The sequence below is a fragment of the Triturus cristatus genome, chromosome 11, assembly GCF_964204655.1.
Source record: "Triturus cristatus chromosome 11, aTriCri1.1, whole genome shotgun sequence".
Taxonomy (NCBI): domain Eukaryota; kingdom Metazoa; phylum Chordata; class Amphibia; order Caudata; family Salamandridae; genus Triturus; species Triturus cristatus.
Genome location: NC_140594.1, coordinates 1115667138 through 1115789033, shown reverse-complemented (window position 1 = coordinate 1115789033; position 121896 = coordinate 1115667138). Strand labels below are relative to the sequence as shown.

General features: G+C 43.7%; 1 protein-coding gene across 1 annotated transcript; it reads left to right on the top strand.

The window, feature by feature from the left end:
* Positions 1-280: 280 nt before the first annotated feature.
* Positions 281-111054, top strand: LOC146786131 (cytochrome P450 2J2-like). Its single transcript, XM_085635635.1, has 9 exons — positions 281-949; positions 44807-44969; positions 47049-47198; positions 61883-62043; positions 64905-65081; positions 66792-66933; positions 73337-73524; positions 77901-78042; positions 110244-111054. Exons 1-9 carry the CDS (start codon positions 779-781, stop codon positions 110420-110422), a joined length of 1473 nt encoding a protein of 490 aa, XP_085491761.1. The 5' UTR covers positions 281-778; the 3' UTR covers positions 110423-111054.
* Positions 111055-121896: the final 10842 nt, after the last annotated feature.

The window sequence follows — 121896 nt, the reverse complement described above, 5'->3', positions numbered from 1 at the left end:
GACCCACAATGAACATGCTTTGTGTCTGAGGAGCACATGTATGTGTAAGTGATCCCTACCAACTGAAATGGACACCCTTGTGCTGTCGGGTTTTGTGGTACAGCCAGCAATCACTGGATACGGGCCCAGAAATGATGGTGTGTTTATTGCTCGCAAAGGTGCACGCCCTTAGTAGGGGTCAAAGGAAGGTAGGGTAGGCATGAAACAGCAGTTTTCCTTGTAGCAGTGATAAGCCTGAGTGGTGATAAAAAACAAAAACAAAAAACCGAACTAGATCAAAGGTCATCAGCTAGAAAATGTCAAACATACAGAACGCGCTGTTGCACAGTATGAAAGTGAGAACGGTGGCTCAGGAGAGGAGGGAAGCTGCTGTTGACTGTGAGAGCGGGAGAGAGCTGCACAGGATAAGCAAACAAACTGGAGATGACAGACATTGAGGCTGGACAGAAAGGAAAACAGGCGGCATAGAACTACGGCATTGAAGGAAGCCAAAGCAGGAAAAAACAGAAGAAAGAAGGTGGAACTGGGGAAGAGATGCGTTAACAAAAGGAAAGGAGAATGAGAATGTTCAGGACAGACAGAGAAAGACTTACAATAGAGTAGAGTAAAACAAAAAGAAAAAGCGAGAGAGAGTGAAATTCCCCAGGATATAAATACAGGATTAGTGAACAAGAAATAAAGGACACTCGGCTAGAGAGAAGGGGAGTGTGTGCTTTAAACATAGAAGTAAAGGTCCATTCTGCAGAAGAACATCTAGGAACGGAGACAGGCGTCCACCATGCTGCTGCTCACTCAGCTGTTAATTGGTCTGTTCTTTACTCTCTTCATTGCACATTACCTCAAGCTTCAGTGGTTGAGGAGAAGATACCCTCCTGGACCGACTCCGCTGCCCTTCATCGGCAACCTGTGGACCCTGAACTTTGTGCTTCACTACGATACCCTCATGCAGGTACCACAGAAATGGTTGCAATTTTTTCGTTGCTTCTGTTGAGTGTTTAAAAACTTCCCAGCTCACTGGGTTGTGTTTCAGTCCTACTTGATAAAAGATAAAAGCAGTCATTGCACAGACACACACACACACACACACACACACGCACCTAAACTCATACTTTGCTCCAAGAGATATTGAAGTCATGTCACTGGTCACAGAATCTTTGTTTCCCTGTCTATCACAGTGCCAGACACTTGAGTTTTTTCTATGACCATGCAGCCCCCAGACACGGTAGGATTTTACCACCACTTGAATCTTCTCTTTACTTCCTCACTTATCATTCCCAAGATGGGTCACTCACCTTTTCTTAAATCTGTCATTCACTGTGGATAGCAACAAAATACATGCACACACATACAGAAACAAATATTCCCAGTTTTACTAGGTTTGGTAAATCTGGAAGCGTGGAAAAAACCATGGAACTTGCGTAAGAACACCCACGCCACACCTCCCTTGCACAGAGTAATGAAACACAGCATTTTGCACTGCCTTGCATTACTACAGATTCATGAAGCCATTCAAAGCCACACAAAGTGCTTCATAAATCTGACTTAGAGGTTTCCATCACGCATGTACAATGTAGAATGGTGCAAGCATGAAACAAACATCTCATTAATATGCTTCTTAGCTTGTGTAGGAAAGTGCCTCTTTTGGACATGGTTAGTCCCCACGTTTTGCCTGGAAAATGATGTCATTTCGACTGGAAGAGCCCAAGGTCCCTGCCAACGAGGTCCCCTGTGCCAGAAGCCCTTTCCCTAAACTGTACCTTTTGTTTTCCAATTGGCGCAACTTCAGGACCCCTTGTAAGGCCCTAGAAAATGGTACTCGTGGTACAGAGGGCATTGGCACTGAAGAGGACCTCCCAGGGTATCAGCACTAAGTGTGCCGCTCAAGGGTCCCCTCACCAAGGCCATGCACACTGCCAATGCAGACTGCATGCCTTGGTGCAGATTTGATTTTATGATTTGATTTTATGATTTTATATAGCGCTGAATCACCCCAAGGGGTATCTCTGCGCTTGCAACAGAAGACTATCTTGACACTAAAAAAGATGTGTTTTCATAAGTTTTCTGAACTGGAGTAGGGGCATTTCCGTACGAAGATATTGGGGAAGACTGTTCCAAAACATAGGAGCCAGATACGAAAAGGCCCTGCCACGGGTGCGGGCTTTGTTTTTCTAGGAACAGAAAGGAGTTTTTTAGATCCTGATCTAAGTGAGCATATAGGAATATATGTTTTCAATATCCTAGTAAGATATAGAGGGCTACGCTCATTTAGAGCCTTAAAAATCATGCAGCCTGTTTTAAATTGCATTCTTTTTTTTGATTGGCAACCAATGTAGTTCATGCAACAAAGGCAATGAGGGAGTCCTCGCAGGTGAATCAGTTGCCAAACGGGCAGCCGTATTTTGGATAACCTGCAATTTATCCAATGAAGCTACATGAGCAGAAAGAAGAAGAGCATTACAATAATCAATCTTGCTCATGAGCAATGCCTGAATTAAAGTCTTCCTGGTGGAAAGAGGGAGCAACGGAAAAACCCGTCTAAGTAAACTTAAAATATGGTAGCTGGAACCAACAATTGTGTTAACATGTGTCTGAAAGCTAAGTTTCTTATCGAGCTTAATGCCCAGATTTTTAACTACCTCTTTGGGAGTGGGAGCTTTACCCAGCTCCTCAGGCCACCAACTGGGTGACCAACAGATGTCAGCACCCCCAAACAACAAAATCTCAGATTTCTCAGAGTTTAACTGGAGATAGTTAGATTTCATCCAGGAGGCAATTGCCATCATACCCTGAGAAAAAATGGTTTGTATGTCTGATCTAGTTTTGTCGAAGGTGAGGAGGAGTTGGGTGTCGTCTGCGTAAGAGATAGGATTAAACCCCAAATCCCTCATCAGTTTAGCCAGGGGTGTCACATAGATGTTAAACAAAGTAGGGCTCAAACATGAGCCCAGAGGGACACCCCTGGTGACCTGTGAGGGAGCAGAAGAAAAGGAACCCAATGACACTGCCTGAGTACGGTTGGACAAAAAATCTAATAGCCAGCTCAATGCAGATCCGTTAATACCAAGCTCTTGTAATCTATGCAAGAGAACTTGGTGAGAGATGGTATCGAATGCTGCTGAAAGGTCAAGCAGCACCAAAAGTGCCGCTTGACCTTGATCCAGAGCCATTCTAATATTGTCCGTTACCTCCACTAAGGCAGTCTCAGTGCTATGTTTAGCACGAAAGCCTGACTGAGAAACATCAAGAGCACTAGAGGACTCAAGAAAAGCCGATAAGTGCTTATTGATATGTTTCTCAGTGATCTTACTCTGTAGTGGGAGCAGAGAAATCGGGCGATAATTAGACAGTTCCTCAGGGGAGATGTTTAAGTTTTTACGAGTGGGAATAATTTGGGCATGTTTCCACCTTTGCGGAAGACTAGCAGATTTCAAAGAGTTATTAATGATGGAGCAGAGTGGAGACGCCAACTGAGCCACAAATCTAGAAGAGATTTTAGCTGGAATAATATCCAGGGGGGATCCAGATCTGGAGCATTCCAGAAGTGTTTGTACTTCAGTGATGGTGATATTAGGAAATGAGGACAAATGAGGGCTTACACTAATGGGATGGAATGTAGTCACAGCAGGGACAGGGACTATAATATTGGAAAGGGTGATATTTTGATAAATCTTTTCAATTTTTTGTACAAAAAAGGAGGAGATATTATCGCATAGTGTCTGAGAAGAAATATCCCTGGTTTGGCAAGATTTGGGATTTGTGAAATCACGCACAATTTGAAAGAGCCTTCTAGAGTTGTTACCTGCATGCTCCAAAGTCTCTGCAATGTGCGTTTTGCGGGCCCGTTTGACATTATTATGATAAATTATCATAGCTGCTTTATATTTAGTTTTGGCTAGCTCATTGTGCGAGCATCGCCAAACACGCTCTAGTTTTTTACAAGCACTTTTCTCCTCTCGCAAGGCAGGCGTATACCAGTCAGTGGCGGAACTTTTGGGTGAATGCCTAAGAGGTTTGAGAGGAACTACTTTATCGAGTAGATTACTAACCCTCAAATCAAAAGAATCAAGTTGCTGATTTACATCCCCTTGCATACTATCCCAGTCCCACCCGGCAAAAAGCAGGGAGAGATGATTAGATGTTAGTTTGTGCCAGGGTCTAAAGTGTCGGGTAGCAGGATTATTATTTACCGCAGGTACATGGTCAATGGGGCCCAACAGTTTTAACTCTTAAATTTTGATTTCTTGGTCTTTCATTACAAGTAGCATTTGCTGTAAACTTTTTAAAGCTTGCACTACAATTTAATTGTATTGTATTCACTTGTTTTCCCACCTATCTCTCTCTGAGCCATCCCGTTCCACCACAGCTTGTGCAGTTTGAGCAGAGGGACTTGCTCAGTAGGATCCATTCATTGGGCACCAGAAGTGAGTGTCCGGCCGAACGGCAAGTTAGTGCCCTAGATGCTGTTTCCTTCTTTCCCTCTCCTGCCCTGCCTTCTTAAGGCAGGAAAGGGTGCAGACATGCAGCGGATGCACGCAGCGGCTCACCAGGGCCGAAGGCTCGCCAAAGGCAAGCCCGTCCGCACCTGACCGCCGTCAGCCACCAGGATCCCTGCTCGTTTCTCTCCCTTCCCCTCATTTCAGCTTTTACTAGTGACCTGTCCACCCCCATTTAATAGCAGTCCAATGCTACTCTGCTGAAGAGCTTAAAGCTTTAAATATACAGCACTCAGCCAATCCATTAGAAAGTCTTGTAGCAACCTTCTTATTACCATCTCCTTCTAAAGCTGTCATGGAAAACACTCAACCCAAACATACCCCTCACTCCACACCCTGGCCTACGAACATAGTAGATGGAAACATGGCTGAGCAATCTAAACAATTAACAGGACTCTATTTTAACGCATGTTCTATCTTAAAATATTCTCTTGAGATATGGAGTTTGCTGGACTCAGAGAAGACAGACATGTTCTATTACTGAAACCTGGCTTCATGAGTCAGCCCTTCCTGATGTGGCAACTGATTTCCCTGCTGAATGCCATCTGAGCAGTCTTGACAGAAATATTAAAAAAGAATCAATCAGGGGAATTGTAAGCACGCTACTCACTTGTGAGGGTCTCAAGGCGCTTGGGGGGGGGGGGGGTAAGAAGCTCCGTTCAGTTGAAGAGCCAGGTCTTGAGAGACTTCCTGAAGATCTTCAGGATGGGGCACATCTGATGTTGAGTGGGAGCTCATTCCAGGTCTTGGCTGCGATGTAGAAGAAGGTTCTTCCACCTGTTCTGGCTCTGCGGATGCGTGGGATTTTGGCTAGATCGGCGGATCAGAGGTTTCTCTTGGGTACGTGGAGCGAGATGCTCTCATTGAGGTATTGTGGTCCGGTGTTGTGGATGCATTTGTAGGCATGGGTGAGTATGTTGAAAGTGACTCTCTTCTCAATGGGGATCCAGTGGAGGTTCTGTAGGTGTTGGGTGGTTGGTCGTTTCGTGGAATTTGTAGGGCAAGTCTGGCTGCAGTGTTCTGTATGGTCTGGAGCTTGCAGATCAGAGACTTGTTGGCCCCGATGTAGAGGGCGGCTTAGCAATAGCCTTCAGGGCTGGTTTGAAGATTAGCATCCTGGAAACATTTTCCTCAGAGTTGGTCAAACTCTGCATGTTTAGAATTGAAAAACAAACCAAGGGTACCTGGAGAGGTGCCCTAGTCTACAGACCTCCCGGCCCTAAAACCAATTTCAGCAATCACCTGATTGAGATTATTGCTCCACACGTACTAAAAACCAACAATTTCCTCCTCGTCGGTGATTTTAGTTTTCACACAGAGCTTCTTTCTAACATGGACACCTGGCAACTGAGTGATTTCTAGTCTAAACACACTGGGATTATTACAATTGGTGACTGGACCCACCCACTTGGCTGGCCATAGATCTTGATCTCCTGTTCACTAATACATCTAATATTAAAGTTGAACCCCTATCCCCTTGATCTGTTCAGACCATAGTCTATTGAAATTTTCTTTACAAACAGTTACTACTAACAACAATCCTAATAGTGAACAGAAATGGAGCAGGCCCTGGAGGAAAGTCAGTTTAGATACCCTTTCTCCCCACTTCAGCCCCACGCTCCTAACAAGCACCAATAATATAGATCACGCAGTGGATACCTTTGAGAAGGCAATCACCCGGGCCCTCGACATCTCTGCACCATTGTTAAGGGTCAAGCTAAAGTCCACAGTGTCACCTTGGTTTATTGAATCCCTAAAATCCAAGAAACTAGCCAGTAGGAAAGCCGATTGCAAATGGAGGAAAACCAAAAGCACCAGGGACAGACAGGCGTACAAACTCATTTACATACAATACCTACATATTATTAAGTTAGCCAAAAAAACTTATATTAGTAACAGAATAAACAAGGCTGCTAAGTCAAATAAGGAGCTTTAGAAAATACTAAAAGAATTTACCAATCCTCCATCCTGTCAGTCTGATAATCCCTCTTCAAAAGACTGGGTGGACACATTATCCACCTTCTTTGAGGACAAGATCAATGCTATTCATAACTCCTTTCTCAATCATACTACCAAAAATCATTCTAATGAACCAGACAGTAATCAGATATCTGCTACTACACTCCTGGAAGTGTTCACCATACTCACGCAAGAAGATGTTAGCACTGCCCTCTCCTAGGTCAACTCGGGTTCCTTGGTCGACCCAGTTTCATCTCATATTTTGTCCACCAGTGCCCGCGCTCTTTAGGAGTCTCACTGACATTTTTAACTTGTCCTTAAATCAAGCAACAGACCCTATAAAACGGAAAACAGCCAGGGTCAAGCCAATTTTGAAAACGTCTGCAGATCCCAAGGAACCAAGCAACTTTCTCCCCATTTCTCTTCTTCCTCACTTTGGAAAGGTACTCGAGTCCCTGCTCAACAAGCAACTTACAACCTATCTAGAAAGCAACAAATTGTTGGACCCCTCCCAATCAGGGTTTAGGGCTGCCCACAGCACTGAAACATCACTGGCAGAGGTAGTCAACAATTTAAGACTTGCCCAGGACAGCAGGCAGTCAGCCATGCTTGTCCTACTAGACCTGTTGGCTACTTTTGACACCATCTCCAACAGGATTTAAGAGCATCGACTGTGAAAGATGGGAGTCAGGGGAACGTCCCTAGACTGGTTTAAGAACTATCTAACTGACTGAACTTCAATCATACAACTGGGCGCTCTAGTTTCTCACAGCTAGGTACATAAGGGAGTCCCCCAGGGATCCATTCTAAGTCCTTTGCGTTTTAACCTCTATGTGGCAGCTTTGGCCAAGGTGATCAGATCCCATTGATTTGACACAGTGTCATACACTGATAACACACAACTATTGATTACTCTTGGTCCCAATCCAAGTGACACTAGACTCAGATTTATAAATTGCATGATCCACATTAACACCTGGATGTAAACCAACCACCTTCAACTTAACGCCAGCAAGACTGAGATTATCTGTTTCGGGAAGGCTCATGAATTCTGGTCTAGTGACTGGTGATCTCAATTTTGGTTTGTGTCCTTCTCCTAAGCCCATGGTAAGCGACCTTGGAGTGAAAATCGACAACAAGCTGTCTATGAAAGATCACGTAAACCATATAATGGGCACTTGCTATGGACTGATGCGAAGCCTATGTAAAAACTTTCAATGGATCTCAGTTGAATCAAGGAAACCACTTGTCCAGGGTCTATTTTTAATTTGGCTTGACAACGGAAATGCCCTGTTGGCTTCCATCAATAAAGAGCCTTTCACCAGACTCCAAGTCTTAGAGAACACTGCTGCTGGATTGGTGCTAAATCTTCCTTCACGGTCCCTGTCGACACCTAGCCTAAAAGCTCTACACTGGCTTCCCATCAGGAAGCGAATCTGTTTTAAGATATTCTGTCTGGCACATAAGACCATGTATGGAAACAGGCCCAGTTACTTTGCAAAAAAACTAAACTGGTACTGAACTAACAGGATGCTTAGGTTAGGAACCAAACATCTTCTCACTCACCTCAGGATTCGTACCACCAGGAATGGCAGTAAATCTTTTTCTCATCTGCCCCCTGCTTTCTGAAACAAGCTTCCATTGCAATTTTGTATGGTCATCAATCAGAAACAGTTTCAGAAAAGGTTAAAAACTTGGCTGTTCCGATCACTCTACTCTCCTGTTGTCATCTTTCTTTTCCGTCACTGGCTTTTTCGCTATCGCTTTGAGACCCTTGGGTGATATGTTGCGCTAAACAAAATCCTATGACTTATGACTTAAGTTCTGACCTCAAAGGGTGAGTGTCAGTGTGCTCAGAGGTTGAAAACAAAGCCTGCTCTAGGCGAGGTGTTCATACCTTTCCCTGGTCAGGAAGAGCCGTCTGTGACAGGAAACTTTAAAAAGGACCGATAAAAGGAGAAGACCCACCCTCCTGTCCTCATCCCTTTTAGAGGGAAGACAGGTGGACAAACCAAGAAAGCCAACTCCACTCCTCAGGTGCTGGAGGTGAGGTGAAGCACATTTTTCAGTGCCCACCGTCCTGAAGATTTGGGATTTCTCCAGTCAGGGCTAGGGCTCTATTCCCCTCCAATAGGAGGCGGGTACAATAGAGGATGTAGACACCCCAGGTAAGTGCCCCAATGGGCACTACCTGTCACTCCCTTGTAAACGCTCCTAAATTTACTATTTAGGTGGCATCTTCAGACCCTGAAACTTACATTCCATGGACACAAGAAGACGACGACCAAAAAAGCGCAGTTCGAAGGAGAACTGCAGACCTCGTTGTGGATTTTGGGCACAAACTCCTGCCTGCTGCCATAGAACTCAACAATTGACTTTGCTCATCTCATCACTGTGTGGCCTCCACAAACCTCAGAGTGTTATCAGTACTTTGAAAATTGCTAAAGAACACCCTCGAGAGAGAGAGAGATACTATCTCCCTCCAGCTGCAGTCACCACAAACAGCAAAGTCCGGTCCAGCGTCATCCAGCTTTCCAGCCCGACCAATGTCTCTGAGTGCCATCAGACGGTATGCCTGCTCTGGAGGGTCAGCTCAGTCCTCTGCTCCAAGTCTTGAGGCCCCAGGACCCACCAGAACTGCAAGTCACCAATACCCAGGGTAACGGACCCCCTTCTGCAAAAACATACAAAACGGAGTCCAGGCGGATTCCAACTTTATAGTGAGCCAGCACCCTACGGAGGACTTCAGGTCTCTGGAGACCCACCTCCGCAGTGGCCCATAAGCTCCAGAGTCGTCGCTCCAAGGTGCCAGCCCCTGAATGCGAAGTTAAACTGTCCATTTGCACTGCGCCCAGCCCATCTGTCCTGGGCATCTTCAAACCAGCTATGCTCCCAAGGCCCCAGAGCCCTTGCAACCTCTACTTTCCCTTGAGAGCCCTTGGACTTGCCTGGAAGTCCCCTTTGCTTTGTTTTTACAGATGGCCCCCTGGCTTTGTAGCACACCAGCTACAAAGTGCACTTTTTCCTTGTTTCCTGAGAAATTCAGGAAGCTCCAGAGAACTTGGCTTTGGCACTTTGGACCGTGGTCCTGATCCTTCTGATTTCCAAAAGTGTAGACACACTATAACTGTCCTGCATTGCTTTTTTCCAATTGACTTTTTCCTTCGATATGAAATATATTGTGATTAACTGCGCACAACAGTGATGATTGTATATTTCTGTGATTTATCGTATTGCAAAAAGTATTTACCTTATACCCATAGTTCATGGTCTAAATATGTATAAAAAGAGTGCTATTTTTCTAATTTGGTCTCAACTTATTCCTTGAGTGTCAGTATCATTTATTGCCTCTGAAAGCGCAAACAAATGCTTAGAACTACCCTCTGATAAGCCTAACTGCTTGCCCACACTCCCACAAAATAGATCATTTGTATTATCTACTTTTGCCTCTGTAAACCAATAAGGGTCTCTTCGACCTCTCTACACAGTGAACCCCATTGTGGTACACTATATAGAGAGATGGGTTTCCTACTGTTTGGCTTACTGTGATGCAGATACCCGCAATGCCAGCGCATTACTCTGAGCACACTCATTCAGCCAGCTTTGGTAGGCAGCCAAGTTCGCATGACTAGGCGTACCTTTTTACATTCATTTGTTTCCCATATAAGAAGTGCTACAGCACAGGCTTGAGGGGACCAGTGGAATTCACTGTCGCAGGGCACCACTTGCTTACGCCCTGTGTTATGAGGTCAGACACTGCCGTCACTTTTTGCGTTAACTCTCCAAACACAAAAAGGCATATTTATAAAATTAGTGACGCAAGTCACCTTACTTCACTGCCCTGCATCACTGGGAAAGGGCAGGAATGCACCATATTTATCCAATATGGGACATTCCTGTCCTTACCCCTGGCGCCATTTTGGCAGCCTAGTGCCAACGCAGGCACCCTTGCACCAGGGTGCAAGGGTGCCTGTGTTGTAGGCAGGATTTATTTTGAGGTACCTTCATGCACAAAAATAATCCTGGGAGGTTTTTCCTCTTGATTTGTGTGCTGCAGAATGTACAATACAGCACACAATGAGAAATTAAGACATTCCTCCTGAGTACGCCTCACCTGGAGAGGCATAAGACTTTGGTGCATTCCCAGGTTTACAAGTCCTTGTAAATCTGGGAATGCAACCCAGATTTACAAGGAATTTGTAAAACTGGGAATGCATCAAAATCATGGGAGTTACGTGGGCACACGACACCCATGGAACACCTCCCTTGCTCAGAGTAAGGCAATGCAGCGATTTGCACTGTTTTGCCTTACTCGATATTTATGAAGCCATGCAAAGTGGCTTTGCATGTCTTTATAAATCTGACTTAGAGGCTTGCATCACGCATATACCACTTCACGTGGTGCAAACGTGACACAAACCTCTCATCAATATGCCCCAAAATTGCTTTTATGGTGATCTGTGTTCACCGTTTACAACTCGTCAGAGACTGTAATGGGAAATAGTCGATTGATGAAGGTGAGTCATGCGGAAGCTTCATCTGAAACCTTCCCTAATTTCCATATTAATGCATTTTGTATAACTGACACCCTAATTATTTTCTTGGAATCATTTATAACTGAGTATTTCTTACAATGAAATATCCAAGTGGATGTGACTACATTTTTGAGCTCTCTGAAGAAGCAACCTTTTTGCCTATTTTGTTTGACATTCACAGCTGTATGTCTCTCTACAATGAGTAGCAGATAATTCTGTTCAGTTGATATTGTTAAAAATAACAGCACCAGGTTCTGGAAGGTTTGAACTGATTTTAACTTAAGAGATTTTCTTTTCCCCTTCCACATGCACTTTTTACTTTGGCTTTATCACTGAAAGAATGTATTTAGGTGTGCAGAGTCATGAACTGTAAATTATTGATTCATGCATGCATGCAAGTTTAAGGAAAATGTTGGTGTACAAGTGTTTTCTTATTAAATGTTCATTTTCTCACCCATTTATGACTAGAAATTATATATTAGCCTATGTTCCCTTTAGGGTGTGCCACTATTGTTATCAAAAGAAATATCAATGTCTTTTGACATAATTAATTTCTTATCTCAAAGGATGGACTGGGGCTTGGTAGGTCCAACATACAGGCCCCAGGTAGCTATGACAAAAGCAATGGTATGCTGTTCCTAAGGGGGAGGTGGGTAAAGTTGTAGATACCAGGTGTTCGTAGGGAGAAGAAAAGGTGAAGATGGAATAGCTCAAATTAGGAGCAAGAGCCCTCACACACCCTGAAGGGTGTCATGCTTCATCATCGGGCAGCTCCTCGTTGGGCCGGCGCTGCAATGCCCAATGGGCCCCACATGGGAGCTCTTTGCCGGAGGTCTTCTCTGGTTGCTGATGTGAGGCTAAAAAGTGGTGATGGGGCATAAATGTAGTGAGTAGAGAGGAGAAAAAGAATAGTATGGTTTCAAAATAGGTATGGGAATCCTAAAAAGCAATTTTATTCACTGGGTTCCTATGCTATGTGTAAAAATAACAGACTGAAGAGTCGTGGCTGAAGCAGGGAAACTATACCCGCTTGAGGTCAGGGTGATGTGTGTGAGGTGAAGGTGGTCGACATGTTTCATGTCCCAAATCATCCAGTTGGATCTTGGCATTTCATCAGGACCAGGGGATCCTCATCTACTCTAGAAGGGAACTGCATACTCTTGCTTTTGTCATAATTCATTTCTTACCACAAAATACACAGGAAATCACCCTACACTGTCAAAAGAGATATAACTGTTTGTATTTAGGACAAAAATCGATTCCCTTTGATGTAGCGCTTAAAAGTTTGAAAATTGTAGGGGTGCGTTATATTCACTGTTAGTCGGCACCCGCATATAACCAAATGTATACTCAGGTATTTTGTGTGCAATGTATTAAAGAATTGTATGACCTATAGCGATTTTAATAGAAGTGCTAGCTATGTACAAGCACATTGTACGTATTAGAGAAATGTATAGAGTTTAGCTTACGTGAAATGTAATGTGGTGTTAGAAATGTGTACCCTAGAATTCGTGTCTGTAGACTGTTTAGCTTGACCACACATGAAAGAAAGACGTAAATGTCAATACTGTGATTTAAACATGCTTGTGTAACCGAAGTAGTGGCCAGAATTCGCATATATCGTTGAGGCGAAAGGCCTGGTATTTTCTTATGTTGGCCAAGGGCAATAGGCCAAAAAGGATTTATTCCAGTAGAGGTTTTAGGCTGTAGTAAATCGCAACTTAGAAGATGTGAAGAATGTCTGCTTTGCATGATCTCACCCCAGGTGCAAGGACAGTTGCTCGTTAGTAGAGAAGCTCTTTGTTCACAAATTGACTTATGTAGTAAAAGCCAGACATGGGAGTACATTGGAATGTGCCAATCGTAACTCCTAGTGCGGATGGCGTCTGGGACTCAAGGCCAAGCGATGGACGATGGAACTGGACAGCGCTCTGTGGAAAATTTCTGAAAGTCGACCCCGCAGAAGAGGAGGCGCAAAGGGCGTGTTCTGAGACTTGGGGTTCTGTATTAGGGACAGCGCCCCGAGGGTGGAAGCAGAGCAGATCAGAGCAGCCCAGAGCAGAGGACGGCTAGGCGAAGAGATAGAGGGGGCAACTTAGACCCAGCTCTCTAAGTGAAGACTTCTTAGGAAGTTTCACTCTGACACCTTTATCTGATGAGGGTCTCAAGGGATTGCTAAGTAGGGATGTCACCTAGTGCAGAGTAGGGACAGAGATGGTATGGTTCAGTGTCCCTAGTATCGACATTTGCTTGGTGGTGTTCTACCTCATGCTTTTAGAGATTGTACTTTTAGTTATTTTTAGCCGTATGCGTATTCTTCGTAGAGTAGCATTTGTGTTAGTGCCTATGTACTTGTTGTGCCTCGTATTGAGGACTTTGTATTTGCAAATCTTTATGTTGATAATAAAAACCAGAGAGCCAAGAGATTAAGTCTCGAGTCCTTGATTATGGCAAATTGTGGACAGTAATTTTGATAATTGTGTTTTCCCTCCACGCTATTGGGCAAGTAAAAAGTTCCATCTGACCAGAGTGGGTTCCAGTAGATAATTGCGTGATACTAAAATGGGCCGGAGCAGTTGGTAGCAGAGGATGGTTTCTTTCTGATAGCGAGGGAAGATTAGATAAGGATAAGTGACCCTTGAGGCCCAAGAGACGATAAGTGATGCTGAATCATCAGATGGCGAGCAGCAGACGGCAGCAGATGAGCATCGACGGCGAGTAGCAGCGCGGCAGAAAGCAGCAGTTCCAGGAGTGAGTATGAACATAATTCGATGTTGTAGATTGCGGTGTTGATTTGTTGTGTGATGTCTTGCGGAGTTGTTGTGTATGTCGTGTGATTGTGAGATCAGGCTGTGAGTGCGCGCAGCCCGGGAATTGTGGTGTAGAAGACACCTGAGATAGATTTTGCTGACCACCCAAAGGAGATCGTGAGGTACCATCGATCACCTGGACCGAGATAGGGGGAGCGAATGCGTGTGTGTATGGCAACTTAACGCTGGTCGTGGGTTGTGGTGTGCAGATCGGAGTGTTAGTAACCTATCAGAGGCGATCTGTCTGGCCGGACGGGGGCAGACGGCGCCAATCGAGGTCAACAAGGTCGAGAGACTGTGGACGAACAGTCAGAGGCTGTGGACGGACAGCCAGAGAAATAACTTAATCGGTTATTTCAGTGTATGAATGGGACGAGAGTAAGCGTGAAACGAGTTTGGGGAAGGGAACTGCTGCGAACGAAGGAAGGTGACGTCAGAGAGTGTCGCGCTGTGATAGGCCGGTTGGTGTGAGTCGCGCTGTTATTGGAGGATTGGAGAACCAGAAGTAAATAGAGCGCGAGTTCGAATTTGCTCATCATGAAGTGTCTTAGGGCTTTGCGAGAGTTGTGTAGAGGCGATAAGCATGTGGTTGTTCGTGGGGGAGAAGAAGCCCCTCCCGAGGATACCCCGGCACATTACATGGCAAAGAATGTGGGGTTACATACTATAGTTTGGATCGAGAATTGGCACAAGGTTACACAAGGAGAAGGGGAACTAGCGTTCCCGAGGTATGGCTCATTTAGACTAGCGGTGCTGTACCAACTGAAGACGGTGATGGGGTCCTTAAGACCCTTGCCAAGACCAGCACAGTTTGAAGCATTACATGCGTGGATTCGAGCAGCGCATGATAAGGAAAAGGGAAGAAGTCAGGAGAGGATGAGGAAGTCGATTAGGGCATTTCAGGATGCCAAGTGGGATGCAGCGGAGAAAAGATGGAGAGTGCAGACAATTGAGGAAGCGAAACTGTATCCCGCGCTAATGGAGGAGACGGGGATGAGGCATGGGAAAGCACAGGAAGAGGATAGTGATTCCGATGATGGGGTATTGCAAAGATTGTTAGACGAGAGACCACCCCCTTATAATCCAGACGAAGTGGATGATAGGTGGGGTGAGAGAGGAGAAACTAGAAGGGTAACAATCCAGCCCGAGACCCGAGTGGAAGGGTTGGTTTCGTTTGGAGCAGCGAGTTCACAGGGTCAGTCGGAGACCAGCGGGAGGATTGAAAGAGAGATGAGGTTACCGGATGCTTTGAGGGTACCGGTCACCATTGGACCGATTGTGTCAATATACAGTCCGGAATCAGAGGAAAGAGAGAGGTCTGAACGAGTGACAGAAAGGACGAGGAGAGAAAGTGGAGAAAGTGAGTTGGAAGGGGCAACGGCCCGACCTCCAAGCCCTGTGCAATGGAGTACACCATTAGCAGCGGTGTCAGATACATCTAGGGGCGAAGAGGACCAGAGATCGGAGAGGCCGAGGACTCTGATGGAGTCTAGATCAGACTTAAGGTCATGGGTACCGCCAAAGAGGCAACAGAGCTGGAACATGGGTCGAGCGGGGATGACTCCAGATGGCTTTACGAGTCATTCTGCTCCCATAGAACCACCAGAAGAAAGGAGAGAGCAGGAACCGGAATGCGAGTATGATGAGGGACGTGGAGCAAGTTGTCAGGTGCTGAAAGGAGCCTTGAAGGCAGGGATGATAGACGTAGTAAGGCTCAAGGCAGAGGTAGATGAAATTATAGATGGAAATCTACCTCTTGAGAGGATAGTATCATACAATCCAGATGACCTGTTTTTCGTGGCGAAAGATGTGACGCGGAAAGCACGAATGGCACACGAAAAATTGAGGGGATTGGCGAAGGAACATGGAGTGGATTTGTCCAAGACTAGAGCGTTGCAAGGAAGTCATAGGATGCATTACACTGAGCGGGAGTTAGAGGAGAAGAGGGTTGTTGGACTGAGGTCACATACTAGAGAACTGGTCCTAGCCATGCGGCCATGGTTGGCGCTGGATAAATGGGAAGAGAAATGGTCAAAGAAAAAGACCTCAAGGGGAGCGAAAGGAGGGGGCTCTGAAGGAGATTTGCAGGAGGTAAAGATCCTTCCCTTGAGAGAGGTGGCGAATGGAGGATATGTGCATGTACCATGGAGCAGGGGGGATTTGGCATCATTTACGAATGATTTTCCCAGGCTTAGGGAGAAGCCTGCAGAGTGGTACAAGCAAGTTGAGCGTTTTGTTAAGATCTCGAAGGTGTTGTGGATAGACCTGAACACCTTATTCGATATTGTGGTTCCAGGAGATCTGTGGAATGCATGTAAAATTGCTGTTGATTGGCCGGACTATGAGCCTGATAGGAACCTGATTACAAATGGTCCGTCGCCCGTAGTAATGAGGTTGTACGATAAAGTAATTACCTGGTTGAAATCGAAGGTTTCACCCCAAGACATTGATTGGGTGAAGATAGACAGGACGGTGCAGGAGCCAAAGGAGACAGTACATGAATTTTATGAGAGACTTCTGAAGGCTTTTAAGCAGTACAGTGGTCTAGATGAGCTGGAAACGAAGGACATGGGACAGTTTGTGTCTAAGTTCGTGCTGGGTTTGAAGCCCGAGGTCAGTCTCATGATACAGCAGCATTTGATCTGTTGGCAGAATAAGCCTGTAGATGAGATCTTGCGGTACGCCAGGTACTGCACGGATGAGATTGAGTCAAAGCACAAGAAGATGAAGGATAACCTATTGCTCATTCAGATGCAAGCGGCTCAGGGACCGCCGACTGGGGGTCCAGTGGTGCGGAGACAGGGAAATTATCAGACAGGGAATCAGAACGTGCAGGGTCAGGGAAGGCCGAGGCCCGTCGACCCTAGAACAGGCATAGATGTAGCGATCTTGAAAAAGACGACTGCCTGTCACCAGTGTCACCAGTTGGGACACTGGAGGCGCGAGTGCCCCTTGAACCCCTATAACCAGCCGCAGATGGAGGGAGGAATGGGTCAGGTCCCTGGGGCGGAACAGGTACAGACGGTGACTGTACCGAGAATGATGCAAGGGGGGACCGGCGTCCCGCAGGTGCAGGTTCCCCAGCCACCCAGGATGCAGAACATACAGCAGGGAGCTCGGACTTATTTGCAGATGCCCATGTTCGAAGCAGGAGAGGGAAGGGATGCAGATTTGCTGGCGCAGTTAAGTTTAGGTCAGGATGATGATTGCATACTTAGGGCCATTCTAGAGGTAGATCAGAGAGGACCCTTTGTGGAAGCAGAACTCGATGGACACCCTACTACCTTTTTGGTAGATACGGGGGCTACCAGGTCAACTATAAGATCAGCAGTGGTTCCGGGGGTAGCCCTTTCCGGGGAAAGCATACAAGTGGTTGGAGTGGCGAACAAGAGGCTAGTGAGCCCCTTGACAGAACCGATTCCAGTTAGGATAGGAAACTTTAGGGATCGACATCAGTTCGTGGTGTGCGATTCTAGTCCTGTTTGTCTGTTGGGAAGAGATTTATTGTGTAAGCTCAATTGCACAATCTACTGTACCCCGAAAGGAGTAGAGGTACAGACAAGAGATGATGACGCGACCTTTAAGGTTGCAAATCAGCGGGTGTGTGTGGAAATGTACCCAGCTTTGACAGTGGAAGAGCTTCCCCAGGATTTGAGGGAGTCAGTGTCGTCTGACGTGTGGGACTTAAGCGGAGAGGAGATTGGCTTAGTCAGGGGAGTGGAACCAGTGAAGATACAGGTTAAGTCAAACGCGGAATTCCCGAGAACACCTCAGTATAAATTATCCCCTGAAACGATTGCTGGGATCAAACCTGTGATCGAGTCTATGATTAGGCAGGGAATACTGGTGGAGATCATGGGTAGTCCATGTAATTCACCCATTATGGGACTGCAGAAACCAAGTGGGAAGTTTAGGATAGTGCAAGACCTGCGGAAAATAAACGACATAGTTGTTCCATGTTGTCCAGTGGTACCGAATCCATCTGTGATACTGTTCCAGATCCCATGCGAAGCTGGATGGTTCACAGTGATTGACTTGTGTCAGGCATTCTTTTCGATTCCCCTGCATGAAGAGAGTAGGTTTCTTTTTGCATTTAGGCTAGAAAATCGTATATTAACGTGGTGCCGTATCCCACAGGGGTATACGGAGAGCCCGTCGATTTTTAATCAGCTCCTAAAGAAGAATCTTGAAGGTCTTGTGTTGCCGAAAAACTCTGTGTTGGTGCAATACATTGACGACCTGCTTGTCGCGTCAGAGACAGAAGACGCTTGCAGGGTCGATACCATTACGTTGTTGAATTTTCTGGGAGAGAATGGACACAAGGTGTCTCCAAACAAGCTGCAATACTGTTTACCTGAGGTACAGTATTTGGGGCATAGAATTGAAAAGGGTAAAAGGAAAGTGTCTCCGGATCGCATTGATGCGATTCTGAGAATGCCAGTTCCCTCGACACAGAGGGAAGTTAGAATGTTTTTGGGAATGGTGGGTTATTGCCGCCAGTGGATCCCAAACTTTTCCTTTGAAGCGAAGCCTTTACAGCGGCTGACGCGAAAGGATGTAAGTGATCCGGTACCATGGGACGACGAATGTTTGAAATCATTTCTGAGGCTGAGAGAAGCCTTATGTAGCGCTCCTGCGTTGGGAATGCCGGATTACAACAAGGCATTTGCATTGTTCTGCTGCGAAAGGGAAGGTTGCGCATTAGCAGTGTTAACTCAGAATCATGGAGGTGTCCGTAGACCAGTTGCCTATTTCTCAGCTACTTTAGATCCAGTAGCTTCTGCGTTGCCCGGATGTCTCAGATCCGTTGCGGCAACAGGTGTCAGCATCGAGAGATGTGAGAGCATTGTGATGGGTCATCCTCTTACTGTACATGTGCCACATTCTGTTGAACTGTTGATGACTAGGACTAAAACACAGCACCTCACGAATAATAGGCTGACTCGTTATGAGCAAGTTATTCTTGCAGCCGACAATGTGACATTGAAGAGGTGTGCTGTTTTAAATCCTGCTACATTGTTGCCTGTTCCCATTATAGATGATAATGAAGATTGTGAGGACCATGATTGTCTCGACGTTACGGAACTATGCACCAAACCGAGACCTGACATTGTCGATGAACCACTCCCAGTGTCAGATGAGATTTTCTTTGTGGACGGTTCATGTTTAAGAGACAGTGTCGGTCGATTGAGGGCAGCGTTTGCTGTATGCACCATCACAGGTGTGGTTGAAGCCGCTTGTTTAGAAGGAGTACACTCCGCGCAGGTGGCTGAGCTCATTGCTCTGACTCGTGCCTGTTTGGCAGCGGAAAAGATCCGTGTAACTATTTACACGGACAGCCAGTATGGGTTTGGTGTGGTTCATGACTTCGGACAGCTATGGTCCCAGAGAGGGTTTATGACGTCTTCAGGTTCTCCTATAAGAAATGGTGACCATGTACGGAAACTGTTAAAAGCATTGCAAGGTCCTGATGAAATTGCTGTTGTTAAATGTGCTGCACACACAAAGGGTAATGATTTTGTCTCGTTGGGAAACAACTACGCTGATGAAGTAGCTCGATTTTGTGCAGAACAGGGATGCAACTTCACTGAGACCCGCATTGAGGAAACTGGGGAGGAGGTGGTGTACGGTCAGATGTTAGCAATGGCTGACTCATGGGAGGAACTGAAACAGCTTCAGGAAGGGGTCTCGGATCAGGAACGGGACAGCTGGATACGAGCTGGATGTGAGAAGGGAGATGTGGATATATGGGTTTCGAATGATGGACGAGCAGTGTTGCCGGAGAGTTTGTTGAATCCCATGGCGAGGTTGATACATGGTGCTGTACATCTTGGTAGGGATGCCATGATGAGAGTGTTTCGTCAGACTTGGTACAACCCGAAGTTTCGTGCAGTGGCTGAAACCGTGTGCCAGAGGTGTGTCACTTGTCAACAGATGAATGTAGGGAAAAGAACTGCTGTGACGTTGAGCCACATAGGGAGGTCAGGGGACCTTTCAATAGGATGCAGTTGGATTTTGTCGAAATGCCGAAGTGTAATGGGTTGAGGTACATATTAGTGATAGTGTGTGTCTTTTCCAGGTGGGTGGAGGCATACCCTACACGCAGATGCGACACACTCACAGTAGCGAAACTATTATTGCGAGAACTCATTCCAAGGTACGGGTTCCCGACGTCCTTTGAATCGGACAGGGGAACTCATTTCCACAGCGAAGTTATGAAGTTGCTTTGTGCTGCCTTGAATATAGACCAGAAGTTACACTGTAGCTATAGACCTGAAGCTTCAGGGATAGTGGAGCAGGTGAATGGAACTCTGAAGGCTCGGATGGCAAAAGTGTGTTCGTCTACGTCTCTGAAATGGCCTGACGCATTACCTTTGGTCCTTATGAGCCTTCGAAGTGTGCCTGATAGAAGAACTGGGTTGTCACCCCATGAAATCCTCATGGGAAGAGCGATGCGTTTGCCTGCAATACCTGCTACTGCTCTGATAAATATCACTGATGATATGATCCTGGACTATTGTAAAGGCCTTGCTGACGTGGTCCGTTCTGTGTCTCAGCAGGTGCAGACAGCAACGGTTCCAGCTGCGAGTGACAGGTGCCACGACTTGGACCCAGGCGATTGGGTCCTAGTCAGAAAGCACGTGAGGAAGAGTTGTTTGGATGCTAGGTGGCGTGGCCCTTTCCAAGTGATTCTCGTCACGAACACAGCCGTCAAGTGTGGAGGTTTACCGAACTGGGTGCATGCTTCCCATACCCGTAGAGTTCCAGCACCCTTAGAAGATACAGCCCCTCTCGAGAACGAAGATCCCAGTGAGCCGACAGAGCCTCCTGAGAGGGCCAGTCAAGCTGTAAGGGTTGCTGAAGCAGCTGATGGTGCACTGAGTCGAGTTGGGGAAGAGCGTGAACGAAGTACTGACCCAGAAACCGGCGAAGGAGCGAGAGGTGCAGTGGGTAGTACAGAATCAAGTTCTGCCGAAGAAGAGGAGGTCAGTGCACAGGGTATCGAAGGGAAGACCGGAGGTGCCACCGAAGCAGAAAGGGTTTGGCCCGCAAGGCAGAACCGGGTAAACCTGAGGTTGGCTCCAGACACAGACCTTGCACCAGTTTCGGAAGAACCAGAAGAAGAATCAGGAGACGAGGAGAATCCTCAAGGTGGTGTGAGAAGGTCCAAGAGAACTCGAGTGCCAAGTCGGAAGTACGCTTCACCAGAGTGGGCATACCAAGTGACTGATGCCAGGGTTACCGAGCACAGGAAGATTGAGGTCGATGACATTGGTCAACAGTGTCCCGCTCCAGAGGGTGGAAGTGTTGTTGAAAGTTCCGGGATTGGAGATCGAAGGAATTCTGACAATTCATATTCCGAGTCCGCCATTCCTGAGTGCCATTCGAGGTATGATCTTGGACAATTTAGAGTTCCCGACGTTCACAGCATTGCCAGATCCACAAGAACGGATTATCCTTAAGCTCGAATTATTGCAGGGAGTCCTGGAACTGTTGGGACCAGCGCTTATGTTAGATTGATTTGAGAAGGGTGTAAGCAGAGAAGAAGATAACCTAGATCCGAGCGGAAGAAGAACAAAATTAGGGATTTTTCCGTTGTAGAACGAAGAAAAGTTAGGGAGGTTTGCCTAAGTTCACGAAAGAGACACTAATGAGAAGGAGACATACCCTTTCAGAGACTGTATTGGACACTGAGTACATTCCGAAGATGGCAGATCCTGCAAACCCACATCGTAGGGCTAAACTGATAATAGGCACATTGATAGGAGTTGTAGTAGTCACCATATTTGCGGTAGTGATAAGTTCATACATGGTGGCTCACAGGCAAGAGGGGAAGGTTCAGGGAGCACCCACACCTATTACCCCAGAGCAGAGTGATGTCAGTATTAGAGAACAGGAATTATCGGAGTTGAAAGATGTTCGCAGACTTCACATGGATTTGTCAAAGGGTGATTTTAAGCTTAACGCGTATGCAAGGTTGTTGTATGAGTATGTTGATGCGATGGATGTGAAGGATTGCTATGTGTGCATGCAGTTGCCTGCTTCAGTGGATGAGGGTATCAAGTATCATCATCTCCCATTGACATATGGGATTTCTTGTAGTTTATTGCTCAGTTTATTTTATGACAGGAGACAGTTCGAGTATTTCTTTTCAAATTTTGATACGGTACTTCCTGAGGTTCCAGCAATCAAGCATTTGAACAGATATGATCTGGATAAGAAAGAGGACAGACTCCTGAAATATTTTAGACCGACTATGAAGCTGGATACGGCGCATGCTCACAGGAATAACCTGACATGTGCGTTATCTGAGATAGAGAAAAAATTCATAGACCAAGTAGAGGACAGATATAGAAAGTTGACCCAGACACGACACACCGGAGATAGCCCAGTAGATTGGACAGACGAGGAGAGAGCTCACAGATCCAAGGGAAGTTATGGACCAATAGCGTTAGATGAAGTACAGAGAGGGAATTTGTGTATTGGACGGCCTCAATCCAAGACGGATAAGGTCGCAGTAGGACATAGCACTTGTTCTCAGACCTTCACCGTGGAAGCTAATGCTAAGAATTTTATGCAAGGTCCAGTAGAGGTAATTCCGACAGTGTATTATGTATGTGGGAAGAATGCCTATGTCAGGCTACCCGACAATTGGTATGGCGTATGCTATTTGGCTATAATATTTCCGAAGATTTACCACACAGAGGATTTGGAGTTGTTAGAGACGAAGCGAAAGTCTAGGAAACGTAGGGCTACAAACGCCGGTGCAGTGATTGGGGACATATATGGAGCAATGATACCTAGTATGGGTGTGGTGTTGAATGACGTGAAGATCAGGAGGTTGGCGACTGTAGTTGATGAGTTGTCTATGAACACGGCGAGATCTTTGTTGTTGGTGGCTGGAGAGATGTTGTCGATCCGGAATATGGTTATGCAGAATCGTCTTGCTTTAGACGTATTATTAGCCAAAGAAGGCGGAGTCTGCAAATTATTGAAAGTTCAGGAATGCTGCACATATATTCCAGACAACACAAAGGAGATAGGGAAGTACATAGACAACATCACGACTATTCATAAGGAGATTATGGATTTGACGGAGGTGAATGTGTGGGAGAAGATTGGATTGGGATTTGGAAGAGTGGGAACGTGGTTTGCGAATCTGGGAAGAGGATTTCTGGGATCAGTGTTGAAGCCAATTATCATTGCTGTGGTTTGTGTGATTTGTTTGTGGGGATGCGTGAAGGCATGGAAGTGGTATCAAGGAGGCAAAGTTGAAAGAGCTCTTAAGGCAAACGAGAAAAGGATGGCGAAGCTCCAGGAGCAGCAATATGAGAGTCTTAAGAGACTGGAAGGAGTTCGACATGGCAATGTCATGACTAGCGCGGTTTAAATCAGTCCTAAAGAAGGGAAATGTAATGGTGTGATGACGGATGTCATCAAAGGGGGGAACTGATGTAGCGCTTAAAAGTTTGAAAATTGTAGGGGTGCGTTATATTCACTGTTAGTCGGCACCCGCATATAACCAAATGTATACTCAGGTATTTTGTGTGCAATGTATTAAAGAATTGTATGACCTATAGCGATTTTAATAGAAGTGCTAGCTATGTACAAGCACATTGTACGTATTAGAGAAATGTATAGAGTTTAGCTTACGTGAAATGTAATGTGGTGTTAGAAATGTGTACCCTTGAATTCGTGTCTGTAGACTGTTTAGCTTGACCACACATGAAAGAAAGACGTAAATGTCAATACTGTGATTTAAACATGCTTGTGTAACCGAAGTAGTGGCCAGAATTCGCATATATCGTTGAGGCGAAAGGCCTGGTATTTTCTTATGTTGGCCAAGGGCAATAGGCCAAAAAGGATTTATTCCAGTAGAGGTTTTAGGCTGTAGTAAATCGCAACTTAGAAGATGTGAAGAATGTCTGCTTTGCATGATCTCACCCCAGGTGCAAGGACAGTTGCTCGTTAGTAGAGAAGCTCTTTGTTCACAAATTGACTTATGTAGTAAAAGCCAGACATGGGAGTACATTGGAATGTGCCAATCGTAACTCCTAGTGCGGGTGGCGTCTGGGACTCAAGGCCAAGCGATGGACGATGGAACTGGACAGCGCTCTGTGGAAAATTTCTGAAAGTCGACCCCGCAGAAGAGGAGGCGCAAAGGGCGTGTTCTGAGACTTGGGGTTCTGTATTAGGGACAGCGCCCCGAGGGTGGAAGCAGAGCAGATCAGAGCAGCCCAGAGCAGAGGACGGCTAGGCGAAGAGATAGAGGGGGCAACTTAGACCCAGCTCTCTAAGTGAAGACTTCTTAGGAAGTTTCACTCTGACACCTTTATCTGATGAGGGTCTCAAGGGATTGCTAAGTAGGGATGTCACCTAGTGCAGAGTAGGGACAGAGATGGTATGGTTCAGTGTCCCTAGTATCGACATTTGCTTGGTGGTGTTCTACCTCATGCTTTTAGAGATTGTACTTTTAGTTATTTTTAGCCGTATGCGTATTCTTCGTAGAGTAGCATTTGTGTTAGTGCCTATGTACTTGTTGTGCCTCGTATTGAGGACTTTGTATTTGCAAATCTTTATGTTGATAATAAAAACCAGAGAGCCAAGAGATTAAGTCTCGAGTCCTTGATTATGGCAAATTGTGGACAGTAATTTTGATAATTGTGTTTTCCCTCCACGCTATTGGGCAAGTAAAAAGTTCCATCTGACCAGAGTGGGTTCCAGTAGATAATTGCGTGATACTAAAATGGGCCGGAGCACTTTTATGAAAACTTTAAGCATAGAAACCCCAAATATACTCCTCTAGACTGAATGGAAATGCACTAAAAATGTATGTACAGTGAGCAATTTAAAACTGTTTGACTCTATCACGTTGTTATGAAAAAAATAATTAATATTTATATATATAATAAAATACATTACAATGTGTCAGCCATATATCAAATAATATACACAAATTAAGAACATGCACCTAATAAAATTATTAAATACAGACTAGTTTCAATTCATCAGTCTCTTTAACACGTAAAATTCACAATACAGCTAGTGTCCGTTTATCATATTCTTTTTTTTTAATGAGACACCGATACTAGCCAAATAAAGATAAGAGCCCAATATGGATCATAATATGACCAGTGGATTTGTAAGAGGGCTACTCCTTTTCCCAGGAGACCAAGGGTGTGTCTGATCTTGTGGTGATTTGGAACTGCATCTACCATCAGGTGAAGGGCCTCTGCACAAAAATAATAATTTTTTTTTTTTTTTTGAAACCGTTTATTACAAAATTAAAAAAAAATATACAAGGATGGGCCTACAACCTTCAGGCCGGCCGCTAGCAGACAAAGGGAGCATACGATACAAACAATAGCGCGCATGCTGCGGCAAAGGGAAATGCACAGGAGTTAGCAGCGTTGATAGCCACACCATCCGGACCCCACATAACGGTTTCTTTTTAATATAAATAACAACAGAAAACAAATCCACAAGGCAACCCACAATTGGAAACAGCAGCATGTGCTCCCCTAGAGGGGGGACCCTACCAATCCATAGGAGTATCAAGGGGGGGAAAAGGTCAGGACAGGGACTAGGTGGACTCAGTGCCAAGTACCGGGGAGATAAACCGGCTAAGGGGACGGGGCCGGAGACGGATCGGGCAATAACGGCGGGGTACAGATTCCCCCTCGGTAGGCGTTCCAGGGGCCCCATACTTTCACCCATGTCCCAGGCCTACCTCTCGCAACATACACCACCTTTTCCCGAAACATGCACCAGTCCATGTTGTCCTTCCAGGCCGAGACAGTCGGCGACCTCTGGGAACCCCACAGTTGGGCAATGTCGCGTTTGGCCACCATATATCCCAGAGTCACCCACCACGTCTGCGGCGCCGAGTAGTCAGTTGGTTCCCACACATTCAGAAGGCATCTCCTCGCTTCGGGCAGCAGCGACACACGCGTAACCACCCGCAGAACCTCATGCACACCGCGCCAGAATCGCTCCACCTCCGGGCATTCCCACAAAATATGAAGGAAGGTCCCCAAAGAACCACACCCACGCTTACACAACCCGTCCACAGCATAGCCCATACGCAATAGCCTTGGCCCCGTGACATAGACCCTATGGAGTATCTTGAGCTGGACGAAGCGAAGGCGGGCCGGTATGGCCACCTCTTTCGGGGAGGCCACCGCAGAGACCGAGTCCTCGTCGTCCAGCTCCAATCCATCGGCAACCCATGCCTCCCGAAGGCTAGTTAGCAATCCCGCGCGGTCATTGATAAGTTTTTTATAGATTAGTGAAATCGTGCTTTCCGGTACATGTCCATCTAGCACTCTATCCTCCAGAGGGGAATACTCCGGGATGGAGGCAACATCCGGGAAGACGGAGCTTAGCGCATGACGGATCTGCATATACCGAAAGTACTCCCTGTCCTGCAACTGGAATTCCGTCTGCAGCATCTCGAACGTTTTGAAGCCCCCCCTCGTCCAGAGATCACCCACCCTGCTGATGCCTATCATGTCCCACTTCTCGAAGCCCTTCGAGGTCCACAGGGAGCCCAACTGCTCAGATGCGTATAGTGGCGACGCCCGGGTCAAACGATCTTTCCACCCCATCGCTACATTAGCCGCGTGCCACACTCGTACCATGACACGCGTGGGGCCCGTCAGACGTGCGTCGAGCGAGCTGGAGTAAAGCGCTCGGTTATAATCACCACCCGGCAGTAACATCTTATCCATTTCAAAGGCCGGGTTTAGCGCGGGCCCGTATAGGCCGTGATTAATCGCAGCTAGCTGGGAGGCCCAATAATACCGTTGGAGATCCGGGAGGGCAATCCCCCCGTCATACCACGGGAGCGTCAGCTTCGCCAGGGCGATACGCGGTCTCCCCTCCCAGAACAGGCGGCGTTGCAAACTCTCCACCTCGCGGAAGTAGCGCGCCGGGACGACGTCCATTGTGTTCTGCAGAGTGTACAGGAAGCGCGGCAGCGACATCATCTTAAACAATGCCGCCCGGCCGAGCGGCGAGAGCGGCAAGCGCCTCCAACGCGCGACATCCTCCTTCAGGCGCAGGAGGGGGGGAAGCAAGTTCTGACTATATCGGGCCTCCGCGTCCAGGGTAATGAAGACACCCAGGTACCTAAATCCCCACGGGGCGATCTGGATAGGACAGCCCCGCGGAAGGATAGGAGCCTCCCCGGAGAGAACATACACGCACGATTTAGCCCAGTTGATGACAAGACCGGAGTTATGGCCAAATGATTGCAGTACATCAACCAGCACTATCAGTGATTTACGTGGGGAAGCCAGGTACAGGAGAATGTCATCAGCGTATAGAGATACGCGGTCCTCATACTCGGGGGTCCAGCGGAGACCACGGATAGAAGGATGCCACCGCAGCCACTCCGCCAGGGGCTCCAAGGCGAGCGCGAAAAGGAGCGGCGATAACGGGCAGCCCTGCCGCGTGCCTCTGCCCAGCTCGAACGGAGCCGACACTCTACCGTTCACAACCACCTGTGCCAGCGGGCCAGAGTACAACAATTTAACCCAACTGATAAACCCTGGGCCAAACCCAAATTTCGCGAGCGTCGCCCAAATATATGGCCATTCAAGTGTGTCAAACGCCATAGTGGCGTCCAAGGACGCCAAGATGGCCGGCTCCCGTATGAACGGGACACGTGCGAGCACCCCATGCAAACGCCGCAGGTTAAGCGCTGTGTTGCGATGGGGGATAAAGCCGGACTGATCCTGGTGAATCAAGTCACACACTACGCCGACCAGCCGATTGGCCAACACTTTGGCAAGAATTTTGGGCTCCGCATTCAATAGCGAAATGGGCCGATAGGATGTGACCCGGTCCCGCGGCCTCCCCTCCTTGTGGATAACCACGATTGTAGCCAGACGCTGGTCTAGCGGGAGGGAACCCATCGAGTGGGCCGCAAGGAACATAGCACGAAGATGTGGCGCCAGCGTATCCGGTCGCAGTTTATACAACTCGATGGGAAGACCATTAGGACCCATGGCCTTGCCGGAAGCGACCGAGCGTATGGCAAGGGCAATTTCATCAGAAGTTGGAGCGGCGTCCAACGACACTCTGTCCTCCTCCGAAAGGGAAGGCAGCGCGATATCTCTGAGCAGGGCATGGGAATCCTCTTCAGAGCGGGAGGACACCGGGGAATACACCCCACGGAAATAGTCTGCAAAGCAGGAAACAATTTCCTCCGGTTCAGTGACACACACACCATTCTGTTTCTCAATCAAAGGGACAACTCGACTCGCTCTCCCCTTTTTGTCCAGCCACGCAATCAATTTACCAGCCTTATCACCCACATCATACAGTCTCCCCTGTTGCTCTCTACTGAGGCCCCTGGCCGCCTCCGTGACGAGGGCCTTACAGGCCGCTTGCTTGAGTCGGAGAACATGTAATTTATCATCCGTCACCCCACATTCTAGATCACCCTCCAACTCGGTTATCTCAGCTTCAACACGGGTCACCTCCTCCTGCTCGCGCCTCCGGGAGTGGGAAATAAGGGACAGGGCCTCTCCCCGGAGTACCGTCTTGAACGCCTCCCACAGTGAGACCGCCGATGACACAGACCCCACATTCTCGTCAAAGTAGCGCTTAAGGGATTTAACCAGCTCCGCGCGAATAGTGGGGTCACGCAGGTACCAGGGATTAATCGGGACCACCCTACCCTCTCCCCTCGGAAGAATATCATTGCGCAACAAGAGCGGGGAGTGGTCCGAGATACCCCGTGCCAAATGGCTCACCTCCCCCACCCTCCCCACATGAACCGCCGGGACCAGGACATAATCTAGCCGTGAGAGACTACCATGAGCCCCGGAATGGAAGGTGTACTGTAGCTGCGCGGGATGTTTCAAACGCCAACAATCCACCAGCCCCAAGGTATCCAAGAGGCCAGACAACCACGCCTGGGCCCGGGGGAGATCCCTAGGGGGGTGACGATCCACAGTTCCGGAAACCACAGCATTAAAATCCCCCCCCACCACTAGAATCCCCTCCGGAAGGCCAAGGAGGAGGCGCCCCAGGTCCGCAAAGGTGGTCGTCTGCAGCCCCGGCGGGACATATACTGACACAAAAACAACCACTCTGCCCTCCATTCTGCCCACCAAAACCGTGTAACGTCCCCTATCGTCATGGAGCACCTCATCAATCTCCAACGGGAGCGAGTTCTTAACCATAATGCCCACACCCCTTGAACCAGACGTAAAGCCCGAATGGGCCACAAGGCGGTAGCCCCGTCGATTCATAGCACAAAAGGAGTTGCCAATGAGGTGTGTCTCCTGCAGAAAAACTATATCGGGCGAAATGCGCTTCAAGAACTGCAGGACCACACCTCGCTTTATCCTGTCCCCCAGTCCATTAACATTCCAGGACAACAGACTCAGTCCCCTACCCCCCATCATAAGCAGAAGCCATCACTCGTCCCCCAGAGAGCACTTTAGAGATAACACAATGATACATTTGCCTTGTGGTGTAAACGAACAACACCCCACCCCAACCCACCCGCCCCAACAAAACTCCCCCCTCCCTGCACCCCTGCATGAGCCCGGACAGCCCCCCCAACTTGCAGTGTGCCTGTCGCCCCTATATAATGAAACTAGCTAGACCCCCTAGAGGAGGAAAGAGTACCCCTTCTAGACCCCACACAACCTCCATGGGAGAGGAAAGAACAAAGACAGAAGCTTGGTCGAAAGTGGCATCATAGTCGTCCAGAGTGAGGCCCAATATCAACCCCTCAGTCCCGATCCAGTGGGCCGTCTCCTCCCGCCGCCCCCCCCCCCCCCGCCATCTCAATCACGATCCCCAGACAGAGTGTCTAGCCAGTCCCCGGCCGCTTCGGGACGATCAAAAAAGTACGTGCGACCATCCACCTCCACTCGCAGCTTGGCCGGGAAGAGCATGGCATATTTTAAGTTCATGTCCCGAAGTCGGCGCTTGACGCCCAGGAAGCTCAGTCTCTGCTTCTGGACCGCTTGGGTAAAATCAGGGTAAAAGTTCACCTCCATATTTTCCAGCTTAATCGGCCCTTGCAGTCTGGAGGCTTGCAAGATCGCGTCCCTGTCCCGAAAGTTAAAAATCCTGGCAATGAGAGGTCGCGGAGGGGCTCTGACCTTCGGCCTTCCCCCGGGAACTCTGTGGGCCCTCTCCACGGCAAAAAATTTACTCAGTCCCCGAGGCTGGAGATGGGTAGCGATCAGGTCCTCTACAAATAGATCCGCCGCCGCTTCCTCCCGTCCCTCCGGTACCCCGATGATGCGGATGTTATTCCTCCGGGCCCGACTCTCGGAATCCTCAAGGCGCCGATCCATAAGTGCACTCGCCTGACGAAGTCGGCGCACCTCCGTTTGTAGGGCCGCCACCTCAGTCGTGAGGCCCGATGCGGTTTGGGCCAAAGAATCAACCCGGTCGTTGGTCTTGGAGAGATCAGCCCTTACCAGGCCAACATCCACGAGGACCGCGTCGATCTTATGTGCCAGGGTGTCGAACCGCTGGCCCACCGAGGCCTTCGTCTCGGCAATGGCGCCCATGACGTCTTGCAGAGTCAGATCCGTGGGCAAGTCCGGGGCATCAGAAGGGCCCTCAGAGGACTTGTGCGGTCCGCCGGGAGATCCCCTCTGGAGGGTATAGCGGTCCATGATGTTGGCCTGATGTACGGCGCCACGCCGGGACGACTTGGTCTTTGACCGATCTCCATCTTGTTTCGTGGCCATCGCCACAGGTCTCACACTCGCACCAGCGACGCCTTAGAGGGCAGGCAATCAGGGCCACGAACTCCGGAGGGGCTACCCCAGGTCGGCGGGGTGGGCCACAGCCGGCAGGCAGGCAGGGTCCCCCAGCGAGGCCACACCAACACAAAGAGCTCCGCGATCTCACTCGCAGAGAAGGCAAGGGGGTGCGAAAGTGAAAGCGAAAGTGCGGGGTACGCGACTCGCCAGGCCCAGCCCGCCGTTGTTGTTCACTTTGCCACCGGGTCACCCCCCAGCACAAATCCGGGGTCCGGCGAGAAAAAGGCCGCAAACTTCAATCGGTGCTTACTCCGGCACCCGAGGTCCGATTTGAGAACGGGAAACGGGTACCACCTCAGCTCAGGCTCACCAACACAGTCCCCTCAACCGAGGCAGGATGAATACAGGATAAATGTAGGAGATTGCGGAGGTCCTCGGGAGCCTCGCACCTACGCGGCCATCTTGGTTGCGCGCTAGGCTCCTCCTTCCCACAAAAATAATAATTGATGGTATTTTCATCTTCTATGTGTGCTGCAGAACACAGCAACCATAGAAAGAGGAAAAAACAAGGAGAAATAAAAGAATTTCTCTTTGTTGTGCCACTCCTATGCCTCCCCTGGGCAGGTGTAGGATTCTGATACATTCCTGCCTTTACAAAACTTTGTAAATCCAGGAATGTGTCAGGTTCAATGGATGTTGTTTGGGAACCCCTACAGCAACACCCATGGAATGCCCCTTTCACGCAGAGTAATGCGTGAAAGGGACCAATATTTACAAGTCCATGAAAAGTAACGCAGGGTGACTTTACATGGCCTTGTAAATATAGGCAGGCATACTGCGCCACTGGTGCATCAAAAATACTTACACAGAGGTGCTGCAATGGCCTTGTAAATGAGGCCCATAGTCATGTCTGCGCCCCCTGGCAGAGGTGGTTGAGCCCTTCAAGGTTAAAATCGTTTCGTACGCAGATGATACTCAGTTGATTGTATCACTTAACCATCGGGACAATACGAAGACCCAGCTGTCCCATTGCTTGGAAAGGGTCTCCGCGTGGATGGATGACTCCTTTCTGAAGCCTAATGCAGCTAAAACTGAGCTGAGGTTTTTAGATAAGACCGCCTACCTTGATACTAGTGTACTGTGGCCAAAATGTTTAGGTGCCATGCCTAAAGAGCAAATAAAAAGTCTAGGGGTGTGGCTGGACCGTAACCTGAATTTCAAGGAGCAGGCACGTAGGGTGGCAGGTACTTGCTTCGGTGTCATGAAAATAATTAGGAAAATTCTAACCTTTCTGCCCTTTATCGCCAGGAAACTATTGGTGCAGGCCTTAATTCTTTCAAGGCTTGATTACGCCAACGTGCTTTACCCTGCTCCACCATTAAAAAACTGCAAACGGTCCAAAATTGTGCCGCGCGACTTCTCATGCAGGCTCATAACCAAGAATCTGCTAAACCTCATATCACTTCTTTGCACTGGCTGCCGGTTGCTGAATGGATCCAGTTTAAAGCTTTGTGCATCGCCTATTAGTCTTTCATTTAGGGCACCCCCGATTCTTCGTTCTATTATTTACCTCCCAAAAAGATCACTTCGCTCCGAGAAGAAACGTCTGGCAACAGTACCCAGAGTAAATCGTGCACGGAGTGGTGGACAATTATTTTACCTTATTGCGGCAAAAAGTTGGAATCAGTTATCCGACCACTTCCGGCTGGAAGCCAACTATTTTCTCTTCCGTAAGCACCTGAAGACTCTGCTGTTCCCTTGATTCCTCCGTTGATTTCGGTCTGGTTCTGTTTCTAGCGCTGGGAGGCCTCTGGTAGCCATGCGCTTTATAAGTGTATATTCATTCATTCATGTAGATTCCAGTAGAATTTCTTGGGTCAAGTACGTGAAAGCCACTCGAGAGATTGGGTTCACAACCTTCTGGAGTGCCCTTGGCTAGGTAGGGTAGATAACCAAGAACATCATTATATTAGCTTTCTGGTAGCACAAAGTCTCCACACTACATTCACAGGCAAGCAAAGGCTCTCTGATTGATGTTTTTCTCTCAGTCAAACACTCCTTTAGCAGAAAAGATTTCCAGGACGAGATCAACACTCCCCTAACAGGCAATTTTGTTATGGGACTCCATTCTTGTACAGCTAGGTGGACTAACGTTCCCAGGACTAAAGACTTTGGGTGCCCGGCCTGTGGTGCCCTCAAGTGAACTTTAGAACATGTACTGTTCATTTGTGGAGCCTACATGACCAGCAGGTGTTGCTGGATACTACCGCTTTGTCAGAATCAGGGCATCAGAGAGTATACAGTTGCCCTATGGATACTAAGAACAGATTCCAGCAAGCCACTGATTTATCCACTTACCTGTTACCTGATGGCCATGTGCAGAGGTATGGCAAAAATGGGAGCCTCCTCTGGGAAGAAACCTATTGTTGCTGTGCTGACATGTGAATTATAGCACAATATTATGCATATTCATCTCCTGTTTTGAGCCTGGATGCTCAAACTTGACCACCCCTTCCCATTACTGACTGATAATTGTATTGCCTTTTTAGTCTTATGACAACCATTCTATATAAGGCTGTCTTGTTTAAAGGTTGCAATATTATGAGATAGTATTATCTTTTATCTACATTCATTTAAAATGTTATTCTATTTATATTTGAAAGTGTTTTATGTACTTTTATGGCTATGGAGCCAAAATAATGGTTTTTGAACTGAATTGAACTGAAGACCAAGCAGAATAATGGGAAGCAGTGGAATCAACTACTTGAGAAGTATTGACTTCCACAAAAAGCCCTAGATTCCCCATAAACAATTATTAGTGGTGATCAGAATAACTTGGATGTACAAATTCCACCAAACAAAAAAGAGAAAGTTAGAATCTTGTAGGGTTATCCGGAGCAGCATTAAGCTGCCCCCTTTTTCCAAAAAGGTATGGTTATTAAAAGGCAAACAAGAATTGAATCATGACTCATATTATAAAAATGTCCTAAAGAAGGCAGTGTAAATGCACCACAACGCCGCATTGACAGACTCCTTTTGTGTGTGTGTGTTTTATTTTGTGGTCCTATTGAAATGAAAATAACGACAAAGTCTTTTTTGATGTATTCTTTGATCCTATTGAAATGAAGAAAATTGGTGTTTGATAATGATGTCATGTGAAATTTATATGTGAAAGAGCTTGATGAATTGAAACTGGTCTGCTTTTAAAAAATTTATTAGGTGTATGTTCTTAATTTGTGTATACTATTTGATATATAGATGATACACTGTAATGTATAGTTTTATATGAATAAATATGAGTGAATTCTTTCATAACAATGCAATAGAGTCAAACAGTTTTTAAATGTGTTTAAATTGCTCGATGTACATTCATTTTCAGTGCATTTCTGTTCACCGTAAGGGAGAATATTAGCGGTTTCTATGCTTAAAGCGTGCACAAAAGGGAATCTATTTTTGTCCTTATTATCACAATATACAACATTCATCAGATACACATCTAACTAGGAGAGATAAAGATGCATTGGAGTTCATGAAATATATTTACAGATCCCGAAGTTCACATGTCCTACACTGTACCCGTGGGGCAAATAAATTCAAGCTAAGAAAGGTTAACTTTGCAAAAACATCTCACCATATAATGCGGAGTGTGGACAGGTTGGCTAGCCCTGAAATAATAAAGGCCCATCAGAAACATATTGGGGGTATTCCAGAGACCAGCTAGCTACCCCTGACATTGTGATGGATTGCCACCGACTAGGAAAAAAACCATACAATTTCATACACTTAGTTTAAAGGGGTTAGGAGTGTACGAGCAGATTGAAAAGGAAAATCAAACTGTGACAGATGTATTCACTAATGCTTGGATGATCTTGATAGCTATTTTACACCATCTGTCTAAGTTTCAATTGACACATTTCATTATTTTTTAACTTAAGCGAAAAGCACAGGAATCTGTTGACGATTATGTATTGGAGTCAAAGAAATGTATCCTTCTTTGCACATTTGCCAAGCTATATGATTATCTTATAAAGGATAAAATTGTAATGCATCCAAATTATACTAATGTTCAAGAGAGACCATGGGCGAATTGAAGGATGTCCTTGTATTGTAAAAACGTAGAACTGTCAATTGTGCCATGGCAGCACTCTCTAACCTAGAAAAAAGGACAATGTGTACAAAATGGCAACATCTAATGCCAATCGTTTCAAGACATTTCAAGAACAAAAAAACAAATCCTGCGTAGAAAATAAAATTTATGGAAACGCTCGGGCAACCACAAAGGTTGCATAAGATGTGGAAACAAAGACCATTATGGTAATGACAAAGGTTGTCTAGGTTTAAAACAAAGAAGTTTGAATTGTGACTTGGCAGAGCATTTTGTTAAAGTGTGCCATAACAAAAATGGAATTGTTATTACTATTTCTGACATATCTTTGGAACGTGATGCTAACGATAATGTGCAGTGCATGTTAAGCTTAGAGTATAATGTGTTGGTGTTATTCACTTGATCTAGAACAAAGCCTTTTTTGCTTTATTACTCAAGGAGGAGTATTAGTCAGTATGGTAGCTGATTTGAGTTCTTCATTCACTACAGTAAATCAGCCTGTATGAAATGAAAAATATAAAAGCACCTTAAGGGATTATTTCGTACCCTCTGATGTTAACTCAGAAAGTTTCTCAGAGGAACCAATAATAATGTTAGAGTATTGTGAAGTTAAATTTGACTTTAAGGGCAAAGAACTGGTAGGTAAACTACTTGTGGAAAAAAAAACTGTTTTCGGCTGATTAGATCAAAGGTATTTAGGGATCACTTTAAATCCTAACACTGCTTATCAAGTGTTGCTATTGAAATGAAGATTTATTTTCCACAACAATAGTGTAAGGAGGTCAGTAAAGTATTTACTAGGATGGCTAGAGAATTGCATGAGTGTCAAAATACAATTATTTTGAAAGATAATCACACACTATTCACTCACAAAGTGAGAAATATTCCATTTTGTATGGATGAATTGGATACACCTAAGCACGATGGCATACTTTAATGTATTGAGGAAAGGGAAGGCCTGGTCCCACTTGTAGTAGCATGTCACACAAGTGGCAGAGTCAGATTGTGTATTGACCTTAAAATACTTAATCAAATCAAAATCAAAATAGATATGTTTTCCCCACCCAAAATCAAAAAAATGATGGCTATGACAATTTGACTCAAGTGGTTTACTGTAGGAAAGTGCCCCCTTTTTGCATGGTTGCCCCCCACATTTTGCCTGATGCTCCTACCTAAAACTGTACTGTGTACACCCATATTGGCACCTCCCTGGCCACATTGTAAAAGGTACCAAGGGCCCTGTGATGAGAGGAGGTCTCTAAGGACTGCAGCACTGATTGTGCCACCCTTAAAGGTCCCGTACATTTAATATCCACACACTGCCATTGAAGGCTGAGTGTTTTGGTACTTAGAAAAGTGCTGAGTCAATATGGCACGCATCCCTGTGTGCCATGCTTACAATCCACTGCCTAGGTCAGCCACCCCTCTAACTGGGTGCACTATGCCACTGGTGAGGGTACAGGTGCTCGAGCCCTTTACCCCTACAGTGTCTAAGTCTATTCTTCGACAATGTAAGTGCAGTAAAGCTATTAAGAGTATATGGTGTGGATGTTTGTCAATACAAACTCCACAGCACCATAAAGGCTTTACTGAAATCTGGGACGTTTGGTATCAAACTCCTCAGCACATTAAACCCACATTGATGCCAGTGTGGGATTTAATGAAAAATGCACTCATAGGGCATCCTAGAGATGCCCCCTGAAAAACGACCTAACTCTAGTGTCCTGGCTGAATGGCTGCTCACCACCTGCCACCCCAGACATGTTTCTGGATCCCTGGGTTGAGAGCCTCCTGCTCTTGGGGTCTGGAAATAACGCACATCCTGGGCAGAGGTGCCAAACCTCCTCCCCCAGGATGATCAATAATAATGGGGTTTTCCAGTGTCATGCAGAACCTGGGAGGATTACAGCAGTATAGAAACAGAAGTTCTGCTATGAAAGTAACAATTGCTTTCTATAGATAAATCTGTCCACAGAGAATTAGGACTATCTATCAATGATACACAGAAGCACACAACTGTCTATAGATAATACTACACATGACAAATGACAACCACAATGTTTACTTGAAAGAGTGTGAACGATATATTAAAAAATCATATATCGTATATGATGATACCAATATTAAAGGACAAGACTGATACAGACTATGAACAATATGTGTGACATACATATGTGCCTCATAAATTACACAGATACTAACACAATAGACAATCAAAACATTGGACACAATTGACAAATATACTGATATTTGCTTGGTCGACCAAAAATACCAGATGACCATAAAGAGACAAATGATTTTCATCTTGTCATGGAAATGTCCATTTATTTGTGGAAAGCCTGTTCAATTCATGTCTACATTTTGAACCCCAGAAAACGAGTGTGGTTAGACAACATCACCATGGGGCCTTCATCAGGACTATAAACACAATGGTGCAAAGTGTGTTAAAAAATCTAAAGCTGTTTTGCAAGGTCAAAACTCCAAAATCAGTCTTACCTGCTATGGAAGTTTCTCAAGGAAAAAGAGATTGCGTGCTCTCTTCTCATATCAAGAAGGACCTGCGCTGTGAGAAACAACATGTGGTTACAATGGATGAGCCAGCTGAAGCATAAACAGTAAGGCCCATATGTGAATGCTGATTAGTTAAAAAAATTATCTACCTTACCAACAAACCCGCTTGTGTATCATGAAAGAGCCAATTGAGTGCTTCCTTTGTGCCTAAATTGCTTTGTTTCAATATAGATCAAGTTCCAGGAGCAACAAGTGCTTCCCAGGTTCCTTGTGTGGAAATAAAAGGAATGATGTAGGATTTAATTGGTGGATTAATGTATGAAAGCGTGTTGTCCAACACTGCTCACACTGTAATGTTAGTATAAAGTTCAATAAATGTTCAGGTAATGCCTATCACGTTTAAGTAGAGCTTACCTCCGGCATGCCCTCAAATCAGGACTGTTCGGCCGCGTGTCTGTGCAGCAATGGAGGGAGACGCGCTCGAAGCGGAAAGTTAAAAGTGATCGGACGCTACGTCAGCGTGCACGCCCGTGAACAGGCGGTCAATTGACGAGAGTCAAACGTCGAAACATCAGTGACAGGCATATTGTTTGCCAAAGCAACCCGAAACACATTCTATAATGCTGATGGCAGTGCCTTACGTCCATGGTGTTAGAAGACACTGTTGAGTTACATTAATTTGCAAAGTGATGATGGTTGCAGTGTACAACCCGTACAACACTGGGGCTCTATTGACAATATGTGATTAAGTGTACATGAGAGATAGCTGCAAAAAGTGTGTTCTTTGAGAAACGTATTTAACACACATAGTTGAAGCACGTCAATACTCCAGCTTGCATATCTGACTCGCAGATGAATGCATATCCAAAATACAAAATATAGTATAATAAAAAATAAATGAAGCCCAATATAACAACATGATAAAAGTGTCGAAAATGGCCCGTGTAAAAATTAACCATCTACAAAATGGGCCACAAAGATATATCTTACGGGTAATATTTATCAAATATATATAATTCAAACATGTTGTTGAAATAAAATGGTGTATTTGTTCAGATCTTTTACATAATGTGACCCACAAGTTATAATTGCATTATTTCCCCAATATATCTTTGTTCAAAATACATAATACATTTTATTCTATGCAAGGTTTTATCGTATTCATTGAGAGGTTAACAAGCAATGAGTAAGTGAGGATTCGTTGATAAACGGCAAAATGATACAGTTTATTGCATAATAGGTTTGATAAACATGAATGCAGACATGATAAACCATAGTATACACAATAGGGAAAATTGCCCCGATATCTCCTCTGATTCATGTAACCCTTTGTTAACTGAGTCAAGCAAATGTATCCACTTACACTCTTGAAGGTTAATAGAGATGTCACATCTCCTCCTCTTGGGTTCTATAGGATTCTTTCCAGCACCCACCACTTCAAGCTGTCTATTGGGTGCTGCAGGAGATTGTAATGTTCTACTATGGGTGTACCCTGGACCTTGTAACGTATCCTTCAGCAATGCTGTAGGATTCAGGTTCTGACTTACTGCCTGGTTTGCCCAACATATGCCTTGCTACAAGGGCACTTAATGATGTAAGTAACATCTTTCATATTAGGGAAGGTGTTGGAATTTATTTCCAATACCTGTGCGCCCCCTGGTGCAAGTCGTTGTAATGACTTGCGATGTAATTGCATCGCATACTAACAAGGCGGTTGTTGTAACAACAGCGTTGTAATGGTAGCGTGATGCAATGGCAGCGTTGTAAATGATGTTTCCCATTAAAACAGATTGTGGGTGCTGTAGGTACAAAGCTTAACCCTTTACCTAGTACTGACTGCTGAGATGGAGATAGATGGTATATGGATTAATTGATAATGGGATCACTCAGGTCCTCGATCTGTTCACTCAAAATATTGACTACCACCTGCTGGTTCAACCAAGGGGTCCCTGCTTCGCGTACTGTCCGGGCTCGTGGGTTTCCCATTCGTATGTCTGTCATCTGGTTTGAATCTCTCCATTTGTCACTTGGGGGTAGAATCTCACTGCCTTCCGTCCCCTTCCTCTGCCACTGTTCCAGCCCCTGTGCTGGCCCCTGTTGTGTACCCAAACCTTGTCTGTACCTACACCACTGTGTGTTAACCATCTTCCATCCCCTAAAAATGGTCCAGAAGGTGGTGCTTGATAGTTCTGTCCCTGATTGTATTGACACCTAGCCGTACTGCCACTGGGTTGTTTGTGGTCACTGTCAGGGCCACTGGAGTATGATGATTCAGAAAATGTCTTATATATGCGGATACCTTCCCTCCCCTTTTGGTATAATGGCCCTGATTGTCCTGTTGGTAATACCCCTCAGTGATATACGGATATGTCACTTTCCTGTCGTAAGCCCTTAGATCTCGGACTAGCTTGTCCAACTTTCTTGTCTGGAAGTCAACAATAGTTTTTTCCAACCTCTCTAGAGCTTCCTTAGAGTTATTGAGGGCCCTGTCTTCTAAAATCACCTTGGGGTCAATTATCTCTTTGGTCAGTTTTTTAATGTACTCAAGGGCCGTCTCAACTCCAAGCACCATCCAGTGCCGGAAACAATTATTCGCCACAAAACTGAAATTCTCTCAATATTTGGGAATATCTATAAAGATACCAGGTTCATTCTTGACCTGAAGACCAACCGGAATGAATTTGCCTTTTTACTAATTGTTCAATTTCTCATTTAATATGTTATCAAAAGGGATGGCAGCAACTCCTAGGAAGGATGTGTCATCCTGGGCATGAATGAGCCTAGCTATATATTCCTCACTATATGCAAGTGTATCGGACATTGCACATGGGGTAATAGTTTATTTGAAGGGGAAAAAAACTCGCAGGTCAGTGCCTGCACTAATAGATCGTCAATAATAATGGGGTGTCCCAGTGTCATGCAGAACCTGGGGAATTACAGCAGTATAGAAACAGAAGTTCTGCCATGAAAGTAACAATTGCTTTCTATAGATAAATCTGTCCACAGCGATTTAGGACTATCTATCAATGATACACAGAAGCAGGGCAGGGTCGACGATGGGGAAGCTTTAAAGGCTTGCCACCTTTGTGAGCTGACCCATCCATTTGCTGCTCCCTGCAACTTTTTCACAAATACATTATCATCATGTGTAGGGACAGAGAGGAATATGACTGAAAGATATGGATTGTGTTGTCAGTGTTAAGTGATAAGGGGCTTACTGATGAGCCTAAGAAATGTAAATTTGCACATAATTCAATCACTTGTTTTGGCCATGAAATTACTGGTGTGAGGAATCCTAAATTTACACCTCCTAAATGCCCTTTGTGAATTCCGAAAGTCGTAAAGTTTGGATTTTGTCTCAGATTAGTTTTTTGAATCAGGCCCTAGGATCTGTGGGCCCGATTCACAAAAGTAATCTGGATTCCTAACTTTACTACTCCTAAATGCCCAATGTGAATATCAAAAGTCGTAAAGTTTGGCTTTTGTCTCAGTTAAATTTAGGTTTCGGTTAACCTATTATGGCATGCTCCTGATGGAGATTATCCCAGCTTGTGTCTGCCATTTAGGAAATGGACAGCCTAGGCAGGAAAAATCTCTCTGATGCAAAGTGAAAAAACTCTCACCAGTGTCATTAGCTTTTTGTATTGTTTACCAGAAAAAAAGGTTTGGTGGGCATCAAAATACATCATCTGACAGGCTTTGCAGTTTTGTTGAATGTGTTTCCACTGCGCCAAAGTTTTTTCATAAGTAAACATTTGTTACTCCTGTATATATACATTGATAAGCCACACGTAGGCATTGAGTAGGTCACAACTATTCTATAAACTTCTTTGTGAATCAGGACAACTTTGAGATGTTGTCAATAAAATTAGGGCTTGACAAATGGCAAATGGTTGGAGAAAATAGTAGATTCTAAAGTGCAGTGTGCAAAAATTACATTTGCAATTTGTAGTGTGTAAAGGTATATATTTGTATCAGGTTCTGTCCTCTAGTATACATAAACCAGAAGCTATGTTTAACACATTGGGGATATTAGTTGAGGTGAGTGAGTTGGCACCTCAAATAATAACCATAATTCTTACCAGAATGAACCCTTCAAATCACTGCATTAACCTGAGCTCAGCCCCCTGGTTGCTATGGCACAGAGCAGACAGGCTTAACTTAGAAGTAATGTGTGGCGTATCTTTGAAGAACTCAAACAATAACAAAGTCAAAACACAACAAAAAAAAATCTAAAAAACTATTTGAAAGACAGAGGGAACTTTAATAAATAAAATGACACCAAAATAATAAATATCCAATAAGGGAAATCAGTGTTATGCATGTTCGAAGTTTAAATCTGAAAATAGTGCCAAAAAGCATTAAGTGCTAACTGTGGTCATCCGGTTGGGCTTGACGGATTTTTAGGCACAATCACGACCGATTGCAATGGAGCACGGTTTGGATGAAGAAACAAGGTATGACCCAGTCAGGCGAACCTTCAGTATGTCGGCGGTGGAGACTACTCTCCACGGCACACTTACACCTCCAACAGCCCAACAGAGTAAACACCATCGTAAATGTTGTCATTTGTTTGCCTGCCGTATTTAGAGTGGGCAAAGAAATGACAAGTTTTTACTATCCACCAGCTCCAGGTAGAACCTGGTGGTGAAGGGTAGTGAAAACTGCAAAATTACCCTATGCCATGGTTGGGGGAAAATTCCCATGTCAATGGAGTCATTGTTTTTCTTATTTTCAGGGAAAAAAATCACAGATGATGATTTTGTTTTTAGAAATAACAAAAACATTGAAAGTTTGAGGATGGATTTGTCAGATTGACAGAGCTGTCCATCAAACTTTCAATGCAATGACTGGAAGCATTGTGACAGCAGTTCCTGCCAATGTTAGAGATGTCCGCTGTGCCATCGCACATCTCTAAATTTGGGTGATGGAGTACTTTAATCCGTCGCTTTGACAAAGTAAATCTGGTCTGCAAAACTTTTACTACTGTAGATAGTCTCCAAAATGGAAGTAAAAAAATCCTCTGTCAGGCATGGTAGCAGGCTTTGGCCGAAGAAGGACTTTGTCCGAGGTCTCGATAAAGCCATTGACTTTCGGCAGGACTCCGAACGAGAGAAATTTGAATTTCGTGCCCAGAGAAGGTCTCTCGCTGAATACTTTACGTGCATATGGCGGTGAAGATTTCTACCTTCGGTCTTGGTATCTAAAATGGAAGTCAGAAATCCTCAGAAGGGCCAGACTGCAGCCCATGGCTGAAGAAGGCTTCAGAAGACCAGATACTGCTGTTTTCAAGTTCCAGCTGAATCAGATTTGCTGCAATGGAAAAGCTCTGAGTAGGAGCAACCGGGATCTTTGGCCCAGTGGTAACACACTTTTGTCAGATCAGCTTGTTAGATTCGTCTTGGTCCTCCGGAGTTCTTTGAAGTCAATACGTTTATAAGACTCAAGTTTCAGGAAAGGTTAGGAGTAAACCCTGAAGACTGCGCTTGGGGGTCAAGACTCACTCCAGAAGATGCCATCAGACTGCAGCAGGTGCCAAAAGTAGGGTCCAGAACTGATCCCCATGGAACTGGTCAGTGGTTAAAAAAAATCTCCAGGTTTAGCTTGCTGTGTGTTGTAGCTTGAACAGGAGCCTAGCCATATGAACCTTGAAGTCCACGTCTTTGTCCTGGTACAGGAGGGAGAGCAGGTCCAGTCTCAAAGCTTTTCTCAGGTCACAGACAGCAGGTTCTGCCCTCTTCTGTTCTTCCACAGGTCCAGAAAGGAGGGTACTGTGTGAGTGGTACCAGCCTGTGAGTGTGAGCATCTCCTGGCCACTCCCTAACCAATTGGATAAAAGTTCCAGAAGTAACCCCACCCACGTTTGCAGCATTTCCTGTGTGCCCTACTCCTAACAAGCAAACAGTGCTCCTGTCTACCTAAAACCAAGATTCCTGGGCACAGTCCGAATGACCAGCCGCCATTGGAAATACCATTTCCCCACACCAAAGGCCTTGGTCTCAGGTCTGGGAGCAAGTACACACCTCATCAAAGGAGCTTTTTATCTTCTGGGTGACAATCAAAGCTAACGCAAATGGGCATTTAGAGGCTTTAGGAACGGAAAGGGATGATTTTTCTAAAAGTGTACTTTCCAAAATATATTTGGTGCAAATCTACCTTCACCAATGAATTGGACTTATAATATAGCCTTATAGCCCACCGTAGCGGGCTATAAAGGCTGTTAAAGGCCCACTGTAGCGTTAAAGGCCCGAGCCGAAGGCGAAGGACTTTACCAAAGCAGAGGGACTTTAAAAGCCGGTATAGCCCTGCTACGAAGGGCTATAAGGCTATTAGAACATTCTGCCACTAAAGGGCAGAATGTTCTAACAAAACAAAGCCTTCAGGGAGCGCGAGGGGATTAAAATCCCCTCAGGCTCCCTGAAGTCTTTGTTCAGAGCCAGAGCTGTGAACAAAGACACATTGGAATGTTGGTGCTCCGGGCTTATACCAGCCATTATAAGCCCGGAGCACTCCATTGTTTTCAATTGAGCTCCCAACATTCCAATGTTCTAATAAATATTTCAAAAAGTCCAAACATGAATTTTGTAGTTGTTGCTTAGCCGCAGATAACACTACTAAATAACACATTGTATCTTAATGCTTTGTTGTGGAACAGCCAATCCCGCTACATTGAAAGTTGATTTTAGGGGCTTTTCAGTACAAGGATATGTTCTACAGTAGTCTTCTACATGTCCTACTTTAAAAAACATGCCCCCTGATTTATGGAAAGTATGGCCTACTCAGGGGTGACTTTATAGTTTTTATTTATTTTATTTCTTGAGAGTTTTATATAGCGCGAACAAGATCTTTCAGGGTAACAGTGCTCTTCACAAGAATAGCGAGAGAAGGTGAGTTACAAAACAGTAGTCAATTTACCAAAGTTCATATATAAGATACATAAGCAAGTATTGAGAACACAAAATAAAAATTGGCACACACTGATATGGAAAGAGTTCTTCTTGGGATGGAACAGTGTGTAGATTTGCTGGAACAGTGTGTAGATTTGCAGGAAAGCACTGGAGAAACAAAACGGAACAGAGTTGTATGTGCAAGTGTGTGGCAAAAGCAGCAATTTGCAGGTAAAACCTACACAGCCAGTCTATACATGGCAGCCCTGTAGTCATGTTGATGTTTGCATTGTAACTGCAGTGCATACCACAACTGCTGCAGCAAACTTACAGGCCCTTTGGGCACCACATACTAGAGGTTTATGTGTAAGTTAGATTTTTCAATTATGGATATGCCAATTCATCATGTTGAAAGGAAGAGCACAGGCAATTTACCTTTGGGTAGCAGGGGTAAAGTGCACAGGGTTATGCAGCCAGCAAAAACAGTCAAGGCAATAATCTGTGAGTACACCAAGGAAAGATGGTAATTTCCAACACGGTGCACCTCAGAACCTGCTTGATTGATGATTTCTAATGCAATGACTGATCTATAGTACCTTAAGTTGTTCTGAGTAAGGTGACAGAGGTTGTAAGTAGCTATCCAGCCTTGTGTGAAATGGATATTAGTTACTTTCCCTAAAAGGGACAGCTTTCTGGTTGTCAGTGTTAGTAGTTTTCCTGCCTCTTGTTTGTGGATTTATTGCATGTTTACTTCCTTTCCCCAGCTTGCGAAGACCTATGGGAACATTTTCACCGTGTGGCTGGGGCAGAAACCAGTGGTGGTGCTGAATGGATGCCAGACTGTAAGAGATGGACTAATCTCTCACTCTGAGGAGCTTTCTGGACGCCCTACAACTCCATTGTTTGAGGAAATTGCAAAAGGCAAGGGTAGGTTGCTCTTGATCCACAATGGCACAGATTATACAACAAACAATACCTTGTTTTTGTGTAGCTCTTATGACTGCAGTTCTACTATTTATTAGTGCTGTAAATAGTAGTTTCTACTATTCTGCATAATGCAATGTAGTAATATTCAATTTGCCAACCTTGGAAGAATGGGAGGATGAATCCCTTGCCAATAATTTAGTTTGTGATTTGCAGGTGTCAGCATATTTCAGTGTCAAGCTTTTTACTCACTAAGCCAATCTTCTAACTCTGCGAACATCAGAAGGCAAAGAGATGAATGAGAAGGAGGCGCCATTCCATGGGGAATGAACAGATGGCTTGCCTGAACATTTTATGCCATCATCTATCTGCCACCATACCATTCTGCTTTCTAGAATGGTGACCCAATGCCTGGTTCAAACGTACAGTAGTAATTCACCTAGTGCATGTCTTAGGTGTGTGCTTTGTAAAACTTTATGATTATAAGACTGATTCACAAAGCCAACTCACACAGACCTTTCACTGAGAGGGTTTGACTTACACCTGTCTTATTTCTACTGAAGGAAAAGTTCTCTGTGAATTGTGCACTTAGCGAGTGAGTGGATGGATCATCTGTAGGGACAGGCTGCAGAGCAATGTTAGCACCGTAAATAAGCGGGGCAACCGGTTTATACGGTGCATTAGTCACACAATGCTGTTGCCACACCACTGCACTCTGTGTAAAGTGGTGAGTTTTTGACTGATGGGATTGGCAGTGGTGGTGCACAAATAGCTTCTTAATACTGAGATAGAAGTAGAAAGAGAACAGAGCTAAGAAGTGGTCAGAGTCATACAGATAAAACAATAGGAATCTAAGGGCCAGATGTACAAACAATGTTAGCATGCACAAACAGGTTAGTGGCCTGTTTGCGCATAGTAAAATTGTCATGGCCATGTACCAACACAATTTTGCGAGTCGCAAATAAATTGCGACTCGAAAAAAAGTGTTTAGAGACTCGCTATTTGGAAGGGCCATTTCCTTCCAAATAGCGAGTCTCAACTCCATGTTTTGCAACCTCAATTGTGGTCTCAAAACATTCGCAATTACGACCTACTTCAAGTAGGTGGTAATGCATTCGCAAATGGGAAAAGTCTTTGCAAATGCATGCAAAATTATTTTTTAAGGGCAGGGACCACTGCCTGTCCTTAAACAATTAAACGAAAATGTTTAATGTTTTTGTTTTTAAATGCATCCCATTTTTCTTTAAGGAAAATGGGCTGCATTTAAAAACAATGCTTTATTTAAAAGCAGTCCCAAACATGGTGGCCTTCTGAGCCCAGCAGGCCACCATCCCTGGGAGGTCCTGTCATTCCCAATGGGCTCGCAAATTGCGAGACGCTCATGAAAAATAATGAGCCTCCAAATTTGCGATTCCCATTGGGAATTGCAAACAGTGTTAAACACACTGTTGTACATTTGATTTTGAGCCTCTTAATTTGCGACTCGCAATTTGTCGCAAATTGAGAGGCGCAAAATCAAATGGTCGTACATATGGCCCTAAGTGACTAGAATTGCGCACTAATTACAAATCTGAGTGGTGTATGTGCTACAGATAAAAGGGCTCTTGAATGTGAAAGGAAGATAAATGTTTATGGACCCTCCAAGGCAACTGCATTAGAGGTCTGAGGAATAGCAAGAGGTGATGATGTTGGGGAGGAAGATGTGACCTAATGGCCAAAGTTATTAACTGTGGAATGTAGAAGCTAGATTCAGGTCCCAGCGTCGGCTCCCTAACCTGTGATTCGAGATAAATCACTTAATCTCCCATGCCTAAAAAAGCCTGACTTGTGTAATGGTGACCTGGTGCTCAAATACAGCACTCTAATGACTTTGGGCCAAGTTTGTGCTGTGTAAGACTGCATATAAAAATGCTTATAACTCAAAATGATAGTTGAAGTATCAGTCTCTCTCGTACCCTTTTGAATTGAGCACCTTCACAAGAATAACATTGAAAAAAAGGTAAAATAATTCTTCCGCCAAACCTAAAAAATAAAGTGGTGTACTTGGCAACAAAGACAGTTTTTTTATATTTAAATCCTTAGGAGTTGTACTTTCTTCTGGACACAACTGGAAGCAGCAGAGACGCTTTGGACTGATGACCCTGAGGAATCTTGGACTTGGGAAGAAAAGTCTAGAAGTGCGGATCCAGGAGGAGGCACAGAGCTTGGTGGAGTATTTTGCAACAAAGAAAGGTAAATGACATGAGGGTCCGGTGCTACTTTTGTAATAATAAAACATTTGGGGTCATATTTCAAAGTTAGAGGCACATTTATGTACAGCTACTGTCAAAACATTTGCCCAAAGATCTTTGCACCATTCCATTTTATGGTCCTTCCAGGCTGGTAATACCAATGGATGTTATTTAACCATATGTAATGAAGGGTACTTGATTAAACTCAGAGGAATAAGGGGTGGATGGCAGGTTGAAGTTAGTCGAGAAAGAAAGCAGCAGAAGGGAGAGGAAAATGGCAAGAGAATAGTCAGCAGGATCACCTTGCTTCGGAGATTGACAAATCCTGACCAGCATATAGAGAATTTGCCGCTTACATATATAGACAGCTATTTCAACTCAAATCCTCATTGGGCTAGGGAAGCATCAGTCAGACATCGAACATATACTATGCAAAGAGTTTGAACACTCCAACAGTCAGTCCAGCCAATCAAGTTAGACTTGGTGCATGGTGACTGTCCTACAGCAGGGACTTCGTCAACTTGCCACCTGCTTTGCCAAAGTGCTATGCTAACTCCATCTTCTTTGGCATATGCACCACCATGTTTGGTTGAGTGAAGATAGTGGAAGAGAGCCATTGAAGGGATGGCAACAATGAATAGTGTGACCTTCAAATGTTTGGACATACCCCAAGCATATTAGATAAACAATATATGTTGGCACCCATAGTAGAACTCCACATTAGGAATACATTTCCAGTGTCTGCATAAGATGGCGCTACTTCTATCTGTGCACAGCAGCAATGGTTGGATAATGTCCAATGATTCCCATCTACGACAAAGACAGTCTCTCAGATAAAGAAACCTGCATTAACAACTGTCGAGCCTCCTCAGAACACATACTCTTTTATGTCGGGGCATAAACAATAATTAACCATGAACAAAGGAAATGTCCAACTTAGCATTAGGTCCATGCCTTTAACTTATGTCCCTACTTCATGGTGATCCTGCAAAACACTTGAAGTCATCTTTTTATTGTGGGGAATCAACCTGTCAAGAATAAACATCATTTTTGCATACAATATGTAGACTAATATTGATAATTAATTTTCAACTATTTTCATTTCCCAACATCAAACACTTATTTTGAAGGAAATCATCAAAAGCTAAAAAAAAAAAAGAAAACCATTGAAAGAAGAAAATCTATATGAGGAATAATCTGAGCCTCTGAGTGTTTAATAAATTCCAGATATTATAATGCCTAAAACCTATTGCACTTTTATTGCAAGACCGGAAGCTCAGATTATGTCAAATTTCACAACTCTTGAACTACATTTCTTGACACTTGATCAATGGGATTAAATAAGATGTTGCAGAGGTTGACCCATTTAACCAATCAGCAGTCTGCAGAATGGCCTCCAACTTTCCTCTTATCTAAAAAGCGTTTGAAGTCATATCCCTTTTTACTGAATGCGCTTACCATCACCACATCAACACCTGTTTCTCTCATAACATCAAATCCAAATTGCATCTGTGGAAACCAAACACGTCTATAAATTTTAACATATTGGATTATCAGCCGACCTGCCCCCATGAAGTTCAGAACCCCTTCTTTGACATAATAATGCTTCACACACCTCATCACCCACACAGCTTAGCATGTTCAACTAACACTAAGGGCCTCATTTATGGGGAATTGGCATAGAGCAGCACAGCAACTCACCCTGCTGGGCTGCCCTGCGTCAAAGTGAAAGGGCAGGAATGCACCATATTTATCCAATACTGTGCATTCTTGTCCTTTCCCCCTGGGCTGTCACTGTTTTGGCAGCCTATCGCCAACACGGGCACCCTAGCAACATGGAGCAAGGGTACCTGTGTTGTCAGCAGGATTTTTTAAATTCAGGAAGGGGCACCTTCCTGCACAGAAACAATCCATTGAGGAGTGTTCCTCTTTCAATGTGTGCTGCAGAATTCAGCACACATAGAAAGAGTAATAACCAAGGAAAAATAAAGTTATTTAACTGGATAAAGTTATGCAGCTGATAGGATTAACATGTGCACATTCCTTAAGGGTCTCTCAAACCGCCCAGAAAGTGAGCATTACTGGAACTTTTATTCCATCAAAATCAGACCCCACGCTTGAGTTGGCCACCAAGGAATAATCAAAACCAGACATGCTCAGTCTGTCATCACCTTCAATTAAGTCCTGAAAATGATTGCAAAAGGTGGAAAAGGATGCACTCCCACTTTTGGTCATACAGATAACAATGCATTTGTTGCCTCTGCCTCCAGATATGGCCTCTGATGGAAGGATTTCTAAAGCTACTTGAATAAACAGGAAGTAATCAAATTTACAACAAACAACAAACAAAATCCATCAGTTCTCCAACTCTACAAATGCTTTCCTGTTCAACATTTATTCATTCAAATCCATCATCTGGCACATGCATCAAGCCAAAATCCAGTCGGTAAAATACCGAATCGCTAAAATCACCCGTTAGCGAGTAAAATAAACCGAATCCCAATGCATCAACCCAAAATGTGAGCAAATAACGAATCGCTAAATGAAATCCGGTAAAATACCGAATCGCAAATAACCAACATGCAAAAATACCGAATCCCTAAATACCGAATTAGCAATCACCAAAATCACTAATAGCTCCCGGCAAGTGCCAATGGCTAATAACGAATCGCAACCCAATGCAACAACAGTCGCAAATACCGAAAATCCCAAAAATCGCTATTTAGCATGAGCTAAATAAGGGGAATCAGAACCTGGAGGTAAAGTTAAAAAAAAAAGTCATGTGAATGAAAAAAAAAAATTCAACATGTGCAACTGATTGTGTTAATCACCAAACCCTTAAATGTGGCCAAGGAGACCCTGTTGGCTACCACAAAATAGCAGCCCTCTACGTGCTTGCAAGGAGGATGCGTATCAATGCGGCAGGACAGCGCAGGAGAAGGGTCCAGGAGAGAGTTTTCAGACTGCGCATCACCTTGCTCGGGCAGAATGAGGACGAGGTGTACGATAAGTATCGACTGAATCGTGCCATGATCATGCGCCTCATTGCAGACCTGGAACCATTACTGCAGCACCAGACACACCGGACCAATGCAATCCCTGCGCACGTCCAGGTCCTATGCAGCCTGCACCTACTGGCCTCAGGAAGTTGCCAGGGGATAATTGCGGTAGCCGGAGGCGTATCGCAAAGCGCACTCTCACGCTTCTTCAAGAAATTCCTAGATGCCATGCTGACAATGCTACACACCCACATCAGCTTCCCCACAACCCCACAGCAGTTGGACCGCAACAAACAGGCATTCTACCAGGTGGCACAATTCCCCAATGTAATTGGATGCATCGACTGTACGCATATCCCCATATGTCCACCCGCAGCAAATGAGTACATATTCCGTAACCGCAAGTCATACCACTCAATCAACGTGCAGGTTGTGTGCGATGCAAATCACATCATAACGGACCTAGTGGCACAATTTCCGGGGAGCACACACGACTCCTACATATTCCACCACAGTGGAATCCACAGGCGTCTACCCAACGGAGAATTTGGAGAGGGGCTCCTGCTTGGTACGTACAAATTCCGCTTCCCCACATGAACACCACACATGTATGAACATCACCATTGCTAAGTCTTTGCTTCTATCTTCTAGGTGACAGTGCTTACGCCCTGCGTGAATATATACTCACCCCATACATCAATCCAGCAACCCCACAGGAACAACACTACAACGCAGCACACATAAGCACTAGGAATGTCATAGAGAGGACATTTGGGATTCTGAAGAGTCGCTTTAGAATCCTACATAAGACTGGCGGCGCCTTGCTATACAAACCTGAAACCTGCTGCAGGAATATTGCTGTATGTGCAATGCTGCACAACATTGCGACCAGAAGGGGGATACCCATAGAGGTGGACAGGAATGACGACCACCGGGATGACCAACCACCCGCCCAACACCGACAGGCCCACGTCCCTAACACAGCAGAGGGCCATAGGAGGCGGACATACATCATGCAACATCATTTCTGAATCAGGTGAGAATGATACATTACTATTTTGTTGGGGGTGCAACTGTTTAATGCACAGTAGCACTGCGGTATGTGCAACCAAACAAGCGATGTAAATAATGCTCCACATGACAAAAGTAATTACAAATGTGCATTAAAGTCATGGCTGTGCAGCCTCAGGGAGGGGAGGACCATGGTTGCCCCACCACGGTCAGGTATGGCTGTAAATCTGTCTAGTGGCGCTTGCCACGTACACCAAGCCTCCGCTCAGGTGTCTCCGATGCCTCACCACGGCCTGTCCCCGTGGAGGCCCGCGAACTGCGGCGCCTGGTGCTGGCCTCTGCCACTGACACACTGCTGACACTCGAGGCAGCCTCACTGCCGTCTTCCCCTCCCAATGCACCAGCACTGAATGTGCCGCTCTGTAGGTGTTCGACAGCAGCGGTCATCTGCCCTAGTGCCTTGGCAACATCCCCGCAAAAGTGCCCAAGGTCCACCTGCAAGGACACCGAGCGGCGTGCCAACACTGCGGTGCTGTTGCTGAGACGTGTGATGGCCTTTGTAGAGGCCGCGGACCGCACCAATTGCTGACGGTGCCTCCTCCTCTCGCACTCATGGCCCTCCCTCATGGCACAGGTGAGCTCATGGATGTCCTCCCTGAGGTGCCCATTGCCCTCTGCCACCACAGTGGTCATGTCCCTAACTGCCGCAGTCATGGCACGCATTTCCCTTGCAAGGCGCACGATATTTGAGCTTATTGTTGCCATGTGTCGTCCCTGCAGGCGCTGTACACGCAGCATCCTCTCCTCGATGGCAGAAGTTTGTGGGAGATCAAGGTCGCCTGAGGAGACAGAACTTGGCCGAGCCCTGCGCCGCTGTGGCAGTCTGCCGCGTCGAGGTGGTGCAGCAGGCGGTGTGATGGTGCACAGACTTTGTCCCAATTGTGTGGAGGGTGTTCCCATCACCTGCAAGTGCGCAACTTGGGACCTGCGCCTCGGCGCTTTAGTGGCTGTTGTAGCTGCAGCTGGTGTGGCTGGTGCTGGTGCTGGTGGTGCTGGTGGTGGTGGTGGTGGTAGGGTGGCAGGTGGAGGTGATGTATGCGCATCCTGCGCTGTCTCCATGTCGGAATCCACAGGTGTCTCGGATATAATCAGCTGCCCGCTGTCGTCCGATTCCCCAGGAGATGCATCTGTGTGTGAAACAGTGCATGGTTAGTGGGATAGTTACACCTACGTAGTGTCGTACACATACATGTCCCTCTGTGATCCACTAAATAAACAGTCTCTATCCATGTTCACCTTATGTGGTGATTCGTAATTGTATTTACGCCTGTACATGCACACTGGGCTGACTAGACTACAACTCCCATGATGCACTAGTGTTAACAGTAAAGCTGTGTGGTCCAAAGCTGCATGCACATTCATATCCTGCTGGGGGCACGGGAATGGATTTACGCTATGCTGGGTATGGGCACAGGCATGCATCTTACCTTGGGCACTTGTGGCTGCGCCGGAGGTGTCCATCTGGGTCACTCCCACGACGGCTTCACGCTCGATTGTCCCTTCCACCAGCTCCTCCAGGGCAGTGTTGGCTTGGACCGTCGAAGGGCTGCCTTCGGTTCTGGTCGCCTCCCGGAGCCTCTCCGCAATCCTCTCCTTAGCATGCTTCCGCAGGTCGTACCATCTTTTCTTGAGGTCGTCAATGCTGCGGGGCGTCAGACCAACAGCATTCACCCTCTCCCGGATGCGCTGCCATATGCGCCGTTTCTCCCCCTCAGGCACCTTGAGGGACAGCTTACCAAAAAGGCGATCATGCTTGCTGCTGACTCCCTCTATCAGGTGCTCCAGCTCCCTGTCGGAGAACTTGCGCTTGCGTGCAGCCTCAGCGCTGGATGGTGCTTCCTTCTCCATGGTTCTTTGGTTTGGCGGATAGCTCAGTCGGTGTGGCTTCACTCTGCACAGGCAGTCTTCACTCACAGCTCCTGTTTGCTCCTCTGTCGAGGCAATGAGGGTGGGGCTGCAGTATTTCCTGGTTGGTGATGTCATCTACACGTTCCCGGAGCGACGCGGTCATTTGCGATTTCGCTAATACCGAATTCGCTATTAGCTAATTCGGTATTACCGAACTCGCTATTAGCTAATCGGAGTTTGCATGCCCCGCTATTAATTATTCGGTAAAAATAGCGATTTTTAAGGAATCGCTAATATTTACCGAATCTGTTGATGCATGCCCAAAAGCGATTCCTTAATAACGATTCCTTATTTCTCGCTAATAAGGAATCGCTTTTTGTTTGGTTGATGCATGTGCACCCAAATGCCTTATTTTCCAATTTGTCCCCACATGGAGTCATCCTAGAACATGTTCCAATGAACCAGAAATTATGGGAAACACACTAAATCTGTCCTTTTCTTCAATATCAGCCTCCCTCTTAGCCGATTGTCAGGCTAAGCCATCAATACACTATGGGATATATTCACAAACTGCATAAACACAAATTGTTAATGTTAAATTAAATTAAAGTATTCATACTTTTGCAAAATATAGATGCATTTAATTTAATGTAAAATATAAAATAATTATAAATAAATAAAGCATAATTATTATTGTAGATTAAAATATAATAGCCCTTTGAATACTCCATACGTCCATGGTTGTTTGAATGTTGCTTGTTCTGATTTGAGCCATAAATGACTATGTAGCAGGCCTGGGACATGTTTTTAAGGGCTACGTAAGTGGGTGGCAAAAGACATGCTGCAGGCCCACTAGTAACATTTAATTTACCTGCTCTGAGAATATGGTAGATCACTTTACTATGGACTTATAAGGAAATTAAATATGCCAATCAGGCGTAACCCAATTTTACCATTTTTTAGGGAGTGAGCACAAAATTCACTTCCTTTATCCCCTCATACACTCCTCCGCACCTGCACTCCTGCTGCCCCATGACATCATTCTACAGTATGCAAAAAGAACAATTGATGGACAGAATGTAGAACAATGTCATACATTCACCCCAGTACAGAGATCTGGGCCTAAATCCATCGTTTTTTTGCTCAACATGCCATTCCAGTTTGGACCCAGCCATATGCAAATCAGCCTTGACCCTGTGCCCCATGGGAACAGTCCAGCCTGAACTGCCAGGCCAGGTCCTCCCTGGACTGGAAACAAGCATCCTAGGACCGGTTTCGGGATTTCACCCCTCTTCATCCAGGATAGCTTGATTCCAGTGGCATGGAGAGCACGGGACTCACGTCTGAGCATACCCGTCCCACTCGGGGTGACAAATGCAAAAAGAACAATTGATGGACAGAATGCAGAACAATGTCATACATTCACCCCAGTACAGAGATCTGGGCCTAAATCCATCGTTTTTTTGCTCACCATGCCATTCCAGTTTGGACCCAGCCATATGCAAATCAGTCTTGACCCTGTGCCCCATGGGAACAGTCCAGCCCGAACTGCCAGGCCAGGTCCTCCCTGGACTGGAAACAAGCATCCTAGGACCGGTTTCGGGGTTTCACCCCTCTTCAGCCAGGATAGCTTGATTCCAGTGGCATGGAGAGCACGGGACATTAAATTTGCCAATCAGACGTAACCCAATTTTACCATTTTTGAGGGTGTGAGCACAAAATTCACTTCCTTTATCCCCTCATACACTCCTCCGCACCTGCACTCCTGCTGTCCCATGACCTCATTCTACAGTATGTCATCCCCTAAAGGCTGAACTCTCCCAACAATGTGGCTGAATCTGCTACCTAGAAAAGGGCCCCTTAGAAGAAAGCACAGTTGCTCTCAACTTGCAATGAAAACACACACCAAAACCCTTGCCTTTTCATTTATGTATCTTTTTATTAGGCACAGAGTAAGACAGTAGTGAACATGAACACCACAAAAGTTACACATGAGGATTCTAATTACATTTAGTGCTCTCTCTTTTTGAAACAAATACTCAAGCTGTAGCCTATCCTAATACAGGTTGACGTAGTGCTGGTGCAGCACAGTTAGTGGTATTAGTACTTGAGGACAATGCAACGGGCCAGCACATGGGTCTCCCGTATAGGTACTCTATTTACCCCATATCTTCCCCCACTTGTTAGGGCAGCCTCTGCTTGTATAAACAACCATGTCTGCCACCGCACACCAATCTAAGTCTCTTTTCTAGTGCTCCAAAGCTGCGCTATATTTTGTTTGGCAATAATCATACCAGGGTCACCCAGATCTGCTCCATACGATTTAAGCCTGTGGCATCACAGACATTAAGAAGACACCACTTAGCTGAAAGCGTAAAATCCGTTCCACATACCATATTGATACAATGTACAACAGCGCCCCAGAAGATTGTAGTTACTGGGCACCCCCAAATTATATGCAAGAAGGAACCCTCCTATCCACATTTTCTCCAACAAGTTCATTCTACCCATCTTGACAATTGACATTCCAGGACACATAGGAACTATGGAGTATATTAAATTAAACGAATTAAAGCTGTGATCTGATCGGCAGCTCCTTGGGGTCTTAGGCCTGTCTTCCTCAGATATGTCATCCAGATATGTCTCCCATTGGTGGCGTAGGTGGAGGAGTGTATCTGGATAGTTATTGATATATTTTTTATAAGTGAGGGAGATCATCCCTTGGCACATATGGTTGTCCAGTAGTTTGTCTTCTAGTGGCGATGCCTCTGGAAGGATCTAATCTAAGGGATCGTTGCCCAAAAAACCCTGGTTAACTTTAAATTGCCATTCTACACAAAGCCAAGGCACACTTCATTCACCAGCATTCTACTTACAAAATGGTCAAACCTCATACAGAATATCCCCTAAACTGTTGACATGTCTCACATCTCTGGCAGAATTAGAATTACCACTCATTCATAAGGAAAAGAGTAAGCAACTTATCTCTTGAAAAGAAATATTGAAAATGTAGTATTCCCAGGAGATTCCTTTTCTGCTCTTCAGCTGTGGATGTAAAGGGTCTTGTACATAATCTGACGCCCCCTCCCCCAAAGTTTGCTAGAAAATCTATATCTGATACAGTGGTCAATATTAATTAACCAGCAAAAACACTAAATTGAAATCTGTACTGCACTGTATGGTAGGTCTGTTGAACTCATCCTTCGTCCTTCCGTGTTCCTTAATATTAGTACTGCTGAGCCGGTTAATAATAAAGTGGGGGATTTATTGGCTAGCAGTGGGGCTATGAAATAGTCGGATATATTTCTGACATTTGAATCACAGCCAAATCTACAAACCAATCAGTAGATCTGGATTTTGTGGTGGCTCTCTATTTTATATTGTCCAACAAATTGATAATCATTTTATCAACTAGTATTTGAAGTCCAACGTCCCAGTCACACCAATAGCCCCTGTATTTTTGTGCCTTTTCTCTGCATTACCTTTTAGTGAAACCATTGCTTCTACAACAAATTTAGTGATATTCATAAAACTTCTTTATTGACTGCCCACCTAAAGACCATGACATAAAGTGGAAGCCTTAAATGGCCCATGATTGTATTTGTATCTATCAGCAACACAATGGTCAACCCAGAACATATTTGTAAATATGCCTATGTGAGAGCTTTTAGGGGGCCAGAAAAAGCTTGTAAAGACAGTAGTGATTTTGAAGTAGAAAGGAACAGTGGCCATGACTGTCCAATGGGTGCCATCAACAGGACATATGGATGCTCCTTGTTAGCCCTTATGTACTCCTAGCACAGCCTTTGTAGTACTTTTATGTGATAATCTATCTTTTACAGAACAATTAACTAGTCACTGGCATGGTAGGACACAGTTTATCCTTTTTTATGCTTTTTTTCCAGTTTGAACTTTAGGATCAAAGCAGAATCTCAATCTTTCCAGGCTTATCTGTGATCTAATGTAACAAAAAACAATGTCTCAACTGGAAGGTATATTTGAGGGGAAAACAATTTAGCAAGGTGAAGTAAATCACAAGAGAACGGAAGACAGGGAGGGATACCACAGCATGAGCCAAGGATTGGGAAAAAAAGGTTTATATACAATTCCGCAAGTAGTTAAGAAGCACTTGTACGATGACCCTAACACACAAGGTGAAGACTGAACGTGCTGGTGAATTGTGAACGACGAATCAGCCCACTGCCCAGAGGTTTCGTTCCTCAATTTGGATTGATCTACTCTCCGCGCTGACGTGTCTGGGCCTCCACAAATTAATTCCGCCCTCGCGCCTAATACTGGTTCCTCTCCCCACGTGATTCATCTGGTACCATACAACATAAATACTGCCTTCACGCCCTGTATGACCCCCCCCCCCCGATCCTTCCCTCCAGCCTCACGCTCTGGCCGGCTGGCCAGTTGGCGTGCTTTTCCATCCTGGATTCCGAAACCTTGAATCATACAGCGTCCAGCCAGTTATTCAATTAATTACGCGACGCCTTATTTCTACCAGAAACATTACCCTTTAACCTATGACCTCTGTCCTGATGATGACCTGAAATTACCCAGGTCGAAACGCCGTCGACTACACAGCCTAGAACTTAGGCCCTCCTGTGGTCAACAAAGCCATCAAAAATAATTTTTTGTACCTAATTGTATATATTTACATTGTTTGTGGACCTTTGTATTTTTTCTGTATTTTTTCTCTATTGCGCCGTTCATGCTGTTTTTCACACTTCTGTGTCACTGCGTCGTTCACAATTCATCAGCACGTTCAGTCTTCACCTTGTGTGTTAGGGTCATTGTACAAGTGCTTCTTAACTACTTGCGGAATTGTATGTAAACCTTTTTTTCCCAATCCTTGGCTCATGCTGTGGTCTCCCTCCCTGTCTTCCGTTCTCTTGTGATTTACTTCACCTTGCTAAATTGCTTTCCCCTCAAATATACCTTCCAGTTGAGACATTGTTTTTTGTTACATATCTCGCCCGGTCTCATCTGGGTTAACGGGCTATACTCCTGTGTATTGTTACTATCTGTGATCTAAAGCTTATGGAGAGAGGGGCATTCTTCAGGTTTGTAAAAAGTCAGCTTTTCCCAGAAGTCTCGTGGCTGGAGTGCCATTGAAAAGAGGCTGCGAATGCAGAAGGATAATGACAGCAGAAAGGCTATGTTTAGGATACACTTTGATTAGTGGGGTTGTGCTCCTCTCCCATGAGGGAATAAGGTGAATAGAAATAACTTGTGTCAATCAAGTATCCAAAATGTAGAAAAAGATTCATGCCACAAGCACAGAGTGGTTTCTTAAAAGGCTGAAATGTGAAAACATAAGAAAGAGACCATTTCAGTATCCTAATTGACTAGTTATTTTTCGTTTGCTTAATCAGGGATGTGCCACAAGGATTACTTTCCTTCCTATCTCCTAATTTGAGTTGTGGAGAAACAGGTTTGTGAAATTTATAAGCATGCATTCTCTCTGGTAATATAGGACTCATGTGACTCCTATTAGTGTGAGAGTATCCTAAGTAGATGGGCATTTCGCTAAAGGTGGAGAGCCTGATTACCTTTGAGACATTTCATATTGTACAATTACATAGGTCTAAAACAAAGTGTTGGCTCTTCACCTATCATGTGAGCTGTCCATACCTAACCACTTGAATCGAAGATGTCAGAAGATCTTACGGGCTGATTACGAGTCTGGCGGTCCGTGGACCACCAGATACGCAGTGGCGGTGGTACGACCACCAGATTACAACTTACTACGCCATTCCGGGTATGGACTGTCAGCTGCGCAAGGGAACCGCCATTCCCTGGTGGTGGAGCGGCAGACCGGCAATGCAATATGCTGAGTGGGACAGGCACAGTCCCGCAAGGATATTTCAAGGTCCTCTACCGCTAGCCTTTTCATGGCAGTGAGCCCACCACAAAAAGGTTGGCGGTGGGGAAACAAATGGGGATGCATTCAGGGGGGCACAACATGTACCCCCCTCTCTGCTTGCACCCCCAGTTCCAGCACGGCATGGACTTCACAGTCCATACTGTGCTGGAACAATTTTGCCATTCCCGTTTTGGTGCCCTTTTTCAGGGCACCAACGTAAGAACATCAAAAGGACTGCCCATCTGCACGAGTTCAAATAGTAATCAGGCTTTGCGCACCTTTGGTGGTGCTGTGCCGGTGCAAAGCCAGCATAGCACTAACAATGTCGCAATCAGGCCCTTAGTTCTTTCATGTAAGAGCAGATATAGAATGTTATCCCCTTATCCACTCAATTAGGAAATATCAATATAAAATTATGTATTTGATAGCATAAGAAAACATTAGACATTCTAAGCCACACATATTACAACACAAAACATTATAGACAAATACTTTAATAAAGATAAATCCTTTCTCATACTTATATCTATTAATAGAATGCAGCATGTTCTCTTAATAAAACTTCAAATCAAATTCCTTTCCTGGGTCTAGCAATTTATTACAGCAGTGTGAGGGATGTGTGTTAGACACTTGATGGCTGCCATAATTCTGTAAAATGTAAGATCTATTATTATCGATTGCAAGATATGCTGCCTGACAGCAAGCAAATCAGGATCATTTAATAGAATAAGTGCTAACATGCATACTATTTTCAAGGTACAAAGTTGTTGCTGACCATCATATTGCACTGGCATTATTTGTTACCACGCAATCTAACATTCATTAGTTCTCTACACAGAGTCCATCAGAGACAAATCTGAAGTAGCTTACAAAGTGATATTAATCTTTATGCTTATATAGTACTGTATCACAATATGTCACTGATGAACTGATTCACTGTCAAAATCAGATACACGTGTATCATAGAGGGGGGTGATCCAATTAAGGCAGTTAGGGGTGGGATCAATCAAACTAAACTGTACACTGAAGACCTCTTACACCATAGATTCATCAACTGCTTCTTAGGAGTAGTTTTTCCTTCCAACATTAAGAAAAGAACCATTGTATATGATTGGCACTTCTGTATTTTTTTTCCTTGTTTTTGTTGAGCGATCTAAGAAAAAGTATTCATATATGCATAGAATAGTTCTATCATTTATATGAGGTTTCAGTTCTGTGGCTTTAAGTTATCATTTACGTTTATGTCATTTATGTGTTTTCTTGTCTTGTGTTGGAGAATACATGATTGGGGACGGAGAAGTCTACAAAAGGAAAGCGTTTTTTTGAGTAAAGTTTCCTTTTCCTCTTCATTTATTGTGACCATCTAATGTGTATTTTGAATGTAGGCATTTATATGCCACGTTAACTCATGTGGTACAATAGTGAGAGGATATGTATAAAAAATAAATAGAATAGGATTTCCAATATACGTTGGTATTGCGAGTCGCATAATAAGCACGCGGCCTTAGGAAGCAGTAGATATGGTGTACAGTTTAAAATCAGATACATAGCATTTTTGGATGGTTGTTCATTTAAACATAAATTGAAACTCAAACCATATTTGTTTCATGGTCTGCTAAATCGGTTAAAATATGGTTTATAAAACTGTCCCTGGCTAGCATTTTATTTATGCAGATTTTAGAAAGACGAGTGTGAAATACCAGGACATTATTTCTGCAAATGTAACATTTCTGGAAAATGTATAAACTTTCTAAACAGATTGGAGAGTCTAAAAAAGAAGCAGATGAAAAACCTAATACAGGTTGATTTTTCGGTGAACAGTTCGAGAACATTTATAGCATGTAAACTGGTGTGACAGTAATGTTAATGGGTACAAGAATACTGCTAAATAGACATTTGAAATTTATTTTAACCACACTGACATCAAAATGTTGGCAACCAAATCTGACATTTATTAGTAATCAGAATACCCCCTTGAAGAATATTCTTATGCAGTTTAGACGGTCAGGCTGATCTTAACTTTTAGTTAGTACTTGGGAACTGTACTAGTGCTAAAACATTCCCTTCATTGCCAATACCCAGCTAATTACACATTGTTCTACAATGCCTTTCAAATAAAAAAAAAACAGTGATGTGAACCATATGTATTTCATTGATCAATAACTCAGTAATATATATCGTAGAGAACCTTATTTCACTTATTTCCATGTTGTAATGTAGATTGTAGCATAGGGGATGAAAAGTATGACTTCCCCAAATTTGAGATATTTGAAAAGAACTTTGAGATTTTCTGAAACATCATAAAGATTGTAAAATGTAAAAAGAGGCAGGTCAAAAACTCACTACAAGTAGATTTTCCCTGGGTTAAACCCTACAAAAAACCTACAGAGTATACTTGAAATTTCTTTTGTTTTGTGCTTTGAATTGAATTTGAAGGTGCTGCTTGTTTATACAGAATGTGTAATGTGTTGTAACATTCCTTATTTCAACTGTAATAATTGTTTTGTATTCTGGCTAAATTTAATCTTCACACAACATCTTTTAAGCCTTTAAAATATGCTAGGTTTCCCAGCAAGTGAAAGAGGCCTCAGAGACCAATTTTCCATTGCAGACTGAGTGCCCATTATCTTGGTTAGGAGGGAACACTTGCAATTTCACTATTAATATTGCTAAGATGTCCCTGCATCAGCAACATCCAGGGAATAACTTTGACAGCTATGAATTAAGAAAAACAGCATGATGGTGTATGTTTGAAACACTCCCTTGAACTAGTCTGCACATCATTCACATCCATATTCTCCTTCTCTTATTTTGACAGGACTTCAGATGTGGGCATGTAAGCACTCTGGCTTGCTGGAGGATGCTCCAGTGACTCTTTCTCTTTTTTGCTCACAGGGAAAAGCCTGGATCCCTCTCCAGCAATCGTCCATTCTGTCACCAACGTGATCTCTGCTGTGGTTTTTGGGCATACCTTCTCCAGGGATGATAAAGAATTCCATCAGCTCATTGAAGCCACTGATGATGCTACTAATAAGCTAGGCAGCATAGGGGCCCGGGTGAGTCTCACAATAGCATCATATTCTATGTTATTTGTTAGTCATAAGAAACACCTTGAAGTAAGATATTTGAAGGTTTGAAGAGAGACAGGTAAAAATTAAGCATGTGAATGGAAGGCAGGTAAATAAGACATAGGTTTTTTGTAATAGGTGTGGGGAGGCAATCAGACAAGAAGAGGGATGGCCATGTAGAGAAAAATTAAATGAGAACCAAAAGCAGAGGGATGAGTAAAAAGCTAAAGAAGGAAAAAAAGTTAAGGGGAATGAGGGGGAAGCAGAAATAAAGAGGAAAATGGCATGTAAGGAGAGGGAAAGAGAGGATAAAACTCGCAGGAGACAAAAGCGAACACAGGTAGAGCACAATTGCAGATGTAGCCGAGGAGGAACATGAGCAGAGTCTGAACAGAATGAAAAAATAGACAAAGCTAAATAAAATGTAAGCTAAGAAATGATAAGTTATAGTTTCAATATAATTTAGTACAAAATAATAAAACATATTGAAACCACACCAAAACAACCTTTCTAGAAAATATTGTTGTGACATTTGCAATAAAATCTGTATTTGCTGATTGTTTTAATTTTCCTTAACTATTACAATGTCACAATATTGGTGTTTCCAGTAGCTCCAAAGCCTAATTTATAGAAAAGTGAAAGAATCCAGACTTTTACAATAATCTGGTGTAATGGTTTTCTGAAAGCATAGCTCTTTCAACTCACGATTTCCTTATCCACATCCATATGGGTGCAACTTACATGTTTTAAATTTGATAATTATGCATCTGGACTTGGGAACTTGCAGGCACACACGAAATTGACTTGCTTAATAACAGATGTATTATTCGAATGTCAAAAACTGGACTGATTTGATATTCTGACACTGTAGCTTTGCCCACAGTATGTCATTAATGTTTCTCAATTCATTGACTTGGGATTAGCTAACGACATAGGTGGCAAAAGCCTAGCTGTGTCTTACATAGAGTATTTGTCTTTAGTGCCACTTGCACAATTTGTGTGCACTTTTCAGTGGTCATACACAGCCATCAAATATAATAGTTGGTTTATCCCAGAGCATTTGCCCTGTTTAAGGGAAAAAACACATGCAGTGGAAGCTATTAGCAATCATGTAATGCCCATACAGCCAAATGCCAGCAATCTTGCCCCATAAAAATGAAATAACTTAGTGGCTCTGGGGCACAAAGATACATTGTCTACAGTAGGGAACTCCATCATGTTGTGAAGTTGACAACACAGTTACAAAGCAGATCAACAGTGAGGGAAAGGAATGGAAAAGGCACAACAATGGAGTTTCAAAAAGATGAGAGATACTAGATTCTCCAATAATTGAGAGTTAGGTGGACTAGAAAGTGGGACTGAGTTAGGACACAAGAATAAGAGATGTGGCACTGTTTGAGGCTCTGTAAGACAACAGATGGTGAGGGGTGGGCCAGGGAGTGTTGATGGATATGGGAGTTACAGAAAATGAGAGACACTGGGAATGTGTGGGGGTAGGCGGTGGCAGCAGGAGTTGAGTGTTTAACCAGGAAATGAGACAGCGACATAGAAAAAAAAATCCTGATTCTAAAGGGAAGGGTTGACCACTGGTGAGTACAAGCTATGTAACAGTCTCGGACTGGGGATGCACAGAGTAAGGAAGAAAAAGAAAGGGCACTTCCAAATATGGAAAAGCATATATTGAGGACCACTTAGAATCTATAGGAATGCAGATCAACACTCTGTATGTACTCAATACATTTTAAATGTATTTTGTAGAATATGTTAATATGGGCACTTTGCACTACATTTACCTATAATCAATATATTGAACACATAAAATTTCCTTCATGCACATACCCATGCTCAACCTGTGTGTTAAAATTACGTTAAACTAACAAGACCAGGCAGATACGCAGAACAGTCAGAGCTGAACAAAAGGCAAAAGAAGGCCTGGGAAATGTTTTAGTACCAGATGGAGATATTATCCAATTTCAGCATGCAAAACCACCTCTTACAATGGGCCTTTCTTGCAACTTCTTCTCTGTGAGAAGTGGGCTGCAAGATGTACAAACAATTGAGCAGTTTTTAAAACTAATTCCTGGAATATTTCAACATTTCGAAGACGAAGCAGGACTTTTGAGCATTATTTCACCACTGGAGGAATTAATGTATCTTTATATATACATATATTAATGCACCCATCCCTCATAAATGTTTTCAGGATGGCGGGGGTAAAGCTCCTCCAGTTCACCTTGCTCTGAAAGTGAACCACTGCCTTTGGTACAGGAGGGGTTCTCCAGTGTTACCTATTTTTAATCCAGCCTCACTCACAGTCTTGCTGCCCTTGCTTACACAGCCTAGTGGAGAAAAGCCTCATGGCTACAGAACATCTCCTCTTACTTTATGGTCTTTATTACTAGTCTGGAGGGTGCTTCTTCAAAGAAGAGAGGACACCTTCACCAGAATTTGTATTAGATGTCCTACACCATTTAAATGTATATTTGTGAGGTGGCCAATCAAGGTAATGGTCCATAGTGGGACTAAAATGTAAGAAGGCAGGGATTAATACCAATATCTCTTCCCTAATCCCTGCATTGCATTACTGATGCTGTAAGGTTCATACCACCACACAATTCTCTTATGTTCCATTTCTTTGATAATACACTTGCTAATTTCAGTTTGTTTTCGACACACATGCACACCCATGCAAATAAGATAAAAACTCTCCAAGAATGTAGAATGCAGTCATTCTAGAGGGAGAAAATTATTCAGAAAGTACTCTGTCCATCCCTATTGACTATGATTTTTTGAAGGTATTATCAAAAAAGGAAACTTCACTTAATCAGCTCCAATGCCTTTCCCTCCAGCTCTTTGATGTTTTCCCCTGGCTGATGCGGCATCTTCCAGGACCTCATAACGCTATCTTTAAATCCTGTGCCATTATAGAGGAATTTGTGAAGAAGGAAATCAAAAGTCACAGAGAGAATGGAATGCCTGAAGAGCCCCAAGACTTGATTGATTTCTACCAAACTAAAATATCACAAGTGAGTATTCACTGCTGCCACATTGACTGGTCAATTCTGCCTCCAATAAATTGATCTAACATGTGGGAAACACAAGTAGCCATAACATAAACATGATACAATGGGGATTTTTAGGACAGTTGCTTTCAGGTATCTTATCAAACACTTGGCTTTATCATATTCTTGTCTCAATGAAATATAATAAATGCCAGAGCAATTAATAAAGAAATGTTGAAGCTCTTGAGATTAGCATGAATATCGATAGAATGTGACCCCTCAGTGTCGCCGATCACATCCTCTGATCAGGAAGCTATTCTAAATTTGGTGGTTACTGCACAAAGATCTGCTTCTGTAGTGCTGCATATTTTTCCCCTTTTAAATTCAGACAGGTTTTACCAACCAAAATTCAACAGGGGATGCAAACGTTATTTCACCCAGTAATTATCGGAGGGAGTAAAGTCCATATCAGTTTTTTATTTGATCTTGGCAAGAAAGAGGGTTTTGTGCAATGATCTTTATCAACAACGAAGGAGCTCATTTCAATGAGCAAAATATTGTGGCAAAAGCTTTAGAGCTCTGGGTTCACAACTCTTGAATTACCTCAGTCCTTAATTAGAGTACGAACCCAGTCTTCAAATACCTTGACTTTTCAAAGAGGCCTTCAATCAGCATCTAAACAGCTCCATGAACACCTCAATTACTCTGTAAAACGGCGCCTGGCCACCAGCCTCAGTACGCTAGCAATGTCAAGTCCTTTGCACAGATCTTTGAGGATCGATATACAAACACAGTCTCAACAACCATTGATACCTACAGAAATATGGCAAAGATATTGTAGTAGATTTTCTAAGTGGTTGAAGTGCAATACATTTGGCACATTGTAGAGCAAACACAAATCAATAAATCTAACCCATTGTCCACTTGATTGATTCCATTATTCTTTACTCCTTTCCTTCTTTCCTATCTGCACTAACAATTTGAGTTTCTCGTTTAATGATGCAAATATCTCTCTAACAATCCTCCTCAAACTAGAGTCACTGATTCCACACATGCCATTGCTAAAGGCTTAGAGCCTGATTCACAAAGGTAAACTTGGACCAAAAGTCTAAGTTTAGACCTGAAGTCTAAGTTTATACCTAATGTCTAACTTTACTACTCGTAAAGTTAGACTTTTGATCTAAGTTCAGACCAAAAGTCTAACTTAGACCAAAAGTCTATCTTTACTACTACTAAAGTTAGACTTTTGGTCTGAGTTAGACTTTCGATCCAAACTTAGACAAAACAACTAACTTTACCAGTAGTAAAGTTAGACTTTAGGTCTAAACTTAGACTTCAGGCCTAAACTTAGACTTTAGGTCTAAGTTTACCTTTGTGAATCAGCCCCCTACTTTTCTACCACCGCCCTCTAGACAAAGGTAGTTCACATTCATTACCTACTCGTCTAAGCCTTCAGAATATAACCTTACCCCAATCTTCAATATCAAATGTTATCAATCCCTGTTTTCAAATTAAAGCTTTACATTAATTATTCATTATTAGAAGGTTCTGGTCCTTTTCTATACAATTTGGTTCTACAATGTAATACTTTTATTTCCATCAATGCCATTTCTTAAAGAAGACAAAACTATTTTATGTCATTCATCAGTCCTCGTGGCTAGGTATCTTCAAAATACATTATGCTCATTTAATATTTCCTATCTGTTGAATGTGAATACTTTTTTACCAATCCAGGACTCTCAAGATATCACCTCTACATTTGATGAGGAGAACATGATCCGCCTTGTGTCTGATTTGTTTGGAGCTGGGATGGAAACCACCACCACCGCTTTACTCTGGGCACTGCTCTACCTGGTGAATCATCCAGAAATCCAAGGTGGAATTTAGGATGAATACAATGAGCACAACAGAAGTATTTTGTTCTACTTTGTGCAGTATGAATTTAGAAGACAAGGTGTGCACATTTTAGGTAGATTAGAAAAACTGAATAAAGAATTTTATTTGGGCGGGCATGAAGGTCCAAAACAAGATGAATGTTTTATTGACTGTTCTGACACATGGGTTGAGTTCAGACTACGTCCACAAGAGTCACGGGTGCTCAAAGCAAGGTTACTATGAGCATGTTTAGGGAAACAATCAATTATGTCAATACCCCAAATACCAGGTGTAGTAGAAGTGATATCATCCAACCTTGGGACAGTCTCTGTTTACAGTATGTGATTGCATATTACTTCTGATGATGTTGACACAGCAGGACTGGATGTGAAGTGTATTTTGACACTGGCGAAGTCATGAAAACTAACATCAGTAACGAATTACAAATAGTGCTAGTTTAACAAAAACATTTGTTTAACACTGATAAATGGATAACTAGCAGTATAGAAACCTGGACCAAACCATTATATACCAGGTGCAGACTCTCCATAGGGCAGCACCCGTACAACAACATACACAGGTACAGCCTTCATATTCTGAGGCAAAACCTCAGGTATCTATTTAGGGCCTCATTTATGAAAAGTGACGCATCACTGCGTGAAAACAGTGATGCGCCACTTTTCACTGCGCCCTCCCTGCGACTCCAGTGATGCGTCATATTTACAGTATGACGCATCATGTCGCAAGGAGTCACAGATACGTCAGTATTTCTGACGTATCTGTAGGCGCAAAAGTGACGCATCGCTGGAGTGTGTCACAAAAGTGACGCAACTCCAGCAATGTGTCCTTTCACATGGGGCAAGCCCCATGTGAAAGGGCCTGCGTCAGTCTTACGCCTGCTGTGAGGCAGGCGCAAGAAATTGACGCATTTGCACACTAGAAGTGGCGCAGTGAAATCTCGTAGATTTCACTACGTCACTTCTACGACCCTTTGTTGCGTCAAAACGCCCCCCTTGCATACATTATACCTGGCGCAGGTATAATGTGGCGCAGGGGTTTACAAAGTGACGCATCTACCTAGATGCGTCACTTTTGTAAATATGGCGCAACATGGCGCATGTTTTATGCCACTGGTGCGTCATAAAAAGTGACGCACCGGCGGCGCAAAAGTGACGCAGGGGCTCATAAATGAGCCCCTTATTGTTTAATGCCCAAGAACAGTCACAAACTCCCACAAGTTCCGAGTACAGCCTCATATTTTGAAATACAGCCTCAAGTCCTAAGGCACCTCCATTTTATGCCTAGTCACAGTCCCAAATATCCAAGTACGCCTCACATATACAGACAAAATTATTGTGGGCCCGATTCACAGAACTAACTTAAGACAAAATCCTAAACTTACTACCATTTTGGTATTCACAGATGGCACTTACTCATTTTGGTATTCACAGAAGTTAGGAGTCTTAACTTTACTACTCCTCAACTGAGAAAAATCCTAACTTTAAGACTTTCGGTATTCACAGAAGGCATTTAGGAGCCCTAAAGTTAGGACTCCTAACTTCTGTGAATGCCGAAATGAGTAAGTGCCTTCTGTGAATACCAAAATGAGTAAGTGCCTTCTTAGAATACCAAAATGGTATTAAGTTTAGGATTTTGTCTTAAGTTAGTTCTGTGAATCGGGCCCTGTGTGTCCGGATCAAACCAGTATATGCCCCAGCATAACCATCCAATGCCAGGTCCAATCAGCTTCTGCCTGGCCTTCAGGGGTTTTAACTTCCTGTCACTCGTGTTCATATCACTTATTTTCTGTGCTGTGCCTTTTTAAATACTTCGTGTTATTTAAATGTTAATGTGTTTTTAAACTTGATACGCCTGAATTGCCCCTGATTTTACTGGGTGCGTGAAGTGAAGCTTATTTAACATTTTAACTTTTGTTGTGGGAATTTGCTGGGGGAAATTTGCTCTTTGCGCGTGTGAGGGGTTTCACCTACTTCCTGCTTTGCCGGTCAGCCATCTAGAGACGCCATTTTGGGCAGTGCGCTCTCTAGTCTTTTTTGGCTGCCGGCCTACAAATATGCGCGAGGGGCAGACGCACAGCGGACGAGCGCAGCAGGCGCGCTGCTGGCGCGCCGAAGGCGCGCCTAAGGCAAGCCCGTCTGCGCCCGGAAGCGTCCCGGCAGAGGCCAGGGCCAGTTACTCTGCCCGTTGGCCTGGGGGCGCCCAGGCTGCGCTGATTTACGGTAGGGATGATTTAATAAATTTGAATTCGACTTCAGGCCCCTCCCACCCTCAGTTTGACCTGCTGGTCTCTCAGGAGCACGTTTGTGCTGCTTGTGGTTTCTGTCTTCCGGCCGCTCCTCCAGCTGCCTCACTTGCGTTAGGCCTGTGGCCTAAGCTTGTTACCTCACCGTCCATTTCAGCCCCCCTAATCAATGTGCGCTCCCTCAAAAAACATCACTTCGACGTCTTAGAGCTGCTCACCGACCGCCCTGTTGACCTTCTGTTCCTTACGGAAACATGGCTTGACTCTAACTCTGACCCTTTTGTTACTCTGGCCATTCCTTTCGGTTACAAAGTTGCTAGGGCTGATCGTTTAGAGGGGAGGGGTGGTGGTGTGGCGGTCATATTTAGAGAGAAGTGGGAGTTCATCAGGGGCGAGACTCATGCCTGGGGGGCAGGAGAAGCGTTGGACTTTAGTATCAGGTTTTCCCCCCATTCCCTATTGGGCGGGACGCTGGTCTATCGCCCCCCTGGTTCTGCCCAAGCCACTTTACAATCTTGGGGCGATGAGCTGATTACCAGGGATCTTTGTTTCTCGCAGTTCTTGTTCTTGGGAGACTTGAATATTCATCTGGATCAAGGGGCGTGTAATGATGCCATTGCCCTAAAAGATATGCTTCAGCTTGCCCAACTGTCACAATGGGTTGTCCGCCCAAAGCATCAGGGTGGTCATATCCTTGATCCTATCTGTTCTAATTTTAATATTTTAGTAGAGAACCCTCTTCCCCTTGTGTGGTCTGACCATTTTATTACTTTTTTCTCCTGGAAGTTAGTTCCGCCCGTGTGGGGCAGACTCTATCTCTCGGAAACCAGCCTTTAAAAAGGTGGATCCCTCCACCCTGGCTGGGGCCTTGGCGGCCTCTAGGCCGACCCTTACCGGTGATCTTGAGGGGAGCCTCGCTGGCTTTACTAACTGGTTAGATAAGTCTATGACCTTGCTGGACACTCCCACCTCCTCTAGCTCCTCGAGAGTTTCGCCATCGAAGCCCTGGTTTTCTGCTGATCTGCGCGTGCTCAAACAGGATTGCAAAAAGCTTGAACGGATTTGGCGTCGCCGTGGTTACTGTCCTCTGGCTAAGGTCGCTTTCAGGGGTAGTCAAAAAATCTATTATTCAGCCATTTGCCAGGCTAAAAAGCAATATTTCACAGATCGCATTGAGCAGGCTTGTAACAATACGAAGGAGATTTTCCATATAGTGCAGAGTTTCACATCTCCTGACACTCTCAACTGCACTGGCCCGGCCACGGTTGGCTGGTGCAACACCCTCTCTTGTTTCTTCCTGGATAAAATCCGTTTGATTCAGCAGACTCTTTCTGCGTGTGCGGTCCCTCTTGTGGATGATGGGCTGATTGTGCCTCTACAGGGTGTTTTGAAACACGCCTTGTCGGACTTCTCCCCTGTCGATCTCGCTAGTTCTCTGAAAATACTTAAGGGCCTTAAGTCCGGTTCGCCCTCGGATCCCTGCTCAGCTAGACTGCTGGCAACAGTAGCGGAGACTATCAATCCTGAGGTCAACGCCATTATTAACTCCTCCCTGCGGGAGGCCTGGGTTCCGCCGGAATGGAAACAGGCAAAAATCCTTCCTTTACTGAAAAACCGTCCCTTGACCCCTCAGTTCCGGGCAATTACCGCCCAATCTCCCTTCTCCCTAGCCTAGCCAAGGTTTGTGAGAAGGCAGTGACCAGACAACTCACGGAATTTGTGGAAAAATCTGATGCTTTGCACCCAGCTCAGTCTGGGTTTCGGGCATCTTATAGTACGGAGTCAGCGTTAGTTGAGATTTCTGAAGCAATTTGTGACTGCTTAGATGAGGGTGGCAGAGCAGCTTTGGTTATGCTTGATTTGTCAGTGGCGTTTGACATGGTGCCGCACTCCAAGCTGCTCTCCCGCCTCTCTGAGATTGGGGTCTCTGGATTGCCTCTGGCCTGGCTGAGGTCTTTTCTGGAGGGTCGTGCCCAACAGGTTTGGATGCCACCGGCAGCCTCTTCCCTGCAGGAGGTCTCCACAGGTGTCCCCCAGGGCTCGTCCCTTAGCCCCCTTCTCTTTAACATCTATGTTACCCCTCTGGTCTTTCTGGCCAAAGAGTTGGGGGCTAAGGTGATAGCCTATGCTGATGACACCCAGCTTCTTTTTACTTGGGGCAAGGGGGATGATTCCGTCTTGCCTGTGCAGAAGTGTTTGTCTTCTGTATTTGGGTGGCTTGCCAGACCCCAACTCAAGTGCAATGAAGACAAATCGGAGATCCTTCTTTATGTCAACTTCCCCTTGGATTTCAGAAGCAAGATCTGGCCTCCTGATTTCCCCCCTCCGTCTTCTAATGGGAGCTCCGCTAAAAACCTAGGAGTCTGGTTTGAGGATAATCTCTCATTCTCTGTCCAGGTGAATAAGATCTCAGGCGGTTGTTTTGGCATTCTTAAGATTCTTAGGAGTTTCCTCCCCCTTCTCCCAAGGTCTGCCAAGGAAACGGTTATTCGGGCGTTGGTGTTGTCCCGCTTATACTATGCCAATGCCCTGTATGTCGGCTTACCCGGTTACTCCATGAATAAACTACAAGTGATCCAGAATGCGGCCGCAAGGCTGCTTCTTGGTATCGCCAGAAGTAGTAGTGTACGCGTTCATCTTCGTGCCCTGCATTGGCTACCCATGGCTGAGAGGGTTAAGTTTAAAGCCTTGGTCATTGCCCACAGGGCCCTTCACAATCTGGGTCCCATTTATCTGCAGAGGCGGTTTGCCTTTTACGTTCCGACTACGCTCGTCAGCTCTTTTGTTGGCCAGGGTTCCGCGCTTCTCCCGGTCCAGGGTGGGGGGTAGCTCGCTTGCGGTTAAAGCCTCCCTGGCCTGGAATGCTCTCCCATTTTTCCTGCGTAATACTCAGGACCCGCTCTGTTTCAAGAGACTCCTCAAAACTCATCTGTTTCCATAGTCTTCTACTTCTGTTATCTCTTCGCTTGGCTCCGAGCTGGGACACTCTTTGGAGTAACTATAGCGCGCTATAAAAATATCTAACATAACATAAAATAACATGCTTAGGAACAGCCTCAGCTGGCCAGACACAGCCATAATATGGCAGACCTATAATATAATTATGCACAGCCTCAAATGACCATATCCAGTCTGAAATAAGTGCCTTGCCACAACAATCATATGTTACACACAACTTTCATATTCCCGACAATAGCGATTCTATACTCAGGAGCAGAAACTTGTGCTCAGCTCAGACACCTGTGCAAACTTAAAACACCATACATTAATGGTATTTTTAAAGTGCCCAAGCACAGTTTCCATTTGCCCTAATTCAGCAACCATCAAATGTTCTCACTAAACCACCATATGCCAAGGAGTAACCCTCGTAGGCAAATGCCAAGCTGCAATTGTCCAATTACAGTCACTTCAACAAGACTCATCATGCAACCACAACCATCAGATGTACAGGAACATCCATAAATATGCTGAGAAAAAACTACAAATGCCCAGACAATGATTTTAATTGCCAGACACAAATTGTATATGCAGAGATACAAGTATGTTTCCTTAGCCACAACAATATAGTCAACTCACACTTATAAATATATGTATTACTTCTTATGTCTGGGTGTAGCCATGCACTGTGCAGAATCATGAATGGAGGGGCCACACATAGCATACTTCACATTTGACAGTCAATTCTGCATTGGAAGTACCTCATGATTTTGTTTCATAGAGGAAGACATAGACTCATGTGCTTTTACACTGAGGGAGGGGCCATCATAACCAAAGTTAATAAACATGACTGACTAGGGGTGATATTACTGGATTTATAAATCCTTGACATTTTTATATTTAAGCACTATCAATTGCTAAGCTTTCATTAAAACTGAAAGTGACAAAAATAAACAATAACATTACTAAACCAATTACCAGAAAGAGCAAAACACTGGTATTTGGATTGAGGCTACTATTTAATTTCCTATAGCTGGGATGGTTTAAGTGGTTTTGACTTGAGTTGAATTTAACAGAGCTATTATGACTGAGGGTTTTGGGGGACCTGATTTAAGATTTAGTAGGGAAACAACTGTACTGATAATAGACACTTGTGGGTTAGAATAGGAACATTTCTCTGACCTCTGTAAATATTTTTTTCCAGGGAAAGTTCAGAAGGAGTTGTCTGCTGTCCTTGGTGAATCTCAGGTCATCCAGTATGAGGACCGAAAGAGGGTTCCATACACTAATGCTGTAATACATGAGATACTACGCATAAGCAACATTGCACCTATTGGCATGCTTAGACAGACTGTGAAGGACACGTCATTGCAAGGGTTCAATATTGAGAAGGTATGTATGTACCAGCATTGAGAGATAACGTTTGAAGCAGAATCATGTTTTTGATCTGACAGTTACAGTGATTATAGCAATGTGAGGTAAACTAACACAGAATACAAAGTTTACCAACTGGCAAGAGGCAGGCTTACCAATATTGTGGCATGGGGCATGAAACGGACACTGTAGTCTCTATCACCAAGCATCATCAGCATGTGAAGAAGACTGTGCTGGAGGAAGGACAAAAAGGATGTTTTTGCTGAGGCAATGAAGTTTATCTTCCAGTTAAACATGTAATCTGGCATGGTATAAGAGTTATTGATGCCATAGAAAAATTGAGTATTTCACCGAAGTGTGAGGAAAAAACCACGACTAATACTGAGTGGAATAAAAGGTGATGTGAAGGAGGATGATGATGGACAGAGGATAACCTGTACAGTATGCACAGTGATACAGGAAAAGAAAAACATACAGCACAGTGGTGCAAATCAAAGGACGTTAAAATACCTATATACATTACCTTTTATACACCATACTGTATGATTAGCTAACACATATAATTACTGATGGCAGAATTACTCAACTTGAATTGCAGTTACTCGATAAATAAGAAGTATATCATTTTCTCTCAATGGTCTCTGATACATTCCTCATAAGGCACAGCAGATATTTCCTTTGAGGCTGTGCTACTGGTCAATTCTATTCTCTGTCAATCATTGATTCAGGACCTAAAATATTAACACTGGTTATATCTGTGAAATATATTTTGAGCTTTTTCAGGATTCTCATCCTAACTCTGGAGTGCAGCAGAATGGTGAGTTGCCATGGTGCTATTCCATCTTACAACCCAAGATATGCATATTTTGCTAAACCTAGTCGTGGCTCAGAATCAACAGGTCATTATTCTCAAAACTGATTATGAGCAGAATTTAATGTTTCCACCTTCTGTAATAAGCTTGTCAATTGAGAAAAGAGCCAACATAATTATGTCAGAATGTCTCTTTTTCATGCAGCCTCAATTCCATATTGCTACCTTTCCTCTTTGCTTGTCGCTGACTGGTTCACTTAAATTTCCATAAATGGATTGGCACAACATGGAGAAGACCTTTAGACCACTGTTTGCCTTTAATCAACCTAAAGAGTTGTTTTTGATCCACAACATAGTAATTATGCAAAACAAATCATGCCACCCCTTAAAGCATTTTGGTATGTCAAAATTTATTTTCTGCTCATGGTAATAAATAAACGGTACTCTCTTCTAAATCTATTTGTTATGCGACACCTCTGTATCAGCATGTTACTAAGAAGAAATCATAACACCATGGAATGTTTTAAATCCTACTCAAGAAACCTTTTATGTCTATTGATTAGTAGCATTATAAATTTGGTAATAGATATTATTTATATATTCTGAGATCTTTCCATTGAGAGCCCTATGCCTCATACTACAAGTCTAACGGTAGGGCACAACATTCTCTTGAGAACCTTCGGAATAAAATAAATCACTGATATAGTAGGATCATTGATCTTCACATATCTACATTCATCATCGCTGAGTATGCCTTCATTGCACTACTTCATTAAACTGTGAATGCAATTTAGTTTTAACATCTTTTAAAGGGTCATTCTAACAATGACATAGCAATTTAATCGCCCAATTGAAATCAAGGATTTCTATCATAATCTGAAAAGTTCAATAGCACTAAATTCCCTCATATCTCCCGTCCCTACTATGACAGATCTGTTGTCTTTCAAACAATAAATGTTTTCCAAATACTTATCACTTGTATTCAGTCTAGAATTATCAAATTACATGTGTTCTAATTCCTGTAAAAATATTTATGAAATGGATTAACTGAACATGTATTTGGCAGTTTGGGGATTAATGATTTCAATTTAAACCCTTGTCTGTATAGTGAGTATATTTAGAGCCTAAAGATTGTGCAACAATATCTTCTAGAGGTGCTTCCAACAACTTTCTTGTGTCATTTGTGTTGTACATTCCCTATGATTAATTATTTTCAGTTTTAATTTTTCCATTATTGAGATTGTAGGTGTTGTTATTCCTAAAAAGTTTTAAATTAAAGGTAAATGTAGAAGATAGATTGTGAATTAAAGAATCAGACATGCTGGAGTGGTGTGAAAGATACACCTTTATTAAGTATTGGACCTCTTTGAAAGTTAGGATTTTGTAAGGTAAATTAATTACTAAGTTCAAGTCTCAATTTAATTCTAGATCTTGTAATCATCCTTTTTGTCTTCATGAAAGAATCATTGAGACCTTCTAGAAAAATATGAGTCATTAAAATGACTATGGCATGTTGAGCCAGATGTAAATAAACAGGATTCACAAAAAGTGGTCTCAATTTGTGCACCAGGTTGTTTTAATGTTATGGTATTTTGCAACCTGACCTAGGTACTATTCAGTTGGTTTACAAAATACTGAATTGTAGTTGGTCACAATTTGACCTACCTCATAATTATTATTGAGCTAGGTCACAAAATGCTACGCTCTATAATTTGCTGCCATCACAGGGATGGTAGCCTACTGTTGTCAGCAGACCATCATGTCTGTGATTTCTTTCAAATAAAGCAAAGCTTTTTTTTTTAACACAGCTTGTTTTCCTTCACAAAAAATAGAATGTGTTTAAAAAAAAAAAGTTTGTACATTTATTTTTTAAGAGTCAGCAGTGGTCCCATACACCATTGCCTATTTCTAAAATCATTTTTGGTACAATTCACAAAGAGTGAGGACTCTTTAGGAGACCCCTTTCAATTTACAAATGGTTTATTCCCTCCTTTGAGGTGTTAGTAAAATATTAATGTTTTGCAACCACATTTCAGTCGCAAAACATTAATAAATATCATAAGGAATCGCTAGTTGGAAGAGATGAAACAGCAGATTTGTATGATTTGCCAAACCCATTTAACAATTCAGAAAAATATTTTAGACTCACGGTTTAATACATTTGAAAAACACTGAATCTTGTTGCACATCATGCAATTTATCGTATCATAGGATTTTCAACAAGAAAATCAATAAGCACACCAATTGTTATCATATGGATGATTATCAAGAACCTGGGAATACACACATTTTTCATGCCCTTTGGGTCTGGGTGTGCTCACTCTGCTCCCTTACATATTTTTGTAATTCATTTACAGGGCACAGGTACCAAGTCTCTCAGCCTTGTAACAGCTGCCAAAACATAATGTGCAGGTTATAATCAACCAATCAGGATTAACTAATCCCCTTTAAAATAGCAAATGAGAGCATATCTGTACACCAACTTTCGAGATATAGAATTATTTTTCAACCTTAATTTCTCTAAAACCACTGAACAGATTTACACCAAATCAAAAAAGCATAAAAGCATAATCTGTGGACCAAGATCCTGCTTCCCCCCTGTTAAGGGTATATATTTGCAGCTTCATATAAAAGTGTTAAGTGCTCAGGTGATCACAAAGTGAACGATAGAAAAGCACTGCAACAGACTCCATGATGCAATAGGCAATGGAACAAATGTGAATTCCAAGTTCGTTCAAATATTTGGGCCTTAAACCTTAGATACACAAACAGTTCATTAAAGTTTAGTTTCAATTGCCATAGTGTTTTACAACATTTCGACCCATGATCATTTAAGAGTCATCATAAGTGCAATGCAATTTTATGTGAAGCAATTACACATTCTTGAAAATAGGAGCATTTCATACAACTGGCATATAGGAAAATGTGATTGGATTGCCTGCAATAAAGCAATGAAATGCTCCCAAGAAATATGGGTCAGAAACTTTATTCAGGCACTCTTATTGAGCTGCAAGGAGTAAGGGACTGACCTCATAATTTACACCACAGGCAACTGATTAGCATGGACATATGTACAAATCCATTGAAATTATTTGTGGACATAACGTTTATCGAAGAATTGTTCAAGAAGAGGAATGGTAAATGTGCTGGGTGAGAAACAAGAACGTGTGGCTGAGCAACTTAAACACAAAATTGTTGCAGCTTTGTGTTTACCTCCAAGTCTGTTAGCACAATGTGTGGGTACTGCAGAATTAAGTGGCACTGTAGTAGTGCTATGTTGTCTCAGATTGTTTAAAAGGTATATGGCTACATGTGGCTTAAGAACATTAAACGCGGGGTAGTAACAATATCATACAATGGAGCAAGGCACACTAAAATTTCAGATGGCAGTGGAGATTTCTTTCCTTACCATTGTTGTATGGTACTGATTTCAGTTTAACAATGAATCAAACGCCATATATATTAAGAAGTTGTATGGGGTACTGGATGGTTACTAACATGGGATGGGCAGGAAGAATGCATTGCAACTTTCTCCAATCTGGCAATTACTCCAACTAAACTTGTTTTCTTTCTTTTCCCACAGGGTTCTCTCATCATAGCTAATCTTTCCTCCTCTCTGTATGATACCGACCACTGGGAGACACCCCGGCAGTTCAATCCTAGCCATTTCCTGAATAAGGAAGGAAACTTTTTTCAAAAGGATGCCTTCTTACCGTTCTCTGCAGGTATGCCTTATCAGGGTTTAGCTCAGTTAGTAGGTTAAGATTAAATAATGTCATGATCCTTCTCCTTGAACCATCCTGTGGTCTTACTACCCTTTCTTTAGGTCGATATGGGTTGTCCACTGATTTACCACTCTATCGATAGGAAACAACCAAAGGGTTGTCCATGACTAGTTTGATTGTTTTTTTCTAAACTAACACAAGCTTAAACTACAGCTTCCCCAGAATTAATGGCAGAAGCATGTGATACAAGTGACATCGTAAGACATCCTATTAATGAATATTACATATATTAATTCACAAAGAAAGTACAAATGGCTATTGAACTTGTCAGTGATTGTATTGATAGACAGGTTTACAATATGTGCTTTACCCAGCCTTAGGAGGTGAGATGCATGGGTTGGTGCTGACCTGTGAAATGGCAGGTTTGTTTCATGCTAAAGGTTGTGAGGTGCATATGGGGCATTTGAACATGCTAAGTAATTCCAGTTGCACCTTTAAAGTTTACGTTCACAACTCAGGGACAATCCCAATTTTGCACCCTAAATAACTTCATCACCCTATGTTTTATTTGCTCAGAAACATGAACACACTATTCAGAATGCAATCCTTTAACATCTACCTGTATGTGTCTACGTATCTATCTATGTATTCTCCTCAGCCAGATAGCTGCACTATATGAACATCTATAAACAAAGAGGCATACCACATGCAGATCTCTCCCTGGCATTCATACAGAGGTATAATCACCCAAAAAACACTTTCATTCCCACTCCCCCTTAACGGTCAAGTACATATAACATATTAAATAAGCTCACTCCTGCACTGTTGAGCAGCCCTGGAGGACGAGGTGGCAGTCCATATTAAAAAGTAAACTCACTCACCTTACCAAAGAACAGAGAATTAAATAGACATCCCAGGCCATGCCTAAGGACTGTGGAGGATAACTCATGCCCCTAACTCCACCCTGCCAGATGACAGCAGGCTGCATTTCAAATGAAAACAAATTGGTATATTTAAAAGCAATCTCAGACTTCATGGGGTAGGTTGATTTCCAACCTATTAGAAATTGCTATTTGGAAATAAAAAGGTTCAGACATGAGAGCCAGAAATAATCGCCAACAGGAAATCGGTATTCCTAATGTTAGTACATCTGGTCCATAGTCCTTTGTTCTGTGTAAATTGCGCTACTACCATACATTCCTACAACAATATGTCTGTACAATGCAGTACGTGACTGAAACAGCCAAGCATGGTCTGGTAGGCCACATGATCTATTGATGCTGGTCTAGAGTGGAGCAATTAGGTGACAACGTTAATTTATTGTTTGCTGTATTTTACACAGTACTGAAATAATAGCAGAAAATTTGAGTGCTGATTTGAGAAGTTTGGGAAAATAATGTGGTCTAATTAATCCCAGTAAAGCAATAACTATCCTAAATGAAATTAGAATATGGAAAATCGACTTTGCTGCCCGAACATGCTCTCCATATTTATAGTAAAGAGGCCTGTAACACAGGTGATTTTGGATGCAAAATATATAAGGAACAGGAAGTAGAGAATGAAAAATTCCCAGAGAAGAAGATTCTATCCCAGTTGAAGAGGTTGGATAAACTAGCACTGGTTAAGAAGTGCAGCAGGCCACCTCTTGTCACTGAGGGCTAGGATCCCTTACCAGGGAAATGCATGGTTGAGATTCTGGAGCTCGCTCTTGACAGACTTACAAACTTGTATGTTGGTGGCCTCCAAGACCAAACATTGTGTACTAGAGGCAGATGGACAGTGAAAAAGGTCACCTGGGTCTGGTTTTGAGTTTAGTGGACATCAAACACTGCCACAAACTTGGTGGACTACCATGTCTGCCAAACTGGTGGTACGCCCCCTCTAGTCCAAATCGGACAGGCCATCCTACTTCAATCAGTGATGTACCCACTGGCTATGCCAGTGGAAAACGTGCATTGACAACCTGACAGAGATGGGGAATAGGTGTATGTATTTAAATTTGTAGAGCGCACTGCAACCCTACGGGCATCCTGGCGCTAAAGACAGAGTGAAGGAGGAAAAACGGAGGGGAGGCTAAGAATTAGGCTCTGGGGAACAACCAGGTTTTCAGCTGTCTGCGGAAAAGGGTCAGATCCTGTATCAGTCGTAACTCAACAGGAAGGCTATTCCATAAACGTGCAGCCGCAGAGCTGAAAGCACGGCCACCCAAGGTGGCTCTCATTGTTTTGGGAATCAAGGCCAACCTAGCTGAAAAGGAGCGCAACATGCGCGTAGGTGTATACCATCTAAAAAGATGTTGCAGTGGTAAAGGGCCAAAGCCATGAAGAGCCTTAAAGGCTACACACAGAGATTTAAACAAAATTCTCTGATGCACGGGCAACCAATGTAGTTCGGACAAGGCCCTAGTGCTGGAGGAGAAACGCGGTCTAAGAAGAGCAAGTTTTGCGGCAGCTGCCTGGATCCGTTGAAGTCTCTGAATAAGATATGCAGGGGAGGCAAGCAGCAGGGCATTGCAGTAGTCCAGGCGACTGAGAATAGTACATCGGACCACGGTACCTCGAACATGAGAAGGAAGAAGGGGCAAAATCCTACGTAAACCTCTCATGATCAGATAGCAGCTTGAAACTATCTTATTGACATGTGACTCCAGACTTAGCTTCTCATTAAGGCAGACCCCCAAATTACGAACAGTCTTTACTGGAACCAGAGGGGTATCCAAAGGGAGAGGCCAAAAATTGGAAGGCAGGGTAAAAGGCACCCTCCCCACTGAGCAATGTAGAATCTCAGTTTTAGAACCGTTAAACTGCAGATCATTGTTCCTCAGCCAAGTCGTCATCTCCATCATGCAATTGTGGAAGGTGGATAAAGAATCCACCTGATCATCCCCATCCAAGGAGATGATCAATTGCGTATCATCGGCATAGTTGACTGCAGAGATGTTACAGGACTTAATGGTCTGCACCAAAGGGCGCATGTAAACATTGAACAGAATGGGGCTAATAGAAGAGCCCTGTGGAACCCCCTGTTTGTTTGGCAAGAAGTCCGACTGGAAAGGAGGCAGAAAAACCGCCTGCCGTCTATCTGAGAGGTAGGAGCGAAGCCATTTAAGGGCCAAGCCTGTGACTCCTATCTCCTCGAGCCGATGTAGGAGAATGCTGTGGCTGACCGTATCGAATGCGGCGGACAAGTCAAGCAATATCAAAGTTGCCGAGTGACCCTGTGTGTAAGTACATGAGATAAGGCTGACGGTCTGATTTACTTTTTCACCCCATCAGGACTGCCAGAAAAAGCCCATAGGACCAGAAAAGAAAAAAATAATAATAACATCCAACAAGTGGGAGAAAACTTCAAGCATAGCAGGGCTTTTTCATCTTTTTGTTTTATAAAAACAAATGTCTGCTTTGAGATTTTATTTTTGGAAAAAAAATGTTTCCAGTTGAAACATGGCTGACACGTCGCAAACTTTGAATGTCTTCAAAGGAGCCACCATTGCAGTGCCTCGTCAAGATCTCTGCCAGGTAGGTGGAGATCTCCAAATATGGTGGGGAGGTGGTCTGCGAGGGCAATGGAGGTTATCACCACTGATGCCCTCCAAACTCTAAATAATGAAGCTTGTCTCCTTTAGTAGAAACAAGTCAAGTAGGTAGAGACTGGAGAGCAGGCCTCTGCTGCTCCCTAGCTGAATGCTGGTCACCATATACACAAACAAGAAATACACATATATCAATAACAAAAATATTGCTGTTAAAATGTCTAAAATTCCATAACGCTGTTAAAAAAATATGCAACCAAATATTGTTAAAATATTAAATATACTCAAAAGGACAATAACTTTGAAAAAACACCTGGTCTACAATAACATCATTAAATTAAATAAAAAATAAACTATTTAAATTTAAACTAATAAATACCAGAAATTTTAACCAAGCACAAATTTAAAAAAATATATATTCTAATAATCAACTGAGCCCAAAATAATATAAAAAAATGATATTTAAAGCCCAAATTACAAAACAAGTTAAATTAATATTCAATGATTTTAAGTAATTACACTTACAGAAACAATCTACATTGTTAAACTAACATAAATACGTAAAACATTAACTGAAACATATAATATTAAATTATACACACTGAATACCCTTAGTACACATAAATATATGGTACAGTTGAACATAAACCTTGATTGAAGTCCATCAAATAGGGTACAAACCTCCAAAAGAATTCAAATTAAACACAGAGTAACCAATAGAACTCTTAAACTAATTAAATAAACACCATAGAAAGGAGCAAAAAAATAATCAAAACGTAGCAAAAAACACCACCCGAGAAAAAAATCGACACTCTGACGAACTCTACATTGAAATAATTCTGAGAGGTACCCTGCAGAAAACAGACCCTCTACAACTAAAAGTAAGTAACCAAACTCTTTGGTTAATTCTGAACTTAACATAGGCCACTAAAATAAATATTTTTCATTATATCTCCAAACTTAAGTACTATTACAAGTTTACAAACAAGAACGCCATCCTTTTCTCCAAAACCAGCAACTTTCAAGACAACAAAATCGAGAAAGAGACTGAAATTGTAAGTAAGGGCCCGATTACGAGTTTGCCTGTCTTATAGCCAGACTGCCAATGTGGCAGTCTTAAGAATACCACTGGGTCGGCAGTCTTCCACCCACCATATTACAATGTTCCCACTGGGACTGTGGTCCCTTGGCGGCGGTATCCAAGCGGAGTGACGTTTTGCTGCTTTAAAGATAGGTAAGTACAACATGTGTATATCTGAAACATACATATATGGTGTTTATGTGTTGCATTGTATATGTAGGCGATGTGTAGTGGGTGTTGCATGTTAAATATAAGGAACTGTTACCATGCACTATATAGAAGAAGAGATGGTGAAGCCTACCTTTGAATGTGGCAACAACGGGGTTGCAGAGCGTTGTGATCTGATGACAGTAGAACAAGAGGGCCCTGGGCAATGGTGTGCAACACAGATTCTGAAGTTGGACTCCCCAAAATTCGTTTTTACCCCTTTTTTGCAGCTTTTCTGCTGACTTTTGCATAGCGGTGTCCCCGCAAGAACAGCTTGGCAGAAAGACTGATCTTAATCTGGACAGCAGTAAGCCTCCAATAACCTGCCTCTGGCTTTCCTGTTGTCGATGCGGTAGCCGGAGTCTCAGCGGTGGTGGAAGTCCATCGGCTGGTTTGTAGCTGAGTTCCTGCCAGTAGCGTAATTGGGCGACCAGACTGCCAAGGCAGTGGGTGGGAAGACCGCCCGAAAGGCATTGGTTGTGCCCTTTGTTCCTACCGTGCAATCACATCCTAAATCTAATGAAATGTATAATACATCAAAACACTTCAGCATTAGGAACAAATGAATAAACACCCCTGAAAACAGGTAACCATTGTTTTAAATGTAAAAGTAGAACAAACCATCTCTATTCAACAGAAACAAAGCGCCACCTGACCCAAATCTCATCTAGACAGGGCAAGTAGAAAAAAAACAAGTTAAAAGGACAGCAGACATGTAAGTATCAACTATATAAACAGTGGAAATGACTTTAAACTATGAATTCTAAATTGCATACTAATTTTAGACGTGAAGAAATAAATATATAATTTTATGATTTGCTGATACAATATCAGCAATCGCCACTTACATCAACTCTCAGAAAGGTGAAAAATGATTACTGTACATCAAATTCACAAACAGCGAGGAGAGCAAAAGCACTGAAAATATACACTTATAATGTACTAAACACTAATATTTGGTATGGTAGGGCTACAACTAGAAATTATATGTAATTTAATGTAAGGGAGTACAGCCACCACACCAAATATACCAGAGATAGAAGTATGACATATTTTGTAAGACCTGAGAACTCCCAGGGACACACAGTAAGTATCTTAAAAGATATACTCTCTTCAGTTCTTGATCACACCACAGGGGAAATGCCATGAGTGTCCAATTTTAAAATAGTAATAGCCATTCCTGGAAATCTAACTACTGCACATACTGAAGAACCCTTCTGCCTGTATGATAGTAAAAAATAATGATAAGTGAATAATAATATATGCAACAGAAATTAACCTCCTCAGACTATTCCAAATCCAAATATGGATGATGAATGGCACTTTTAAATTGTTCCTTCCCCAATCACACAGATATACATGATACATGGTGAATATCATAACAGTAAAATGCCCCGAATTTACGCTCTGCTTACAAACAAGCAAAGTGATATATACTATGAAATATGAAGCAAAATTAAAATAAAGACTAACAATTGCCATTCCCAAGAAATCATAATAGACTTCAAGCAAGCACTGATACAAACAGTTTTAAAAGTCTGCCCACACACAGCCATACAAAGTTGCTCTTACTATTAAGTCGAAACATTTGAAGACTCAAAAATTCTGCACTAAGGGCCTTATTAAGAGTACAATGGTCCTCAGCACTGCCATACTCAAGGTGACAATTCGACCACTGACACTACTGCAGGTCCACCCACCATATTCTGAGTGTGGTGTCGGACCGCCAAGAGACTGCCCGCTCCGCCATGATCAAGGATCCTGCTTCACGAGGGGTCTAAAACTGGCCCCAATATGTCAATGCCAGCACCGCCGAGCATATTACGATTTGGCTTTCCACTGCATGGTGGTGAGCCCGCCATGAAAAGGGTGGTGGAGAAGCAACTAAGGTGGCCCTTAAAGGCCCTTCTGAGCCTTGAGGTGCATGTGGGGGTGGCACATGTTATGCCCCCCTGTAATTGTACCCCCATTCCTGCACACACCATGGAGGAACGTGCTGCAGGTGCTGTCACTGCTGTGGTTTTCTGTTAAGGCTCTCATATGAACCTTACCCTGCCGCCGCCGTGAGACCACCTCAGCAACGCTCACCCAACCTAGATTACATTCAGAATTGGGTGGGAGGGTGTATGACGGGCTTGGTGGTCCTCCTGTTGGAGCAGCGGTGGTGGGCCAACAGGAGGACTGACAAACTCGTAATAAGGCCCTAAGAGTTGAACACGCAACAAACAGTCTATCTGCTTGCATATTTAGAAATAAATTGTCCTAGCATATATACCATTCACTGAAGTAGCTAACCACTACAAACTCTGTACTGAATCTCACTACTACAAAACTCATGAGCAAAAACGAAGTCCTCTAGTGAACTATTTTGAAGACTTGGGTTGGCAGACTGCACCATTCTGACCACAGGCACCAATCCAAGTTCCAAATACCTTTGTGAAATGTGTATGGCAGCCCAAGAAGCCTAAACAAATAATGCAATATAAGGATGGCACAGCGCCTTCCAAGCCACAATAAGCCAAAGACATCTTTCTCTATACCAATTCTTAGAAATCCTTAAAGAACAAAGCTACCAAGAACTAAGAACAGAGCAATATTTAACAAACATTAAATCTACAATATCATAACAGACCAAAGAAATGTTTTAAAAATTCAACAATGCAAAGTTAAACATTTATAAATAACAAAGGCCGCTGCTACCTCGATTTTTTTTTAAATTAATTGTATTATTCATTATACAACAGCATTCATAATTAAGCAGTACACAATATAAGTGATAAATTATAATAATTTAAAATAAAATACATTTACAAAATAAAACACAGTAGCACATTTTTTCTATTTGCAAAGCATATAAAAATAACTTACAAATATATACAATACAAATTTTTTTCTTAAATGACTGTACTATATAAAACAACACCCAGAACAAATATTGCCCTTTCAAAATATAAATCAATTTACAGGCCTGGATCTGGGTCCCTAATACTTCTTTTATCCACCATAAACAATTCTACAAAAATAGAGAAAAAGTAACCCAGAAATGAAATAATCAAACATCAATCCACAAAATTAATCCAGGATCCTTGGAACTCATAAAATAAGCCTTGAAAATGTAAATGAAAACTGCATGTAGAAAACTGAAAAATAAAACTTTATTAAAAATTGATATTTTTTGGAATGTAACTAAAATATTTTTCTTTAAAAAAAACTCATCTTTAAACAAGGAAAGGCTCCCACTCAAATAAAAAAAACCTGCAAAAAATGCAGCAAACCCATCCTCACATAACAGATACCCAAAAACAGAACAAACTACAAAATAGTTTTACAAGCTATTCTTACATTAGAAAAATTGATAACTAAAGCAAGTACACTACACATACTACACTATGGTACATTTCACTTAACTACGTAACTAATGAGCACAGCTATGACAAAACTACACTGCTACAAAAAACAATTCATTATTCCACACTAACTACCCCTACCCAAATGCTTCCTGCACACAAAACCTGAAATATTACCTTACAAGTACCCTTCCTTTATTCATAGTGTAGCAGCAGGTAACCACGCGGACAGGAACCCAAATTGCCTAATAATTATGTTAGTTCACTAACAATCTAACTACCAATATAAAAGAAAGACTATGTTATAATAGAAGTGAATGGAAACATTAAAATGATTGATAAAAATATACACGTGTGTTGAAAAAGTATTGAAAAAAAATCAAGAAATGTTTAACAATGTTATAAACATAGTACAATTATTTCTAAAATACATACACATTAGTACTATAAACACCTTATAAAATACTAATACTACTAAATAACATATATTATTTAAAATTATACAATATTACAAAAACCTTTACTTTCATATTTTCAATTACAAATATATGTGGAAAACAAATTATAAACTGAACCAAAGAACATGTAACAATGTGAACTATATATGTATGTGTGACATTACCAACTACATTCTAAAATGTATTAACATTAAAAATGAAATATGTAAAATGTAATGTACAACAAATGTAGTGAAAGATTGTTTTTACCTTATTGTTAGCAGCGGCGGATCGTGACATTTCAAAGTGGTAGGCTATAAAAGTTGGGGATGAGTTTAACATTGTAAACAAGGGAAGCGAGCAAGCTCAACCAGCATAAGGGGTGTTCAGAGGATTTTCCTTCCAAGAAACTCTTTAAAACCAAATAGTGGCAAATAGTGCTTTTTAAAACAAATATGTTCAATGGTCTTTATTTCATGTAGGATCACCTTGAAATATGTAATTTCAGAATTGGTTTGGGAAAAGAACCAATAGCAGTGAACCAATAATAAACCAAACATAAGAATTTTCAAGAGCGCAAATACCGAACTCACTTATTATGCTGTAATTTTGCTTCATGTAATAAGATTCCAGACCACATATAAATTACACAGGACAACTATCGCGGGGGAATTAATGTTTCTAAATAGGTGAATGTTTGTAACTTAGGGCCTCATTACGATGGCTGAAAGATGACCACCGAAAGGGATTTCCATCCACCACATAACAATGGCATTTTGACGGGTGGTGGTCAGAAACACTAAACACCACGGTCCCGACAGGCAGTCTGTATCCACCTGAATATTGGACTTCCCTGGAATCCCAGAATTGCAGCAGTGCCTACCAGGCACCGCCTTAGGAATTACAATATCCCTTTCCGCCAGTCATTCTGTGGCGGTCAACCCGCAACAAAACAGCAGGCAGAAACAGATTTGGGCGCCTGTAACTGTGGGGGGCACCTATGGTGTTCCCCTACATATCCCTATACCTATACCACATGGTGTCTGCCACGTAGTGCAGGGATATGTGTGGGCTGTCATGCTTTGGCTTGCGGCGGGTGCTGCAGAGTACAGCACTCGCCACAATGCAAAACATCCCAATGGCCCCCTGAATGTTTAAAAACTCACTTTTATTAACTGCCTCTCAATGCAGAAATGTAATATAATATATGAAAGTTAAATTCTTGTGCATGTTCAGAAAAAGCACTAATTTTGACAGGGACTTTACCAGATGTTTAAGTGTGTTGCATGATTCACATTGCAGATATTTTCTAAGCTTGTCTCATACATGGGATCTTATGGCCAAGCCAAACCCAGGGCTAAGCTCTACCCTCCTGGGAATTTGTTCATCTCCAGGTTTGCCAACCTCTTACTTCTAATTTAAAACAAAATGCCTGGCCAGCCAGTTATGGGTACTGAGACATAAGGAGATGTGTGATGTGCTCTGGATCTTACAGTTTTGCTGGTGGGGAACCATAGATTAGACTCTGTCTTCTGATACTACAGACCACACATGGCCCAGCAGCCTCTATCTTCACCTACAATAGATCACACGACTGATACGGAGATGGATTAGCAGCAGTGAGATTCCAAAAATGTTGTTATAATGCAATTAATGTGCATTACCATATAGGGCTTGCTGCCACTGTTTGTTTTACATTAGTAGATAAAATATACAGGTCAGATTACATGGCGCCAATGTAGACCAGGGCAGTTGTCCATTTATCTCAATCACCATTGGTGCAAAAGTAACATTGGCTCCAAACAGTATAAAAACATGAATCTTGTACCACTCCATCAGTGGAAATGTGATGTTTGTGCCATTCGGGTAGTTCAATGCTGTTTGGTTCACATGCTGTTTGGTTCACATTTGTAGTTCTGAAACTTCTACATAACACATTCTTGTCACACATATTATTCCCAGAGGCCACATTGTTTGTTGCTAACTTTTTGTGAAAGATGAAATTTGAGAATGTGACCTGCAGATTAAATACCTCTCACAGCAGCACACAGCACACAGCATAACTCTCTGAACTGTTCTACATTCGAACGTGGAAATGATATGTCAGTTGTTCCACAGGTGCAGCAAGAGTGCCAGGAGTGCTAGTGCAATCAAAGAAATAGCCCTCTCCCAATTTAGGTAGTAAAATAGAACTATAATTGAGGTGCAGAGGTTCCTAAAAATCCTGGGCCCTTGTCCTACTGTCATTTTTATCTGAAAGAAGTTAACATGTGTTATTCATATCCTACCTCAAAGTGTCTATTTGGGTGCAGTCAGGTCATTGGGGTGGGTACCATTTTCGCACCAAAGATGAATGAAGGACAGCATACACTGCAAACCACAAAAAAAAAGTAAAGGTTAGGAACCACAACATCCACAATGAACTCCACTTTAAAATGCAAGCCCTTAGAAAAGGAGGATTGAGTGTCACAGCTAAGCATTAACAAATACAATTCCTCGAAATGTACCACATTATTCCTACTTTGTGATTATCACAGTGAGGGGAGGAGGGTGGTGTGTGTGCATGCCAGAGAGGGGGGGATTGAGATGTAATTGATTCATCCTAAAAGTGATCAACCTAAAGCTAAGGCGGTGGATTAACATAAATTAATGCCCCAGAGTCTGGAATCATAGATGTTCACAATTTTTAGCCTGAGTGTGGACATTGTGGGCAGCAGCCATCTGCTGATCTTCAGACAAACCTACTTTGGTGTTGATTTATTAGAAATACCATCAGCATTAGCATTAGACAATTAATTAGGCAGGCCACTGCTCAAACTATCAAGCACTTCACATTTGGAGTAATCGTGCCTCAAGCTCATAGCAGAGGGACTTCAAACATTAGTGGGTTTTAATTTAATCATTTGTATAAGATGTCTAACTACTTACCTTCTAACAATTGCACTTCACTAGAGAACACACTTCAGTAATCCTGTCCAAAGTGCTTTACATTAGGGTTGAGCAATAAACAAATATAGTATTTTGATAAAGTAAGTTATTTTGATAGTTCAACAACAGACTAAGAGCCTGATTATGACTTTGACGGACTGGAAATGGGCCACCACACCAGCGCCACGATCCCAAACCACCAAAGTTGACCGCCTCCTGCCAGATTATGATTTTCTTCATTGTCTGGCGAGCGGTCAGTGCTATGGTCCCATAGTGGTGCCTATTGAAAAGGCACAGCAAAGGGAGCGCCTAGGGCCCTTCCTGCCGGCATAGACTGTGAAGTCAATGCTGTGCAGTAAAAGGGGTACATTCAGACAGAGGGACACAACATGTGCCCCGTTGCATGCATCAACATGCACAGGGGCAACAGGTACCCTGTAGGGCCCCCTTTATTTCCCCACTGCCAGGCTTTTCATGATGGGCCCACTGCCATAAAAAGGCTGGTTTGGGGAAACTCATAATATGCTTGGTGGAACCACAGGGGCACTGCCAAGCAAATTGCTTCCCCGGACCACCGCAAGACCACCAGTTATCGCGGTACCCTGGTGGTTGCAGTGGTCCCCTGGAGGTCCGACTGCCATACTCGTAATACAGCTGTTGGACCGTTAATGCGGTGCTCCCTAACTGCTCTTGCACCTCCACTCCGAGTTTGACAGTCCTGTGGACCGCCAAACTTGTTATCGGGCACTAAGAGTTTGGGAAGGGAGACTGTATGATTCTAAGTCCCACAGTACAGTAGTCAAATAAACATCGCAGACCAGTGCAAAAATTAAACATTACAGACCAGTCCAGCATGTATCTATTGATTTTAGACCATGCTTCTGTTGTTCAGGTAAAACAAAAGAAATAATGCATCTGCTGCACATCATTGCTTTTGTCATAATCCCATTAACAGGTGGACTACAATTTCATTTGAGTAATTTCCAATAAACATGAATGGAGCCACTGTCAGAAGTTCTCTCCAGATGAATCTTGTTTTCCTTTGTTACTGTGGTTTAAGTAAGGAGAATTATAGACATCACACTACCGCCCTCGAAATGTGATGGCAGCGGGAGTGTAGCTGTCTTAGCAGACACTTTTATTGTTTCATGTATTATTCTTCATAATTCATAGCCTGGTAGCATCAAAATTTGTGGCTGGGCCTGAATAAACGAGGCAGGACTGGAGTGCCTCTAGGGCAAGGCGACCGATCCAACCCCACCCAGGTGCACTAAAACAGAATGACAAGCAGCAGGACACTACTTCTCTCTTCCACTCCCGTGTACGAAATGCTGTTACTGGCACCGGTATCGAAGAAGGGCAGAGAGCAAGGGACAAAAAAATGGGCAATGACTGAATGACTTCAAAATAAAGCCACAAAGTGATTGGTCATGTCCTTTGTGAACCTCCCGGCACTGTGCTGACTTGTGTGCATCTCCTAAGCCAATTCAGATACTGCACCCTTCCTGTTTACAGGACTTTGAACGCTCTTTTGAGAGGAGGCAGAAGGAGAAAGCACATACCTTGGGGCCCGCTAGCAGCGCCCATCCACACCTACGCTGTCAGCTTCGCTGCCTCTGTCCTGCCATCTACGGCACCGCAGGACTACACCTCCCAGCCTCCCGAGCGCCACTGGGGCACTTCCGCCCGCCGTCGTGCCAGGAGGCGCTGAAAAGCGCGAGGCTCCCTCGGCGGAGCGGGGGACTTTGAACGCTCTTTTGAGAGGAGGCAGAAAGAGAAAGCACATACCTTGGGGCCCGCTAGCAGCGCCCATCCACACCTACGCTGTCAGCTTCGCTGCCTCCGTCCTGCCATCTACGGCACCGCAGGACTACACCTCCCAGCCTCCCGAGCGCCACTGGGGCACTTCCGCCCGCCGTCGCGCCAGGAGGCGCTGAAAAGCGCGAGGCTCCCTCGGCGGAGCGGGGGACTTTGAACGCTCTTTTGAGAGGAGGCAGAAGGAGAAAGCACATACCTTGGGGCCCGCTAGCAGCGCCCATCCACACCTACGCTGTCAGCTTCGCTGCCTCCGTCCTGCCATCTACGGCACCGCAGGACTACACCTCCCAGCCTCCCAAGCGCCACTGGGGCACTTCCGCCCGCCGTCGCACCAGGAGGCGCTGAAAAGCGCGAGGCTCCCTCGGCGGAGCGGGGGACTTTGAACGCTCTTTTGAGAGGAGGCAGAAGGAGAAAGCACATACCTTGGGGCCCGCTAGCAGCGCCCATCCACACCTACGCTGTCAGCTTCGCTGCCTCCGTCCTGCCATCTACGGCACCGCAGGACTACACCTCCCAGCCTCCCGAGCGCCACTGGGGCACTTCCGCCCGCCGTCGTGCCAGGAGGCACTGAAAAGCGCGAGGCTCCCTCCGCGTCGCGCGACGTGCGTGGGAGAAGCCCGGGACAAGGGCGGGACCGTCTGTGGCCGTCAGAGGCCGAAGGAGGCTGGGCTGGGCCTCCCCCCTGACAATTGTTATGTTATCAGTTAGACCACATTCTCCATTATAACCAGCCACCTATTTTTACTGTTAGGGGGTTTTGACTGAATTTACGGCCTGGTCCCGCACTAGCAATGTCAACTCGCTCAGGCAAAAGCTTAAGGGGGAGTGGGGGGGGTACGGTTGGTACTATGGACCAGTTTATTACCCGTGTGGCCAATGTTATTGAGAAAGAAATCTTTATGGCTGAGCGGCGGCTATCTCGCGGCCCACCTGGTGATAGACGATCATCGATGGGCCCGATAGCCTTGATACCCTCCCCGGAGCGAACATTGGTTCCACTTTTCCCTGTCCCCTCTCCCCCGGATCACCCTCGGGTGGCTGCCCTTAGAGCCAATATAGAAGGGCTGGAAAATTTGACGGCTGCGGCACTTAATGCCCAAAACCATGTGGCCCCAGACCTAGTAGTAACCAAGTCAGCCACCCCTATCCTGCCTCCGGTCAATCCTACTACCCACCCAATGGTGCCCCCCCCCCCCCGGCGGCTATCATGGTGCAGGCAGAAATCTATCCAGCCCCCTTCAACAGGAAAAGACTCGCCACCCCACGGAAAAGTAGACTGTCTAAAGACCGTAAGAGACAGAGGCGGGTGGGTGTCAGGATTGGTGGTTCTAACAATGCAGTAGGGTGGGATTCTAGCTCATTACAGGGAGAGAAGGGCGAGGTCCCAACTGAGGGGCTAGCGAATAGCGTTCCCAATGAACAGTGTGGTGGCAGTGCAGTGACTCTTTCCCCAGATTCTCTCCTAATTGCAAATATGGAGAGAATAATGAAATCTCTACTCCTTCCAGTATTAGACAAAATTAGAGGGCTAACTGAGCGGGTGGATAAAATGGAGCAGGCAACCCTAGACAACTTTTTTTCCCTAAAATCATTTATAAAATTGCAGCTAAGAACGAGGGATGTCGGACTAGGGGGGGAACCTGACAGTAGGGCGACGTCTATAGTTCACCATAGCACAGCCACTATAGCAGACAGTTTACCAGTTGCACTTGGGGCGACTGACCGTAACTCGTACCCTACTGCGTTGGCTGCAGGTATTCCCAGCAACCCTGGCCACCCTGCATCTAAGCCTGTAGAGAAACCGAACTCCTTTAAGGCCACTAATAATATCCCAGGCAAAAATATGGCATGCTCCTAAGCCCCGGCTATTCCTGGCGAGGCAAATGTCACTACTATAGCCATCTCTCCAGTAGCCCATAGTGCACCCGAGATTTCAATATCCAATCTAGCTGAAACTGTAAAGGCCCACGTGATGCAGCCAGGTGAGGGATTTAACGTGGGAAGGATCACACTGTAAATCTCCCCCCTGATTGTCAGCCTTATGTGGCTGTGTTGACTGGGGTGCCCGTGCTTAGCCCGGGCAAACGCGAGTCATACACTGAATTGTTCAATAAGACTCTATTTTGGCTCAAAAAGAATAGACCTTTGCCCGAATTTTGGGAGGGCCGGATTATCCACGTACGAAGAGTTGGCTGGATTGGCACTAGGAAAAAAACAATAAGTGGGGATTGCATCATAGTGAACTTTGAAGACCCAAGGATTGTTAGCTATGTATGCAGAGGACCTACGAAGGAGTATAGCCCAACAGGTAGCGGGGGCTCAATTGGCATTTGCGACCTCAGTTATTTCAACCCCCCAAACCCGACTGTGAGGCCAGCCGGAACCTGTATGTGGGAGGGTTGGGATGGCAGACAGACTCGAGATAGCCTCTCCCAATTTAGTCTATTTAATAATACCCCTTGCCAGCCGCATGGTCGATTCTGGCAAGGCTATTGACAGGCAATTTGTCGATCACGGGAGCCGCATATTGAAGCTTCCGGGGAGATGCAAATTGACAGCTTACCCTCTGGAGAGCACCTGGTGAGGTCAACCACTAGTACCCTTTCCCCTTTAATCAATCTTAGGGGGCACCCACAGGTGGCGACTCAGCTCAGCAGGGAGCCGCCTGATGGGGGCATTCAAACCCTACATGCTATGGTACTACCCGCCGGCGAAATGGATACTGCCATTGTCAATACCCCTATTATTAGGGCACTAGCATCGGGGCAGGGAGGGGACCGCAGTACGTCCCTGAAGGTAGCTAGTTGGAACATAGCGGGTCTAGCTCGGAATATAGGCATTCCTGATTGGAATGCGTTTATAGAACCGTTTGGGATCTGTTTGTTCCAAGAAACCTGGTGCCTGGAACCACAGCATAAATTGGGCTACACCACCTACTTTGTACCAGCTGTACGTTCGAACGAAGGGAAGGGGCGCCCTTCGGGAGGATTGATAACCTGGGTAAGCATCTCCCTGCGGTACTCCATCAAATGCACAGCTACCAACTCACCGGACCTTCAGAGATTATCTGTGAGAGGCCCGTGTGGAGGAGGAGTGCTTGAAATTTTTAATATCTATGTTAGAGGCACTAGGGGTGGTCTATCCACTCTCTCCCTAACCGGCATTGACGAGGAACTCAGGAACTGTGGTCCAGATTCCCTCGTCATACTCGCCAGGGACTTTAATTGTACATTTGAACCCCTTGCTGCGGATGATGTACTGGGCATCAGCGACGACGATGCAAGGAGAGGCATCCCGCCGTTGCAAATCACTCCAATTAGAAGATGGACCCAAAATGTAATAGACCTTAATGCCCTCTGTTTGGAGCATGGCCTTAGAGAAACCAATGGTAGATCCAATTCAGATCAAATGGGGGCCCATACGTTCAACAGAATTGGCCATTCCTCAAGGATTGACTATATTCTGCTGAACTTTTGTCTGTGGGCTCACCTGGTGGATATGGAGGTCCTGCCATCTACTGACAGTGACCATAATCTCTTATCCCTGTCTTTGTCCCCTCTGTGGAAGGGTATCTCTCCACCCTCAACACCACATGTGTGGAAATCATCACATGAAGTGTGCCCCTCCAACTGTGGCAGGCGCCTGAAATGGAAGAGTATCATTGGTAATGAGGGAAAGATGCTGGAGGTACAATCAATAATGGCTAATATCATACCTCGCCTAGATTCCCCTTCCATCAGTGCGCAGGAGGTATCCGTAGTGTTTGCCCAAACCACAAAGGCAGTAGGTAAGCTATTTGTAGCCAATAATGCTGGAAAAGGGGATATTAAGAGAGGTGGAAGGAAAGGCACTGCTGGGTGGTTCTCATCTGCATGTCGCACGGCCAAAAGAGAATTAATAAAGGCAGTGAAATCTAAAAATGGAGCCCTGGTTTGCGCCACAAGGGGCAATTATAGGAGGGCTATAGCAAAGGCAAAGGTAGATTGGGAGGACCAGTTCTGGTGTGACCTGAAGACCGCTAGCCTAAGGAAGGACGCCAAGGGCTTTTGGGACCTACTTAGAACTAGGGATAAACCCATGGACACAATGATTACATGCAACGTACCGGAGTGTGCGTGGTTTGACCACTTCTCTCAGCTCTACTCAATGGTCCTGGATGAGGGGGAAAGTCCAGTCTAATGACGAGCTTCCGTTTACATCTAAGGAAGTGGTGGGGGCGATCAAATGTCTTGTCCCCAATAAAGCAGCAGGTCCGGATGGCATACCAGGACACTTGCTACGCATTAATCCGGAAGAGTGGGGAAAACTTATCTCCGCCCTATTGAATTCCAGCTTTGATGGGGCAACTTTCCCGACCTCATGGAAGGGTGCTGAGGTCGTCCCAATCTTCAAGAAAGGATGTCGGAATGACCCAGCCAACTACCGCCCAATAAGCCTCTTAGACACCTCTCAAAAGGTGGCTGGTAAAGTGGTTTTGGCCAGGGTACTACAGTGGGTTGAGGAAAAGGGTATTCTTTCAGACTTTCATGCTGGCTTTAGATCGGGCATGGGGACGATAGAGCAATCTTTTCGGCTCATGATGTTATATTGGAAGGTGGTTGTACTAGGCAAAGGCAGTCTGTATCTTGCTTTTATAGACTTGCGGACTGGTCCCCCGCGGCCAACTTTGGAGTGTGCTTGACGAACAGGGCATTCCATCTTACTTACTAAGCATGTTGATAAAACTCCATGCTGACAATTTTGCACAGATCAGGTGGGGTAATCAGGGGCAAAAAACAGCACGTATACCCGTAAATAGAGGGGTACGCCAGGGATGTGTCCTAGCCCCCACCCTGTTCTCTCTGTATGTTAATGGAGTGGTGGAGCACCTGCTACAACATCCTGCAGATGCACCATCCCTGGCTGGCAGAAGAATACCTACCCTTCTATTTGCAGATGATACCCTCCTGATCTCTAAAACCCCGGTGGGTCTACAGAGCCTACTATCCACCTTTAAGTCTTTCTGTGATGCTAGGGGGTTAGTCATCAACACAGCGAAGACTAAGTATCTGGTCCTCAACCCTCCGAAAAAGTTGGCCAAACCGCCAACCCTAGATTCCGTTTCCCTCGAGAGGGTCTCAGAGTTCGACTACCTCGGTATTCGTCTCTGTGACTCCATGAGCTGGAAATGCCATCACCAAAAGATGTTGCTGACCCACAAGAGGGTGGTGGGTGCCCTTCTTAAGGAACAACGTTCCTCAACCCTTAAACCCATTGCTCCTGTATTAGACATATACAGGGCAAGGGGAGTTAGTGCTGCTCTCTATGGGGCCGAACTCTGGGGGGTATATAATGTGGACCACCTATCCTGTTCAGAAAGCAAATTCCATAAAGATTTAATGGGGCTCCCTTATCGCACCCCAACCCTCCCACTGCTCCTAGATATGGGTACTCGGCCGATCAGTGATCTGGCTAGGCTCCGTCCTCTCCTCCTATGGTCGAGAATCTGGAGAACTCCAGAATTGTCCAGTTTTGCGGACGGCCTAACCGATGTGTTGGGGTCACCAGGCTGGTCAAAGATCTATTGGTTGAGGGAAGGCAGGCGTCTTCTCGTCAATCTTGGTCTTGGCGAGGTCTGGAACAATAGATCCGCACCCCCAAAGTCTGAGTTGAAGAGGATATATTGGAGATGGGTAGCCGATGGCAGAAGTAGCAATGCCAACTTGTGCAGGTCCACCATGGATTTTCTTTTGGTTAAGGAGGTGCATTTCTGCGAACCATACATGGATGTCATCTCAAACCGCAGGGATAGGGCACTATACTTCCAATTTAGGATAGGTTTACTTCCCGTTGGAGAACTGACCTCCAGGTGGAAGGCCCCGAACCAGACAACTTCTTCCTGCCCACTTTGTGAAAAGAGGACCGAGTCAGTTCCCCATTTGCTGTTTGAATGTCCGGCTTATGCAGCCCCTCGGAGTAGATGGTTAAAGCCACTCTGTAGAGAACTTGGAACTAGCCACTATCAGGAGGCCCTACGAATATTGAAAAACGACCCACGGCCCCTCTTTGCTTGTGGTCTTGCAAAGTTCCTAGGATGGGCTTGGCGCATCAGATCATCTAGGCTTTTGTATCTTGTTTAATTTGTTTTATCTAATTTATTGGTGCCAGTTGTAGTATGAAATGTATGTTTAATTCTCTATGTATTGGCTCCTTTTTACTATTTTATTGCTTATTACTGTATTAGTACTTTTTAAGATATTATTATATCGAAATAAAGCCTTTTGACTGACTGACTGTTTACATTAGACAGAACTGGGATTTGCTGGATCAGGTGAGCCCAGCTTCCCTTATGAGATCGGGATGCTATGGCTGTGATCCTCTGGCTCACTAATATTACACGAGTAGGAGATGCTTCAAGTGTGCATGTTGGGCTGGTCACGGAAAGGCACCAGTCCAGCTCTACATGCTCACTTCCCTTCAATACTGCTTTCGTGGAGTCCCTGCTGTAACTTGAGCTGCGCTCGAACACTAATGCAAAAAGCACCTGGTCCATGACTGAAATAAAACAGCACTGCAGCCGAAAGAAATACCCCATTAATTGTAACATTTAATTTCAAAATACAGGGGCAGATTTGCAAGCCCCTTGCGTCACTTTTGCGCCGTCATTGCGTCACTTTTGTGATGCGGTGGCGGCATAAAAGTTGCGGCCCATTTACAAAGTGACGCATCTGGGAGAGGCGTCACGTTGTAAAGCCCTGCGTGACATTATACCTGCGTCAGGTATAATGTATGCAGGGTTGGAGTTCCCATGCAGGAAAGCCTCGTAAAAGTGAGGCAGTGGTCTACAAGATTTCAATGCGTGACTTTTAGGACGCCACTGCGTCAAGACCTTACGCCTGCTTGAAGCAGGTGTAAAGAGTGACGCAGTGTATTGGGAATAGGCCGCAACACGCATTGCTGGAGTTGCGTCGTGCTTGCAACATGACTCCAGCAATGCGTGAGTTTTCCCTCAACAGATGTGTCAGAATTTCTGACGCATCTGTCAATCCTTGAGCCATGGTGCCCTGTATTGTAGATACGGCACATCCGTGGTGAAGCAAGGGTTTTGCATGGTGGGGCAGGGAAAGTGACGCATCTTCACATATGCGTCACTTTCTTGTACATCTGCTCTACAGAGTGGAAAGCCCTTGTACCACTAAGGAGTAGCTACACAAGATTGTTTGTAAATAAAGGGATATGTAAAACATCTAAACAATATATGTTGGTGTATTTAGTAATTTAAATATGTAAAAATAAAATATATATTAAACTATTCAAGTGTACTATTAAAATCTCAAAACAAACAAAAAGCTTCAAACCAACAACACTACAAAACAGTATGGGGACTATGTACCACTTTTTTGAGCAACAGACATTTCACCACCTGCACTGCAGTGCTAAGTATACAGTGCTGCAATTTGAGGTGGCAAATGATTGTGGGGAGGATGGAGAGTGGAGCAGGGGCATGAAGGTACACTGCTTCATAAAAAAATAACAGTCACCCTGTGTCAAACACCAGCATCAAGAGGGTGTCGGTGTTTGCCCCGGCGGTAAAATTATAAATTATATTACATACCAAATTTTCAAATATGGCACAGCCACTAAAACCAAAATCTTTTTGGGAACACATGTACATTAAAAACACAATGTTGCACACTGAAGGGATCAAATGTACTATTCCCACTCCAAATTAAAACATTTTGGGGGAGGTATTGAACAATAAAGAGGTCACATTTACTATTCCCAATCCAATCAAAACCACTTTGGGGAAATTGTGGATACTGAGGTTGTCAGATTTACTATTCCCACTGAAATCTAAACCACTTTGGGAAATGAATGGGACGCGGAAGGGGTCATACTTCTTATTCGCACTCCAATCTAAACTATTTTTGAGATGGTGTTGGTCACTGAAGGGACTATGGTCACTGAAGGGATCAGATTTGCTATTACCACTCCAATCTAAACCACTTTGGGTAATGTGTTGGTTCAAAATGACTATTTATACTGCAACTTAAAATGCTTTCAGGAATGTATTAGACAATGAAAGCGTCAAACTTACTATTCCCACTCAGATCTAGATCATTTTGGGGAAGGTGTTGGACACTGAGGGGATAAGATTTACTATTCCCACTCCAATCTAAACCATCTTCGGGAATGTGTTGGACATTGAAGAGGTCAAAATTACTATTCCCATTCCAATCTGAAAACAATTTGGGGAAAGTGTTGACAATGAAGGGGCCTGTTTTACTATGCTCATTTCAATCTATAAACCACTTTGGACAATATAGTAGACATTAATGGGCTCAAAATGAATACCCAATGTAACCATTTTATGGAAGGTGTTGGACTTTAGAAGGGTCTAATTCACTATAGCCACTCCAATCTAACCCATTTTGGAGAAGGTATTGTAAAATAAAACAAGTAATTGACCTATTATTAACCATATGATATAAACTTAAGCCTATAACAATCATAGTATTTACTATTTAAAACCACAACAATAAAAACATTTGCAAAAAATGTACAACTATTACATTCAGACTGAAAATTACACATTTCTAAAAATATTGTACTTAAAAAACAATACATATTGAAAAAATAAAAATCTATTTAAATATACAATATTCTGCTAATATTAATTAATTAATATAACAAAAATGTGTGGAAATTTTGTCTTTTTTTTTTTAAAGTTTGCGGTTTGCAATGGAATCTGGGTAACAGAACCTGGTGAGAGCCAGACAAGTCACCCTATCCTTGTTTCCCCTGGTTGTCTAGTTTTCAAAAATGTATTGGTTTGCTAGGGTTCCCTAGGTGCTGGCAGAGCTAGGGTTCAAAATCTACAGCTAGGCAATTTGCAAAAAAAGGGTCAGTTTTCACTGTAAAAATGTGGTGTGCTCATGTTGCCTTTTGGGTTGTTTTCTGTCATGGGAACTAGGCCTAACCACACAAGTGAGGTACCATTTTTCTCAGAAGACTTTTAGGAATGCGGGGTGGGTGGAATTTTGTGGATCCAAGCAGATTCCAGAACTTTCCACCACAGAAATGTGAGGAAAATGTGTTTTCTTGACAAAGTTTGAGGTTTGCCAGGGATTCTGGGTGACAGAGCCTGGTGAAAGCCAGACAAGTCACCCCATCTTGGATTCCCCTGGGTGTCAAGTTCTCAAAAATGACTAGGTTTGATAGGTTTCCCTAGGTGCCATCAGAGCTACGGTTCAAAATCTACAGCTAGGCACTTTGGAAAAAAAGGGTCAATTTTCATTGTGAAAATGAGGTGTGTCCATCTTGGGTTTTGGGCCGTTTCCTGTCGCGGGCACTAGGCCTACCCACACAAGTGAGGTACCATTTTTCTCAGATGACTTTGGGAAATGTGGGGTGGGTGGAATTTTGTGGATCCACACAGATTCCATGACTTTCCATCACAGAAATGTGAGGAAAATGTTTTATTGGGCAAAGTTTGAGGTTTGCAAGGGATTGTGGGTAACAGAACCTTGTGAGAGCCAGACAAGTCACCCAATCCTGGATTCCCCTGAGTGTCTAGTTTTCAAAAATGTATAGGTTTGCTAGGTTTCCCTAGGTGCCGGCAGAGCTAGGGTTCAAAATCTACAGCAAGGCACTTTGCAAAAAAAGGGTGAGTTTTCACTGTAAAAATGAAGTGAATCCACGATGCGTTTTCATCCATTTCCTGTCACGGGCACTAGGCCTACCCACACTAGTGAGGAACAATTTATATTGGGAGATTTAGGGTAACAAAAATGTACAGCAACTATTCTTACCTATTGACTTTCGATGCAAAGTCAAAATAAGCTTTTTTCGATTTTAGTCGTTTAAAATCACAAAAGCAGACAAGTTCAAAAAAATAAAAACATTTCATACATACATTAGGATTAAAAGAGTACATAAAATTCAGCAACTCAATCTAAACCAGCTTATTCCATATGACTTCATCACCATAAAATACATTTAAAAAGGCCAATTGACCTGCATGATTAATACATAAAATTTTGTTTTTGGAATAAGTTTAACCATTTAATCTTTTCCTTACTCTCAGTATATTTTTCAAAAATCCAGTCATGGCACATACAGATAAGGTACTATCTAAAAATTGAAAGTATAACAAATCAGGTCTACATTGTCTCCACCACCCAGCTTTAGCAATGGTAGGATCCATCTAGCTCTTTCCTTTGCATTAAATTTACAAAACAAGGTCACATGAATAGTGGATTGTGGTGACATATTGTCACATGGGCAAAGGCAGAGTTCTCTAGAACAATCATTCAGCTCCGGGTAACTAACCAATCGATGGAAGCTTCCAAACCTGAACCGAGTTGTAACCCTCTGTACAGCATAAAAGATACGGCTGAGTGTCATATATGATCAAGGTCAATTGATGCTGGGCTACCATCCCTTTGTTCGTCTCCAGGGCCCTAGATCAATCATGAATTATTTTTAAGTAATTCAACCAAGCGATCTTACTTGCATGGTCCACTTTCATTGAATCCTTAATTATCTCTCTGTTTACACCTGTACTACTAGAGGTCCAGATTATGTGCCAAAGTAGTACAGGTTGCATCTTAATAACATCAGAGATATACCAGATACCCAACTCTCTGTGATAGTTACAAACTGGGGCACTAGCTGGTACTGCTAAAATGAACCTTAAAAATGCATTTTCCACACGTTGAATCGGGGATACCTCATGAAAACCCCAAACTCCCGCCCCAAATATCACAATGCTTATACACTTTGCTTGATATATCTTAAGAAGGATACCTGGGGGTCTTTTGCCCATTTTTTGTGAGAAGTTAACAACAGCTGCAGTCGACTTCAGAAAAAGTAGACTCCTACTCTTCACCGCCAGACCCCAGGAACCTGTATGCGCAAATAGAATGACCAGGGAGGTAAAAATATTTCTGGAGTCTACCCTGCTGTCCCCTAAAGGAAGGCTACTACATTTATTTATTTCTCACCTGCAGGTCATGACAAACATGTTTTTCACATTAAGTTTTAATCCTAAATTATCCATGAAGCTACTGTATGTGGCCAGAGCTTTCTGCAGACCTAACTGCGTGCGAGCCATAAGTACCGCGTCATCTGCGTAGAGGAGGGAGACTATTGGCCGTTTGTTGACATACAGTAGCAGTAGCCCCAGAACTGTACCAATACCGGATCAATCTTCAGATTCGTTAAGATATTCCACAATTTATTATGTATAACACAGTCAAATGCGGCTGTAAGATCTACGAATGCCACATAAAGTTTCCCAGCCTTAGCCTGAGTGTGCTTTCCGATGAAAATACTAAGATTCAAAACCTGCTCCTTTGTCCCTAACCCCTGTCTAAAACCATATCTCATCTGCCCAGGTGTGCAGCTTATCCAGAACCAGCCTTCCCATTACCTTCATCAAGGAGTCTAATAGGGATATCGGGCGGTAACACGCCGGATTTTCCCGTTCCTCTTTTTTTAACATTGGAATTATTACTGACTCTGACCAGGTCTTAATGAAGCCTTTCGCACAACTGGCTTGGACTTTCGATGCATTTCTACCTTCCAAATGAAAGACAATGTGTAAAAAAGAAGTCACTTTGAAAAATGTCCTATAATTCTCATGCTAGTATAGGTACTCACAATTACGGAAATGTGCAAATAGCTACTGTTTCTAAACTTTATAGTTTGTTCTAATTTCAGAAATACATAGGTGTCTTTCATTCCAATGTTTCACTATATATATTTTCCCAAATTAATTGCTATATACCAGGTACATAATAAAAAAACATTTGCAAGACCCTGCTCAATTTTTGGCTCTGAGTTCATCGGGTTCTTGGTGAACCTACACGCCTCATTTATCCCCACAACCAGAAAGGTCCAGCGGATGTAACGGTATATTGCTTTCAAACATCTGTCATAATTAGAAGAAGTTACAGGTGAAAACGTTGGAACAAATGGCTGTTTTTTTAAACTCATTTCCAATTTTTCCTATTTTCAACTATTAGTTTATATAAAGAAACCTTAAAGGATATTCACAAATGACCCCTTGCTGAATGCAGAATTCTGTCTACTTTTCTAAAGTGTATAGCTTTCCAGGATCCATTATTGCTTTCATACCCATTTCTACCATCAACTGGAAGAAGGTTGAAAGCACAACAAAAAGCAAAAATAGGCTATGTCCCAGTAAAATGCCAAAACTGTGTAAAAAATGTTTGTTTTCTGTCAAAAGTTTGTCAGTCACTGAAAGCTAGGAAAATTGTGATTTCAGCCCCACAAACCCTTTGTTGATACCATTTGCATGAAAAAAACAGCACGTTTTTCCTATCCCCCCCAAATGAATTTTGCTGTATTTTGGCTAATTTCTGGGTCCCCTCCAGAGGAATCCACAAATCCTAGGTACCTTCAGAATCCCCGTGATGTTGAAAGAAAAGGACGCAAATTTGGCATGGATACCTTATCTGGTCAAACAGTTACAGGGGCCTAAGCTCTAACTACCCCAAAACTAAAAAAGGCTTAGCATGGGGTGGAAAAGGCCTAGCAGCGAAGGGGTTAATCAATTGGTATGCTATAAGTATACTATTTCCTAGTTGTCACACATTATTGCATGTTTAGAATTTGGATCAAATTACATGATTGTACATAACTTTGCGTTCATCACATGATTATTCGGTTCAAATTTATTGTCATGACTGAGTGTCTGTGTGATGTGGCCATGATACTCTATATTTATTGTACCCTCCACATTTGACATCGAAAAAGATACCTTACCATTAAATTGTATAGTACCCTTCCAAATTCTATTTGTGTCTTGTAATTCTATGATACATATGAACTTATGAGGGAGTTCACTGCTAACCCCAAACCACTACTCTGGCTATATTGCAGAGACTATACTACTATGGGGCCGATTCCGATGTCATTAGGAAGGCCTCAGACAGGTTCCAGAACATGCTAATCTGATTCAGAGCCTACGTTTCTGACTGAATAGTCCTCTGGTCCGAATGACCAAGTACAATGCAACGATCTCGTCCGCGTAGACCAAATAATTTCCTAACCCGATCCTCTCCGTCTGACTCATTTGCAGCCGAATCGTGCAGCGCAATGGAGCCGGATTCCGAACGAGCTAGTACGATGCATTCGGACAGCCGTATTGACTCCGCTGTGGAAATCGGATTTCAGGTGGTTGTAGCAGGTCCCCCTTCTCCCGGGGCCCTCCGAATCGGTCATGGGGTGCCCATGGGTCCCCAGATCCAAGCATGCACAGTGTGGCGGGTACCATCCGGTGCCCGCCACAGGGTGTATGCTTTTCCCCACCCACCTCTTTTTGCTATAGGATCCTGTGTGCGCGTTCGGTATACAGGCTCCGAAAGAGTTCAATAGGAGCCCAACCCAATGAGTCCGCATACGGATACATTGTACTCATTCGGTCGGACTCTCACAGCGCGATTCATAGGAAAGCCCTCCGGATCCGAGTCATACCGTGGGCTTTCCTAGCAAGATCGGAATCGGCCCTTATGAGTTAAGTGTTTCTTATGTAAAACATATTTAAAAATATATATTTTTATTGTAGTTAAGTAATTTCCGGTGAGTGCCATAGTAGTTCCCTTATTGTATATGGCACAGGTATCCTCATGCATGGTGTATGGCTGTACCTTATATATGCACATTAATTATCATTCAGTAGCCAACATCTAAACAATTAAACCTACTACTTAAACTGCTTATAATTTCCTTAATCCCTGGCGAGTGCAACATTATTATCCTTTTGATGGAAAATATATATATATATATATATATATATATATATATATATATATATATATATATATTCACTGAAAAAAACATAGGTTTCACACATGTTATAGTTAGCGGAAATTTTACTGATAAAAAAACAATGAAATTCCCCCGTTATAGTTAGTGCAGGCAACTATAACTCACGCGACCGCAATCCTCTGCTGATGCTAATACTGTATTTAGACACTTATTTGCCCATGTCTTCTTCCATACATTTTTAGCTATACATATATACAAATATTTTTTTTTCATAAAGACACATATGTCATCAGCAGAAGATTGCGGTCGCGTGAGTTATAGTTGCCTGCACTAACTATAACGGGGGAATTTCATTGGTTTTTTATCAGTAAAATTTCCGCTAACTATAACATGTGTGAAACCTATGGTTTTTTCAGTGAATTTGCAAGGTTTTTTAAATGCTAATTCCTAACTATAACGTGTGTGAAACCTATGGTTTTTTCAGTGAATTTGTACGGTTTTTTAAATGCTAAGTTACTTTACGCCATTCGTGGCGTGCGCGCCCACTTAACGCAGTTCGTTCCGTGCGCGCACCGTGCGCTTCGCGCACCGTGCGCGCACAGTGAGCACGCGGTGCGCTTCGCGCACCACGCGCCCTCTTTACGCAGTTAGTGCCGTGCACGCACGGTGGGCACCCAGTGCGCTACGCGCACTGCGTGCCCACGTTACGCTAGATGGGCCATGTACGCACGATGCGCTTCGCGCACCGTGCGCACATGGAGGACATATGATGCACTTCGTTTTGAAAGGTAATATTTAAATTTTTCGCAGTCAGTTATAAGCCATGCACAAATGGTGCTCTTCGGGCACCAATTGCACACGGGGTGGAGAGAGTGTGGATAATTTTTTTTTTAAATATTTTTTTTATTAATATTTTAGTTTTTCGTAAATATATGATATTCAATGCACAATTGGTGCCCTTCGGGCACCAATTGCACACGGGGTGGGGAAAGTGTGGATAATTTTTTTTTTTTATACATTTTTTACCGTACGCGTGCGGTAAGCGTAATCGGCGAAATTAGCGAAAAAATAAAAATTCCGTTTTTGGCCTTGGGGGATCTTTGGGGACTCCCTCAACATGGCTATGTGTGTGGGAGCTGTCTAAACAGCCCCTTTACATGTTTTTGTGCTTTGTATTTTAATCATCACTCTCAGTGCGAGAGAGAAAATGGCGGCCGCCGCTTCCTGGTTTCGGCCGATTCGAATGTTTACTAAGATCTAAGAGCCAATCAGAATCGCGCTCGCGCACGCCACCGTACGCGTACGGTAAGCGTACCGTAAGCGCACCGTAAGCTGGCTCAGATATATATATTGATTTAAAGGCTATTTTCTCAGAATCTACTGAACAGATTTACACCAAACCTACAAAAGGCACTTCCTTGACCTGAGGACTACCTCTCTGCCAAATTTCTATTAATTCTGTTCAGCCGTTCGGGCTGTAGCCCTGTCTAAAGGTCCTATGGAAAAATGCATGGGAAAAACGCGTTTTGGGACCCCCCTTTTATCTCAGCCCCCGCTTGACGAATCCCCCCGAGACTTTCAGGGTAGGAGCGGAGCATAGCGCCCCACCTATTTTGAAAAATTCGCGAGGATTCGTCGACCGGCGCCAAAGTTATTCAAAATAGAATGTTGCGGATTTCCTATGGAAACGTGGTCCTAACTATAACTACCTACTGGCGACCGCCAGTAGGTAATATATATATATATATATATATATATATATATATATATATATATTCATCAAACAAAGGCCCGAAAGCTTAAGGACGCACACAACAACAATTTTAAACCAGATGGTTTATTCTCTCACGGAAAACTTGCCTTTTCATTCCGACATAACAATTCTTTGGCCTGACGCGTTTCAAGGCTTGCGCCTCTTCCTCATAGGCAGCACTGAATGTCTCGCAGAAAGCTCTGATCACTCTAATTAACTGCATGCTTGACCTCACGTGGGTCACGCTGAGTGCGCTTTTCCATTTTTTGCATGCTGGACTTCGTAGTCTCTGTCAGAGCAATTGTCGTCCTTTCAGTAAGCTCTGTGTGCACATTCATTTTTAAAGCATAATTTTTCCTTCAGTAGGCTCCGGAATGAAAGGCAGGTTGTCATTTTACCAAAATTGTTGTGCCGCAAACCAGGTAAGAACAGTTCCAACCATGCAGCCTCTCTTTAAATCTCCCAGATGGTGCTGTCCTCCACGGCAGGGCAGCCTTGGACTACAAGTCCCATCATGCTGGACGAACTGACGTACTACACGTAAACCCATTGTGGATTGTGCATGTATATAAATCAGTGATGGGAGCCTCCTGAGCACACCCGGAACTGCCTGTGAAAAAGAGGCGTGACAGCCTCGAAACGCGTCGGCGAGATCAATAAATCATTACCGGAATGAAATGCTGGCTGCCTTGTAATTTGGTGTCTCCTGTGAGTGCGTCTTCGAAAAGCTTTCGGGCACTTTGTTTTGCAACATGATACACGGCTGTCCCTGCCGTGGAAGACTGCACCATCGAGGATTGTCGAGGCTGTAAGGCAGGAACTGTATCCAGACCATATTTACAGCACAGAAGATGGGCTAAAATGAGTCAGCAATCACACTGGAGGGCCCACTATGGGTAATATAATGTTTTTAAAAACGGATGTGCAGGAACCTACTATAGGATAAACGACACTCCCAACACTTGGACTACAAGTCCCATCATGCTGGACGAACTGACGTACTACACGTAAACCCATTGTGGATTGTGCATGTATATAAATCAGTGATGGGAGCCTCCTGAGCACACCCGGAACTGCCTGTGGAAAAGAGGCGTGACAGCCTCGAAACGCGTCGGCGAGATCAATAAATCATTACCGGAATGAAATGCTGGCTGCCTTGTAATTTGGTGTCTCCTGTGAGTGCGTCTTCGAAAAGCTTTCGGGCACTTTGTTTTGCAATATATATATATATATACATATATATATATATATACATATATATGTGTGTGTGTTTAAATATATATAACATTCTTAAAATAAAAAAAGATTGAACATTTAGGGGCTGATTACAATGTCAATTGGAAAGCCTCCGACTGCTAGTCAGAAGCTTTCCCACCGACACTGTCGGTTTGCAGTCCGACCGCCGACATCGAAATTCCGGTGTGGTTCCGACCTCCTCTCAGAGTCTTCCGGCCTATTGGACCCGCACCTTAATTGCCTATGGATGCTATTTCCGCCATCAGGATTACAATGTTGGTTTCCGACACCTTTTCTGTGAAGGCCTTTCCGACACAAAAGGCTGTCGGACAGCCACTTTGGGGGTCCCTAGCAGGGCCCCCTAGCCTCGGCAGCCTACAGTTGGTGGACGAGGGGGTAACTAGGGTGCCCCCCTGTAAATCCCTGCACTGAATGGCAGGCACTGCCTGCCACGGGGTGCAGGGTTTCACACACACCCCCATTTATTTATGGGAGCCTGTATTACAGCCGGTTTACGACCATAGCACAAGCTCCCATAGAGTGATGGGAGTATGCAACCAAACAGTGTTCAGTCGCATCATAAGCAGGCGGTCAGTACGGCCGACTGGAGGTAATCAGCCCCTTAATTGTAATTTTCTGCTTCAAATGCAAAATATAAACTACAGAAAATAAACAATACTGCACAAAAATATTCCACTAAGACAAACAAATGCAATACAACATTGAAAAAAACAATTACATTTACAATATTTTCAAAAACAATATTTTTAACAACATTATTGAAAACATAATCAGAAAAATTATCTTTTTAACTGCAATATTCTCATTGATATTTTTCACATTACAATATTGTTGCAATATTCTGTTATCATAATATTTACATATTCAATATTTTGTCTAAACATCGTTTTCTACACTTTAAAAATTCTCCTCTCTCACTTTCACAAAGATTCACACACTCTGTTTTACTTTTAAACTATTTCCTGTGTTACTCAAATGTTCCATCAAGACTCATACTGCCCGAGTAGTTTGTAAAGGTCTAAAAATCAAACTTTTTGAAAAATCTTGCATCAATTTAATTCAATTGATTACAGTAGTTCATCAATTAAAATAAAAAATAGATCACAAACTCGCAAAATAATATTCTTTCACATTTGGAAGGGTAATCCCTCCATCATTGACTGATTTCTACAATATACTTAATGCCAATCTGGGTGTTCTATTTTCCTAAATAAATGCTGTAAATAATCCTTCAATATTTTTAAAAATGTAATGTGCAAAACACACGGCAATGCAGCATATAAAAGATTAAATAATGGTAACATGTGCATTTGATTCATTGCCATTCTTCGCACAATAGATAGAGGGAGGTGATTCCATTATAAAAAAGGGACTTAATTGTATCTACTAACAGTAAATAATTGAATTAAAAATGTTTGTCTACCTTCATGGTGGTGTAAATTCCTAAACATCTTTTTGATCTCTGCTTCACAAGATCTGAGTGTAAAATATCTATAGTGCAATAGCAGAACAACATTTTCGTCTTGTTTATCTTATCCTCCATCTGCTAAAATTGATGAAAAATACTAAATACTCTTTGTTGAATCTTCAAGACCATAATTATCATATCATCTCCTATAGCAATAACAAGTGGTTCAATAAATATTGCAAAAAAATTGAGGCGAGTGGTCAAGCATCCGCCAACTGAAAATCTATCTTTGTAATATTTGCAATTTTTTTTAAAGTAGCAAGTTAGAAATATAGCCATTAGTAGTTTTTCCAGTGAAACATACAAAAGATTGCTCTTAACATGATCACTCCTTTTTAGTTAAAAGCTTATGAGAACTACTCTAATAGGGCCAAGCAAAATAACTAAAACCCCAAAAAACTGGGTACAGAGAAAATGTTAGCCTCTCACCATTCATCTCTTTTGTAAGGATTAATTCCACAGTAACCTCTCTCCCATCCTCCCATGGGCCCACAACCCCAACATTCTCCCATGTTAGCTTGCAAATTATGCATCTTAAATGTTCTGCTGGAAAAGTGTAAGGGACATGACCTAGCTCTCTTGTTCTTTCACTTGCAGGACACCGTGTCTGTTTGGGGGAGCAGTTGGCCAGGACAGAACTGTTCATTTTCTTCACAAACCTCCTTATGGCCTTCACCTTCAAGCTCCCCGAGGGGGTAAAGAATGTCAACATGGACCCTATTTTCGGTGGTACTATGAAGCCCCACCCTTACCAGATCTGTGCTGTACCACGCTAAGCAAAGGAGGCCCCAAAGCAGAAGGAAGGACCAAGGATTCATAAATGTTGCACATGCAGTATTCATTTCCTCCAAGTTAATAGCATATATGTTAGATCTGTGAATCCCAAGTCCATTATGCATTAACTTTGGTAAATGTATTGTGACAGTCATCTAATCAAATTATTACTGTCTGCAGTACTGTTGGAAACAGATTATTTCAGTTACATTTCACAATTTCCCTTTATGGTGGATTTCAAAGGGATCACAGGTCTATGCAAGGATGTAAGAAAATAGCTAACCATCTTTGTATGTTTCAGTAAGCCCGAAAGTTTTAGGTGCTGGCATATAACCTCAGGGACGGAGTTTGAGGACAGATTGCAGGAGATCTGCAACACAATTTGAGAAGCATTTATAGACAATCTAAGGTTTCATACATGAGGATGGCCCTTCTGTAGATCAAAGACGGAATCAGAGATGGACCCTGTGGTCAGAATAAGGACAGTAAGACATTGCTTAATATTTAACCCACTGCTCTGTAGATTCTCTATTGATCAAGTAGAGCTAACCAAAGTCAGTGTTGTGTTTCTTGTTTTACATTTAAATACTTCCTCCTGTGACTTGAACTTTTTTATTAAAGTACTGAAATATAAGCATCAAATTTTCTTTCACTGATTCGATCAAACAGTAAAAAGTGGCATCACAAAGACCAGTGCCGGAAATTGAAGACCTTTTAGTTGTGAGTGCAGTATAAGGCAACACGAGACAGGGCAAGTGGTTTGTGTATCTGCTCTTGACGGGGCAGAGGTTGACGAGTCTCTGGGATTCATTATAAATAAATGTAAGCGTGTTTATATAGCTCAAATAATATTCACAAAAAAGGGTTGCAGTGTCCTATGGGATACATAGGGAGGTATTCAACAGAGCTAACTATATGTGAGCAATATGTCATTTTTTTAAATTCAACATTTTAATAAACTGCAAACAATAGGGCGTGATTGAGGAAAATACTAATATAAAGGGGAGAAAGGTATAAAGTGGACTCCTAGGAAAGGCCACAATAAATATATAGAAAGAGTAGAAAGGTAGCGGAGGTAAGTGATGAAGTAGGATGCAGTTGAGTAGCTTGGCAAAGAATTGAATTGAAGGTCAGGGCAAAGTGCTGCTTCAGATAAAGGGGTAAACATCACATAGAGTGAGGGTTTTGAGGTGGGATTTATAACTCCTTTCCTTTATTTTCTATTTAAATCTCACAATTAATGATTCAATCTATTGACCAGAGATGCTGCCACATGACTGCTGGACAGGCACAGGAGTAGCTACCCCATCAAACCTAACAAAAATTATGCTAACAATCTCTCTATACAAATGCCTGACACTTGTTCACAGCAGAAGGATTAAAAGTACTCTGGAGATGCTTATCAAAACACTCAAGCAGATTTACAAGCCTGACTTTGATGGAAGCAAAAGGAAAGCCTCTAGGAAAGCAAAGGTTTTGGTGGAAGGCTCCATTCCATAACTTCTTACAAATTATCATCTGGATCTCGTTGAAAAACTGCTGGAAATCCCTACACATTCTAAATGCACTTTTGGCCCAGAGAAAGATTTCATTGAAGTGGACTTAATTTAGGATTATCAAGGCGTCATTATTCTGAACTTTATAAAGTTGTTCTTTACAAAGTGATTAATGGGAACCTACAAAACAATTTAATATAATTAGAGAACCCTCATATTGGTCCACATTAACAGACTCCTTATCTAATCCATTTTCATATTTAAACATTGAATAATGAAGGTCTAATAGCTCGAGTATATGAGACAGGCCTCATTTACTTTATTTTACAAAAATGGTTTCAAAAGAATGATATATATTTTGTGCATTTTTTGTCTTTGTTTTTAATTGTCTTTAGATGATTGGCCTTTCTTTGTTGTTTGTCAAAAAAGAATAATTGTCTTTACTTTAACTCTAGCAAAAATTGTGAATAAAAATATCATAAAATCAACCTGATATATAAGTCTGCAAGTTGACTACACACAAAAGCAGGTACATATTTTATTGTTAAAGAGGGTAATTCAGGCTCAGGGCAGGAGTCTGAAAACATGGCGGCCGGCCGAGACACCGGATAGGAGCTTAGCGAGGGGGAGAACTTCTGCAAATGTATCCTGTACTCACCGCCGTCGTAACCGCTGCAGCCGTTGCAGCCTGCCTCGCGTTTCTTTTCTTACCGCTGTGATTCCCGGTCCAGCCTTGGTCCAGCCTGTCTTGTTGCTGTTGGATACATGAGAGGATCTATGGAGGGACTTAGGGTCTGAGGTGAATGGTCGTGCCGGGATCCCCTCCCTGGATTGCAGCAGCATCTGGCTCCGCAGCTATGAGGAAGGGAGGAGTGTGGAGCCGGCAGAGTCAGCACAAGCAGCACAAGCAGCTAGTGCTCGGAAAGGGACTATTCAATTCTAGCCGAACAGCCAAACAATGGAAAGGCAGTGGGTGTCCTGAAATTGAACGTGGGCAAACAAGTGAAGTATGAAAAGAAAAGTAACAGTGCTAGGCAGATGGATACAAATGGTCATATTGACCTAAGGGTAGAAGTAGAGCAGGAGAAGCAAGCAGGACACCAAGAAATTAGCTCCAAGAATATAGATATCTCTCAGGTCCCGCTGGACAGGCGCTATACGTTAAGATCACAAGTCTTTTCCCCATGGATATTGGAGGAGGGTGGAGGGACTGAAAAAATTACCCCGCAACCCACTGTAAAATTACAGGTTAGCCGGAGGAAGGGTAAAACAAATATTGCCCTTAATCAAGATTTGCAGCCCCACCCAAAAAAAGCAACTACTAAACTGGCAAAAACAGGACCGCGGAAGGGGAAACAATTAGATGTAGTCCAAAATCTTCAGGAAATTACCCCCTCACTCAGATCTTATTTTAAGCTTAGGACTGAGTCCAAAGGCACAGAGGGAGGTACTGACAAAATGGATGGAAGAAAAGACACCCCGGGCAGAGAAAAGCAGGGGAACAGAGCAAAGAAGTCTAACGTAAAGACTATCCCTTACAGCGAGCTTGATATCTCTCCTTTCAGTAGTTACAACGCAAAACAGATTTTCGGCTTTAAATGTGGAGGCGATACCTTCTGAGGTTGGTGACAGAGGAGTTGATGCTCCAGAACAACATCAAGGGGCCGATGGGTCATCTACCCTGGAAGGAGCAGCTAAGAGCTCCAGTAGCTCAGATAGCGCAGATAGCTCAGATAGCAAGAACACATTGCAAGAGATGTTATCCCGCCTCTCTCTAGAAATCAAAGAACGCTTTGATATTTCAGAAGCAAGTCAGAAAGAAATTCAGGGAACCTATCTGAGCTTGGAAGGAAAGATAGAAGGTCTCTCTTTAAAGAACACAAGAATTGGAGCAGAATTTTCAAGATATAGAGGCTAAAGTCCAGTAAAATGAACAAGAGATGGAGTGGTTAACACAAAGAGAGAGGGTACTATCGGAAAGGCTGGAAAGGTTGGAAAACAGTGCAAGGAGAAACAATATCAGAATCCTAAATGTAGCCCCAAAGGCAAAGATTCTAGTTAATGATTGCCTGTCTACCCCTGTGCGAATTGAGAAAGGTACACGACACGGTTGTCCTCTGTCTCCTATATTGTTTGATCTCTACATGGAGCCATTTGCTCAAAGTTTAAGGCTAAATGATGGGATTAAACCCTTTAAAATTGGGGCATATTTAAAGAAGATCTCGCTTTATGCTGATGACCTTATCGTTTACACCTCGGAAGTAGTTTCAACTCTACCTCAACTTATGACGGAAGTGAGGGAATTTGGTAAATTAGCAGGATATGCAGGAAATGAAGAAAAAACAGAAGTAATGATATGGAATCAAGACAGCGGAGAAATAAAATGCGTGGAGGTACTGAGATACCTGGGGATTAAAATAATTAAAGACCTTGAGAAGATAGCGGCTGATAATTTGGAGAAAGTAGGAAAAGAGATAGACGAACTAATAAAAAGATGGCAGAATCTTCCACTTACGATAAATGGCTGTATTAATTTGATGAAAATGTCCATCCTACCAAAACTCACCTTTCTCTTTGCACTTCGAAAAGAAAATACTCCTGAAGTTGCAGGGGAAGATCTCCTCCTTCATATGGGCAAGTAGAGGAATACGCCTCTCATGGAAAAAGTTGAAATGGAAAAGGGGACTGGGAGGTATGGGTCTTCCCGACCTCCAGATCTATTGCTGGGCATTCCACCTTAAAAACGGCAGAATGCTTTCACAAAGGCCTGATGACTCTTTAATAGGGGTTATGTTTAAATCATGCTAGTGGGCCTTCCCAAGGAGGGTTTCTCATATAAATATGGGGCTCCAAACGTTTTCAAAAAAGTCAGACTAAAATGTCTCCAGTCAGGGGCAAGAACTTTTTATGAGATAAGATCGGTCCTTGGGATACCTTATTACAGCAGACTATCCCCTATATGGGACTCTCCAGGCACCCCTGAACGTCTATTAGATAGCCTAGCAAAACCACTGAATAAGTTAGATGTTAGGCAGTGGGGTCAATTGATAGAGGACGGACACAAGTTAACCTGGAGCTACTGGTTCGACAAGACAAATGGAGCAATATGTAGATTTAAAATTTACCAGATCAGTTCCTGGCTTAAGAGTCTGGACGGGCTGAAAAGAGTCTTAAAACAAATGGAGTTGGAACTTCAGATCACAACGGCGAAAAAAAAAAGGTGGCACTATGGTATAAATTTCTTCTAGATGCAGAGCTGGCAGAAATAAAACACCATATAGTGTATGGGATGGATGCTTGTCGAACACGGAGCTCGCAGATTTATGGCAAGTATCTTGCGCTACACTTCAGTTGGTGGTTAAACCTGCTGCATTAAAGAAAAAAACACTTTTTTACCTTGCACAGAATCTACTGGACCCCAAAAAGACTGGGAAAGATAAAAAGAAGCACAGATCTAAGGTGCAAGCGATGTGGTAGCGGAGATGCCGACGATGTGCATATGTTTGCCAACTGCTCTAAATTGGGAGGAGTTTGGTCAGCAGTGGGTAAGACCACATCGCTCTGTGTGGGTGTCAACATCGAGGTAAGCCCTGAGTTAATTATGTTTGGGACTTCCCAAGAGATTAAAGATAAGCACGATCTGCAAGTAAACCACCATTATTTGATATTTTATTTAATTCTATTGGCAAGAAGAGAAATCTGTAAACTTTGGGTTCATCTGGAAGCCGCTTCCTGGCAAAATTGGAAGAATTCTGTGGGTTTTTTCAAGGAAATAGATAAAAGCGGTCTCCGGTTTTGGAACGCTCTAAAATATTGAAGAACTCTTTGTCGAATGATTACATCCTCTCATTTCAGTAACTGGGAGGGCAGTGCAGTTTTCGTAATGACCCAGTAATTCTGATTGATCTATATCCGATTCCGGGCACTCACGAAGGGCGCATCGACTAGTGCTAATCGGTGGTGACATGAGGACAAAAAGAAAAAGAGGGTAATTCATATTGCAACATTTTTAGAGTTTGTGGCATGCTGGCAGCCCTGCAGGACCGTTTTTGCATTAGCAATTTCTCTTGTATGCTCACAATCCTTTACTGGCTGTGACAAGAGGTCTAGGTTTTCATTGATCTGGAGGAGGTAACAGGCATGGAGAAATATAAGATGTGAGAGAGATCTCTCTAGATAAACTGCATTACAGTCCTCCTTTTATGATTATGTTTATGAGGCATCCAAGAAGGATATTTGACTTTTCAAAGTTGTTAGAAGAGGTCCAGTTAGACACAGTCAAAAGTCCCAAGACCTCAGGAATGGCACTTAAGGGTCAACAGTCAATGCAGCAGGTGGCACCAGCAAGGTTGTTCTAGATTCAATTGCTACTGGTCTTTTGGAGAATAGTAAAAAAAAGTCTCTGGAAGTTTTGTCCCTGTAGCCACACAGGAGGTCCAGCAACTGACTCTTGGGTCTACTTCTTTGTCCTGATTACAAGTGGGGGCATGTATAGCCCTTCTGGTCTCCTCACAGGTCTCAAAATCCAGTGTTCTGAGGAGGGTGCCTAGGGGTTTTATAGTTATGGTTGACACTAACTAGTGTTGTCTCCTCCTTGGCCAGTAGAGTAAAAGTTCCCTGGAGCACCCCTACTCACTTTCGCAGCAGTTCCTGTTTACACTACTGTAACCAATTCGACACACCCTACTCCCAAACTCCACAATGTAGGAAACCTTCCTCCCTTGTGCATAGCCTGAAGGCCCACCCAGAGGTCTGGACAAGAATATGAGCAGTTCCCTCATCTCTGCTTACTCAAAACTCATGCTGTGGTTAGCTCCCCTCCCTCTGTGTTTGGTGTCAGCCTAGCTGGGAGGACAAAGGATTACCTTCTACAGGTCTTACCTTATATTTACTTGTGAAAGTGCAGGCCCCATGACAAATTAATAAAGATCCTGGGTCGACCCTAACTAGTCTTCCTGTTAGGGGAAGAAAACACATCTCCACACCCAAGCAATTGTTCCTGCACTGGGAGCAGTTTTAACACCTCATTAGGGCCAAATACCGACTGGGAAGCTGGTGGAGAGCTAATGCACATTAGCCACCAGGTGAAAGGTAATTTTCTAACAGTTACTTTACCTAAATAATTATTAAAAGTCCAACTTTACCATTGTTATGCTATGCAGATTTGTAGAAAGCACTATCACCCAGGAGTGTATCCTGTCACTGACTGGGTTTGATTCTAGGGACACCTGTGGCCTAATGGGACTACTTGAAAAGCTTCTTGTGGAATTTAGAAAGTGAGGAGGAGGCTCTTAAGTGTAGTGGCAGGTTGATCCTTGCTTTAGGAGTGATGTAGGAGAGTGCCCGAACACCAGATCTGGTTTTTGGTATGTGTGGGATTTGTGCAAGTAAGAGACCAGGCGAACAGAGGTGTCTGGAAGGTTTGCAAAAGCACATGCAATTGTATGCTGGGCCACTGCTGTGTAGTGCCTTGAAAGTGTGAGTGAGGAGTTTGAAATGAGCTCATTTTGAATGGGAAGCCAGTGAATCTCCTTCAGGTGTGGGAGATTGAGAGTGATTCTGGCTGCCAAGTTCTGAATGGTCTGTAGCCTTCTGGTGAGTTTTTTGTTGATCCCACCATATAGGGTGTTCCCCAGTGTCCAGATTGCTTGGCACAACGGGGTATGTAAAAGTATTCCAGGTACTGATTGGTAGCCATTTGAAAACCTTCATTCACACCTTCAGAGTATGGAACAATGAGGCAGTGACGGCATTGACTTCGGCAGTAATGTTGAGTTTGAGGTAAATTATGATCCTGAGGTTCTTGGCATGGGCGGTGCGTGTGGGAGTTGGTCCCAGCTCTGTTGGCCACCAAGTGGAGTCCCATAGTGAAGTGCTCTTCTGGAAGGTCACAATTTCAGTCTTTTTGATGTTCAGTTTTTGACATTTGTCTTTATCCAGAGGGCGATTTCAGCCATGCCTACATTAAACTTGATCAGGCTACTGGGCATCTTGTCAGTGAGGGAGAGAATGAGTTGTGTTGCATCAGTGTAGGAGAAGACATTGTTATCGTGAGAGGAGATGATGCTGGCTAGAGGGATCAGATATGTTTTCAAGAGGGTCGGGCTCAAGGAGGATCCTTTTAACACTTTGCAGATAAGATTGCGGGCATCTGAGGTGTATGGTGCCAGGCTGACTGACTGGGTCCTTCCAGTCTGGGATTAGCAGATCTATCAGAGTGCGTGTCCTTGAATTCCCCTGTCAAGTAGGTATTGTATGAGGACGGGGTGTCAAATGCTGTAGAGAGGTCCAGGAGGCTGAGGGCCATCCTGTCTCCTCTGCTCAGAGTCATGGATATGTCATCCATTGCTGCGATGGGAGCAGTTTTTATGCTGTGATTGGGTCTGAAATTAGACTGAGTGATGTCAAGGATTTAGTGGTTATTGAGGTATTCAGTGAGGTGCCTTTTGATTTTCTCTATGATATTGGCCGGAAATGATGGCAGGGAGATCGGTCTATAGTTGACGAGCGTTGAAGGGCCCGCAAAGGGTTTCTTCAGCCATGAGAGGATCATTTTGTGTTTCCAGGCATCTGGGAAGGTTGTGGAAGACATGGAGCCATTCAAAGTGTGTGTGAGCATGGTACTGATGGGTTGCAGACCTCTGGAGTAGGCGTGTTGGGGCAGTAGTCCGAAACGGCTCCTTAGTGGAGGGACTTCATGGTGGTAGTGGTTTCTTCTGGGCTGATGACAGGCCATGTGTTTGGTATTGGTTCTTTGGAAAAGATCAGTAAGCATTTGGCAAGGTCTGCTGGGTTCAGTTGCTGGCTGAAAGGTTCTTTTAATGGCGGTGATTTTGTTGCCGAAGAACTCAGAGACATTGTTGCAGAGGTCCTACAAGGGAGTGAACGGGTTTTAGGCAGCTAATGATGAGGTGAAATATTTCACAATGGCAAAGATTTTTTGCTTATGTTGGTTCTGGCACCAATGCAGTTTTCCAGAGCTGTGTGTTTTGTGGTTCGTATTATTTAGTAATAGCATCTCAGAGCAGATGTGAACGTGCTAGTGTCTGCATTGTCCTGGCTCATTTTTCATTTGTGCTCCTGCTGGTTGCAGCGGCATTTTGTCTGCCTGAGTTCCTCCATGTACCAACTGGCCTGGGGTGTGAATCTTGCTGTATTGTGTTTAAGGAGGGCCGGGGAGTTGACGCAGGAGGTGATCTAATTGTGGAAATGCTTTATGGCTTTGTAAAGGCTGTTGCTCCGCTTGAGTCAGTGGGTATTAAGAGAGGTTTTTCAGTCCTTGTCAGTGATATTGTTCCCATTTTGGTAGGCTTTTCTGGTGGTGGTGCATGTGCATTGGACCTGGGTGGCTATGCGTCTGTCCAGGGAACTGGTGTGGGCTTGTAGACTTGAATGTTGCCGAAGTTGGTGAAAATAGAGAGAAGGAGGTGTCCGATGACGTGGGTAGGTCTCTTTACTCATTTGGTGAGGCCCAATCTTCCAAGGTCTTCAATGAGTGTTCTTGAGTTGTGGTCAGTGTGGTCTTCCAGTTGGAAGTTCAGGTCTCTGAGCAGGATGAAATTGCTAGTATCGAGAGCGAGTTGTGCATTGAAGTCCATTATGAAGCTAGTGTGCGGTCCCGGTGGTCTGTAGATGAGAGGGCCACTAAGGGTGAAGTTGGTTGTGGTGTGGAGCTTGAAGGACAGGTGTTCCAAGTTGGAGTATGACGTGTCTGTGAATGTGGTGCAGCTGATGGTGTTCTTGTGGACGATGGTGAATCCGCCTCTAGGATTGTGAAGTCTGTTTTTTCTGGCAGTCTTGTAGCCAGGAGGATGACTGCGCTGATGTCAAATACTAAAACAGGGTTCAACCAGGTTTCTGTGTGAAATAAGGGTCAGAGGCATTGTTGTGCAGCAAGTCCTAGATCTCTGTGGTATGTTTGGTGAGTGAGGGGGTGTTTAGGAGCATGCATTCAAGTGTGAAGTGTTGTGTGGGTGCTCGTAGGACTGTGTGAGTGTCAGAGAGCGGGGTGTTGGTGTAGTGAGTGTTGAGTGTGGGTAAGTGTATGAAAACTTGCCGGCAGAGCAGGAGAATGCTCCCTCAATGTTGTGTGGCGTGGTGAGGCAGCAGCGTGTCCAGCAGCAGCTGTGGTTGAGGGTGTGGAGGGTTACAGCATGGTGGCGGTTAGAGGGGTTAACAGGGTTACAGGTGCTGTGTGTAGTCCAGACATGAATTATCCTCGACAGGCATGCCAGTGGCGCATCCACTGCACATCCATGCTTTGGCAGTCATTAAGTAGGTCCAGGGAGGGGAGGTGAGTGATGTCACTTCCTGTGCTGACGGATGAAGGGATACCCAGTGATGTAACTTTCTGTGCAAATGAATGATGTGAAATCCAGAGATCTCACTTCTTGTGCTGAACATTGAACTGAGCTTTTAATTAATGTTGCAAATAATGGTTGAACTATTTTCCTACCTGGTTGCAAGCCTGAGACAGCAGAATTAATATTTTAATCAGTACTCTAGTTTTCCTTACAGGACAGCTAGAGCCTTCTACAATCAAATTACCTTGGTACTCATAAATGTCTACATGTCCCACTTTTAAATACCATGAACCCTACCTTGAGGGCTACAAGTCCTACCTAGAGGTAAGTTATTAATATATAAAAGAAATTCAACCCTGTCAAAAAGTATTATTTTGAGAGGTCCAGTTGCAGGTTTAAACTGCAACACACAACCTACAATGGTAGACCTGAAGCCTTGTTGTCCCATGTCACACTAGAGAATGGCACAATACATGCTGCAGTCCACAGGCGACATTTAACTTTTCATTCCATGAGTGCAGTTTCTAAACCATATGCTGTGGCCTTGTAGTAAAGTTAAATATACCAATCAGTGATTAACCAATTTCAACATGATATTGGGGTCAGACCACATACACTGGGCACTGAACAGCAATGCCCTAGTGAGCAGAATTAAAAAACTAGCAATACAATTCAGCAAAAATGGGGATGACTATGCAAAAGAGAAATCTTCAGACAGCGGTGAAATTGAAAGTTGGAAGCAGGTCAATACACATCCCTTCTTCGTCTGCCACTTCTCCGTTGCGTGGTCCAAAATATGAAAATATAATTATTGACTTGGTGCATGTTAAAAAGACATTGCTGTCTTTTCGACAAAAACAAAAAGAAGAGGCTTTTCTTTCTTCAAAGGATGTTTTTTGGAAGGAGTCAACAAAACTTATAACAATTTAGAAGTTCTTTGGAGAAATAACGGGTACTAGACAGCCATTTTACCCCCTCTGATGGCCCTCGCTGTGGTATGCTTGTTTTCGGTGCGGCAAGTGCATCTGTCCCGCTGCTCTACTGTGCAGCGACCTTAACCCTCCTGTGGGTTCCTCACCTGTTTCAAATTGGACTGCCTATGCTCAAGCCCGGTGGGATGGACTGACCTCGGGTCTCCCCTTGTTGGGGCCAGTCTACTGGACTTTGATCTCTCTTTCCAGTTACCTTCTGCCTTATTCCCGATCCCCCTCTACACTTTGCTACGTTTAATTGTGATCTTTCCCTTGCTCCCCTGCATTTTGAGTGTTGGACATTGATGTATGTATCTATTGTATGTAACCTTTGCACTGTCCACGTTCTCCCTTATGTAAAGCGCTCTGATACCTACGGGTCTAGCCAGCACTATATAAAACTCCTAAAATAAATAAATACATAAATGACCATGGCCATTAAGCCTTCTTTTATGACACATTCCAGTCTTAATTAAATAGTGTAGCAAATAGCAAAACCCTCCAATGGTATGCACACTGCACTCAACTTGCCACGAGGAGGCATAATTGCTCAATTTGTGGCAGATAGGAAGAACATTATATCAGACAGATGGATCCTTTAATAATGGAGTTGGCTAGTTTCTAGACGTTCATCAGGACACTTGATAATAAAGACTTTCTTGGCTGGGCAGAGATAAAGAAGGAGCTATGGGGCAAATGAATAAGA

Excerpts from the sequence above, each read along its gene's own strand:
- LOC146786131 (XM_085635635.1), top strand. The coding sequence starts at position 779 with ATGCTGCTGCTCACTCAGCTGTTAATTGGTCTGTTCTTTACTCTCTTC. Across the intron at positions 44,970-47,048 it reads GGAAATTGCAAAAGGCAAGG|GAGTTGTACTTTCTTCTGGA; the intron begins GTAGGTTGCTCT and ends TTAAATCCTTAG. Across the intron at positions 66,934-73,336 it reads GAATCATCCAGAAATCCAAG|GGAAAGTTCAGAAGGAGTTG; the intron begins GTGGAATTTAGG and ends ATTTTTTTCCAG.